Source organism: Physcomitrium patens, chromosome 23 (assembly GCF_059467195.1).
Source record: "Physcomitrium patens ecotype Gransden chromosome 23, ASM5946719v1, whole genome shotgun sequence".
NCBI classification, from domain to species: domain Eukaryota; kingdom Viridiplantae; phylum Streptophyta; class Bryopsida; order Funariales; family Funariaceae; genus Physcomitrium; species Physcomitrium patens.
In genome coordinates this window covers 2308367-2452545 of record NC_143432.1, presented here as the reverse complement: position 1 = coordinate 2452545, position 144179 = coordinate 2308367, and the positions used below count along the sequence as shown (strand labels likewise).

The window sequence follows — 144179 nt, the reverse complement described above, 5'->3', positions numbered from 1 at the left end:
CCAAGCTATGAAATCTATGATTAGCTCTTTAATAACTAAAAATATTAGTTGATTATTCATGAAATATATTGTATTATATTTGTAACCAATTCATTTTTAGATATGGCTTAATACTTTTTGAATTGGATATTATTTTTTACATTGAAATATTACAATTACTAAGGTTTCAAATTGCTAGATTTTTCAAACGCGTCTTTGTTATAACACTACTAAGTAAACTTCTTAATAATACATGTACAAGGTCGATATTTCAGATTTATAGCATATGCAAATAATGTAGTCTGACATTTTAATGTATCATGATCACAGTCACAAGTTGTCAAACAAGCTAAAGGCAAAAAGACTCATCATATCTTTTATTAGCTTTGGGCTGGAATTACTAAAGCTTTATAAGATAACATAATTTAACGCATTGAGTCTTTTTAATTGTAACTAATTCTTTTTGGATAAATCAAATGTATTTAATTGTATTTATAATGGATTGCAAATTATAATCATAATAGATATTTTTTTATATGTAACTACTTTATTAAGGAGAAAAATGATTATATCTAAATACTAAAAAATAATATTGATATTTGAGAAAAAGTAATCATTTGTCTATCAACAATGTTGACAATGCAGAGAAATTCCAATATTTGAAGGTGGGTCTTACTTCTTGCTGTATTTGGTGCCTATTTTTTAAAAAACTTGTTGCATTTGTTGTTCATTTTGACTTATTTAAAAAGTTCATTGAAATTTTAAAGGTTAGCAATAAAAGACTGAAAATGTGGTGGTGATTTGGTACAATTGTTAAAATATGATCTTTCATACATGTATTGAAAGTTTAAGATATGAAGTTTTTAGAATCACTTATATGGAACAAATTAACATTTTATTAATATTTAAATGAAAAAGAAATGATAAAAAATAATATTATAAGTTGAAACTTAAATTTATAGGAATTTATTAACATGGGGATAGGATCTAGATAAAGTTGTAACTTAATTTTATAAGAATTTATTAATGTTAAAGTGGGATCTAAACTAAATTGTGAATTGAATTTATAAGAATTTATTAGTGTTAACATGGGTCTAGACTAAAACTCACATGCAATATTAAGAGATGATTTTTTTGCAACTACTTTTTATAAAAAAATAAGCCAAAAGTGCAACACATGTCTTTCGTGTAATAAATACAAACATTATATAAGCTCATATGCTAGATGATTTCTATTCTTGCTATGAAAATCTCTCTTTCTTTTTTACACATATATATACACAAACACACATATACATACATATACAATTCCTTCTTTAAATGATTACCTTAAGCAATTTCATGCTACATGATTTTTTTCTAGGTTTTAGTTATTAGCCAATATGTTTGACAATGCAAAGTTTTTACTTAAGAAGCATGTACGACCTCAAAATAAGCTATAAATAGTCTATATATTAAATTTAAATTTAAATTTTGTCTCAACTTCTTTTTACATTTTTTTTTTGTCATTCTTACTCTTTTTCTCTATCTATTTTATAATAAATCTTTTTCTATCAAATTTAGAAAAAATATACAATTCATAGAAATAATTGTTCAAAGACATCCAAATCTATACATTACATTGTAACTATGCCATTATGACTAAGTGTTGAAAGAAAGATTATCGTATGTGGTATTATTGTGACTACAATGATGACTATAAAAGCACTATTTTTGAGCTCTTTTAAAAGCAAGAGATATCAATTCAAAAAATTAGTTGCTCATTTGAGATAGTTGCTTAGCTAGACAAAAGAGACAATTATTAGCACTTCAAAGTCACCAATCTTGAGAACAACCAAGAACCATCATCAGCTCTTCTTAGACATGCTACTTATATGAAGCTGATGGTAGTTGAAAGTTCATGTGTTAATACTTTATTGCTTACAAATATTTTTACATGTGAGGTTTTGACAGCAATGCACCAACAAGATGGAAGATTTTCTATTGTAAAAAAGATAATCTATAATACATGTTAAAAGTTTATCAAGACATTATTTGATGGACGTACACTGCTTAAAGCCTTGCTTGATGACTTCACTTGCCAAGGTTGATATATAGCACATATAACAATAAATGGTGGAATAGTGATTTATATTTTATTTTATTCATGTTAATTCAATCAATCTTATTTACATGAATCAAAAAATGTTGTTGATTGATGCCACCTATAAGACCAACAAATATTATATATTGCTTTTACATATTATTGAGTATATGGCTTTCAAAAGCTCATTTATGGTGGTACTTTTTTTCATGGCCTTGAAAGAAATTAGATCTTATCAGATTCCATTTACATGGATCAAATAATTTTTTGTTGAGGTACCTTTGCCTAGCATATTTTTTATTGATTATGAATTGACTTTAATCAATGCAATCAAAGAAGTCTTTTTATATGCAACTATTTTTCTATGCTTCTAGTATATTGAAAAAAATATTATAAAAAAATTACAAGACTATATAGATGAGTAATAATAAGAATTTTTGTAAGGTTGATACTTAGTGGTGTTTGTGCATTCCAAAGACAAGTTTGAATATAATAGAGTACCTTCGTAGAGATTTTAAATATCAATTTTTCTAAGACAATTATATATATAAAAAATGCATGGATTGATGTGCACAACAAGATGTTCCTTGTCTCTTGGAAAAATAAGATTTACCATTTTAGCAACTATATGACCTTTGCAGCAAAAGATAGTTGCTATATACTTAAGTAATATCTTAGATCAATCAAATTTGATTTTTTTAGCATATTCTAATAGAGTTTTACATCAAAAATAAGCACAAGAAATATATAACATAGCTTTCTCATGAAAAGATACATATCTTAATATTTGTCAATCTAATTTCTTATAGTGAGATCTTTGAAGATGTCAATCAATTCATCTTTCATTATTTATTGAAAAATATCTATAAATAAGTTAAAACTTATATATTTGCATATTGTAGGTGATATTGAGTTTGGTCTGTCATATTCACATCTAATTCAAACTATGCTATGTTGTCATATTGAAAAGTAGCATAATATGTAAAAATAATATAAAATATTATAAAATTTTAGATTATAATTAAAAATAAAATAAAAATAAAATAAAAATAAATAAAATAAAATACTTATCTAATTTATTTAAGTTGATAGTTTAAATTTTTTAATTAAAGATAGAAATTATAAGATTTATTAGTAAGAAATTTAGAGGAGCTTTGATGTCAAAAGTATAATATTTTGATTCTAAAGCCATTCCATGTAAGTAAATAAAGTAAGTGATAGAGGATTTTATTTCTATTGATTAAAAATCATATCCAATAGGCTTCAAAATATTATCTATGACCACATGTCAAGAACAAGAATCTGATAAAAGTAAATAATTAAACGAGATTTTTTTCACAAAATTATGAAAAAGTAGAAGTAAAGAAATATGTATATTAAAAAAAAATTATTCTTTTGCATATCTTAGGTTTCTCTGTGATTGGAACTTGGATTTTTAAGAGAATTTTGTGGTTTCAGGCCTTGCTGGCATTTTCATTAGCCTGAATAAGTTTTAAGTCATTATAGTATGTATAAAAAGAATATTATGTTTAAAAGATGTACAATTTCCTTTGTACATGATTGTGTTGACAGAATTTGTATATGTGTTGCCTCTAATAGGGATGAGGGAGCTCTTTCAATTCGATAATGATCTGCAGGTGCAATTTCCTTCTATTGTGTTTGTGATTAAATCACTGTAGAGAACAGTAATTATGTTTGTTTGGCATCTCGAAGTCAATTAATTATGTACTCTTGCTCATTTACCTATTTAATTGTTAAATACAGATTTGTCCAAAAAAACTAGGTACTTAATGACGAAGTATTTTTTTTTCACATGTATCGTATGTCCAATTTGATATTGCTGATCCGGGAGTCTTGGAAGCCTACATTAAATCCGTCTTTGGTTTTATTTACTTGCAACAGCAACTGAATACTGAAACAAAGGCAATGAGGTAGTTAAAACTCTGTAGCAATTTGGTATTGGAGGCAAGCAGTGCATCTTTGCCTGTACTTGGTGATACTGTGTCATGCGGCATCCAATATATATGCGTGCCATTTCAATCTTCTGAGAAGCTCTTAACATCAACTGATTCTACGATGTTGGTACCTCCTCCAAAGTATTTTAGCAAAGAAAGGCATCAACAAGTTAAAGTCGACTTAGAAGTGACCTCAAGTAGTAGAGTGCAAGGTGGTAATGTGTTAAATGAGGCAAGTGCTTTAGTAAAAGATGTTGAGGAAGAGAATTCACTCTTCCGTAAACAGACATTTGGGAGTACTGTAAGACTCTATGATGAGGCTCAACGCCTCGATGTTTCTCTAAGGAGGAAGTCTTAAAACTAATGGCTATTGGCAAAAGATAAGAAAACTAAAGACTCTTGAATTTAGATTAGAATAAGAAAGAAATTGAAAAAAGTGAAGAAGGCTTCACTCTTGCCTTTATATATACTATCTACCTAAGAGCTACATGGTAACATTCTATAGGACCTTCAATTTATGTTGATTTTACAAACCACATGTGTTAACTTGCAAGACAAGTTTTCTATATATGTGCCATATAAATACCTTATTTGATAAGCTATTCACACATATGATACATAGCTAATTTATTGACCAAAATTCTAATATAAAAGTGAATTATAAAGACATGTAAAATCAAAAATATATCTATGAAGCTTTTAAGAAGTTTTTTTATAAGATATCATGAAATTAATCTATTTTTATATATTTCTACCTACTTCTATCTTATCATATAGGTAATTAATAGAGTAAGTATGTATATTTGTGACAATACCATCCTTCTAGGAATGAATTCTAAGAGGAGCAATTATCATATATTGAAGAAATCTAAAATGCAACAAATTATGTTTGCCACATATTTTGATCTTTATTCTCTTCAAAGATAGTTGATAAGTCTTCTCAACTATTGATAATATTCCATATTAAGGCAAAAAGACCACTATGTTATTTGATCGTTGTTTAAGCCTTCATAACTTCTTTCAAATAAAACATTTAGAACACTATCAAAAATTATTTCTACCTCTAATAAAAACACCAAACATCAAGAGTGTCTTCTAAGATTGTGATATCAAATACATTGTATCTTATCATCTATTTGAAGAAAAATACATCATTCTTGAGAATCTTCATTTTGATTATGTGATCTTGAAGGTTGAAAAAATTATAATATCTCATTTGGCAAGTCAAAAAACAATAGCTCTTGAATTGAATCTATTGATTATTGGTTCTTTATCTCCTTAGGACCACAATATACACAAAAGCTACAAACAAAGATAGAAGATGAAATATTATCTTTTCTTGATCTTGTTTCTTTTATAGTAAAGATTTATTATTCTTCATTTAGATTTTGATGGATGTTGTTGATAAAAATTCTCTATCTTCTTTGTTGCATTTACAAGATTCTTTATTGAGTTTTATGTGTATTCACTAATATTATATCTATGCCAATAAATAAGACATTCAAATCTATTTTAGTGCCACTTTGAATCTAAAACTTCTTCCACTTTAAATTCTTCATTATTTTTCACTTCTATAGCAAGAGGTGGCATATCTTTTTTTCTTGGTATATTTATTATCTTATATGATTCAAGAAAAAATATGTGGAATATGAGATAAATCTTCATTGACTTTGATAGGTATAATTGATAAGCAACTAGATTGAATTATTTACAAATAAGAAAAAATCTAAACTTACAATAGTCCAACTTGTTACAAAGATGAATAGTCTTCATATTATAACAAAGTAATTATACTCTATTACCTACATTGAATTGTGGTTGTTTTTTGTGATAAGCATCTTCAATTGTCTTTTATTGTTCTTAAGCTTCTTTTAATTGTGCTTTTAGTATTGTATATAGCTCTAATAAATGACTTGTCAAATCTTTAGCTACAAGATTATCAATTCTTGAAAAGTCAAAAGCATCAAGTTGTAGATGATAACCATAATCAACAAAGAAAGGTATTAAGTAAGTAGAAGAGTATACCATATTATAACAAACTCTGGCAATGGCAAAAGAACCATCCAATCATCTTGTTGGTAATTAATGGTACACCTTAAATATTGCTCTAAAATTTCATTTAAGTGCTTTGTCTATCCATAAGTTTGAGGATGAAAAGTTGAAGATAATTTTATTTTTAACTTTAGAATCTCAAAAAATATTTTCTAAAATCTTGATACAAATTGAATCCTCTTATTTGATATAATATCCTTAAGTAATCTATGATAGTGATAGATGTTTTCAAGAAAAAGCTTAGCTATTTTTTCACTTGTAATAGATGTTTTACATGATAAAAAATGTTCCATCTTGATAAAATGATCTACTATCACAAATATAGAATTATATGAACCTAAGATTGAAAGATCCGTTGTCGTATTATATCAAGTCTTGCTCAAGAATCAACAAGGTACCTAACCTAGAAGGTAGAATGAAAATTGTAATAACAAAATCTTAATTCTAATAGAATATTAAATAAACTCTAATTAAATCTTAAAAATTCAAAGCAAGTTTTAATCAAATTCAAAAGAAATCTTTAAAATTTTCAAAAGAAATAATAAGAAATCTTAAAGAAATTAAAAAAAAAAAAAAAAACTACAATAAATCTTTAAAAAATTCCTAAAAAATCCTAAAGAAATATTAGAATAATCAGAAATATGTCTTAAATAAATCTCAACCAAGTTCTGATTTTATTCTAGTTGAAATCCTAATAGACTTCAATCAAATCTTAGGCCAAACTCTAAATCCTAAGCAAATCCTAAACTCTAAATCTTAAAAAAATTTGAAATCAAACCTTAATCCCTAGTCCAATTCTAAATCCTAACCAAACCTTAATCCCTAATCCAATTCTAAATCCTAACCAAACCTTAATTAAATTCTAAATCCTAATTCAATCCTAATCTTAAATCAAATCTTAATTATATCCTAAATAACTCAATTAAATCTTAATATAATTTAGAACCTTAATCTCTATCAATTAAATTGTTGATCTTGCTTAAAAATTTATATATTTTTCAAAAACTAAGTTAGAAATAAGTACACAAAATTTAAAGGCAATCATATTTACCAAATGAAAGAAAAATACTAAAATCCACTTAAGTATTGATCAACCTCCTATTTCAATCTAAATGTTGAACTTCCAATATCAATATTTTTTTTTTAAACCATTCAATTCATCTCAAATTTCACATATATATAGAAAATCAAGTCTATTATTTTTATACGTAAATTTCACTCTAATTCCATAAGTAGATTATTAAAGATCTTAGAAATCCTAACTACCTCTCAAAGTCCAGTTTTTGAGATCTCAACCTACTTGAAATTCAATAACCTTCAATTCAATGATTTGATCAAGTTCAAACTTATAGCACACACTTTGTAAAATTATTTATATAAGTTCTCAAAATTTTAATTATAGATCTAATACCAAATTCACAAAATTCTCTAAACCGTAACATCCTTTTTTATTTTACAAATTCCAAAATCATCCAAAATAATTGTGATTTTTTAAAATTCTTCCGAATTCATTATATACTAAAATTATTCAAAATAAATAATTAAGAAAACTTTATTAAGTTTTTTTTTTCAAGTTCTATTCTTTGATCTATAAAAAAAACCCTTGAATTATCATATATGCTTGGTTTTGTACCTTGGGATTTGATTTTGATGTAGGTTGTTAATTTGTCCTCTCTAGATATTAAATTTTATCCTTTTGAATTAATTTTTTCTAAAATCAACTTCTCACTTCTTCCTACATATGCTCTTATTTTTTATTTTTCTAATCTATCTTATTTTGCTATATTTATGGCCTTATAAAGTAAATAGAAGCCTATTTTGAAAAAATGTAGCATTTAGACCTTTAGTTTTATTTTCTTTTGGATTATTGTCTATTTTCTTGATAAAATCTATTGAAATAGAAGACCATGGTTATTTGAGTATGGTCAATAATTAGAGAAGTCTATAAAATCAATGACAAGGAGTTTTTGACCTTCAATAAATGCCACATGACTAGAGAAAGTATTTCACTGCTTTTCACATTTACAACCACAAAAAATCTTTAGATATAAGCTTCAAAGTCTTATTGTATCCAAAATGTCTAACCGTTGGAAAGACATAGCATACTTGAAGAACATGTCAATATACTTTTCCATCTGAAATATATAAGCATCCTTCAAAATAAAATAGGTTGTTCTTGAATTCAAACTTGGAAGTATTATAAGACTTACAAGAAAGGTTCTTGATATCATGAATAAGAGAATTTGAGAATATACTTGATTGAATTTGTTTGACAAAGATTGAATCAACAGTCAATGTTGATTTTATTGCTCAAAGATGAAAAGATTTTGGCTTTAAGAGAATCATTCTTTGTTGATCAAAAGATACATCATTTTCTTTTGGTGTAAGATAAGAATATCTAGAAAGGGTGTTTAACAAATCTTATTATTTTTTGGATCAATAAGTGATCTTAAAATCAAATCTTGACAAAAACATGCTCCAACAAGCTTAGCAATGATTCAAAATACATGTTGACATAAAATATTTAAAATTCTTATGATCTGTATAAACAATGATTGCATTATAAGCACCTTTTAGATAATGGCACCATTCTTAAAACAAATCTATAATTGCAAGAAGTTCTTTATTATGAATCTCATAGTTGATCTTCGCTACTGAAAAAAATTTTAAATAGAAAGTTACTAGGTGAAGTTTATTATTTGTTCCTATTTGTGATAATACAACATCTAAAGCAAAGTTTGATGCATTTTTTCCATAAATAATGGCTTAAAAAAGTCAATACAATTAATATTGGTGTAAAAATAAAAGTTATCTTTAAAGCTTCAAATACTACTTTTATTTCTTAATTCCATTACAATTTATCTTTACAAGTCAAATATGTAAGTAGAGCTACAATTTGAGGATAGTTCTTGATAAAGATCCAGTAATAGTTTATAAATTCAAAAAAATATTGAATATCTTTTATCTTTTTGGAGATCTTTTAATTTATAATAATTTAAACTTTCATAAGATCTACCATAAGTCCATCATTTGAAATGATGTATCTTAAAAAGTAGACTTGAATAGTATGGAATATATACTTTTCTATCTTGAAATAGAGTCATCCATCTCTTAGTTTTTGTGACACATAATGAACATAAATTTTATGTTCTTCTATATTTTTAAAATAAATTAAGATGTTTTTTAGATAACAGATAACAAAATTATTTAAAAATTCTCAAAAAACATCATTTATTAGATGTTAGAAAGTTGTTGGTGCATTTGTAAATCCAAAAGGCATGACATTGTATTCAAAATGTCTATACCTTCTTCAAAATATAGTCTTTCATTCATCTCCTTCTTTGATGTATACCAAATTGTATATTCTTTGTAGATTTATTTTTCTATAGTTCTTAACTTGATTCAACTAAATAAGAAGTTTAGAAATTAAAAGTATTATTATTATTATTATTATACATATTGTCTTCTTTAGAAATGTACTGAGCACTTGGTTATAGAAGATGAAGTTATGTTTTATAAATATCCATAAAATCTTAATAGGTTTCATCCATATAAGAAGAATGCAATTCAAATTTTAATTTAAAAGTACTTAAAGCCAATATAAAGTGTTTAAAAATACTCTTTTTAGTAACTTTAGCTATACATAAACTCCAATTGCCTTATTACTTTCATAATTAGATAATTTTGATTTATCTTTGTAAGTCCTAATCTTAGTTAGTGAGCTTTGGTGAGTTATAATTTTTAATTTGACCATCCACTTATGCAAAATTTTACATACAAATGCCACTATAAGTCTTTTATATACTTCAAAAAAAATTCAGACCAATCCAACTTATAGATTGTGAAAAAAAGTCCAAAAATTACACTAATATCACTTGGCTGCCAATTTAATAGCTGATGTAGATGTTTTAGTAGTGATTTTTTTTTCCAATTATTAATTTTAACTCAATATTGATATATACCTTGATCTTAAAGTCTTCTAACACCATGACAAATTTCACCTTGATTCAACTAATAGAACTTCAAATATCATAAAAATCCTATCTAATTTCAAACTACCAACTTTTGATACCTTCTTGTATCAAAATCTAAATATCTTCCAATTGCACTATTAAATTAATAGAAAATTTTATATATATTTAATATATTTAATGAATTAAGTATTTTAAAATTTTAAATCATAGATGTGATACCAATTGTACAAATTAGCTAAGCATATTAGCCCTAATTTATTACATAATTTTTAAGTCACTGATACAAATCTTGATTTTGAACAATAATTGCAAATTCATTTCAAGTCCCATGAAAAATAACCTTATACATCTAAAAAAAAAGCTTAAAGCTAGTTCATGAATTATAATTATTGATCTTCAAATGAATCTCTTCTTTGTTTTAGGCAACCATTTTAATTGTTGGAGGTCTGATTTCAACCATGTTCAAAAAATGGTCGACTCTTAAGTATCAATCTAACCTTTTTTAGGAATTTTTTAGCCTAATTCTATCTTCAACTTAATTTTAGTACTAATTATATTAATTATTTATTTCTTTTATTTTAATTTTATCAATTTATGGCCTTTTAAAGTACTAAAAGAAATTATGACGTCTAAAAGGTAAAATTACTAATCAACCTTTAATCTACAAGCTATTAAGATAAATAAATAAACTAAGAAGCTTTTATAAGAGCCATATTTAAATATCTTGAATTACTATTGAAACAAGATGATTAAATATTAATTAAAATTTTATTTTTGATTATATTTTTATCATATAGTTGTATTATAACATGACAACGAATACTTATTCTTGATAGAAATTTTGTTAAGTCCTCAATAATTGATACGAATCTACAATGATTCATCTTTTTTCTTCACAAATAAAATTGGAACTTCTATTTGAAATTTGGAATGGTGTATAAAGTTCTTGGCCACATTTTCTTCAATATACTCCTAAAGTTCAGCTAATTCATTTTATGATAAATTATAAATTATTCCAAATGGTAGTTGAGCTCCTTTTTGAAGGTCAATTGAGTAGTCATAGGGACAATGTTTCAAAAGAATATTTTTTTCAAATACATCTCGAAAATATTGATATTGTCTTAGAATGCTACTTGAAGTCTTTCTTTCATTGGAAACAGGTACAACATAAATGATATAAGGTAATCTTTTTTTTGCAGCATCTAAGAAAGCTCTTTCATCTACAAATACATGTTTAGTTATACTAGATTTATGACTTTCTACTTAACTAATTACACTCTTAGTTATAATTTCAAAAAATCCAAAGACTATAAGAAATTCAAATTATTTTAGAATTATGTTTTTTTAGCCATTATAAACCTAAAATAACTAGATTAGAAGTAGATCTAATGATATCAAATATTACAAAACTACTATGACCATTAGTTATTACTTCTATAGAAAAAATTCTATGAGTAACATCTCTTAAAGAAAATGGACGACTATCTATGACTCCTATGTGAACAAATTTAGTTTTCTTCACTAAAAGTATACTATATCTTTTAGCAATTTTTTCATCTAAAAAATATGCTAAGGCTTTTGAATCTAATAAAGCAAAGGCTTTGTGATATTTAGGTTTTAAAATAATATTTATTGTAAAATAAAGAGATGATTTTGAGAAAAAAATAGGACCTTTACTAGATTTTGTACAAGATTTCAACTGCACAATCCCTATTATAACTGGAAAAACTTATTTTTTGACATACTATCTTCTTTGGCATCATTCCACTTAATATCAATTGCAAGTTGTTAAAACTGTGAAGCATATAACATTACTAATTGATTATTTTGTCCCAAAATATGGATCTTATTAGATGCAATATGAATTGCATCATGTTCTCTATACATGGATTAAAAATTTGCCAAAAAAAACCTCCAAATTATCTAATATTGGATCTTGTCATTCAAGAAAAGATAAAAATCATGATAATATTGAACCTAAAAGAAATGTACTAATGAATCTAACTTGTGATCTTGGACTTGGATAGCTTTGGAGTTGAAATTCAATCACAAGTTGTACTTGATTGATAAATCCTCTAAATTTGAATCTTGTGCCATTAAACTTTTTAAGCACTATAATCTTTGATTTTTTAATATTAAAAATATGTTTTATTATAGAAAAATGAATATGATTTAATGCAAATATTGTAGCAACTTCAATCATCTCTATATCTTTGATTCCTATTATTCTTGTTGCTCTTTGTGGCTATAAATTAAATTGATATATTACAAGAATTAATTCTATTAATTAATCTTATATTTATGCCATTTTATTCTTTATTTTAAGAAGCTTTGCTATGATAATACTTAAAGAAGAGAAGATGTCTAATATTGCTCATGACAAATAGAAGAAAAGACTTTAGAACATAGAAAATAATAAAATCAATATCAATTAAGAAAAAGGTGATTTTTAACTTTTAATATGCTTATATTTTATCAAGATCAAAAAATAATCCACTTTTAATCAAGAAAAGATAAAACTTTGATATTGTAAGTATACTCTTGTCAATATATCAAGGATAAGAACTTGATAGAAGTAAATAATTAAGTGAGATTTTTTTCATAGAAGTATAATAAAATAGAAATAAAAAATATGTATATTAAAAAAAAATGGAATAGCTATTGTCAAAAGATAAGAAAATTAAAGATTCTTGAATCTAGACTAGAACAAGAAAGAAGTTGACAAGAAGAGAGAAGGCTTCATTCTTGCTTCAATATATACCATCTATCTATCAGCTATGTAGCAATGTTCTATAGGACCTCTAACATGTATTGACTTTATAAGCCACATGTCTTAACTTACAAGGTAAGTTTTTCATGTATGTGCTATATAGTTAGCTTATTCTATAAGTTATCCACACATATCACATGTGGCTAATTTTTTGACCAAGTTTCTAATCTAAAATAGAATTATAAACATATATAAAATCAAAATTATGTCTAAGCTTCTAAGAAGCTTTTCTTGAAGATATTATAAAATTTATCTATTTTTATCTATTTTTATCTATTTTTATCTATTTCTAACTATTTATAGAGATAATTATTAAAATAAGTATGTATATTCATGATACCACACTAAAACTTGAGGCCATTATAACAAGGCCCATTTGAAGCAAGGCTGACCATTCAAGGTAAGATAATCCATTTAAAGTTTGGAAGTTGGATTCATAAACCTTATATTTTAAATTAGAATTTAGATTAAAAAAACTATTTGATTTGGAATTTTGAAAAGAAAAGATATAGTTGTTTGAAGATAGAATATATTTTTGGATACCTATTGTTATTTATTTAAGTAGATAAAAAATTATAGAAAGACATTTATTAATCAAAAGGTGTCAAAGAAAAGAACTTCATAAAAGTAAATAACCAAGTCAGACTCTCTCAAAGAAAAAGAAATAGAGAAGTATGTATATTAAAAAAAATTGAAATGGCTATTATCAAAAGACAAGGAAATTAGAGAAACTTGAAATTAGACTAGAAATAAGAAAGGAATTCACAAGAATGAAGAAGGCTTTATTCTTACCTTAATACATACTATCGACCTAGGATCTATGTAGTGACATTCTATAGGACCTCTAAAAAACGTATTGACTTTGCATGATACATATCGTGACTTACAAGATAAGTTTTCTATATGGGTACCACATAATTAGCTTATTGTGCAAGCTACTAGCACATGTGGCACATGGATAGTTTATTGACCAAGTTTCTAATCTATTAATCAACTACAAATATATATAAAGTCAAAACAGTATTAAAAAAGCTTCTAGAAAGCTTCTGTAGAAGGTATTATGAAATTAATCTACTTTTATTTAATTCTACCTATTCATATTACTTAGGTAATAATTACAGTAGGTATGTATTTACAACAAAAGATGGAATTGAAAATTTAACTTAAAAAGCTATACTTTATGTTAAAGAATTGATAAATTTTTATTTAGAATAAAGAAAAAAGAATTGTTGAATTCAATACTTTAAAACTAGAATTTGTAAATTAATTTTTTTCATAGAGATTTTGGTTTGGATCATATTTTGAAATTTTGGACGAAATTTTGGTTCAAAATTTTTATAAAAATAGATTAATATGTAAAAAAATTGTATATGAAAAATTTATGGTATTTGGCTATTAGAATTTTGAGATGTGATGGAATTAGTGCAAAGATACTTAGAAATTAATATGTTTAATATATGCTAGAAATTAAGCAATATCCAAAGAATTATAATGAATTTATTATTGAATGTTTTTGTGAAAGTAATTAAAGATATAAAATAACTTATAGAGAAGTTTAAGTCTAGTAGAATAGATAGATTGTAAGTTATAAAATAATATATATTTGAAAGGAATTTTCATCAAAATAGAAATGGTTTTAGGATATTTAGTTACAACTTGAAAGCTCTTATGTATTCTAGACTTATATATTTGATATAAATGTCTTCATAAAAAAAACCTATAAATAAGATTTGTATTTTATAAACTTACAACTTGTTTAAACACTTAGTGGCAACCACAAGCCTAGTACTTTCTTGAGGAAAATTCTCTCTACTACGATAATATAAAGAATAATGCTTCAATCTCACTAACTTTGATTTCTATTAGTACTTATCAAAGCCATTTATAGTCCATTCTTTTATCAAGAATGTATTTAATTTATTATCTAATATATTAGAATAAGTTTTAGCAACCATCAATAGCCTTTTATTATATCAACAAATGCTTGTGCTTGCAAAATTCTAAATTTTGTTACAATAACAACCACAACCTATTGGTGAAGTGTAAATAGTGCAAAAAAATGGATATTTGTAATGGAGAAATGATAAAAGAAGATATCTTTTTTAAATTTGAGTACTTCTAATACAAAGTATTGATAATATCCTATGATCCATGTAGTGATGTTGGACATCAACAAACAAACCACAAGCACCCATAATATAAACAACCAATAATAAGACAAAATTTAAATTCAAATTTTTTTGTTAGTTTTTTTTGTTGCTATATGTATGTATTATAATATGATATTATATAAGTTATAAGAATTGATCTCACTAATAGTCCTATAGTTGATAAATAAGTATAAGTAATTTAAATGAGATTTAAAAATTTTCATGTATGATATATGTAACTTATTTTTTATATGTTAGCATATAAAAAAAATATATTATATATTAATATACAATTATATTGTAAAAAATTGTATTTTAATTGTAATTGTAATTTAATTTTAATTTTATTATATTATAAAAAATCAAATTTTAATTTAAGTATATTTAATATTATTTTTATTTTATTTTATTTTAAAAATATATATATATTTTCTATTAATAAATTTTTGATTATCTTATTTTAATTAAATTTAAATAAATATAATTTTTTATTAATATTCTTTATTTTTAATAGAAATCTAAATATTATTTATAAATTACTTTACTTAGTTTTAAATATATAAAAATTATCAATTCTATACATGCCATATTGTAATGTCAATTTGTTAATATTACAACTAGATATATGGACAAATAAAGAATATATAATTTTTTATAGTGGATTCCAAATGATTTTTTTATAACTTACAATTGTATGAAAAAAAATTAATCTATACAACATTCATAAGATCAGTTATAAAGAAAATTTGAAGTAAAATTTGGCTAAAAAAAAGTTTGAAAAAAATTATCTTATGGATATAGAAGGTTTTATAATACTTGTATTATATTTTAGGTGATCTTTGATACTTAGGACTTATGTATTAATGTAATTGCCCCTATAGGAAAAAATTTATATATAAACTTGTTATTTTTTATCTTGAGACTTGCTTGAGCAATTAGTGATAGCTAAAAGTCAAGTGCTTTTTTAAAGCAAATTCTTTCTACTTCAACAATACTTATGTTAAGTAGTAGAGTTCACATATTTAGCCAATCATAAGTTTCTACATTTCTTAAATATGTATATAGCAACATGAAGTGAAACAAAATTGGATTAACTCTAAGATCTAAGATCCTTTCAATCTATAGCAATATAAATTCTTCCACAACATAGAACATTATAGACCAAAATAAAAATTAACAGAATTAAATATAATAGAATATAAAAAGAAAAAAAAATTAATTAATTAATTAAATTAAATAAAAAAAATCAAAAATCAAACTTTATTAAGAAAAAGGGACCAAAGCTGTAGCTGATCAGATATCCAAATGGCCTTAGTTAGTCCTATTTATACTTTGTCTAACCATCTTAGAACTTTCTAAAATATTCTTAATGGTCAGCCCCACATAGATAATTGTCCTAAGCCCTTTGTAGAATGTTCTATGGTGGATCTTATATAAACCATCAATCTAGCTCTAACTTTAAAAACATTTAAAATATGGCTCCAACTACCTATCTCTATGTGTCAATAATATAAATACCTTATCTATACTTTGTTATATTTTATCTTCCTCTACTATTATAAAATATCCTTCTTTTGCTTCCAATAGTATCTCCAAATTATTTCTTAACAATGAGTGAGGTTCTAAGTAGATTTCTACATTGCATTGTAGATGGGATAATCTTTCTAAATGACTTTGTACTGAAGTTGTAGATGTCCATTGCCACAACAAAGGCAACAATGCTCGATAATGATGTCCACTTCATACTCTTGTTGGTGATCAATTACAATCAATGGTAGTGGTGGTGATTAGTATCGATACATATAGTGCCTTGGCTCAATATGAAACTCTTTGAGTTGCAAAACATTAAAGATTGGATAGACTCAAATATAAGGTAGAAGCTCAAAGTGGTATTCAACATCAAAAATCATTATAGAAATTCAAAAAGGTCTAAGCCACTGAGATGCAAACTTATGGATTTGGATTGATGTAGCAAGTGGAAAGTTGGCATTGAAAAGTAACACTTGATTATCCTTTTGAAAGATCTTATCTTATCAATGGTTATTTGTATATTGCTTTTATCAGTTCTATACGATAAAGAGGTAGTAATGTGCCTCTTATAAGGTCATTGTAAGCTATTGTATAAACTCTTGTATTGTCAAATTCTTGATATCAATGAGACGATAGAATATTATTGGCATAACCAGATGTTGATCAATATCAAAAAAATTGTGAATGATTAGTACTTGCTTGAATACTTTCATTGTAAGTAAACTCCAAGGGTATCAAGTATTTATTCCAATTATTATAATGAATCATCACAAATATCCATAATATATTCTTCAAGGTCAAATTTGTATGTTTTTTTGTCCATTGGTTTGAGAATGGAAGGCAGTATATATAGCAAGTTATGTGTCCAATGGTTTAAACAAAGTTTGCCACAAATCATGTCCTTGAGATTTGTTCTAAAGTCTTATTGTGCCCTAGATGTTCAAATATAAGAATGTCATGTCCTTCTTGAAGTATCTATTGTTATATTGTGATTTGGCTACTATATGAAAATAATGCAAATAAATATTTAATATATAATTTACTATTCAATAAGATAAGAGCCACATTATTAGATTTTAGTTAATCACAAAATATAATTAGATTACTACTTTGAAATTTTTAGTTAAAAGGGCTATTTTTGAGGCTGATTTTATGTTAAAAATAGATTTTATATATTTAGAGCTACCTTTATTATACATTGGTGACTCTTAAAATCTTATTTTGTTTCTTTTATTTGGTGTTTAGGACATATATTATATAAATCTTATAAGAAAAAGATTTAGAAAGGGATTTTGGTAGCAAAAAGAGTAGTTAAGGCATCCATATGGATAGTTGGAGATAGATGATGAAAATCTCTATTGCTATTGGCCAAAAGGCATGTCTGATAGGCTTCAAGGAGGCTGCCCCAGGCCTTAATAGGAATTAAGATTACTCTTTAGAGGCAATTTGAAATTAAAAGACTAGGATCAAAGAATTTAGGTTTTTGGCTATAGTTTTGGTACAAATTTTGGATGATTTGGAGTTTTTATGAGAAAGCTATAGGTGCTCAAAGTGAAGGTGTGGATTTTGTATCTACTATCATTATTTTGAATATAATATGTGCATTCGGAATGCAATGAAGGATCGGCGATTGGAGTTGAAGAAAACACTTTTTTAACTACACTTTTCATATAATACTTGATGAATTTTAAGCTAGAATGAAGGAGTTATAGGAAGTTGAAGTTAGTACTTGCAATCTAAGGGCAGTAAGTAATCTGATTTACTAGTGGTTGTGTTTCAAGCCATATCTTGAGCAAATTGATAAGATTTTAGTCAAATATTTTTATAAATGTCTATTATTATATTATTAAACTTTATACACAAATTTTGTGGCATTTGGAGTTTGGATTTTTGAGATATGGAAAAAATAGTGTTCAAGTGCTTGTAAATTAGGGTTTAAAGAATCTGTTAGGATTTCTAAGATGCCAAATGATTTGTAGTAGATTTATAGTTCATTTTTTTATGGTATAGCTCAAGGATAAATTCTAAATTATCTAGAAATTTGAAAAAAAAAAATTAATATTTGGATCAAGAGATATGAATTTCTAAAGTTTAGAGAAAAAAAATCCTTCATAGGAGAAAAATGTTTTGAAAGGATTTTGCTACAATCTGAGTATTTTATGCAAATTAAAGGAGTTTTTAGGAGCCAAGAATTTATATACATGTTAAAAGTAGAGATATGGAGCTATAAAAAAATTATAATATAAAGATAGATATTTGTAAGTGGATTATGGATTTTCTTTGAACTTATGGAAAATCCAACTTATCGACAAATAGTTAATTATGATTAGGTATAGCAAAGGATGTTAGGAAATTTTTAAATTCTTTAAAAAGCCTTATATGTAAAGCTTCTTAAATATAAAGGGATTTTATCAATAGAATATATTTTCATACTATTGTATTTTTTTGGCCTTTGTAATAAGAATACATCATTTATTGGAACTTGTCCAATAAATTAAAGCTAAATTCTCTATAACTAGATACCTGGTGTATTTTCAAATAGCAAATCTTGTCATACAATAGCATGTCCAAAGTATAGCATTGTTAGGTACATAAATTTATTTTTTGAAATAAAACGAGTCATTATTAACATGATAATCTTGATATTATACATTACCCACCTTCAATCAATTGATAATCATCTTAAAATAAGAATTCTAATACATAGCTTCCTTCCATTTTGTTTTTCTAATTGATTTGAAATGACACTATTAATTATAGTATTTTTTGTCTTATCCTTGATTCAGGATTCAAATCTAGTTTGCGTAATAAGATGTTCAGTATGGTATATTGTCATCTTTCTTTGTATTCAAGTTGAATATCAAAGATCTATAATTGCTCTTTCTAACGATGATGTTGTGATTTCATATTTTTTAAATACAAATCATATAATAAGGACCAATGGTCAATCCAAACAAATACTAGATTTTCCAATAAATAATGTCGCCATACTTTTGTGGCATATATAATTTTTAGTTGCTCGATTACATGTAGAGTAATTGCACTTTGCACTTCTGAGCTTGCGTGATTCATATGCCATAGGTTGAAGGCCCCTACCAAACTCTTGTTAAAAAATCACTTCAATAACAAAGTTAAAAGCATAAATGTTAAGTATACATAAAAGCTTGGGATCAAACAATTACAATATTGGAGCAATAATGAGTGCCTCTTTCAACTTATCAAAGGTCTTTTTTTACTCTAATTTCCATTCAAATAGAACACACTTCTTTAATAGGCTTAACAATGAGACAATAATATGTGCAAATTGCCAAACAAAATGGCGATAATACCTAACAAGGTCTAAGAATGAGTGGGCTTTAGAAGCATCTTTGGAGGTTGGTCAATCCTCTATCAGTTTCATTTTATTATATTCCATGTATACTCCTTTAGAAGACACAATATGTCCCAAAAAGGTCATATTTGACTTCCAAAGTTCATACTTTGATTACTTATAATAGAAGCAATTATCTTGTAGCTAGCATAATACTTCCCATAGATGGTGCTCATGCTCCTCTAAGATTTTACTATAGATTAGAATACCATCAATGAAGACATTTATATACTTATTAAAAATGTCTCAAAACAATCTGTTTATGTGACCCATGAAAGAGGCTGGAGCATTGATAAAGCCAAAAAGTAAAACAAGCCATTCAAAATATCCATAATGCATAAATAGGCCATCTTTTTTATATCTTCTTTTGCAATAGGTGTTTTTCAATAGCCACTTCAAAGGTCAAATTTGCTAAAGATGATTGTACCTTGAAGTTAGTCAAAAAGATAACATCATATCTGAGCTTTGTTATTTTGAACTTCTTTCTTAAGATATAAGTATCACTCAACCTTATTATTTCTTCCTCACATATCTCATTCAATATGTTATCTTGGTCATTTGCTAGGTATATACTCCCTCTATTTATTATCTTAATATTAATTCTAAATCAATTAGTAATTCTAATCAAGATGTAATTTTTTATAGAGCCACAATTTAAAAGTACTTGACATGTCTATCTTCTTAATCAACTTTTTAGACATACTAGTCAACCTCCTTGATAGTTGTCCAAGGGCCTGCCATTTGTGTTTAAGAAAGAGCAATTATTCCTAGTACCAGCTCTCAATGCTTTTATTAAGAAGCCCTATTTCTTTGCTCCATTTCATTATTGACTTGGTAGGTCTCAAAATTGTGAATCCACCTTAATTTGTTGGTACTTGAATTTTGAAGTTTTGAACAACCTCTAATCTAATGGCTTAGCTCTTGATAATAAAAACATATTTCTTTATGTATCAATATTTGTCATATCTACAGTATTAGTAATCCTTACAGAGCATTAATCTCTATTGACATTGGTTATCATTCCATAGTATTGGATAGCAATATAGGACTTTATACTATAGATTGTGCTCTACAATTTTTGAAATCTATAGCATCAATTCTCTCTACAATCCTAATTGTCTCCTAAAATATTTATAGATTCCTTAATTTTACCTCTTGTTGGACCATAGATTTTAATACTCATATAAATTGATCCATCATCTCTGCCTTTGAAATATTATCAATTTGGAGATATAGGAACTTGAAATTAGGAGATATAATCTTGTACTAACTTGGATTGTGTCAGATTAGCCAATTGATCGCATGTTATCTTCTTTGCATTGGTGGAAAAAAATTGACTTTTAAACTCAATTTCAAACTCCTCTCAATTACAAAATCTACTTTCAGCTCCATAGCTTTGAGCTTGATGTCACCACCAAATAGCTATTGCATCTCTCAAATAGTTAGCTGCATATATAATTCCTTTAGTTGTATTTATCTCAGATACTTAGAGGTATTATTGAATATTGAAGATCCATTGACATATATCTTCTTGCTTTAAAGTCCTAAAGTATATATTGGGCATACTTAATTTTAGCCTAACAAATGTCGACTCATCTATCCTAGACGCTTCCATTTGTCCTTATAGAGTAGCTAGCTAGCTTAGGAGGTATTGTATCTGAGTCTCCATCTACGATTGCTTCAACATATCTCCTATGTTGCAATTATTTTATTGAACTTTGCTATAGTAATGCCTTCTTTCTTTTTAGTTGACTTCTTAAAAGTAGGTCATGGTAGCTCCAAAACAGTATCTAATGTGATCACAACAATTGACCTCTAATTAGACAATGGCTATCAACATACTACCAAAGAATAGATTAATACTTTCTTTCATACCAATGAAACAAGACTGGATTATCTTTAAGAGCTAAGATCCCTACAATCTAAAGGAATATAAATCCTATCACAAAGTAAAATAATGTAGATTAAAAAAAACTAAATAAAACTAAATATTATGAAAGATAAAAGATACAACATAATAAAAGAAAATAAAATTACTTTGAATAAAAAAGTGCAAAATCAAACTTTACTAAGAAAAAGGAACCAAAGTCATATCTATCTAGTTATCTAAATGACCCTAATTAATCCTATTAATACTTTATTCAACCATCATAGAACTTTTTAGAATGTTCTTAATAGTAGGCTCTATCTAGATAACCACCCTAAGTCCTTTCTAGAATGTTCTATAGAAAATCCCACATAGACCACCACCTAGTCCCAATTCTAGAAACTTCTAGAAATTCCCCAAACATGGCTTCAACTTCCTATCTCTATTAATTTGTGGTTTTACAAAAAAATTGTCTAAATGATTAATATTATAAAAGCTAAGAAAGTAGTTTCTACAAATATTTAAAAATAATTACATGCTTGTACAAAATCTCTTATTTAACTTGTTATCATATAATTAAAAATAAATTAAATATTTAATTAATTTAATTAAATGCCATATATATCAAAACTCAATAGAATGTTTTTAGAACCAATACAATATCTATAAAACCTAACCTTTTGAATTGGAATAGAATCTTGGACTAGCATTTTAAATCTAATTAGAAAGATATATGGTTGAACTATGTTAGTTTGATATATTTGATGCAAAGATGTAGTAGTTAATAAATGGCGAGGTAAAAGCAACATAAGAATATCAAGATTTTGTTTATTCTATTTATTACAAACATAGATTTTAGGAATGCCTCTGAATTAGAAAATCATTAAAATTGGTAACCTTACTTGTATACAATGTAGTCTTTGATCCAAGGGAATCAATACCATAGGACACATAGTTGTAGCAATAAGTTCATTTCGAAAATATCGTTCTAAAAATTTAGAGTCAGATGAAAATAGGAATTAGAATCTAAGACAACTATTCTACCTTCTAAATATAAATAAATTCTTATGATTTATAATATATTCAAGCTTTCTTAATTAATTAAAATAACTACAACTTAATTGATAACATGTGCCAACATAAAAAAAAAAAAAAAATCGTTTGAATGAAGCTAACACAATTTAATGATTAGCACAGAACCACTTACAGGGCTCAAATGAGCCAAAATTCAATGTCATAACAATTGTAAATAATAATACGAGAACTGAATAATAAAAGCGAGTTGGAAAGCCAACACAAAGTCTATGCTAAAGTAAGGTTAAAAAGAGGGGGGGTGGGGATTAAGGTATTGATGTTATTATTATTGTTACCCAAATGTGGGTCCCTCCTCTTATTCATTCATCTGTCTTCCCCTAAGAACATTCATTATGCTTTCTCATCCATCTATCCGTAGTGACGGACATCTGGGCTGGTTTCGAGGGATCGACGGAGTGCGTACTAATAACTAACCCCCCCCCCCTCTTTCGTCACTAACTCGTTTACTCATCTCTCTCTCTCTCTCTCTCTCTGGGTCTGTCTCAGTCTGAATCTCGCTTGCACTACACAAGGAGTGTGAGTTTGGTGGCGTTTCGTGACGTTTCGTGGAGGGGAGTGCGTCAGTCAGACAGACAGACAGACAGAGCAGAGCAAAGACGGGGGAGGGAAGGAGGGAGGGAGGACAGCCACTTTTTCCTGCCCTGAATTGTGTGTGTCAACGACTTTGCCAGTTCGCCTCTGACACAATCGCCCCCCTAAACGATGGATGGATACAGGAGTGCCGATCCTTCTCACACAAATCATATACGACAGGGTGTTGTGATACCCCCCTTACGACTCATCATAAATACTATACTAGTAACAATAATGTTCCTGATAACTCCACTTTCAATGCAGTAAGTTCTGCCGAGCCAAACCCTTCCAGCTCAACTCGATTTTCCTCTGTCTGCCTAATCCTACTGTAGGAATTTACGTCTCACTCCTTGTCGACCGACAAGGGTGGCATACCGGGCGCGATGAAATCGGTAACTTACTTCGGAGCCGATCGATTTGATGATCTAACCAATGACCGGTGACTGCATTCGTCGTTCCGTCAGAGGTTGCTTGGTACTGTGATGCATCCACCAGAAAGTTGTTCAACCTCCCTATTAAAAACCCTCACGAAGCAATAGGTTCATTGAACATTTGTGCATACAGACAGGATTCGCTACTCAGTACAATCCGAGAACTGCAAGGCCAACGCTAATAATATACACATGTAAATGCATTGATAGTATTTTTAACTTTCTGTCAACGTGTCTGGAACGTGCCATGTCCCGCAGTGAGGAATCTCCCGGCGGGCATGATTATATTTCGCAGGCGGGATTACACCGACTCCTAATGCAGGATCCGAGTTTGGATGCAATTCTTCATCATCATCATCTGATGCTGCTGATGATGATGATGATATCAATCCATGGCTCGAGCCTGCTGCTGTGCACATGAGAGACGCAGAACCGTTTTACTGGTGCAATTGCCCCGATGGAAGACACTGAATCTACCTTGACTGGAACCGTTTTGATGCCGTGATTCGACGAGGATGAGGAGTCTCAGGGTCGGAATTCCGCACACGGATTCTGCTGCGGTCCCGGCAAGACCATGACTATTCCGCTCTCGGACCATGATACCTCAACTTTGCAGGTTGGGTTTGTTACTGCCGTTCACGAACTGTGCGACCAAGAGAATTATGGTTCCCGAACCCTCTTCCGTAGACAGTCAAATCCTCAAGCTGACGAAGTCATGTTTCTGAATTGTACATGGATCGATTTTGCCAATGGGAGCTCTGTCCTGGATGCAATTAGCCAACCTGTTGCGTGTACACCTGGGTCATGTTAAAGAGCTTCAATGTCAAAGCAGCTGTAGTACTGACTCTGTAACATTCTACCAGAAGATACGTACAGCTTGCTAAATGTTCTTCATACTGTATGTTGTTTAGCGTGAGTACACAAGCTAGCCATGGACATTGCGGCCCCAAATACGAGTAAGTATTTGTAGGAGACTTACCTTGGAAGTCCGAAGACTCCATTTTTCTTTTTCAGGTGTCCTGAAACCCTTGCAAATGAGGAGCAGGGGGATTCATTGGGATTGCCAATCAATTCTCCACTGGCTTTTTGCAGCACCCAAGGTACACGGTGTGATCTTGCGTCGATGAACACCCAGAGCTTGTGATCAATACCTGTCGCTTCTCAGCGATCATATATCTATTTCATTGTGGTGTGTGGAAATACGGCCCACGATGCGCAAAGGTTGAACCTTGGGGGGTTTTGATCATACTTGCATCCCGCTCAATTATTGGCGCAAGGCTACCTGTGATGTGCACAGTGGCCGCAGTCTTACCAAACTCCACCCTATTGATTAGATTGTGCCGTGATCATGCGCCAGCGCATTCACATTAGAGAGTGAGTGAAAGCAAGGGGAGGGGGGGTAGAAACCATCAGCACCGTCGCGTACAAAGAAAAGTCCATACATACATCATCCCAAATGACGACGGATGCTGCATCACTGACAGAGGAGGAAGCACAACATGGGGGGGACAGCGATGAGGATGGGGGGAGTTACGCAGTCTGTCGGCAGTTAGGCCACTGACCGGCCTCGTCCTGCCCTCAGCAGCAGCATCAGCTCAGAAAAGAAGTGAGCATGGATTGCAAGCAAGAAAACCTCCCTCTTCTCCTCCCTTCGCTCCCTCCTTCCGTCCGTCCTCCCAGCAGCAGCATCAGGACCATGGCATGACTATCGCCGAGAGCGCGTGCTCAATCAATGAGCCCGGACGGACGGACGGACGGACGAACGAACGAAATAACACAAACACAGGACGGAGCGAAAGAGAGGCTTCTGGGGTGGATGGATGTGTTGACGGATGGATGTAACGGTGTATGGATGAGGATGAGAAGGATGAATGTACTTGTTCAGCAGCATTTTATTAAGTGTCTTGCACACAGATTCCTATCCTCTCCTTTGGGGTTGTTTCCGTCTACTCCATGGTGGTGATTTCTAAGACCTTTGCACGCATTTTAAAATATTTATTAGAAATGTTTTTGAAACTATTCTAGGTTTGATAGTATTAATAATGAAGGTTTGAAGTGTAATTCTGAATGGAATCACCTAGGAGTATCATTTTTTTATTAATAGGACTTTGATAGAAACAAAAGAAAGAAAGAAAAAAAAAAAAAAAAAAAAAAAAAAGTGTAGAATATGTTTCTATTATTTTGCAAGCTACATGAGATTTAAATTTATATATATATATATATATATATATATATAGATATATTTGATATTTTTACACCTTAAATTGTCTAAAAAGGGTGATTCTATATTTAGAGTGAATTTAATAATTCAACATGGAACTCCAATATTGACCCAAAAAAATAAAAATAAAAATAAATTAAGTAATTTTGCAAAAATATATTTTTTATTTTTTAAAAAATAGCTTACAATCTGTTTTTTCATAAAATATTCATTGTCTCCCTCTCAACTACCATCCTTTTTTAAAGCAAAGAAAGAAACAAATGTGCAAAAAAAAATTAATAAAAAAGGGCATATTACTAGTTAGTTGTCTACAATGAGATCATGTGCAGTATAGCAATATTGATTAGGGATGTAGCATTAACAATTATCTCTCTCTCTCTCTCTCTCTCTCTCTCTCTCTCTATATATATATATATATATATATATATATTTCAAAGTCCTTTTTTATTTAAAATAAGTGACTTTGTAAAAAAATTAATAAATAAATAAAATATTAATTTACTTTTTAAAAACAAAATAAAGTAAGTGTGATCAAAATTGGAGGTAATTTGGATTTCCAAAAGTCTAAAAATCTAAGTAAGAAAAATTTATAAAATATTTCAAAGAACTTATTTAGGATTAATTTTTTTTAGAGATTATTATTTTGATAATATATTAGCAAAACAAAAATGTTAATTTTAGTGCCAAACTAAACTTAAAATCAATATAAGGATATAAACATATATATATATATATATATATATATATATAAACATATATTACTTACATATGAAATTATAAGTTTAAAATGTGTTAAAATCTTTGATTTTAAGATAAAATTAATTATAAATTTTTGAATTATAGGTCAAATGTTTAATGATTCTTGGTTATTAAAAACAGTGATTTAATGTCACCATTCTTTAAAAAAAAATGGATAAATTATTCAATATAACTAAATGTTTTTAAATATTTATTTATTTTGATAATTTCAAATGCCACCACTTCATAAAGTATTTTTTTATAAAGATCCAAAAACTATGGAATATTAAAAAAGGCAAGTAGTTGCAAATGATCAAAGACATAATATGAAGTAGAAACTTATTTTAAATATATATCTATATATAATGATAAAACAAACCCACTTATTTAAATTGACAGTTATCAGGATAACTATATATATATATAGCTAAAAATAAAAATAAAAATGGATATTTAAAATAAAAAACTAATAATCTATTTTATTTTTTCTTCTTTTTCTATTTTAAAAATAATTTTGTATGGTTATTTCTAGTGTTTAAGGTACATTTTTTAATAGAAAATTTGCACTAAAAGTTTTGCATTGATCAATTCATATCTTTTTATAATCTAACAAGAGAATTGTTTTTTGTTGATTCTTTCAAAAAAGAAAAAAGAAAAAATATTTATTTTATTAGAATAAGACATATTTTCACAGGTTGTGCAAAAGACTAAATCTTGTTTTTAAGATAAACCATCCGTGTGCTTTTTAGGAGCTTCATCTACTTTTAGAAAAAAAAATCAACCAAAAGAATCACACGTTTATTTAAAAATTGTTTGCTAAGTTTTACTGATAATTCTTCTTATTATACATGTTCAATGTTTCTGTATATTTAAATTTTTAAAAGCATTTAATTAGATCTATAGGAAGAGGAAGGGACTGGTATCATTAATCCTGGATTAGTCCAAAGCCTGCTCTACATATTGTTTAATGTATGTGTTTATTATGGATTGATAAGCCAATAATTAATCCATGGAGTAGTATATGGACAGAACTAGGAATCGAATCCCTTCTCAACAATGTGGTACAATACTACTACTAATAATAATAAAGGGAAGGGGAGAGTTTGGTGGGTAATTACTTAGCACAATACTGTATGAGCCCTGTTCTGGTACTGTTCTGATAAGGGCCCTGTTACAAACAAAACATAGCCAAAACATTCAGTTCAAGATAATGTCTATCTTATAGTTGATTAGGCATATAATTTAATCACGTTTATCATTTCTGCTGTAGAGTTGAAAAGCTATAGAATATGAAAAATTTAATCCTATAAATTATATACTGAGCATCATTTGATTTAATGTTATTTACGTCATTTTCGAGTGAATATTTGTTATTCTTTACATCTTTGTATGTCATAGAAGATTACAAAGGAGGTGAACATATAGTTTACATTTCCATAAGTTGAAAAGTATTAATAAAATTCTTTGTTTGATAAATGGATAAGAATATTATTCATCACAAAAAAAAGAAAAATATCTTATAGAGCACAGGAACATGACATGTTTGCAATTTGTAAATTATTAGAAGGGTGTATTTTTCTCAAGACTTATTAGAAAGAATCCGATGAATATAATTTAAATTATTTTACAATAGACATATCACATTATACTATTTAATTTTTTATTTGGAATAGTAATTTAGATATATTTGATTAAGAACAAATTACATTAGAGTCAAGAATAACATCTTATAGACCTTAAAAAGGAAATCAACAAATATCTTTCAAGTTATGTAGTATTTTTGGCCAAAAAGACATTATGTTTTCTAAATAGTAGCAAGAGATGAGATAGTTCAAAAAGTAAGGCTATCTTTTATCTTCATGAATCTTTTTAAAAGTAACTTAAATTTACAAGATGGGATGGCTAATAATAAAAAATATTACTATTAAAAGAATTAAAACATGTGAGTTAATGAGAAACCTATGTTGTTTAAGTTGAATTTTTCAAAACATAATATTATTTAATAGATATTTCTAGTTTGTTATTGTCAACTTAAAGATGGACATCAGATAAAACGATAGTTAAGAAATTACTATGAATAGTACTTGAAAGGGTGGTGAAACTACCAAATATAATTGATTTATGGGTTGAAGTAAGAACATTCCAAATTATTGATATTGTAATGACTTAGCACCTTGTCTTGAGAAAATTAACACACTGATGTTAAAAGGCTAAATTCTTAAAAACTTATGAAAAAAAAAAAAAAAAAAAAAAAAAAAAACCTATTAGGTAGTCATTCCTTATTTGAATAAATTGTATAAATCCATTTATACATAAATAAATAAATAAAATCACTTTATCAGAAGCTAATATTTGACGACTGTAAATTCAATATCAACATCATTTTTGAAATTTTTATTTCAAAATTAATTCTTAGTAACAATTTCTTTAAAAGACATGATTAAAAAAAACAAACATTATATACTACAACATATTTTGTTGTACTAGATTTTGTTGTATTACATATTCTGTTATAGTGTACAATTAAGATTGAATTTCATAACTTCTATTGATAGCATTAAGCAAAATATATGTATTTAATAAATTTTAAGACTTGATGTTTTTTATTGTTTTGAAAATTTGAAAATGGTTTTTTAGGTTATATTTTTATGTTGGCGGATCAAACATAATATTATTAGCCATATTTAAACTATTGATTTTGAATTAATTCGTAATATAAAATTATAGTTTACATTTAAAAATATATATGAATATGAACAAAGGATTCTAATAGTGTTACAATATGAAAAAGTTATATTGATTTACTACAAGAATGTTTTTGATGCATCAATAAAACTATATAAACTTTTTGTTCACATTGATTTTTTTTTGCACAATTATAACTTACTAATATAATCACATTGGTTTTTTAAATAATTACATAGATGATTTCTATATATATATATATAAATATATACATTGTATTTTTATATTTTTTATGGATATTTTTTTTAAAAAATACATTCCCACATAGATTTTATGAGCAACTTTTTACAATTTCTCTATCTTTACATAATTTTATTCTATACGAAATCTAATTATAATATATCATTAATTCATTACTAAAGTATGAATTTAGCTACAACATTAAGATATGTTTTCAAAATTAAGTGTTTTTGAAATTATGGGGGCCTATGATTTTTTATAGTTATTATATATTAATTATTAATATGATAGAAAAAGCTCAATTTATCTTCAAGATTTAAAATTACAGAATCAAAAATGTTTTCCTTTTTGACACTTTTTTTTATTGCAATCTAATCCTTATCAGCTTAATATATTATTTTCTGATTATTTTCTGGAAATTTAATGTACCCTTTTTTTTAAAAAAAATCAATTTCAAAATTGAACGTTGTATTGAATATAAATACAATTGCTATTCATCAAAAATTATTTTGATGACTTACAAACTTGGACTTTTAGTTTGATAAAATGAACTATTTCAATAAAGGTCAATACAATAGAAAGTTTATTTTTCAGATGAAAATCAAATCAAACAAACTAACAAATCTACTTTTGAAAAAGGGAAGAAAAATATCCAAAAAAAATTCTCTTGAGAAATTATATATATTTTGAAAAAGAAACTAACAAGAAGAATTGATGTTGGTTGCAAACATTTTAAAAATATAACTTTTTTGAAGCTTCACAGTAAAAAGGTCTTTGACATTCCAAGTTTGTATTGTCTTCAGGCACACCTTTTTATAGATTTTAAAACCAAAATGCTATAAATCGCACGTGTTAACTTCAGATCCCACTTGCCTTTTTTATAAAACATTTTTAAACAACAATGATCCATATTCCAAATATCCAGATCAATTAATGAATTTGTTACTAATACATTGATGTTGGTTACCATAGACACAACTTTTCAATACAATCTATTTTGGCAAGAAAATCTATCTATCATCAGTATCAATGCTTACTTTTAATCATATATTTCAATCAAATACACCATTTTATCACACATCATGTAAAATTCTTATATCATTTTGTGACATATCTACTGAAAAAAACTGTGTTATATACATTTTTGATGTTTGCTTCCAACTCATTCCACCACAACACCAAATTCCTTGGACTGCTAATTTTTGCCATAAGTTCTGCCCCCCTTGCAGGTTTGAACAGCCATTTTCATAACTCTTGTTCATCTCTATATTGTTTGCTTTATCTCAGATGTGAATTTCCACAGTGATTGTACTCATAACATGCCCCACCACATATATAGTGTGATGCCTTTCTTGACTGAGATAAATTTTCAATCTGTCTTCCTGATCAGAGAAACCAAGTTATTCTTCAATAAACGTGGGTGACCATTACCAGATGTCTTTAACAAAAAAAAATACTGAAGCTTTAGAAGCAGAGATGAGAACCCTGCATCCAACCAAAACTATGGTTGCCTACTATCTAGGCTGCCTACAAAAACAAGCAATGCTAGGGGAGGTGATGCATTACAGATATCTTGTCGGGGCCAGGCCCACCGTTGATGCTGGATTCATCATACCTAAGTACAAACCACAACCACCATCACCTTAGCTTGAGCATAAGGTACATGACTTCAGTATTCGATCCTTTAATTGGATACCCAACACCCTGACTTTCTCAGCTTGAGTTGTTCCAAGTTGAGGTACTTCACGTTTTCTGTACAGCACTGCATAATCAGCAAATTGATACAGACCTTTTCTCTAATTATACGACTCCTAGTCTCCACAGATTCTAGATAAAATTTTAAAACCTCTACAAAGTACAATAGAGAAGCATTAGTATTTATACGGGTGGAAAGATGTATATCCAGAAGTGCTTTTCTATTGTACTTTGCAAATAGATGAGAACTAAATCAAGACTTCCTAATAGCCCACTGCAGATATAATAAAGAATACACGAGCACCAATTATCTAAGACAGATAAAACGAAAATCATGCCAACCATAAAAATCGATCATCTCCTTTTTGGTCTTTTCTTTTGCTGCTTTTTATCTTTGAGTTTTCCTCTAGTCCTTGTCATCGAAACTTTTGGTGTTTCTTTTCTGTTTACGGCTTTCGTTAAACCTTGGTCCACATCAAGGTCTAGTTTCTTTGGTGATGCAACAGTACTAGCGTCCTTATCTTCTGTTTTGACATGAGCCTTCGTATCCTTGCCGCTTGCTATTCTGCCGCCAAATGCCTTATTTCTGGACTTCATCTGGCTAGAGGCTATGGCCGCTCCCACTCTCGCCTTTTCCTTACGATCGGGAGATTTCCAAGTAAATTCAGGAAGAGTGGATCCATCAACCTCATTGCTGGGATCTTCAACGTTCCAAGAGCTTTTCTTCCCGTTTGAAGCTTTATCACTTGCCTCTGGGGCTTTCCTCCTACGTGTGGATGAGAGAAGAGTAGGTTCAGCAACTTCCTTATCGAGATCTTTATCCTTCATTATAAATTCTGCACTTAACTCCCGAGCATCATCCTTGACTGGCTTGTTCCTCTTTAACTTGCTACTTGTACCTCCCGTCTTCACCTGCCACTCACCATTATTCCATTAGCCCTAGTACTTCGCTCAAGTTTTTCAACACGCTAGTGCAACAACGAAAAAGCAGACTGCTTCATTCAAAACAACTGTAAGATCCGAGCAGGAAACTAGAAGATACAAGACAATAATCAAGTGAAGTTCTGCAGACTGTTGGTACATGGGTGATGGTGGAATCCGCCGAGGGCACCCACACTCCATCGTCCCATTGCAATGACGGCCTCAAGTTCCATGTCTTCACAGTTTGTGTGTCATCCTCCCCCGGAAAATAGACGGTGACCTTGGCCTCATCAAGATCGTTTAGCTCAATAATATTCCCTTCCCACCATCTGCTTGCAAGCATGTCGATAGATTACAAATCAACTCGCACCTCCAAGAAACGTGACAGAAACTGCAAAAAAATCTAACTCAACCTCGTTTAAAATTTTTGTGGTCGATTTTCTATTTCCAACGGAACAAAGCTCTTAGATGTTAGGCACCCCTCAGAAATAGCCCCAAAACAGGTCTTCCATACTCTGTTATAGGGATGAGGATCGTAAGATATTACTCTAGAAGTCAACTCGCTCGGTGAACAAATAGCGTTAACATTTGCTTTTACACATGCGATAAAGGTCCTCACCTGAAAATACTTGTACAGGCATACTCAAATTACATGGTACTGAAGTTAGGAAGTTATGAGTGTAGAAATCTGCACCGTTTAGACGCAAAACCACTTACACACACTCATATATATATATATATATATATATATGGATAGATATCTCTGCAACACTTTCAAAAGAGAGAGGAAGAAAAGGACTGCATCAAACAGGAAAACCACCTAAATTCAGTGGCCAGGATCGTTGTGACTAAGGCATTTATCCTTACCCATCCTCAATATATGCGTCAACACATTCACCGACTGCCCAAGTCCGAGTTCCTGAAGCTATGCGCTGCCGCTTGTTAGATTTTGCTTCTCTAATAGAACTGTACGGATGTAAAGGACGCACTTGTCTCCGTGAACCTGAAGGTGGTCCACTGGCCTTCAAAGGAAACCATTCTTTTACTTTTCCAGAACCTACATGATGCAAGCTACTTACTGAGCATGTGGTAGTACAGAGTAGTGAATACAGAGACCTACATGCCATAATGCAATCAATTCAAGTACAAAACTAAAAAAATTGAATTTAAGAATCAGATCAATACCAAAATCAAAACAACTCCTCCGCATACAATAACATAATTACAAGGACTGAAGTAGCAGAGATCGTTTTCTTGGTGCGAAGAGGAGAGATTACCATCGTCATCAAGAATTTCATCATAAACTACGTATGCTTGTACTTTATCTATCCTTAAAACTTTTCCAGAAAACCAACCACCTCGCAGTCCTTCCTCATCAGTCATCACCTACATGCAAAGCCATTCTTGTTAACGCCATACCGCTGAAGACGTGATGCCGCTTTTAAACAAATGAAAAAGTGTTAAGCAATCAATGCACAGCATCTGCCCACACCATTCACGTCAAATAAACAAAGACAAATCGATTATTTCTTACCTCAACTGCTGTGCCTTCTGCAAAACTCTTAGAATTTTCATCAATATCCACACCAACTCCAGCATCCATTAAATCCTCGTGCGGTACATTTTCCTTGGTCAGCGCTTCCGGCTGACCGTTATCCCTCTGTGTCAAAGGACGCTGGGCTCGACCCCCCGCCCTAGATTTCTTTCTATTCTTCGCTTTGGGTAAAACTTTTCGCTTCGTTTTACTGCCTCCAGATGCCTTGCCAGAAGCCAAAGCCAGAACAGTCCCGGTTTGTGTAACATCTTCAGAGGCCATTCCTGCGGCTTCGGAGGCCAGCATTTGAGACTTTTGACTCCTATCTGGTTTAGATTTTTTGTTTTCCTTGCTCAGAGGAAAAGCGGATTTTCCATTCTGCAAGGATTTTCTTTATAATCAGATACACATCTCCTTCTAAAGAAACAAAATGAGGGATATAATTTCATAAATATAGCAATACTGTAATGCACAGGCAAAATGTTCTCTCATTTCGCAAAGCGTGTCACTGTTTAAGCGACTCACATGTCTTATAACCTTGTAATCCAAATACCTCAAAACTCATCGAATACTTCAAGCAAGAAGCATGAAATAGTACAAGTAGCAAAATTTTCAGACACTGCTGAACATAGTGAAATCCAAACCTAGGTAGGCCGAAGAATTTGGTGAGTGCCGTAAGAGATCTGCAACCTACCTGATCTCCACCTCGCCAAAAATCTTTCATGGACACATTGGCAATGGCTTTTGCAGCCTCCACAGCAGCCTTCGCAACTGAAGTAGCAGCCGCAACAGTGGCAGCTACAGAGGCTATCTGAGCTTCCCTAGCAATTTCTATCTCTGAGTGATCCCCTGTTCGGATCTGAGACCAAGCTATGTGGCTTTGAGCAAGGGCTGAAGCGGCAGTTGACATTGCATCATGAGCACTTCTCTGCGCTAAACGAAGTTGTCTGTAAGTTTCATCCTCGAGAAGCAAAGGATCCTCAGATAAGTTCAGATTCTCCTTCACGGACGTCATCAGATTAGTCGCAATCCCAGCATGGCCAGAGGGCTCTTTGCTGGCCTCTCGCGGTAACGCCTCCGTACCAGAAGGCTTTCTCTTCTTTGAAGGTGGTGGATCCCCGACACCTGAATCACGGACCACAAGATACCCAATAGAAGGTTCATTTAGAGATTTTTATCTAAACAACGGAACTCCTCGTTATGACATGATACATAACATTAATGAGTAACTCGCATTATGTGAGCATAGACAAGTGAAATTGCACAATAATCAGTGACTTTAATAAACTATTGAAATCAATGTATGTGAGGCTCACCTTCATAGCTTTGAGGGCATGCGGACTCCAGGAGATCGTTGCTTGGATTATTTCCCTTCCTGAAACAACAGATAACATCTAGTGTAAAGATGAGTAGTGTGGGTGAGCTCAGTTGTCACCAATTTCGACGGCAGTGAAATAGGAAAGTGTTCCAAGAGCTATAGTAGCATTTCGGCATTAGGCACTGTTTTCCGAATCATAAATCGCAGTGGTCGACACTAGTTATGGGTTTTAGTGTGTGGCTAAGGACACGACATGCTAATATTGATTGGTAAGTGTAAATTATGTCCCAAAGATCCTAGTCAGTGGGGTATGGCCACCTAACACTCTTACAAGTAAAGATTTACAAAGTACCCATAATTCTACCCTATACTAGAGATAAAAGGAAATAAATGATTCGTTTAGGGGATTGAAGAAATAAGATTTGATCAGCATTATCTAACAAGTCCAGTTCTAAAATAAAGGGACTAAATTTGTCTCCTAAAACAGTTACCGATATGTCATTTAGAGATGCGAAGTCGACAGATTAATAACAGCATTTACCTTAAGATTCCCATCACAAGAATCTGAGCTTGCATTTGAGCCAGACTCGCATCACTAAACACTGCTCGAGAGTCAGAAGATGGCAAAAGATCCACTTTAGAGCTGGAGCTGTCTTTCAAGTTACCAGATGATTCCCTGCCACTCTCGCTATCATTCTCCTTACTCAGAACCGAGGAACATTCCTTCCTCTCATTGTCCACAAGCTCTGAAGCTTCCATTTGTTGATTATCCACATCTCTGTTAACGAGAGCCCCGCCATGATCTGAGCATGCATTGTAACTTGCGACAAGAACTTCCAAAGAAGCGTCTCCACCAGATCCACCATCTGAAACTGCTGACAAATTCACTGCCACATGTCCTGCAACATTTTCTGCCAGCTGATGCTGACCATGAGCTTCCATATCTCTCCCTCTAGACCCATTCAAATCCTCTACTATATGACCATGTGCAGCTCCACCAGAGGTCACAGAATGATTGTCCATAGGTTTAGTTCGCTGCAACGCGACAGTGTCCTCACTAGCATCTTCGATCATTTCCGTATCTCCTCCCAAAAGTGCTTCATCCTGTTCTGTCATTAACGCATCGCCAGCTGGTACCATAAGATATACATCTATTTCGCTGGTCTCCTCATTCAAGTCAACTAATCCATTCTTACGATGATCCACATGAGCAATATCTTGTGGACCTTCTCCATTTTTCGAAACAATACTTGGATCCAAAGGCTCCCCTCTTTCTTTCTCAAAGGCATCCAACTCATTGGTGTTTACGTTGCTACGGCCTTCAATGGATGGGAGATCCTCCTCCTGCTCATGAGTATTGCCTAAAAATTCTACACCTTCTATAACCTCCACTTCCATGGCCTCCCGTGTATGGCCCACCTTAGTGACCTCAGGGGATTCTCCTTGCATATTGTGAGCTTCTTCTCCCTCATCAATTCCCTCCATTTGATCTCCACAAGTTCCTTAACTATCCACCTTGCCGAGAAAGTTTTCCCGCCCGGCCGTCGTTACAAAAAAACATTTACGGGTCTCCTCGCATTGTCCGTAGATGCGGAGGCTCCGCAAGCTGAAATTCACCCTACATGCACTCCCACCCCTGTTCTTGTTAAAGCTCCGCGTAAGGCTCTTCACTGCTTCTGTCGGTCAAATTCGTCAAGGCTTCAATGAACTGTAAGATGATGGCATCCATAAAATTCTACTACAAGAATAATCGTAACCACGAGGTGAATCCGCTGAATACATACATTCAAATGCCAGACCAAATACAGTCGCCTGGAAACCTAGATTGCAAGTTTACGAACGCCATATTGAATAACGCTCATGCTCCCAATTTCACGAATTATTCCCTTACTTGAATCGTTCAGAATTGCTATATAACCACCACATTGACTCAGTCAGCAGTACCTAATCGAAAGAAAAGACGTACTTCAGCCCTAGCGCCTGACTGCAGTGCCGAATTTAACGACAGGACATCTGAGAGTACTCAACAGAAGCCAGAATATGTCCTTGACCCAAAAAGTTTTTATGCTCAAAGCTTGTCGAGGCTGGGCATGGTACAATGTCACTCCCGAGAAAACAACTAATTCGCTCACCATCAAACCAATGCCATTAAAATCAACACTCGACACAACCCGAAGAGAATTATACGAGCAATAGAGACTGTTATCTAGTTCACAAATTGAGGCAAAAAGAACCTACCCTAAAAACCCCATGTGCAAGCGAGTGGAGGAGGTACATATGACGTCCCGAGAAAAGGGAAGGGATCGCTAGAGTGCCCAGCTCAACACATCTAAAAACATGAATACTAATAATGCCCATGAAAAAACGACCTCCAGGCTTCCTTACACAATCAATCAAGACGAGCGGGTGATGTACCAGGACGGTAAGGCAAACAAAGAGCGTCAGAAAGTTCCAAAGCGAAAGACGTAAGAAGCCACGATTACCTGACGTTGCAATAGGATGGAACAAGAAGGGCGATAGTGCACGAGGCAAGGGAAACGGCAAAATAATAACCGATGTGCTCCCTGTGAGCAAGAGATGCGATGCTCCTCCTCCACCGCCTCCTCCTCTTCCTCGTGATCGTGGTCACTGTGCACAGAGGCGATAGAAACAAACCCACAGTGTCAAATGGCGAGGTGGGTCTCTCTTTGCTTTGGGGGGGAAAGACAGAAGAGGAGGAGGAGGAGGTGATGGGCTGCTGCTACTGCATCAAGTGTCTCGTAAGCTACTACTCTTTCCTTGCCTTTGTTGTGACACTCAGACTAGCGTCTTCAAAAAGAAACTTCACTCATGTGTGGAAAGCCTCTGTAATCTACCACTTCCAAATCCATCCCTGCAACTGTTCGGTTCAACTCCGACAAAGAAATCCTCGTTTTGTGTGAAGGCAGCTCCAAAAATGACTCTTCATGTTAACTCATCAAGTTTTTATTTCTGTAGTTTTGATGAGAAAATTGGTTTCACCACGTCATGCGAATGAATGCTGTTTTAAGACACTGGTATTGTTAACCTAATTCTTTCAAGGAATGGACTGAGAATCTTTCTTTTGACAACACGATGGGAAGCCCTCGATGCTTGGCTTAATTTGTCAACTGTGTGATTTCGGAACCTTGGTTATGTTCATTTTTTGCCTTGGTAGCAGCTTTATTAAAAGATATGTATATATATATATATATATATATATATGTATTCCTACACTCACGCACACACACAAGTTGAACTGTCACATAAAGTTAATTCAAAATGTTTAATTTCAGTAAGTATTACTGAGGTTACATAGATAAAGAAATCTCAAGGGTCCAGTTAATAATCACCGTAGCCGAGGAAAAAGATATGAACCCCAGTTGTCGTTAGGAGTATTAATGGTTTGAAGTGTGACGTATAGATAGATCTTAGATACTACAGAGTTGGAGCACAAACCAAATTCATACAAAATTGCAACGACTTGCAAACTACTTGCAGTAAAAACGTGGTCAGGGGGCACAATAAATCAGAATTTTTACGTAGTGCGCTACGATCATACGATTGCTTTAACTATCCCTATGAGCCTAAAATAGATGAATTTCATTGTAACTAATTGAAAAACAATAATAACAGCCTTCTCGGAGATCCACCAACCTGTTATGTTACTAAGGATGAAAAAAGTGTTCCGGAATATAGACCACCATGGAAATATTGGCTCAGGTACTGTCACTTGATGAAACGAGGAATAAGGGTCAGAAGTAATGGAATATAATGTAATTTTTTAAACTTAAATTACAAGATTACATAAGCAACACTTCACAGAACAACTAAGCTCTCATTTCACGAGCAATGCACACTACTCAATCAAATATAGCAACACCATTCTGCTTTAAGATAGTTAACATTGCTAATGCTGCAGATTCCTGACCCTGCTTTTTACCAGATTTAGCTTCTCCTTGGCTTTCATACCTCTCTTTCCCCGTGTCGACTGTCAAGGAAAACCTGAATCTGCACATTCTACCAAACTTAACCTCAGTAATTAAACCGCCATTATTCACGTACACAACTTTCAGCCTAGAAGACATGTTCGAAGTCGTGAAAACTTCTCGGCACCAGCTTAATGAAGATATTCGCCAAAAACAAGCTTTAAAGAATATGAAAACTGTCATACATCGACCATATGTAGTGTTTTATTCTATAACAACAACAACAACAACAACAACAATAAGAATAATAATAATAATAATAATAATAATAAGAATAACTCTCTCTCTCTCTCTCTCTCTCTCTCTCTCGCGGATGCCTCACAACTACCAGCATAGTCTTAAAATTGCAACACATGTAGCTAATACTAACCTTGGAACATTATGTGTGCTTTCTTCGTTTATCAATTTAAATGCTAGGCTGAGCCACTTGTTCTTCATGCGAAGTTCATTCAGATGTTGTCTGCAATTTGCCGGGGCAGCTCGCACAGGTTTGCTACTGCACTTCGCTCCTTGTATCGTATGCAAATTAGACAGCTTTGAGTCATTCGCACGAACTGGACTTCTTGGTTGAAAGGAAGACATGATTCCGTCACCCTTCAATACGTCCACAACATCGTGGGGTTTAGCGGAAGTTGTGGTCTGGCTTTGAACTTCACAGATACTACTTCCTACAAAACATCATAGCACGGTACCAGTAAATATCTAATGGAGGGTTAGTATGCAGAAGGGCCTTAGAAGATAGAGCATTGCGAGCTGCAAATATAAACAGGAAGTACTCAATTGAATGTCACAGGGCTGACGAGCTTAGGAATAAATGAAGCAACAATCTCCTTGTAAAATGAATTAAATAATTAACTTCCACAGGCTGTCACACATCTGGAGCACGAAACGATACCTGAAGGCAATGCTGCTGTCCATGGGCAAAAATCCAATAAATTCGTTACCTCATCCGAGGGCTTAACGAGGTTGTGGCTCGTGGAATGCAATACTGTTCATGATAAAAAGGCAATTATTGAGGAACCCATAGCAGTATAACTTATCTGTGTATTTATTTGGTTTTCTGCATTATAGTGACAATCCTCATGTGACTACCCTAAATAGAGGTCTCCGCAAAGAACAGTCATGTATACCACTACCAGAAATATAGCAGGAAACATGACGGACAAAAGAGGACTGACTTGGTCTTACCTGTAGAAGAATCTGAAATAGTTCCAGAGTTCGTCACTGCCACTTCTCGCGACCAGTAATATTTTGGCATTTTGGATGACCTGTTGCCATCATCTTCAGATTCCAACCTCTTCTCCGACAGTGTATTCTTACTGAGCTCTTGAATCGCAATTAAAGTATTGGTTGAAATCAAATCCTCAGCTGCTGGAATTGGCAAAACTTTAGGAACTTTGTCCGAATCGTGCTTAGAAGCAGACATGTGTAGTTTAGCAGGACCTTCACCTACATCATGCCGGGCAGCTATGGCATCTTCGACGGAACCATTCTCAGACCTATTATGTCCTTTCGGCTGAAGTCCACCCCAAGTTGTCGCGAGCATTGTGCAAGTTTCCGTAACCAAAGACGAGTTCTTAGTTTGAGTAGTGTTACTAAGTGACTCCGTATCAGTTTGTATGCTCAGCCCAACCGTAGGTAACATTCTAGTCCTAACTTCTATACCTTGCAGGCCCTCACCTAATTCGCTGACTACGGTACTAGGAGTGGAACAAAGTTGTGACTTTTCGTCTGAGATTATTTGTGACATGTCTGCAGGTGGAAAGTTTGCCAATACTTCACAAGACGCAAGTTTTTGATCCCAGCCGATGATCTCCTTTTCAGGTATGTCTCTGCATTTGTGTGTCTGCACCAGACAAGTACCGTACTTGAGTTCAGAAATATTCCAAATTGTCCTCATCAAAATTATTCACTCTGGAGAGAGTACACTTCTGCAGCTCTAAGGAACTCCCGAGCCTCTGAGCAGACGTTAAATCGTTTACTAACCTTTTTTTCTGGATTAAATATCAGTCTCACATTGCAAATATGGACTTTATTAAGGACGGAACAGAAACCGTTGTCCAAGACTAGAAGTGTAGCTTTGAATATCTTACAACAGAAAAATTTCAATAGGCATGATTTAACTCTCAAATAAAAGTCAGTGTTTTCAAACAGACCTGACTGCAGTCATCAAAAACACCGCGACTGGAAGTAGATATCGCAGAACTAGGCTCTTTCTTTTCGTTGGGTAATACTTGTGCTGTGTTTGTTGAATTTGAGTTACCCAGTGCTTCACAAGTCTCAATTTCCTGTTTGCAGTTGACAATCTCGTGCCCCAATTTGTCTTCACATGCGTGTCTCTGCACCAGTAAATACCACATCACGAAGCGTTTATCTTGATTTCTATCAAACAGTTTCGAAAGAATGACCTAAGCTCGTACACAAAAGGTAAGTGTTGCGCACCTAACTGTACTTTATCTATGTCGGAATACGAAATGAAGAAGCACGTTGGTGAAGGTATGTAGCCTACCTTAAGTTTTGCTAATACTTTCACAGCAGCATCTTTTTTAGCTGTCTTCTTTTTGGGCTTACATGATTCTCCACGAAAGAATAGCTCATCACTGATTTGGACCTGAGATATATCGACAGTCAATTTAAATCCCGGGGTTAACACAGTTTCAGGAGTATAGAAATGCCCAGAACCAAACCCAAGAGTAAAACACTCCACAGCAGCATCTCAAAACATCGTTCTGCAACAGCCCAGATTGTCAGAGGCAAGGAACATAAACAGAAAGTAAGAAAGACAAATTTGTATAAGACATACCTCATATATTGCTCTTGAATTACATTCATCTTCTTTATGTACTCCATATTTAATAGAGTATCCTTTGCTCATACAAAGTTCCTCAAGTTCGGTCACAGGATGAATGTCAAGCGTGGCTGGAGTGACAATTGGCTCAAGCAGAGGCATCATGACTGCCCACACTTTATCAAGATCAAAGCAAGTGTCGACTAAAATAGCTCCCGCGATACTCTCTACCAAGTCACCAAGAACCTGTATGCATCAGGACAAAACGAGAGGGAAATTGTTACTTTAAGAACTTCAGTAAGTAATAAATAAGCCTACTCAAAAATAATTGGAGGATATGGTCTCCAGAAAAATCTCTTAAATGTCATCTTAAATGAATTCAGGACGGTCATAGCCACACGTCCATTGCTGTAAATACATAGAGCCTAAAAAAAAACTCTAAATTGAGGAACCTCATAAACCGTAAAGATGTAAGGTGTTCTCTGTCCCGATACGATCATTACAAGTAAGATATTAGCAAAGGTAAAAGACTCCTAAACATCATCACATACCTTCGGAGCTTCGAGTCCATTCAATCCAAATGAACTATTTTTCTGATCATCATCAGCTGCCTCGAAAGACTTGACAAATTCTTCAATCTGATGCAGAAGCCGTCCAGATCCATGCCGCAAATAACAATGTAACCTATGTTTAACAGCTACCCGCGCAAAACGCTCGTTGTTTACTGATGCCGTTCGCAAACTAGTCAAGAGTCCAGGGGTCGAGGTAGGATGCGATGTGAACAGATGTCGTGTCAATAGAAAGTCTAGCACAGCGTCTCCGAGGAATTCAAGTCTCTGAAGCCAGAAAATAACAACATTCAATAATATACTATACGTTGTTGGAAATAGATTCACAACAAACATGACGTAATCATCCAAAAAATTTACGCAAACTACTGTCTATTACTACAAAAGTGGCTCTTAGTATATGTTGGAGTTTATCTAAAGATGTCAAAGTTGATAACTGTATACCTGATAGCAGCGAATTTGATCGCCAACCATGTTGGAAAAATGCGTCAGTGCTTCTAATGGAAGATATTTATTCTTAAACGTGTATCCTATCCTTTTCTCAAAAGCTTTCAAATCCTCCCCATAATCATAGCTCAAGTCTACCGGTGACGCTTTACTTGCAGCCTCCATCAACTTGGAATCAAAATGCACGTCTATGCCAGCCCAAGTCATGAATTTTAAGGCACCTTCGCAGTTTCTACCATATTCAAGGTAAGCACCTATAAGAGCTTCCGTCACATCTGATATTGTCTTTGAGCAGAGATAACGATGCCCTTTGTCGCAAGTCAGCCCTATCCGTGGTTTGATTGTCTCTGTCTGAATTTTGTCCTTAAGTAACTCGTTACCAAAGACACCCGTAACCTTGGAAGTGGTGGATTTGAATGGTTTCAACAAATTATCCTCTTTACAATGACAATTAACCCGCTTCGCAGCCAACATGCCTGGCGCAGCCCAGCGGCTAGGGTCAAACTGACAATCACGAATATATGCCTGCAACGATAGCTAAACTTCAGAACTCGTAAAAAAGCTTTCGCATCTTGATAACATCACAAACAATCATGACGAGAAACATCACTAATAAGAATTCACCTTCAAATCCACTTTTGAAGTGGAAAACATTACAGTAAATCACGTTACATACAGAGTTCATCTCTAATTGTGACAAAAACCAAGAAGCCAAGACTTCTGAAACCAAGATATAATGAATATACAAATGGTATGCATAAACCTAGGTACTCAATAAAATAAAATAAATCTGCACATATTCTCCAAAAGAAGAGACGTACAGATAGTCCTCGGTCGACAGCTAATTTGTGCAAGGCTTCGTTGCAAATACTGCGTATACGCCTTGTGGACAGAACTCCTTCGTTAGCTGTACTTGACTCAAGAAATAGTTTTCGACTCACGGCATATTTCAGAAAGGAATCCCCAAACAACTCAAGGGCTTCCATATTGAAGTTTTCGTTACAACGGGTTGTTGTAAGTGCCTTAAGGACCTGCATCACTGGCAACCGTAAGATGGCCAGCTACAATCAATGTCAAAGAAACCTAGAACGACCAGAAACACTAGATTTCTGCATCAAGAGGTAGAAATTGAGTGTCTGCATCCCACAACTATCAAAAAGCCGCCTGAGAATATAGAATTAAAATAGCTTAATATTCAATGACAAACATAGGAAGCACAATACCTCCATCACGGGTATTTTGGGAGCATCTATTGACCGTCGCAGTTGAGAGGCAAGCACGACAGACTTAATGCGATGCATAACAGATGGTAGCCAATATGCAGAGCGTACTATGGCTGCCGAGAACTTCAAAACCACGCACAACTCTGGCGGCATTTCCACTGATGTAGATTGCATTGTCGCCTTTGAAACCACTTTTTCAACTTCACTGAGTGAACTGTTTGCTTGATCCTTCATGTTGTAGACTTCGAAGTCCTCTTCGACACTACGTGCTTCCACCAAAGTCGCTTCCGTTTTCTGAATTTTTTTCATCTTTCTTGCACCCGTGGGACCTGAACAATTACACATACGCTTAACGAAAAAAACAATTTCGACGGATATGTCTACATAAAGAGACATGTGTATACGTAAATTGTCCGCAAGTTGATCCCGGTGATGTTCAGAGAAAATGGATCCGAAACGTGTATATTTCATATTTAAAACATTATTACTTTGATTAAAGCAGACTTTGATTTTCTTCCCTTTTTCCATCTAAGAGATCGAAACAATAGAACAGATTTCTTTGGCAGCTCGAAAGAAACGTGGGGTACCTTCAATTTTTCCGGCATCTGCAGGAAGCAAATTGTGAGGACGGTGGTTTTGCTTTAGTTGAAGCAGGGGCTGATTTGGATGTTCCAACATGCGTCCATGCCTGTAAGATTGGACAAGTTCAAATTAAACATTTGTGCTTGATGATGAAAATGTGAAAGGAACATGATAAGATGCCAATAATACAATCATAATAGACAATATGAAAATGTATAATGAGTTAGAATAAGTTCATTCCGCGTCCTCCACGCATTGTGACTTACTTGATTTTGAAAAATTCAGCATAGGTCTTGAATTCTCTATTTTTTTCTCCAGGAAACTGACTATGAGCAGTCGTGTCGTGGAGAACACGAAGGACAGGGTATATTATCCCTGTGTGACCAGTCAACACTGCAACATCTACGAGTTCCGAAGTGGCAACTTGGTGATTTCCAGCGAAGGTAAGGCAATTTACGGGGGGTTTCCTTCGTACGAAGCTGAAAGGTCGCGTAAGTATTTCAAGGAATTTAAATCTCTTACGTGGTTGAGAATGCTTGAAGTCCGGATCCTCAGGCAGGACCAAGTTCTTCACAACACTTGACGTGGCTTGGATGATCTTCCAATCGATTGGTGCTAAAGTGCCAACATCATTGGATCCCTCCAATACAGCTGGTAGGAGAAGGTAAGCATTATTTGATTTCCATAAACCCATCCTCTCTGTAAGAAAGGACGATATAGCAGACTCTCGTTTGCGTTTCCTGTTTTCCTGGACAGGTTGAATCATCTTACTGAACATCCCATTGAACAGTATAGTCTGAAATAACTTGGCATTACTCAACTGCACACCATATAGCAATTGGCTGTGTTAGAACAAGAGAGAAAGCGGAAACACCCATAGATTCCCCTACTTTTCAATTTCCAGAGACTAAAACGAGATGCTAGAAGAAATTGTTAACGTTTTCCAAATAGAATAAAACTTGTCAAACTCTGCGAGTTGACAATAACGATGCAATACAGAAGATGTATATAATCTTTGAACATCTGGAAGGAAGAACCAAGGTACTCAGAGGAGTCACTGCAATCCAAAATCATCTTAAACTGTACATTTAACGTAAGCGCAATATTGATGACTAGTCCTTCTTCGAAGCACATACAATACGGAGAGATACCAGATACCTGATCAGCTGTGAGTGTAGTACGTCCTAGTGGTGAAAGTTTAGCTTTGGCTTTTCTTCCCCGAGTCAAGCATAGTTCAATCTCTAACTTTGAAACATCATCATCAAGGGCAGCTCCGATAAGCAACACGAAGTTTGCGTGCATCTCATCTTCAACGGGATGAATATCAAATGACATATAGTAGGCAAACAATACTGCACCACTGCTGCTAGTGTGCCAGTGGCCAGTGAAGGCTTCCGCTTCTGCAACAGAATGAAGTTCCTTTTGCGCCGTGGTACCTACAAAGAAAATGCAAACAATGAATCCTAGACTCAAGATATTCGAATCAACAAAAAGTACATTTGGTCTTTGGTTGGATTAAAACAAATAAACCCCATTCCCTATTCCGCTCCTGGAGGCTAGTGAAGTCAGCCAGAGAGATTTTTTGATTCAAGAAACGAAGAAAACATTAGGAATAGTCCCGTACCAAAACCAGAGGAATTCTTCGGTTGCATAATCTTTTCTACATCGGCAGCCAATTCGAAATCCAATGAAGGTAATAAATTATCATCAAGTGCTCCTGCTTTATGCAACTGTGTACATGCTTCTAATGCAGTTGCTTGTTTTGCTAGTCGAGAGGTTCTTTGTGGTTCCCCGAGTACTTCATAAATAGGAGAACCAAACGGTAACTTGATGTCACATTTATAAAGTAAGCCTACCTTCTGAGACAAATACTCTGCTTTTGGAGTGTAAGACCTGATAAACAAACGTAGCGATTCTTAAATTACTGATTAGATAACGGAAACATAACAAGTGTAGAAAGAGGATTGCATGTATTTATAACATATACAGCTTTTCAAGCTGGACCTATTATCAAATGCTGGAAAATCTGATGGAAGAATAAAATACATGTGTTATATTTAAAAGATAAAAACAGGGAATACAAGCAGAAAAGGTCCTTACTCGTCACGCGGCAACTTGGAACAAAACCGGTTGACAAGTTCAATGCTTGTTTCAGTGTTGACAGAGGCGCCAGTGCAATCAACTCGGTAAGTCTTAAGTGGTTCACATATTGGCAAACAGCTGTTGTGTGCGCTGCTAGCATGTATGTGCACTCGAGAAATAGCCTCATCTCTCACAGACAACTCGCTTTGTTTTATCTTCGAAAATTGATCTCTCTGTGCCCCATTACCCCTACATCAAGATACATTAATCAAACAGATGACCAAAAGACTCCATGATTTGAATACTTAAATCATCACTCATGATACAAAACCTAAAACTATGTAGCTGTGATTGGACTAACCTTTCCAAGAACACGATATAAGTAGACCCAGACCGACGGGCACGTCCACGAGATTGTATGTTGCTACGAAGAGTTTTTGGTAGGTTGAATCGTATCACCTCACCACAGTTTTTGACGTCAATGCCTTCTTCTGCAAGTTCAGTGGCTACCAGCAGGTTGATCTGATTTTATCAAAATCACTTACATGTTAAAAAAAAAAAAAAAAAAAAAAAAAAACTCAAACAGAACAAGGCTGTGTACATGTCTATCAACATAATAGAAGTGGCAAAAGTAGAATTTGAGCAAAGAGACCGGGTGCCCCTAAATATAATTCACACAAAAAAGATGCAAATCATAAAAAGCTCCACCTCTCCTTTATTAAACGCAGTCATGGTGCATTGCTGTTCTCTCCGAGTAGTATGTGGTCCAATACTTGCTCCGCAGATTGATTCTGAGCGGAAATTTTCGCGGAGACATTGCAAGTCATTCACTAAGTAGGCAAGAACTACAGCAGCCATTCGTCTCTCCACAAATATTATGCGTTTTACATCCTTCATTGATCTGCCAACTCATTATATTAGAGGATCAACTAGGGTATTTATGATAATCACGCAAGTTGCTAAATCTAAGAGGGACCAGAATGCAAGAGTAACATTAAACAATAGATGTAGGTTAAGATGACGACAGACAACTTACCAAAAACGACAAAAATGTATCTCGAGGGAACACAAATTAAGGAATTTTTCAAAGCAAAAAACGGAAAGACTAAAAACAATTCATCAGTATCCACAACAATAGATCAGAATTTCATACCTGAATCCAGCTAAAAAAACCAACTAATCAATGATACTTAAAATTCTTTAAATTTCCTATTCTGATGTCTCACCTTTTGTGGAACAAAACCCCTATCAAATGATAGACCTTTGGAGTCAAGTATCCTTTGCTTACAGCATCCTGAAGTTCTTCTGCCGTCTGAGCAGCAGTCCACCCTGAGAAGCAACTTAATACAGTGAGCCTCGACAAGTCATACATGATGACACAATCTGGCATGACACATAAGCTTCGACCGGAAAAAATGATCCACCCAGGTGAAAAACAAGTGACCTATCCAGTGACACAGATTGAGGTTAGTCACTTATTTTTGATACATTAAGAACTTTTGACGAGCCTAGCACTACCTTCAGGTACAGCTGATTTCAATAAACCACACGTTTCTCTCATAAAGAGATTTAGGTTACGTTTGAAAGCTTGTATAGCCTCCCCAAACCCCTCAAGGCCATTGTCAACTTTGAACAAATATTCTGCAGCCTACAGGACACAGTTACGACGCACAAGTAAATGAATTAGAATCACATTCATGATTTACGACGTTCGAAAAATCAGATGTATAGATTATTGAGTCCTGTCAAAAGCATCTAAAACTGAAACTTTATAACCAAACACGTGTTAATCCATGCATGAAGACACAATACAGCCCAGTTAATATAATAGATCATTGTCATTCTAAATCTTCTCCAGTATTTTGTGTACTAATATCTTTCCACACATACAAAAGATTGATTCGCAAAGAATTTGCAAGACACCGTGCTGGTTAAAATTGATATATTAGGCACGCTGGGAAACAAGTGCCAGAATTCTAATCAACCTTGGATGCACACCACAAACCAAGTTCCTCCAAGCAAAATTGAACATCCCGATGAAATCGATTAGCCCTCTCCTTGAGCTTATAAATAAACTCGGTTTGATCTTTAAACTCAGCTTGCACGCTGGCCACAGCATCGGTGTGAGCTTTCTCAAACTGGAAGAACCAAAGATGTCAGTCAAGCACGCCATAAATGAATCAACTAAACACAACTCCATACAGTCATCACGCTAGCATTGACCCAATGCAGGCGAGAATAAACGTGAACAAGCACCATAACCTTCACAAGTCAATTATACTAAAGTAAATATCCAGAAGAAAAGGTTTCAGCAGAAAAAAATCTATTTGAAGCACAGTTAATGAAACAAAGAGCAAAAATATCCCACTTTAATTATCAGCGCCTCTATCTCTTCTTTATATGGTGCAAGGATGTCCAGATTTGGTGCATCATAGTACTCCTCAACAGTAATTGCAGTAGGAACTACGAACTCAATCTCCTCTCTGTCTTTGAATGCGAAGACCTGTTTCCACATTGATCAACTTTAATTAAATCAAACTACGCAGCTATCGTTGCCCTGAAATAGAAGTTAAATATCTTTAGTTAGCCTAACGATGTTGCTTGTCCATAAAGGTTCAGATTATTTTATTTGTCTTTACACACACACACACACACACATATATATATATATATATATATATATATATATATATATATATATATAATACATTGATGCATGCAAAATGCATGATGTTTACCTCAGATTTAAGCAAGTCCTCTAGCCCAAAGAGTTGTTCAGCAGCTCCGATAGATGATTTCACCCCTTGATAAACAAAAAGAGTTAGAGCAGGTCAAAGGGGATGTAACTCGGACAAGACATTGTAATTAATCATCAACCGGGAAGAGGTATTGTATTTACCCTTTTTTGTCACAGGCGATGCAGTCATACCAAAGATCCTCGGCAATCGCCCTTTATCTACATTAACGTGATAAAAACCCTGTCCCGCCAAGCGATTTCAACATGCAGGATGAGCTTAGTTCTCTTGCAAGTTTAGCACAATGTGAGGGGAATTCATATTTACTTCAATACTATTTTCACGCCAATAGAAACTCAGCCCCCCATTTAGAACGAAAACCCTTCACTGATGATGAGCACAAGCCAGAAGCCTCGCCTGCAATTGAAGTCCTAAGAGTAACATAAAGATTCAGTACTACCTTCATAATCTGGGCATAGGCGTGATTTTTATGAGCATGATGGCATTCATCGAAAATGAGAAGCTCGACGATGTTCATCTTCAAGAAACCGTGTTGTAAGTTGTTCAGAAAGACCTGTGGTGTCATCACCATGACCTACGAAGGTTCTAAAATTAGATCTGGGACTGATGTGACAAAAATCTGAAAACCTCAAACCTTCTGCTAGATTGCAGCGAGCTTGTAAAATCCTACACTACACAAAATCAAAAGAGAGTTCTGCTCAAGTGCAAACCTCAACTTCAGCTATCTGGGTTTGCCATTCTGCACGGCTCCAGGTATCCACATTCTTGGAGCCGTAGTACTCACCCACGTTTAAATCGGTATGAATTCTGATTACACGCGCTTGCTGACCGAAATCAAAATCAAACAAAACGTTAGAATTTAATTAGCATACCTTTGTTTTTGAAGAGTGTGCAGTCATTGTTGCACCAAACTCCAGTCTAAAGCCACGCAGTATAACCTAAGCTATAGCACAACTTAAGCTCAAAACAGCAAAATGTGAACCCGAACAGAAGTTTCTACGTATGGTTGACGTATGAAGTCGACATCGACTTTAGAGTAGTCCGAAGAACTTAGTTAATAATTTCTGCACTAGAAAAGGTGTGTACTTGTTGAACTAGAATAACCGTGGGTGCAAGGAACACAATCAAGCGCTTGTCGTTTTCCAATCTCGTATTCTTCGCGAGAGATTTTATCAATAGCACCGCGACAAGCGTTTTCCCACATCCGGTCTCTAAATACAATATAGTGTTCTTGTTTAATGCTGCTTCGAAGGCTTGTTGTTGATACCTACACATGCACACATCCAGTATTAAAGATTTTAAGGTCCAAGAATATTCTTCCAAAATTGAACAAAAAATCGGTAGTGATCACACGGTCACCAACCATGTCAGTGGGAATAATAATGGATATGTTTTAGTACATAGAATTTATTTCCTTCTCATGCTCTGCACTTTACACTATTTACAGACACTCCTTATCACTTGTTGAGATTCTTTAGGAAAATGAGGTATCACAGATATTGCATCCATCCAAACTTCAGAATCTTATCAGATACCTTCGAGGGCTCAGCATGCCTTGTTCCTCCTGCGAATTATCCGCATCTGCCCTTTCATTGTCATCTCTCACCAACTCTTTCACAATTTTTCGCCCAACTTTCTTGACCTTCCTCTCTCTGTTGAGTCTTGCTCGCACTGTGGTGATCAGCAGCGGGTCATCTCTGTCCACCTCATCGCCACTGCATTGACCCATAGCGGCCATTTCCATCGAATGAAACCGACGTGATATTGATTATACCAGTTTCAAGAAATTCATCCCACAATTTCGTGCGTCAGGGATAAAAACCAAATCCAGTCAGTAAGGAGAGTGATTGATGATTTGGAAACCCTCATGATGCTAACATTCACCGAAAATGGTAGCCGATAGTACAGTCCGATACATGTCCACCTTCCGTGGAGAATTTTTCCATGAACAGCGCTCCTAAAACCCCCAATTCTTGCAACACTCCCGGGTTGAATCTGGACCTAATAATCTCAAGCACTTGGAGAATTCGACAATAGTCTTCATCGGATTGGAATTAACTCATGCGCCTGTGACTTGAAAGTTTATGTAACATCTGGGCGAGCAATGCAGAGGTGTCAACCTACAAACTAACATCTGCTCTTCAGCTCGATCACCTTTCAAAGCAGATGTCAGAGCTCGAATATCTTTCAGAGGTGAAACGATTCACCCTCCAAAAACGGTACAAAAATACGGTGATCTTGCAAGAACATTTGCAGTGTAATCTATCTGTTCTAAAGAAGAGCTGATAACCCTGTCGAATTCCGTCGAAGTCGTGCTAACAAAACCGGAGAAAACACTCCAAAAGTCATTGAAACACAGACTGTAGAAGTTCTTTGTGAGCGAACAATGTACGAACACGCGATTGCTTATTGGTGTCTGAAAAATTGAACCGAGCGCCAAATTAAAGAACTTCACGAAAGAATCCAGAGCCGAGCCCCCTCGAGGTGGTGGAACCAAATTCAAACGCTACAGAGCTTGAGCGAATCTTTCCTTGTAATCTGAGCGCAAAACTATCAAACCAACAATTGAGATCTCCAGCACCGACACCACTACTGCCTCCCACCATTTTCAATCGATCATCAAAAATATATCACCAAAGTAATCCAAAACTGGTAACCAACCATCAATCAAACGAACCCACAAAACTGACCAATTCTGCTACATTCAAAAGTTGCTCCAGGAACCAAATTACACCTGCAAGGTCCAAGAAGGAACTTAATAATCTGATCCCCACTTCGATTAAATCCGAAACTCACCACGTTTCAACATCTAAAACTCTCTCGTGCAAAAGCAACCACCCCCAAACAACCGCGATTAGTCTTCAGTTGTCTTCAAATCAGCGCAAATGCATGACCCCAACGCTCAACCAAGATTCTCATCATCGACGAGGTGCAGAGCCAAGACTCTACCGTGCAGTCACTTCCAAATTACAGACCAAAGCGTCCGACCGAACTCACAGACAACTCGGTTGAAGCAGGAATTGCTGTGAACGTCCGCAGTGGAATTGGGCAGAGCCTGTACGTGGCGATTGACACAGAAAACGGGAAGGGGACTGCAAAAGAGCGAGGAGGATTGAGAGCCAGAGCTGTCAGGGGTCAGATAGAACAACGACGAGCTTGGGCATTTGATGCTACTTCTTATTCTCCGCCTACCTCAGTTGAGATGCCCGGGAATTAAACTGGATGAGTCTTGGGAATCTTGTCTGTCCGAATTCGGCGCCCTCATCATTCTCCAGGTTTCTTCTATCCCATAGCCCGCGCAACTAAACGCAAAAACTTCTCGGGTACTCAAAACCATCCTCAAATATGCTTAGCTTTGTAAAAATTGCATTATAAGTAAGTGTTGAATTTAGGTGCCATAAATCGGTAACTCTTCGCAGTGACTGATTGTTTCCTAATGTCGAGATGTGAAAGACAACCAGCCCTTCTAAACCTTGATCAGCGTTGATGAAGAGGGTTCATTTCATGAGCCCCAATTGCCCAAAAGCTCCCCAGCATATTCCACAACCTATTCGTGGAGGCGACTCCCCCGACTGTGCTCATCTTCGAAAGTCATGAATGCCGTCGGCGATATTGAATACTGCAAGCTTAACCTTTCACGCGCAAAGCACTGATTTGAGCAGTAGAGTATGACAATGTCGATGGGAGGGCCAATCAGATCCGCCATTTGATGATGAGTGTTGACGGGTTGCAAGCTGGAAAATGAACGGACTAACTGTGGTTAACCCCACCGATGCTCTTGCTTACGGAGGGCAGGACAAGAGCTACAGGAAGGCTTAAGAATTGTGTTTGTTCATACTACCATGAACGGAGCCCAAAAGCCGGAACGTACATATCCGTCTTCAAATTAACGGGGATAAAAGTCAGCGTCACACCAGAAGTTTGTAAAAATCTAGATGAGATTCTCAATTTAGATAATTAACCAGTAACCGACCTCATCGTGGAAGTTACTGTTGTAATAAAATAAAATAATGATTGGTGAAACAATGTCAGGTACTGTTGTAATAAAATAAACTAGAACAATGATTGGTGAAACGTGCCGAAATCGAATGGCACGTGTTAATGTGATTGGGACGAGACCTATGGTACTATAAAAATAAATAAATAAAATGCACAGCAATGGCTTCTGAATTACGTAATCTTTCTCATATGTCCTGCACATTGTAACCACAGCTGCAAGACATTGTGACCGGAACGATTATTTACAGAGCTGGAAACACAACAGTTCAAACAGATAACTGGCTCACATAGCAGACTTCTGGAGCTTCAATACAGGGAATCTATCGTCTGCTCGAAGATACCAAGAATGGGCATGCTGCAAAGTTTGATAAGGCAATTATATAGAGAACTTGGTCTTCACAGAAATCCATGTATTTCACCCTGGCCAGCCAATCTGTCGCTGTATATTCTTACAGCTTCCTGCATAGTGGTACTTTCTCGCAGTGCTTCAGCTCGTTTCTTGCCAGATGGATGAGAGGAAGCGTATTGCAACAACTCAGGTTCTTTTCCCAATTGAGCCATTTTCTCGTAGACTGTAGGTGCGATTCTGGGATTGTAGCCCGCAGCTGCCATTAGCATCAAGCCGATGTGATCTGCTTCAGACTCCATCCTGTGCAAGACGTGTATGGGGTTGGGTCAATACCTCATAAGCATGTATTGGATGCTAAACTGCGTCAAAATAAACTATCATGCCCTCGTTCAAAGATCATTAGACTGCAATTTATAATGCTATCTCAATGCAGACAAGGGTGTTCATACTGCAGTAAAGTAACAGCAACTGGTTTAGAGAGCAATTGTCAAGTTACCCATTATCAACCAGTAATTGAGACTCGTTGAAAGGAAACTCCTCATTCTTAACCTCACACTCACGCCTAAACTAAGCTTAAAGACAGATGAAAGAAGTTTCAAACTATAATGTGAACAATATTTTTGTTGACATAACATGCGAAATTCATAATAAAAATTGACGTTAGAACCACAAATTGGAGGTCAAAAACGATACTGCAGAAGAGTTATGCCATAGCCAGGCCTCGCTTACCTCCTTGAGAAAGGAAGTGTAAGAAGAAGATTTGAAGTGCTGGACACTAGGGCAGGCATATAAACGATTGACAGAACGATGAGCTGCAAGAAGCCTAGCCACACTCCCTGCGTCAGCTTCTCTGCCCCGTGCCGAGCCACCACGTGTCCAACCTGGCAATACTCGATTCAGGTCAAAGCTGGGAGTTAATGGACATATAGCTAAAACGTCATTCCTGTGACAGTAAGTAACAGAAGTGGAAGACAATAAGGTGAGAACCAGAGACGCTGAAACACTAAGAATAAACTTCCCTAACTGCAGAATGAAGCAACATGATAATTAAACTCCGTAATCTGTGTCACATTGGGAACTTCACGCTCAATCAGAAAGTAATGAAAATGATGATATTTACCTCGTGACCAAGAACGGTTGCAATTTCAGTGTCTGATCGAAATTTGTTGAGCAGCCCCGTGAAGACGACGATCTTGCCTCCAGGAAGACAGAACGCGTTCATAATATCTTGATCTACCACGATGACTTCCCACTTAAAAGTATTCAAGTGCGCAGTGTAACCCTCCGATCCTTGATCCAAGCCTTTCTTTCTGCTCTTATCCACCCACATGTCGTCCTCTATCTTTTCATTCCCATACACATCTTCAGGTGCCTTGTAGGGTTCAAGCCTTGTAGTCGCGGGGTTGGGTTGTGGATGCGCATCGCCTAAAGATGGGTGTGGTATAAGGGAATGCTGCTCCATGTGATCCCAGCTCTGTGTCTTCGTCCCTGCCATAGTCGCCTCAATCACATCCCTCGCAATTCTGCGGACGCGAACACTCTCGGGATGTATTGGAGGAAGGATCATTGCCGACATCTCCTGCTTCACCTGCGCATTTGACAATATACACTTAGAGAGTAGAAACTGTCTGCAAATGAAACCTGACCGCATATACATTTAATAAATACAAATAGCTCAACAATTATATCATGCAGTACTCCACTATGACATTGACATACATGAATGGTTGGATGTACAAGGCCTGAATACTTCTTGTAAACGAAGGACTTAGATTAGTTCTCAACAAGCACTGCGTATGTGAACTACGGCATTGCAGTTAAGCTTGCGAATTGGATGGATCAGCGGTTTCGTGGAGTATAGACGCTAATTTCAAATTCGAGGGAAAAGTGAATCAAAACTGGAGACGGTGAGCGGAAGATTTGGGAGGCAAGTTGAATTGTAGACAATTTCAGGAATGGTCAAAGTGACGAGAGATTGCAGTAGCAGCTTATCAAAAATGAGAAAATCATATGGATTTTCGTCAGAGGAGCCGAAGTTTTACATTCTTAAATTCCTGTTCCCCCAAATTACGCTCCATGCCCGGCCCAACCAAGACAAAGTGTTTCCGGTGAGTGTAGGGTACGGTCTGCAAATTGGTGAAGTATACATACGCAGACAAACTTCCTGCAGCACCTAGAAGGATCAGGATCTTTTTCTGCCCCGCCCGACCACCACCGCGACTTTCTTCAATCCACACAGAAGGCCCTCTCTTTTTGAAATGCACAACGCCTCGCGGATCGGTGTAGTAAAACCGCCTGTCTAATGCTTGCTTCTGCAGTCCCGAAACCCGGGGTAAGAACTGTCCTGCTCTGCATGAAGAGAAAAACCGTCGGAGCTCGGGCACACTTCCGCTTGCTTGGGAAACTGTCGCAATTCCGTCACCATTCAGTACACTGTCTGTTTTCCAAATGCCCTGCCTCCACACCTGCTGTCTCCACAACTTGCCCACGCAGTTCCCAGCATTCCGCGCAGCTCCTCCCAAATTCTGGGCCATCTTTCTATTCGAATGATAAGCAAGAGCGCAGCGATACAACTCCGCTTACCCCCGGAAGCAATCCTCTGCGCGGTCCAATAAACCCCAAAACCCTAAACTCCCCTAACCTTACAACTCACGCCATTTTCGAACGCAACTAAACTGCATCATGTACTACGAATCGCAGCTCATATGCACTTCACTAACACTCGCAGAAACCCATTGCGCGCGCCCCAACTAACAAAGCATCACACAGGATGTGCACTCTCTCCAGTCTGGGAGCTCCAACTCCTAATAACTAACCTGAAAAACCAAGATTCAAACTCATATCATGCTCCCTGCTACCTTATCAATAACTGTAATCCGATTGCCGAGATGCGGAATGTTTGGCAGGGAACATGCAAAAGCCAACGATCCGAACTGCAAAGCCGACGCAATCTGCTCAATCGTGCAACACCAGAGCTCCGCTGTGCTCAAGCTCAAGCTCAGGACGCTGTGGAAGAAGAACTTTCTCGATGGATGGATGTACAATGGATGGATGTACAATGGATGGATGTACAATGGATGGATGTAAATGGATGGATGTACAATGGATGGATAGGTTATTTATTCTGCGAGTCCTTATGGCCTATTTATCATCCAATTGTGGCATATTTCATCTCGAGGACTCTCTATACCTTTCAAGGTTAAGAGTTTCACCCCCAAATGCACGCTTTAAGAATTTATTTTTTTAATTCCTTTCAAGTTAAATTACCTCCTATTTTTAATTTGTAGAATAATTTTAGGCTGAAACTATCTTCATAGATGCATACAATTTAATGAGAATTGGTTGTAGTTTTAATTTTTGTATACATTAGTCAAGAGATGGACAATCAAGGTGTTCTTTTATAATCTACACCCTACTTAACAATAAAATACACGTGTAATTTTTACTTTAGTAATTTTTTATATGTAATGAAGTCTATTCTCAAACACACTTATGAATGAATAAAATAGAAAAAACTGCTCAAACAGGAGGTATCAATAATGAAGTTGAACATTATGTGTTGCAGAGTATATTCCATCTCTAGAAATTTCATGGCATTTGTTTTAAATGAATAAAAATAAATAAATACTCCAATAATACACTACAAAGTTTTTTTTTTTTTTTTTTTCTTTTTCTTTTTCTTGAGAAAATTGTAACAAGTTCATTGTTGCATATAGAGAATAATTTTTTTTGAAGAGTTTATATTAGAAATGTTATTTTAAAATTAAATATTAAGATAATATGTTTATAATAATATAATTGGTTTGCAAATATCAAACATGATTTGTTATTATTATTATTATTGTTTTAAAAGGCTCTACAAGAAGCATTAACAACAATTATATGCAATACAATTGCAATGCAGATTCAAAGATTTTAAATGCTGTTTTTAGTTTAACTTATTAAAAAGAAATTGCATATATATATATATATATATATATAGATGATATGCATCACATTTAACATTTGAGATTCTATTAAATGTGCAATTTTATTTATTTATTTATTGCATCAAAATAATAAAGAAATATTGCTCTAAATTTAGGCTTTTGCAACGTTCTTGCTTGATTGTCAAAGGCTTATAGATTGTATTATAGAAACAAAATTACCAAAAGAAAATTATATATAATAATTAAACTCTGTTGCAAGAGGATCAATGTCTCTGCTGCCAACAAAACGATCTTTTAAATTACATTACTTTTTATATCTAATAAAACCTAGAAATGAAGTATCTATTAATAATACTCAAAGATAGTCATTATTATTTACAAACCTTACTATTCACCTACAACCAATCACATGTAGGCAAGCTTAACATGTATATCAAAGATACATAAACCAAAATAGTAGTAAACTGAGATAAATTACTATTATTAATGTATTATATTCTAAACCTGTTAAAACAGTACATGTGATTCAAGACAAATGTTTAGACAAACTGAAATTTAGATCTTCAAAACCTTTTTTTTTTGCTATCATAATTTTTTGTAAGAATAATTTATCTATTAAGTTTATTACTTTAGATTATTGAATTGATTAATTTTAACAATGTTTATTTACCATGCAGTAACATACAAATATTATGAATTTATATACTTAAAATAAAAATAGTAAAAACAGTTTATTAATAGTTTATACCTTATAATTCAGAAGAAGAAAAAATAATCTTGAATTATTGTAATAAAAGTATTAAAAAGCTTTATTGTTCAAAGTTTTAAAGGATTTGCCACAGTTATTAGAGGAATAATTACTAAAATTTGTGCTAGGTGACACAACTGACGCAACCATAGACAATTTTTCTGTTCTCTTCGTGGCTTGAGGCATAACACCCCACTTTGGGCCAAATCGGCTTATTAATAACTTCTCGTTCATTATGACTGGCGATAGTAATATTATTATTATAGATATCATGTAAAATGAGAACTTTTTTTGGTTTCGAAGATGGGTAACTTTTAATTTACGGCAAGGAAAAGTTAGAGCCCGCTTCTTTCTTTTTGCCCCCTCCCTTTTCGTTAAACACGTGCGGCATTGGAGGGGCGTGGGGATTGGGTGGACGCACAGAGTCATCCACCCATTCATCAATCCATGGATTAATTCGTTCGTTCGTTCGTTCATTCGACGCGAGAGGAGTCGCGGCCGAAGAACATTCTTTTGGTCCAGTCGAAGACGACGAGGGTGCGGGTGCGCCAGCTGACCTGTTTGCTGGCATACACCGAGTACCACAGCCACTGGGTGCTCCGCCCTATGGACACCCAGTCTCCCGGTAACTCATAGGCCGCCTTCTCCCCTCCCAACGGAGCGAACTGGCCCAGGTGCTGGTACTGGAACGGCTGGAACCGGTGGCGCCCCTTGCCACGTATGCGCATGGGACCCTCGGGTGCCATGTGGGACGCCACCTCAGCTGTCATGTGGTTAAAGCAGTGGGCCAAATATTCGCCCTGCTGGGCCGCCACCTGAGCAGTGGCTGGCATAGACTTCATTTGGCTGTCTACCTGGCAACCCACCTCCACAGCAACACACTCAATTTGCATGAAATGTTTACTCATATATATGTATAGGGAGAGAGAGAGAGAGAGAGAGAGTTTACAGTTATATAAACATATGTATATATATATATATACACAAAGTTTACATTTTGTAACATAAAATTGATGTAAGAATATGAGTAGAGGAATTTGGAGAAAGAGTGTTTGTTTATTGGACCTTGCTGATTGCTTGTTTGAAATGGTCAATGTCAAGTTGGATGGATGCTTGACGTCCGTCTTTGATGGCATCAGCTAGCAATTCAAGCACACCTCTCATGTGTTGCCGTTCCATGTAAATGTTGATTTGTGGGTATCTTTGTCGCACTTGTTCCATAACCTCCACAAATTCTTCAATTGTCAAACGTCCGGAATTCGTCTTGTCGGCCAACTGGAACAGGTAGCTGACGTCTTCTACCACGCGTCTTTGTTCAATGGAAGCACAATCCCCAATGCCGAATGTTCCTTCACAGTTCTTAATTCGAAGCCATTCGTCTGTTGCTAATACTCTTCGATCGTTTTGTTCGATTTGGCTCATGAAGTCTGCAATCACAGGTCTAGTGCCAATGCCTAGACCACACAACATAAATTTCTGTTACCCTAAGAAGTTGATTCATAGCAACTTGTAACATCATTTCTTAATGCTCCAAGTACACAATCAACTGTGCAAGTGCAAATGCATACCTGTAGACCAAACGATCATTCCATAGGGTAGATTCACCAGCTGTCCGGTGGACTTGATTTTGAAGTCAATGGCACCTGCTTGAACGCCGAGCACACGACAACCAGTGTTGACATGAATGCCTTCCCGGGTGAATTTTTGTTCGGCGTATTTGCTGATGCGTTCATCATAGGTGTTCAAAATGTGGTCACCGGATTGTACCAGCGTGATTTTCACGTCGTTATGCAAATGAGGGTAGAGGTTCAACAGATCATCGTGGATAAAGTCGTGTAACTCCGCGGCAAATTCCACTCCAGTCGGACCTCCACCTACAATTACGAAACTCAAGAGTTTTTTTCTGCAATGAGAAAATATGGGGAAAACAAAAACATAATATAAAAATCGAAACGTACAAATCAGCGATTATCGTGTACTTATCAGATGTTTCAATATACATATATAAACATATATTTCAAACAGAACTAAATACATATCAATCGTTATTTCGCTTATGATTGAATAGTTCTGCTTTCAACGAATGCACTCATGGTTGTCTTCTTGCAACGGTAATCAAGGTTTTTTTTTCTTCGTATAGGGATCAGAATTTGAAGGTTTGATATAATGTTTTCGATTCTTTTTACAAATTCCATCGAATACGCACCTAACTTCCTCTTTTACATGAGGAAGGCTTGCGCTTTCGAAACAGGTTAGGATACTCTTTTTGATTTTCTCGGCATCGTATACTTCCTTGAGGAAATGGCAATACTCTAGTACGCCTTTGGTGTCAAAAGTGTTGGTTGTGGCTCCGACAGCAACCACGAGATAATCGTACTGCAGAGCGAACTCTTTCTTGTCCGACGGTCCCATCTGTGATACGTCTCTGCACACAACGGTTTTGTTCGCAGCGTCGATTTTGATGCACTCAGCTTCATGGAACTGCACTTGCTTCCCTTTGCTTCGCACAATCCTCCTCACGGGCTCTATGATGCTTCGAGCCTCCACACTCCCCGATGTCACACTCGGAAGCAATGGCGTGAACACGAAGTAGTTCCGCGGCGCCACGATGGAGACGTCGTAGAGCGTGGAATCCAAGTTCTTCAGAAAACTCATCCCACCCCATCCTGTTCCCAAAACTACCACTCTCTTCTTCCCTGTGCCTGCTTTGGCTACTGCAGCATTCCCAGCGAGAAACACAGTAGCAAGAAGAGAGGAATTCATATCTTGTGCGAAGTCATTCAAATTTCACAAGCTTTAAAAAAAAATGAGGCATCAGGCAGATGTGCAGATGACATCATAAGGGCAAAGGCGCCGGCACCAACCTTTGGAATCAGAAGCGATGGCTTGCGCCTGGGGTTTGCTTTCTCCAGCGAAGACAACAAGAACGCCAGCGCCTAGACATCCGCTGGCAGCAAACCCTAAAATCATAGGAAGATGTGGGAGACCTTTCCCGGCATTCTCTTTTATTAACAACCTCGCGAGAGAGAGCCATGGCTTCAGCCTACGCGGGCGCTCACCAGAGGAAGTGGATCCGGCACTTGGGCCAGCGAAATGACGTGCGAACTGTGGACGATGCTTGCACACAGTAGACGACAATTCGGAAGCGTATCTGCTATCCTGCGCGGCAAACCTCACAAGGCATGCCCCTGCCTTAGCCCACACCAGCTCCTTACGGCCCATAGAGGCGCTGCTCAGACTGGGCTCGCATCGCCGTGAACAATCCTCCCTCCTCACACACTTACTTGCTGCAGCAGGGTCACGATGCGCCGAGTTCGATGGGTCTCATGTCAAACCTGCCGATGCTTCGCAAATGCGGTGTTACGGTGTTACAGTGGTGAAGAAGAAGAAGAAGAAGAAGAAGAGGAAGAAAGCGGTGTTGCGGTATTGAGGAGTGCTCGTGGCCGTAGCCATGCTGATGATGAGTCTGTACATTGCCATCGCCATAGCCAGAGCAAGTTGCGAAAAGGTGGCAAACATCGAGAAGGCAGGTGAGATCTCCAACGACGCCCTTCTTTCTTAATGCTGCCCCACACACCCTCCCCCCCCCCCCCCCCCCCACAACGTTACTTGTTAGGGTTTCCCACTTTTCATTGATGCATACATTTATTATACATTATTATACATTGTTAATATTAATATTTTAGTCATTTCGTGATGCTTTTGTAACTCTGTCATGGTTTTATTCATTGTATACTAGGAGGAATCAGAGTGCATTTAATGTATTTTAACATATAACTAAAACTTATTTGTTAATCTTTCATTATAACCTTTAAAATAAGCCACAAGTTTATAGTAATAACTCCAAATAAAGTTCTCTTGGTAATCTAGTATTAAAAATATATAAACCATCTTCTCTTAACTCAAAACCACCAAGACCTTGTAAGTACCAAATATCATTTAAAAAGTCATCTTATACTATAATACAATACTTTTGTTAGTAGGAATTTATGATTAGTTAGAATGATTCTTTAATTTACAAAAATACATATATATATATATATATATATATATATATATATTTTAATGTTTTTATTCTAAAAAAATCAATACTTTTTTAAATTTTTATTTTATAAATTGCTTCGATTTTTTTTCTTCTCTTGAATAAATTAAAAATCATAAAAAGTGTTTCATTTAAGATTGGAATGTTATTGAGCAATTATTAATATTAATTAAAAAAGAACTAAAAAAAAAAGTTGATAGAAAATTCAATCACATAAACCAATTATTGAATAATCTTCCTTGTTGATTTTTTTTTTTTTTTTTTTTTTTTTTTTTTTTTCAAATTTTGGCTTTTATAACCTTAAAACCTCTGTTCTACCTGAAGTTCCATACTTCACATATTCTGCAACAGTACAAGAATTACAGGTATAGTTTTTTTTTTTTTAATTTTAATTTTAAGTTTTTTTTTTTTTTTTTTTTTTTTTTTAACGATCCCTTGTAGGAGCAAAACACACTGCCTTCCATCTTCTAATTTCAGGGCTTGTGAAAACAATCTACAAGCATTGTTTCTCGTCAAGAGCTCCCAAACACCACCAAGAATACTTTGACAAATGGATACTTTGAAAGATATAAAAGACGATGGTGATAAAATCACATCGATATTGAGTTAAAGAATCCGTTTTAATTCTTTACCGTTTTGTCCATCGTTTCCTCTATGTTAACTCAAACCATGCTTTGGTGGCCACAAGATTTCTCATTGTGCAATTCTTTGCTGTTTAGCATTCGTCACACGAGGGGAGAATTTCTAAAGCCTTGTAGGTTGAAGATCTAGCCCAAGCAGTGGCAGCAAGCCTCACAGTAATGAGCTTGTAAGGTGCATACAACTCATGCTGGATTGCTCACAAACTCATTTGCCTATCCGATATGAATGCACGGCAATGAAAGTCTCACTTTCGTAACAGATTCCTGGGTTAATGATCAAATTTTGGCAAAGGTTGGAGCTCCTAATATACATCAAGGTGGGTCTCACACAATGGACGGTTTCAACTCTACTTACTGCTTAAGATATGGGACACCACGTGTTCTCGAGGTGTACTCTCAGCGTCATGCAAGTCACACGACAACATGCGTTTCACTTATCCCACTTACTACAGTGATGCATGATTCGAAGCAATGCATGGGCACATATGGAATGAGGTCCCACAAGTGAGGCGACTCTAACAAGAATCGTCAATGATTTAGTGTGTTTCAGATCTTTGTTTTATTATGTAGAAAATGTTCTACTTCCTGTATGAAAGGGATGGCAGAGAGCACATTTAAATGCAGGCGCGTTTGAGTGGAGTATATCAGGAAGGGTCTCACTCGACCGAATACATGTCACTACTGCTCATTCTAAAACTAAAACCAAAAACCAGAAAACGAGAAAAACTAAAAAAAAGTTAAAATCACTTATAGAAAACGCGACCGTGCGCATCCGCTGGAACTCCATTTATCTAAAATGTACACCATCGATTGCATTCACGTTGCGAGAGCAATACCCCTCTCCGAGATGGGCTGAAGTAATGAGTTGGATCCCGCGGTATGTATAAGAATAGAAACCCAAATGCTTCGTCTTCTTGTCAACAATGTACCCAACAGACTAATCGAGCAAGAGTATCATAAAAGATGATTATAGGCTTAGGTTCCGTGCTGTAAGGACTCTGTCCAGCTTTCTTAAGATGGAATCTCATGCATCTTCACGTCTCATCAGAGCCCGCGCAGCTTGTTATACATTGTTTGGTATCCGATGAAAAGACAGGGAAGGCCCTCAGAGCACAAAACCAGAGCTCCTGTAATTTCCCAATTATCTCGCGCTCCTAAACAGCTGAAAGAGCTCATGGGATATCCTGCAATTTGAAACAAGGTGAAAAATTAGTTAACTCAATTAAAACCGTATGACATCAACCGGCTTAAAAATAACGCCATTACTGGCATTGATGAGCAGAACTCACTTGCTTAGAGTTACTGCGAAGTGAGACAAGCAGAGTTCCATCTACTCATCTTAGATGTACGTCACCGCCACTTCGCTAAGTGCATCGTCAGCTAATCCTTAACTAGATATCACAGCCATAGCAGGATTAAAGTGGGTTCCAATAACCTATAATACAGCAGTTCAAGCTGAAACTTCTGCCAAATACTTATAACCAAAGCATCTACTATCACTTTGGAACAGATCCATATTCCTCCCAATGAAAACTTGAGCAATCACTTACAACAGATCAGAAGCCTTGCCCTCAGTTACAGCAACGTGCGTAAGATGAGCAACTATACCAAAATAATTCGAGTCACGAGCAACTCACCCACCCACCCACCACAGAGAACAAGTCATTTCCTTGGCTATCGGGTGACTAACGAAGTGAGAATCAGTAATACAACGATTTGACACCTCTGAGATATATGCTCAAGAATGCTGCAGCTCGGTCACGAATTAATCCTTCACCATAATCCGCTGCTCATCCTTCTTCTACAACTACTTCAACTTCGACTTGTGGAGCCGATACTTCCCGAGTCCCTGATTTCGTCCGTCGCAATTGCATCCCAGCGATTGCCGGCCACACAGCTATCCGCGTTCCCACTGATCTTTGAGGTGGCAACGGAACAGCTCTCTTACTAGCAGCACCTACTAGTGCCATAGCTGCTGCACTAGGCAATTGATAAAATCCTTGGCGAAGAGGATTGGATCTCCTATGATAGTGGTCAAAATCAGATCCTGCCCATTGACTTGATCCCTCCCCTGCTGATGACATGTGTTGCTCCTGCTTGTCTACGCCAGTTGCATCCAACCGATTCCCATGTGGAGTGCTGTCTTGTACAAGATTAGGATTGTTAGCATGCAATGAAGACTGTTCAGTAGCCATTGGGGAAGGGTAACTTTGAGGGACCTTAAAAACAGGAACCGCAGGTTTCGAAGCTGGCATCCACCTTTGCAGCCACGGCTGCGGACGCGGAGTTGTTCGAGAATCTTCTTCCACACCAGATTCGATTTGAGGCCCAGCACCATGGAGAGACTCGAAATTCTGGGATGCAAAATTTGATTCACCAGTCCTCGCTTCATGACTACGTTTCTTGGACGATCTCTCTTGCCTGACACCTTGAGCGTCGGAACACTTGGCATGGCCTGATTGATGACACAAATTCTTCTCTTCACTGAAACCATGAGCTTCCTTGTTTGCAAAGGACTTCCCCCTTGGAGAAACATCGGGGCGTTGAGCATCATCACAGAGTCTTGCAGTACTCCCAAATGTCTGTTTACGGAAGAGTGAATTCTCTTCCTCAACATCTTTTACCAAAGCACTTGCCTCATTTAACACATTACCACCTTGCACCCTACTACTTGAGGTCGCTTCTAAGTCGACTTTAACTTGTTGATGCCTTTCTTTGCTAAGATACTTTGGAGGAGGTACCAACATCGTAGAATCAGTTGATGTTAAGAGCTTCTCAGAAGATTGAGATGGCAAGCATATACGTTGGATGCCGCATGACACAGCATCACCAAGTACAGGCGAAGATCCGCTGCTTGCCTCCGATACCAAATTGCTCCAGGGTTTTAACTGACTCATTGCCTTTGTTTCAGTATTCAGTTGCTGCTGCAAGTAAATAAAACCAAAGACGGATTTAATGCAGGCTTCCAGGACTCCCAGATCAGCAATATCAAATTGGACATACGATACATGTGAAAAAAAATACTTCGTCATTAAGTACCTAGTTTTTTTGGACAAATCTGTATTTAACAATTAAATAGGTAAACGAGCAAGAGTACATAATTAATTGACTTCGAGACGCCAGACAAACATAATTACCGTTCTCTACAGTGATTTAATCACAAGCACAATAGAAGGAAATTGCACCTGCAGATCATTATCGAATTGAAAGAGCTCCCTCATCCCTATCAGAGGCAACACATATACAAATTCTGTCAACACAATCATGTACAAAGGAAATTGTACACCTTTTAAACACAATATTCTTTTCATACATACTATAACGACTTAAAACTTATTCAGGCTAGTGAAAATGCCAGCAAGGCCTAAAACCACAAAATTCTCTTAGAAATCCAAGTTCCAATCACAGAGAAACCTAAGATATGCAGAAGAACAAACTCAAACAAGTAATTATGCCCCAAGCATTAACATAACCAGGTTCTAGAGTTAGAATAGTACAAACAAATCCTTTTACACTACCCTGTACCTTGTGAGACACTCGTTTGTACATTATGTGACTCTGTCACATAAAGATCCTTCTTGATCTGTGATGATTCGCCGTGATCGGTTCTTTCTTCCTCCAAACTTGGTTTCTTGCTTCTTAACTCGTTTGCAGAGGTATTCACTGTATATTTTCCCTCTTTGAAGGTAGACCCGCAAATATTAGGTGACACCCCACGATGTTCATCTCCATTAAAGCGTGGACCAAAGTTGGTTGAAAATACAGCAGTGTCTCTACGATTGGCAACTCCTGCCCATGGAGGGCTAGAATAAACGGACGGGACACGTTCATGCGCAGTGAACTGATTGCCTGATTGTTCCCTATGATCCGCTTGTCGAAGATTTAGATCTGACACAACGTCTACTTTGACTTTGGTTCGCTGCACCACTGCATTAGCACCATCTTGTCCCGTGAGATTGACCGGTAGAAACTCCGTTTTGCTCAAGGATGAAGGAGAAAAATTCTGGTCTTGCTTAGGCTTGAAAGGCGCAAAAATAGGTGTTAATGTTAAGGGTGTCTCAGATCCACGAACTCCGGGGTGGTTGTCATGAGAGAAGAATGGTTTGTAATGAGAAAATATTGTTGAACCAAACTTGTCTTTATGAACATCAGGACCACTTTGCTTGTTAATTTTGTCGTTTTCGTAATCACCCAGGGGGAACAGTGGTGTCAATAGAGTTTCTCCTGACAAACTTAGAACCATTTTACTTCTTCCCTCAAACTCTGCGTCTCGTCGTTTCTCACTGTGCTTAAAAGGAGCAAATAGAGGTAAAGGTGAAAGAGGAGATGAGTCCACATTTTTCCCTTTGTTTATATTATGCTCTAATTGATATCCCACGTTCTCGTCCATATGCTCAATATCCTCCCTCGGCTCCTCCCTGCCTAATGCTCTACTTCCTAATGAATATTCCGAGTAGCCCTCATTAGTTGGGTCCGCTGGAGGCAATCCCGACATCCTGAGCCTGGTTGACAACGATCCTGGCTGACCTGCCGTTTTATTGCAAGTGGTACGACCGCTAAGTGGATATCGATTCCGCTCATGATGCTGGGATCTTCGGGCTACGTTATTCGTGACTAATAAATGAGATTGGATAAGATAGTGTTCTTCAGGCATGCTTCTTCTGTCGGTATCAACTTGATTTTTCTTCAGTGCTTCATGTTCAGTTGGAAAATCACCTGCTTCGCTGATTTGCAAATTGCTCTCATTTTGAATTTTCAGTTCTAATGGTCTACCCATATTTTGAAATATCGTAGTCTCTTCGTACCTTTTCAAATTTGGGGGTGGCACTTTGGCGTCACAATCCATACGATTCTGCAGCATCAAGTCTTGCTGTCTTGGAGAATCAAGGGGTAGCCGAACACAAGCTGGCTCATCAATAACTCTTGTAGAATTCTCACAAGGAAAAACGCTGTCTTGCATCAACCCCACCTCAGCGCAGAGATATTCATTTTCTACGCCTTGAGCAGCTCTACAGCCTTCTCTAGCTGGAACTGGCCCCTTCCTGCAGATCGCAGCTGGTGGTGGTTGAGAGCTATTGCTGCGCTCATACTGGAACTCCTTGTGACTACCTCCCTCTGGTTTGCCTGACCTTACAGCATCATAGAAACTCTCTCTTCCTTGGTATCGACTAGCACCAACAAGCTCTGGAGACGATCCAAATTCTTCAAACGACTTCGACACATCCTCTATAAGAAGAGGCTCAGTGCTTTCATAAACAGGAGGAACGAGCTGCTCTCTTACATTCGATTGAAAGGGCCTAGCACCTTCATTCATCATTCCAGGGAAAAGTCGTTGTATCCACGACGACCTAAGCGCGGCCATACCTGCTGCACTTGGTCCACCATTCTCTTTGGTAGTACAGCGAGTGGCAAGAGGTGCTGGGTTGAAGAAGCCTACTTCGGGTTTGCTGTTGCTTGAAGTTCCTGGCGTTGATCCAGCAACTGGCTCGAAGTCGCATACTTGAAGGTCCATATCTTGAGCTTCAGAGGAGCAAAGATCCGTACCGGAGATAGAAGAATTACCTCTCTCCATGCACGTGTCGTGGCTGGTACGGGATGTCTGCAACTCAAGCAAAGGCAGGAAGATACAATTAGATAAAATATAAGAGAGATGGCTATGACCTTCAAAATGAAGTCTATGATTTTTCTTCTGACACAGTAACTGCTCAATGAAACTTTAAAACTCCAATTTGAGGCAAGAAATAACGGCGATCGATGCGAGCCCGAATAAAAATGAATCTAACACAAAATCACCCGAGGTAAGAAAAGCAAACCTTTGGCAAAAAGTCGTACTTCCCATGTCGCAAAAGATCCACCATAGGACCGCAAGTAATTGAGTCTACGCAAAGTTCATACAGCAACTGCAGCAGAAAGACAAAGAAATTCACATGAGGACTCTATTGACCTCTATGCAATAATAAACAATAACGATTATATCATGTTCTGAAAGACGATTTGATAACACCAAGGATCAAGGACTTCAAAAAACACAACTCACACAAGAAGCTGCAGATCTCCAAAACAAACAACAAATACTAAGACCATAGCAACCGAGGTCATTACACTTCGAATAATTTAACAAACGTCACACAACGATCTGGCAGTTAACCACAAACTTTGTTTACTGGGTTGTGTGATAGAGGTTCACACCTGAAAACAAAGTTCATGCAGTCGAGCATTCACCTCTGGCCTCGCAAGGTTGTCAAGGATGTGAAGTATAACAGTAAGGCAACTGCAAAAATTGGACGGGCGTGGGTAAATTTCATATCTACCAATGCATGCAAAGATATGAGTTTATTGCGTAATTAATACTTGTAACATTGAAAAATTCTAGCATTGTTACATTACTTACCTATAATGATAGTTTGGCTGAACTGTCGTCTTCTCCATGGGTTGGTTGACATCAAATCCTAAAAGTAAATGAGTCAAATTTGGAGACGGCCTAGGTAAATTCACAAGCAGAAGCTGCACCAAAACATCAACACTGTCAGTTAAAAGGAATAGTTCAGAAAAATACATGATCCGCAAACATCCATATAACAGGCACTCCTGACCAGAATATTGCGGGTCTATATCCACGAGGAAGGATGAAAACAGCTTCATTGCAATGCTAATCGGTATCGAACAGACTGGCATAAGATAAATGCTTCCGTATAACATATGTGCAGGAGATGAGAAAAACAGCACAGCTACAAAAGGCTACCCACAGGAACCATATGAAGCAACAAAAGATTTGCATCAGAACAGGGAAAGTAGCCATACTCGAAGTATAAGGGATCCAACATCCTCATCAGGATTCTCGGGCGGATGGGCTTCCAAGATGCGGGCGTCTAGGCAAGCAGCATACCCCTCTATGATATTCAGTGACGCCTTTGTTTCTTGCAATACAGACACCAGAGTCGGTACTTGTGCACTGTCAAATGAACCAATGAAGATTTCAGATGGACTATAGTAACTATTCGACTGAAAAAGCTGCAGTTTCCTGCTTCTTCAATAATAGATATCAGCCAGAGCATTTGCAAATTGTCATGTCAATCAAATGCATACACTTCTTAAACCCGTCCACTAATACAGGTAGAAACTCTTCACTAACATCTCGTTCTCTTATCTGCTACCATAAATCTACATCAACTATATTTTGTGCACCTGAGTTAACTTGATGCCGAGCACCTGATAAGATCAGCAATATCGATAAGCAACAAATCGACAAAAACATACCTTAAAAGCTCCATGACTTTCAAAGATTGCCGTTGTATCGATTTCGATTTATCATATCGCACGTATTCCAAAAGCGTCACTACTTGGTGAGGATCTTGAGAAATAGTTTCATGTAATGGCTGCTGTAACACATGCCAAATCCACACACCCAGACATAAACACGCAGATAAGAGAATCTACAGATAAGTCATCTAAGTATGAGAACCTGATGAGAATGTTTCTTCCTCGCAAATTCATATGCAATTCAAAAGCCAGCGAGAAATACAGCTGACAAGTAACAAATAATCAATCACAAGTTCCAACTCAAACGATCTTAAAAATTGATCACAGCCCAACGGTGAAAGAGTACCTTAACAAACTCAAATATACAAGTTATAATTTTGACCTTATTCTGAAACAGAATGATCTTACAATACATATCTCTAATCCTTAAAATTAACTATCAAAGGACATGCCTGCAATGAAGGATAGCAAGCTTCTCCAAGTTGGGATTCTTTCAAAAAAGCATGTATGAATATTTGAAACGATAAAGAGATAGCGTCCTCCAAAATTCGGCCACAAAGCTGGCTTGCGCGCTGCTCCGATAAGGAATTTACACCTAGCATTAATATACCCATCAAATTGGCATAGATTACTTCACCATTCTTTAGGTCCTGTGACAGGTATCATTCCATTAGAAAGAGCAAAACATCATGACCCTTCCCTAGCAGAGGTAGGAACAACAATTATAGTAATAATATTTGCATAAACTTGAGATGGTTTTCTAAGGTTCTCAAGACCATTGTTTCTTGAATATGAAAATATTTGCAGAACCCCGACATTAAATCACGGCGACATTGTAAGCCACAAAGCATACAAAAAAAAAATACACGAAAAACATCCATTAGGTTATCTTGCTGCACTAATCTCTCTCAGTACCTTCATCAACTCCATAACTGGGTTGGCACTTGTATGCTCTGCTGCGGAGGGCGTAGTTGACATACGCGGCAAGGATTGGTCCAAAGAAAGACCAACATCAACATCCTTCCTTACATGCTTGTTTGAGGGCTCATAAATACTCATTAATCTGCAGATTATAATGAATAAGTATCAACAACAGACAAGAAGTATTCGCCACAAAAAACTTTCCTATATAATTGCTCTCTACGGAACCCTCAATCAGAATACTGACCAAAAAAAGCGGACGCACCAGTTTGTGCTATTTCCTCAGACAGACATGTACGTAAAAGAGATTTATTTTATCTGCTAAACTTAAAAAATCAAAGAATTGAGGACACATGGCAGTGAAATTTTATCCTGACAAGCACAGAAACACTTAAATCATATATAAAAACTTAGCCCTTTTATAAAAGTTCAAGCACTCAGATCGTTCATAAAGAAAAAGAGAATTCTGTTTGTGAATCCTTGACTACACTAAATGAATCAAGAAAAGAACACACTGGTTGATTTCTGATAATTTAACGCATGCTGCCCATCTAGCCACAAGTATTAGAGATATATCACTCGAAATATTAGGAAGATTTACAAAACCGATCATAAGTTCATCATAAATTAATATGATATAGTATATGATCAACGATGCAACCTCTTGCCAAACACTATCTGTATGAGGTCAGAGATGTACCCTCACATTTTAAAATAATGAAGGGCTGCTACAACGAGCTCCCATTTCTCAGCAGGATTAGCATATAGTCTATGCCCATAACGTCCAAAAACCTGGTCCCGTACGAATTGGAAAAAGTCAAAACACCTACAACACAACGTGAATCTCTTAATTTAGTTAAACGATGCAGATATGCATAAAAATAAAAATCAAAATCAAAAATGAAAAGCACTGCAACTATCATTATATCTCAATGCACCAAGAAAAACATACGGTAAATTTGCTTGCAGAATCAAGGTTACAAATCAGTGAAAGCCAATAGATACAAGCGTGCTATTGGTATGCATTCTGTTATTAAGAAACCCTACGGTTAGACGCAAATTCTAAAGAAATTACACCTAATCAAATACGTTCAAGATAGGAAACAATTTGCATGGTGACAAATACATACGTGCCACCCCTAGTTTCAAATTCATGAGCGGTGAGAACATTGCGCAGCTTCAAATATGAGATAATAGAAAGGTATTCCTTCTGCTTGGCCTCCACCTCATTGAGCTCATAGGCCATGTCAAGAAACTGAATGCCGGAAATGCATAAGATTCAAAAACCTCATCAGTTAACCAATCTTGTCAGATAACATAAAGAAATCTAATATTGACTAAATCTCACCAATAAGTTGGCATAATTTGGTAGAGTTACATAACCCTTGATAGGAACAGCATTCAACTTCAAAAAGAAAATAATGATGAAAATAATCAAATGCCATCAAAACTATATGACAAAACTGTACCTGCTTTGGTGAGTGATGTCCACAACGATCAGTTGGAAAAGGTGTGATAGAAATCGGCAAGTCATACTCCTGCAGCAGTCCATAGACCTTCTGCATCATGACAGATGACACACAAGCAAAGGCCGCAATTGCATCTCGTAATGCACCCTGTAAAAGAAACATCAGAGTAAGAAACTCTCAAAACCTTCACCCTGTAAATTCAAGCAAGTGCCAGCTGCAAAACAACCAACCATCATCTGTTGCATTCAACTAATTCATAAACAAAGTGTGATGATAATTGAAACTGCGATTTCAGCCCTTACAATTCTAGCTATCAGCAAATTTGTTTCTTGGCTTCAATGCAATACAATCCAGTCAACAATTCCAATGAGTTATTTATAAATCAATTATCAAATTAATATCAATAAAGTATTATCAAATTAATATTATGGTATGAATTATACCAACCTTTAAGAAGGGAGGCACGTTTTGCCAAGGTAACATTTTGAAGAGTGGCTCAACATCCCCAAACCAATGCATTCTTTCCATTGCATCACCATTCTCAATCACCTACGACACCATCCATGTCCACCGAAATTTTTTCATAAATAAAAACAATCGAACTATGATGCAACATTCCTAAAAATCAAAAGGATGCAATTATCAAGTTACAAATGAAGCATATTGCAAGAACCTTTTTCAGAACTTTAAGATATGCCTCCAGAACACGTGCATCTCCTTCCGAAAAGGGTAAAAAAAAGCCCTTTGAAGTTTCCACATGAGATCGTAATTGTTGCTCGTACACAACCAACGAGGTAAAAAGGATTTGCCACCCAAGATTACAGATGGTTCCCTTTTGAAGTAAATCATAAACCTTCCTTGCTCCTCCTTTACACTCGGCCTGGATATGCAACAAAATTTCTACCATCAGCTCAACTCCTCTAAGAGTCTTAGAACGCCACGAAAGTCCTGCAAAGCAGAAATGTAACAGCTATGAACCGCGAGTGTTCTAAAATTGTTTTCAGTAAATAGAAACAACTCTTTCCGTAGCATACTTTCTATCATGAATATGTTCAATAACTCCTTACCAATGATGCGAGCATATCAAGAAAAGCAACTACAGTGAAGTAGCTTGTGTGTCCTCCTGCAAACTGAACAAAACTCCAGAGATCTTCATTGTCGATGATGAGTTCAGATTCTCTCTGCGTCATAAACCCGACAAGGAGTCAACGCATTGAAAAGATCAATGCTTCGATTGTTACCTGAAATCATTCTGAGCAGTCCGCAATAAAAACAACTCAAAAAAGTACTACCAGGCGTAAAGACATGTATCATTCTCTCCAGAGTTTAATTGTCTCATTAGAAAAAAGTACTACCCAGGCGTAAACTGGGCTAATCAGAGGGTAGTAAACGGAGCATGACATTGATGTATTGGGGAGTGTAAAGAGTGCCATTCTAGCATTGAAGCGTAGCTTAGACTTACTATAAATTCAAAATTGAAATGGCGTGCAAAAACCTATTAGTGTGAACTGCTCAAAATAATACTTCTGAAATATTAATTAACATTATACATGAACAATTATCACCCACTACAATACACATGAACAATTGTCACATCTTAATTATACGTAAACGTGTTCTAAATAAATAGATCCAGCAACACAACTGGATAGGCTAAAACAAAAACATTAGAATAAAGTCTTAAAAATAAAAAGTTCGGCAGAAATTGTAAATTCGACTCTCCGGTTAATTATCACATGTATCACTCTCTCCAGAGTTAGTGATCTTTCACAAAGTAACTTGTTATGAAGTTGTCAAAGAACTCGTCTGACATTATCTTCTCCAATGACTTAAGTGCCGCATCCATACCTGGAAAACCTCCCTAGCAAAATGTAAAAATGAAACGAGCGGCTGTGCTTGGAGCTGCAATGCGTGTATTTGACCTTTATTGATTTGAGAAGGATCATTCACATGACTTGTCCGCATATCCAGAGACCTCATACTTGCGTATTTTAAGTCCATGATCTGCAAGAGGGTCCCATCATCAGTTAAGACCTGGTAGTCACCGTAAACCACACCAGCATAAAAACCAAACAACAAGAATAAGAGATGTACTAAATAAGCGAACCAAGAAGAAAACAACTTACTAAATACAGGACAAGACCACTACTGAACACAATATCTCCAAAACTTACTAGCGAAAATCGAACCATGAAAGAAGTGTAAATAAAAGGCAAGGGGAAAGAAAAAAGAAAAAAAGAAAAAAAGACAAAAAAAAGGAAACGGAACTGACCTTTTGGCGGCCTGCTGGATGTGAGAGAAGGGCCATTATAATTTTACACAAACTAGTCGAGTATTTAAAAGCTGATGCTCTTTCGTCATTCTGGTCATACGAATGACGAACACAGGATGATCGAATTAGATTCTCAAAACTCAACAAAAAAGGGTATAACTTGCAATAATTTTACAAAAATTATCTAGGAAACTATCTACACGTAAAACAACTATCAACGTGAAGTGTGGGAATAACCTTCTACAGCCATACCCCTTATTACTGCAGTAAAAGGTACAGTTAGAATCATTTTGCAAGAAAACCAATATATTGAAGACGAAGGAAACTAAAGAAAACCTGAAATGCAGCCGTCCCAAACACTTGAGTACTCAGAAATCCAAATACATCATGATCGTATGCACGGTTCAAGCATTGGTATAGGACCCCATCATCTTCGATGTAGACCCCAATTTTAGTCACTTCGGTGGCTTGTTTGGCAATCATTCGACTTGTTACCCACGCTAATCGAATTACCTCCAAAAATCCCTCTGTTAAAGGTTTTAATTCTGATACGTCTAGTATCTGCAGAAGCAAAACAGAGCGAAGCATTCTCACAAACAATGAGCAGATGTTTAAATACCAACTTGAATTATTCGCACTGAAATGTGTAAGAACACAGTTACCAGAAGGAAAAATTAAACAGAATCTGAGAAGCAGAAAATAGAACTCGTCAACAGTTTCTATTCATCAAATAGATTAGTAAGCTAAACCTCAATAACTTGATATTCACCCATGTATCAAAATTCAAAATATCACAAAAAGAAAAAAAGAAAAAAAAAAGAAAAAAAAAGAAAAAAAGAAGAAGAAGCATATATGTCCTTATCATGATTTCGACAATGCCTTACAGAAACACAATGTTGTTCACACCCAAGCTCACCTAACTGGGCCAAGGTTCAGATTCAATGAATTTGAAAATCAAGTACTGATCTACTTGTACGACCTTGCTTGTAAGAATTGAGATAATACAACTTGAATGCCAGTCATGTCTTAATCCCCTTGAAGGTAAGGATACTCTGTAAGAACTTTTACCAGATGTTGAAACTCCTGACAGAAATTCACATCAAGAGCAAGCATGACGCTCGTCTGTTCAGGACCTTCTGCTCCTGAAACCAATGCATTGGTGAGCGAGAACATGATTGTGTACGCAATCTGCAACTCACGGTGCAAATACATTAGAAGTGAAAATAACTTAAAATAACAAATAAACAATGCAAAAACTGAATATGTTCTTTTCAGAACCCACCTGCAACTTGAGAACATCATGAGGCAGGCTCCCATCGTTAGAACAGACCTTCAGCAGATTATACAGATCCTTCACCTCTTGCGCATCTACATTTCAATATCCATACAGAAGCCTCAAGCACATGCTTATCCGCAACAATATGATCAACAAACATTGAATGAAGTCTCCCTTGACAGGGCTGAGCAATCCAGAACAGAAGAATGAATAAATGCATGCTTTACAGTCAGAATTTATGTGCGATTGTAAAGGCCAAAGCAGGAGAAAGAGTTGAATAGAGATGTACTTAGAGGAGTAATAAAACAACTAAGATACAGGCAATGGCACAGGCTAAGACGTGATTTTTGAATTGCAGCACAGCGTTCCACTAGGGCTCCGGTAGAATCCTTGATGTAGGTTTCCGAACCCCTATCTTTTATCCTAGTTGAATCTTCATTCAATCCCTGTAATGAAGTAAATGTAGATCAGTATGCGGTCAAGTCATAGAACAGCGAGAGATTTTACTCACAGGATAGGATGAGAAGCATACAAAGCCCGAGTAGTGAAGCTGCTTATTTGCACCAATACATCGAGAGTTCTTGTAGAAGACTACTTATACTGTCAAGAAGTTATTATGGTTAACAAGTTGAACACAATCATGCTTTCAGGGAAGGGAACTCCACATAAAAAATGAAAAGCTTAAACTTCTATGAAACCTAGACACCCAGGTAAGGCTAGTCATACACTACAGCCACAAAATAGAATTCTAGCAGTAAAGAACATGCGCATCTTTCAACACCATGGTGTTTATGTCTATGAATCAATTTTGTTCTGAATAAGCCTTGAAACAACGAGCTGAGAATAACACCGAAAATGAAATATTATACCTTTATTAGTCTAATTATCCTAGTTCGAATTCCAGCATCTAGAAATTTCTCAATGTATACTCGAACTTTTGCAACAAAAACTGGATCCAACTCTTTGTCCAGAGCCACAGCCTGAAATAAAACAATTTTTTCAAATTAGTGACTACTAGATACGTGCATGTGTCTGTGCAACAAGTTAAAACAAGGTCAACAACACTGTTTAATAACAAATTCGAACGATAAAGTATGAACCTCATGATGAACAACTAATACATAACCAAATTGAGAGTACTCCTAGTCAATACTCATATTCCTTGGCCTGAACGGAGAACTCACGTGCAGTAAGAGTTGCAAAGATGAAATTAAAGAATCTCGTTCCGTGAACCAAAGTCCAGCTAATATTTGCATCATCTCATGGCGTCCACAGCCATGCAGATTACACTGTATAAAAGCCAAGAAGGGGAACAAATATTTGAGTTTTCCGCGACTTTCAGAATTTCACGACACGTGCAGACTACTACACACAAATTGCTACGTAATTCGTCCTTTCAAAGACAGTTACTCGTTAACTTAATTTCATGTATAAACTGCAGGTCAAACATAAGCTGAACACGTCCTTCCGTTGCAAGGCGACCAAAATATGAACTCCATGACGTAGAAACGATTTCGTGATTTCTCCACACGTACAAAACTGTAGAATCACTGCAAGTTCCTAGACTTCGATAAATCAACACCAGCAAAACATGAGAACCTGGCCAACCCTAAAAATGACCTCTACATAGAGTAAGACAATGCAGACAAAGAATGAATATCTTTGAACGACCTTCTCATGCGCGGAAGCAACCAAGCTCGCGCAATAGACCTCATTCAGTTTAAAGGCATCGCTCAGCATTAGCACCTGTAATACAACACATCAAACAACTAACGTGGTTCAGAAAGGAAGAGCACTTCTTACATTACAAAAAGTTAAACCAAACTGCGGCCTAAAACATGTTAATAAATCACAGAAACTCTTCGTGAGTCTATCGACTCTCGATCATCCCATCCTTCTTGGATCAGATGGACAAAGGACCACACAACCAAGACGCTGTGTATCTTGTGAAAATTGACTAAAAGATAAATGGTGATATACAATCAGACCAAAACTGTCGTCACGTAACCAGAGGTCACAAGAGAATTCAGTTAAGGGAAAATGATAACTTGCAACTAAGGAGGTCCCTAAGAGCTCTCACAAGCTGTACATCTTGGTTCCCAAGTGAAGTAGGTTGAGAATTCACGACTTGAGCTCTATCCTTTGCTGTAGGACCCTGCCAATACGAAAATGCAATTGCTCAAAAACACCGAAAAACATAAGAATCACAAATAAATAGGAACTTCAGTACGTGGAGCATTAAGTTGTAAGCTTTACGTTTCGACCAGGAAAGTTTCACTAAGAAGGCAGTGAATAGTTTAAAGACTCTCCTTCCAGTATATCTTTTCGCGGCGTTATGAACTTCCTCATTTCATTTCCGAAATCTCTAAATGTAAGAAACTGCATAATAATTCGCACGCAAGTGAAATCGTTGGATCGAAAGTGGTAATTAGGATGCAAAATTAGAGCAAGACAATGCGAACCCTGGCAGATTAAAGATCTTAAATACTCTTGAATTACTACCGACAGTGAATCCCCCAACTGCCCAAACCAAAAATAAATTAGATGCGAACAATCTCTTCAGCAACACCAATCCTTTTTCAGAATGGACTTCAGTTGGATCACAGGTGATGAGATGCACTAAACTAATCGTCGACGAAACGTCAACCCTATTTTAAAATCCGCAATTAACTGCGAAATTCGACAAATGAAGATGCACACACACAATGTACAATCCAACATTGCAACGATCACAATGCCATTGAATTGGTAAAGCGAGCATGGGGACATCCTTAAAATGGTGAAATCAAAGCACATAGGGTTAAACCCAATTCCGCTTGAAGTTTGAGATTAAACTAATTGAAGTGAAGGGAAACCAAAAACAAAAACATAATGGACAATAATACAATTAAAATAATTTCTATAAAAAAATATAGTCAAGGAAAGGAAACGCACAGAAAGCTCAAGAAAAGCTTGGAAATCGGGAAGAAATGTCTCAAGAGCGTGAAAGAGCTCAATTCGGTGCTGAGAGGCTCTCTTGGCTTCCACCAGCTCAGTTTTCACAGTTGCCAGCAGGCTCCGGTACGACGAAGCCATGTCGACAAGAGAAGAAAAGGCCAGTCGCTTCCGCACTCAGAATAACGTAACCATCCAAATGCCCGACAAATTTGGAAAAACACATATGAAGAATCAAAACTCCTCTAACGCACCAAGAAACCAAGAAATATGTAAAATCTAAAACAAAAAGCCAGACAGCAAAATTACACAAACTGCTTCACTCCTTGCTATAACACAAGCGATAACCAAACACTCAACCGGAGCAGCTGACCGAACTCCGAAAACTCTCAAAACCACACACAGACACATGACAACCTCGCCCTGTCCATCTCCAACCCATCCTCTACTGCAAAGCAGACGCGCCCTCACTCCATACAACAGCTATCATCCACACTGCAAACAGCTCGAACCCGCACTCAACCGCCTCGTTCTCTCACAATTCTCGGCTGAATTCTTCCAAATCACAGCCACCGCGCTGCGCCACACCGCCCTCTCCATGCACAACCAAACCTCAGATTCGCCGCTACGGCATCGCTCCCAAATTACTGAGTTCATCAGTAAGTTCAAATCCCTCCCTGCCCCCCTCCTTACATCAAACGCGTGAAAGAAAGGAACCAACCTATCGATGAAAAGCAAACTGGCCAACAGAGACACACGCAGCAAATGAGAGGCATCCTGACGCCATCCGTTGAATTCATCCCTCACTGCGCTGCAACTGCTGTGGAACGCTGCTACTTGCCCAGAGGGGAGGTTAACGAAAAGATATCATTTGACTCATTGCGAGCGAGAGGAAGAGAGAGCAAGCAAAAGTACCAGCTGGAGTGCGGTGGCCAATCCAATCGCATCATCATCGCAAGAAGATATAGAAACAAACAAATAAACAGGGAACGAGCGAGGGAGGGAGTGTGGGGTGTGGGGAGTGAGTGAGTGATTGAGAGTATGTGAGAGCTTGCTTGCTCGGATTCGGGCTGGATTTGTTGCGTCCCACCTTTATGGCCCTTCCTCCTATTCTCCACGTCCCTCCTCCGCTATTGGCTTTGCTTTGATTTTGCCTCGCTCCCCATCCTCGTGGGGCCGCGCGGGGGATCCCCTTCCTTCTTTCTTTCTTGTGGCCCGTGTGAACGCATCCCCCTCATCCATCTCCGTTGCTTGCGGCGCCACGTTGGCGTCTCCCGCCCACCCTCTCTTGGAGGTCGGAGGTGGCATCCCATTGGCTACTTCGTTGGCTACTCCATTCTATTTGCTTCTTTTGCTCTTGAATAGTAAATGTGTATGTCTCTCAAGAATTGTGAAGAAATTGAGAAATAATGGTGTGATGATACATTTTTTTAATTTTTAAAATTTTTGTGAAGACATTATTATACTTTGAACACTTTTCATCAAATTGTGCAAGTTTGTGGTATAAATTAAAGGAAAAATATCATATATATATCCCTCAAATATATTGAAATATCAAAAATATCCATGTGTATTTAATAATAGCAAATCTACTTCTTATGTTTGTGACAATAGCTAATTTATTTTTGGATGTGAAAGGCTATCACCAGTCTTCCTTATTTAGGTGCATTAGGGAGCCAAACTACATGTTGCATAAAATTTGGCATAACTTTATTCAACACATCTCTTGAATATAGTTTTTAGTATGTCACTAACTTTCTAATTAATCAATTCTATCGTTTATATTTGTTGAATGAATTACCAGTGTGTATCTACTTTTAGGGATGTATTATTTTTTGTCAATTGAATAAAAATCTATTTTTATTTTCTTTAAATTTAATAGCACTAGTTTTTTTAATGATTGATCAATATTCAAACATGATTGGATTTTCTAAGGTCTAAAACCTTACCAATTTATAACAACAAAGACTTCAATAGAATGTAAGATTAAGCATATCAAAAAAAAATTAAAAATAATTAAACGGAATGGAATATGAAAGACAAGATTGAATAAAAGAGAATAGAACCAAATAGAACTAAATAGAACCAAACATAATAGAACAAGAAAAAAAACAACCAAACTTTACTAAGAAAAAGAATTTGAAGCCATACCTGATCAAATGTCCACATAGCATCAGCTAGTCTTATTTATACTTTATTCAACTATCTCTAAAACTTTCTAGAATGTCTCTAATGATAGATTCTACTAAAATAACCGCCCTTCTAAAGGATTCTAAAGATGGACCCACCATGATAACTGCCTTAAGCCTTTTTAGAAGGTTCTATGGTAGATTTCATATAAACCACTATCATAACCTCAATTCTAAAAACTTCTCAAAAATGACTTCAACTACATATCTCTATATGGAAATAATATAAATATCTTATTCATGCTCTGTTATAACTAATCCCCTTCTACTACTATGGAATGTCATTGTTTTGCTTTTGATGTTTTTTCTAAATGGTTTCTTGACAATGAATGAGATTTTGTGCAGGTTCTCACATTGTATCATGGATGGAATAGCCTTTCTAGACAACTTTGTACTAAAGTTGTGGATGCCCATTCCTACGGCAAAGGTAGCAATGCTTCAAAATACTATCTACTTTATACTTCTATTAGTTATCAATCACAATTGGTGGTGGTGGTGGTGGTGATTGATGTCAATATGGAAAGCGCCCTAGTTCAATATGAAATTCTTTGAATTGTAAAACATGGAAGATTAAATAGATCCAAATATGTGGCGGAAGCTCAAAGCAATATGCAACATCAAAAGTTACTACAAAAATGTAGAAAGGTCCAAGCCATCAAGGTACTAGTTTAAGGACTTAAGTTGATGTAGCAAGTAGAAGGTTGGCGTTAGAGAGTAATACCTAATTATTCTTCCAAAAGGTCTTGTATTGCTAGTGGTTATCCGCATATTGCTTCTGTTGATTTTGTGTAAGAAGCAGGTATTGTGCCTCCTATAAGGTTATTGTAAGTTGTTATATAAACTCCTCCATTATCGGATTATTGATGTCAATAGGAGAATGAAGAATTGCTAATGTGATTGAATACTAACTGGTGTTAAAGAAGACTCATGAATGACTGGTATTTGCTTGAATACTATCATGATAAGCAAACTCTAAGGATGTCAAATATTCATCTTAGTCATTATGATAAACCACCACGAATGTCCATAGCATATTTTCTAGAGTTTGATTTCTATTCTCTGTTTGTCTATTTGTCTAAAGATGGAAGGTCGTAGAAATGACAAGTCATGTTTCTAGTAGCTTAAACAAGGCTTGTCAATAAAGCCCTTGTGAAGTACAAATCTTGATCTTAAATGATGACACGAGGTAATCCATAGTCATAAAAGACAATGTCAAAGAAGACTCATGCAAGTGCTGAGGCATCAATATCAGAGTGGATTATAGCCAAGTGAAGTTGCTTCAAGAGCTAATCTACAAAGACAGCAATTGCAATGTGATTGTGAGGCGTCTACAACAAATACATAATAAGATCCATGATCACTTGCTCCCAATGTGCCACAGGTAGTGGAATTGGTTACAATAGCCTATGAAATATTGCGTTGTATGTTTTGTTATGTTAGCATGATTCATAAGAATGCACAAAAGCTTGAACATCATAATCCAAACATGCCTAAAACCATGTCTTTGAGATCCATTCTAAAATCTTCTCATGCCCTAACTATCCAAATATTAAGATGTGTTTCTATGGAAGTATGCGCATTTGAAGTATAACATTGTTAGGTATATAAATTTGCTTCTTGAAATAGATCAAGCCATCATTGATATGATAAGCTTAATATTACACATCGTCTACTTTTAGTCAATAAATAACCAACTTAAAATAAGTATCACAACGTATAGCTTCTTTCCATTTTTTTCCTCTAGTTAAGTCTAAAATGACACTACTAACGGTAACAATTTGTGCTTTGTCATCTAATTTGGATTTTAAGTTGAGTTTGCATCATAAGATGTCTGACACAATATTTGTTGCCCTTGCACTGAATGTCAAAGAGCTACAACTATTCTTTCTAATGATGATGTCATGATTTCATATTTTCTAGATACAAATCGTATAGCATAGATTGATGATTAGTCCAAATAATCACTTGCTTCTCCAACAAGTAGTGTCGCCATACCTTTGTGGTATGCATAATTATTAATTGAACTTCATCATATGCAAAATAATTATACTTTGTCCTTCTAAGTTTGCATGATTCATATGCCATAAATTGAAGGCCCTTAGCAAAGTCTTATTGAAGAATTGCGCTAATAGCAAAGTCGAAAGCATCAATGTCAAGTATACATGGAAGATTGAGATTATATAGTTTCAATATTGGAGTAGTAATTAATGACTCTTTCAACTCTTTGAAGGTCCTTTTTTTGTTCTAATTTACATTTCAATGGAGCATCTTTTTTGAATAAGCTTGTCAATGAGGCATTAAGGTGTGTAAATCATTAAACAAAATGGCAATAATATCTAATAAGACCTAAGAATGAGCGGACTTCAAAAGCATCCTTAAGAGTTGGTCAATCTCCCACTACTTTCACCTTGTCTTGCTCCATGTACATGCCTTCAAAGGACACTACATGCTCGAAAAAAGTGACCTTTGACTTCCAAAGTTTACATTTTGATTGCTTACCATAGAAATGACTATCATGTAGTTGGCACAACACTTCTTGTAGATGTTATTCATGCTCCTCATGGATTTTACTATAGACTAGGATATCATCAATGAAGATGACCACATTCTTATTCAAAAGGTTCTAAAATAATTTTTTTATTTGATCCATAAAAGAGGTTGGAGCATTAGTGAAGCCAAAAGATAATACAAGCCACTCAAAATGTCTATAGTGCTTATAGAATGCTATCTTTTTTATATCCTCTTTGGCAATAGGAATTTGTCAATAACCACTCAAAAGGTCCAATTTGCTAAAGAAGGTTGCACCTCAAAGTTAATCAAGAAGATCATCTATACGTACAAGTGGATATGTATTCTTGACAACCTACTTATTATGGCTCCAATAATTGATGAAAAATCAAAGTCCACTATCTTTTTTGGATGCAAAAAATACATGTCCTCTCTATTGCGATATGCTTTCTCAAATGAGGCTCTTTTCTAAGACTTTGTTTAATGACTTTTGCAACTCTTTAAGTTTACTTGATGCTAGACAATACATTGGCTCACTTACTAATTTGGCCTTAAATACTAATTCTATCTGAAAGGAGGCACTTCAATCAAATGGTATGCCACTAGATAAGTACAAAAAATCACCATGTGTCTTCCATCTTTAAAAAGGGGTTGTCCTTACTAGCTAATCAATTTATTTATTTTCTACTTCTAATTATGGCATATCAAGGATAATATCATATCTAAACTTTATTATTCTGAACTTCTTCCTTGAGGCATAGGTGTCACTTAGTCTTAAGATTTTTTCTTCACTTGTCTTGCTCAATACATTTTCTTGGTCATCTATTAAGTATATTCTCTATCTTTTCATTACCTTTATTTTATTCCCAAGTTGGTTCACCATTAAAATGAAATTTTTTGTAGAGCTATAATCCACAAACACTCGACATAGTTGTCTTTTTATTCAGCTCATTAGACACACTAGTGGACCTTTCTGATTGTTGTTTGATGCCATGCCATTTGTATCTAAAAAATATCAACCATCCCTAATATTGGCCCTTATTGCCTTTCCTAGGAAGCCATGTTTTTCTAGTCCACTTCTTCATGAACTTGGTGGCCTTTGAGATTGTGAATCCATTGTGATTTGTTGGTGCTTGAGCTTTGAAGTTTTAGATAGTCTCTAATTTAATGGCCTAACTCCCGACAATAAAAGTACAATCCCTTTTGTATTAATATTTTTTGTCTCTGTAGTGTCAATAATCCTGGTTGCGCATCAATTTCCATCAACATTGGTTGTTGTATCATAGTATTGATTAATGGCATAGGCCCACGCTATACGTTGTACTCCATAATTTCTAAAATCTATAGCATTGATTCTCTCTGCAATCCCAATTACTTCCTCAAATATTTATAGATTCTTTAATTCTATTTCTTGTTGGTTCATAGATTTCAATCCTTGTATAAACCGATCCATTATCTTTGCTTCTAAAATATTGCCAACGTGGAGATATAGAGACTTGAACCAAGAGACATAATCTTGCATTGATGTGGATTGTATAAGGTTAGCCAATTGATTACATGCTAACTTCTTTGAATTGATGGACCAAAATTAACTCCTAAGCTTAGTCTCAAACTCCTCTCAATCACAATATTTGCTTTGGGCTCTATAACTTTGAGCTCAATGTCACCACCAAATGACTACTATATCTTTCAAATAATTGGAGGCATATATAATTTTTTTTACTAATGTTTGCTTCAAATAATTGAAAGTACTATAGCATACTAAAAAGCTATTGGCATAAATCTTCTTGCCTTTAAATCCTTAAATATGCATTCAACTTTTTCAATTTCATTGCAACAGATGTCAACTTCTTTCTCTTAGAAGCTTCTATTGACCCTTTCAGGGTAACTATCAAATCTAAAAGGTGTTGTATCTGAGTCTCTATTTGAGATAGCTCTGCTATATCTCCCATGCTATAATTTCTTTACTAAACTTTACTATTGTAATACCTTTTGTCCTTCCAATTAAGTTCTTAAAGTAGCTCCTTGTGGTCCCAAAATAATATCCAATGTGATCATAACAATTGACTTTCAACTAAATAATAGCTATCAATATACTACATAAGAACAAACTAATACTTGCTCTCATACAAATGAAATAAGACTAGATTCTCTAAGGTTTAAAACCTTCCTAATTTCAAAATAACAAAGATTTCAACAGAACGTAAGACGAAGCATATCAGAACAAAACTAAAATTAATTAAACGGAATGGAACCTGAAAGATAAGATTGAGTAAAAGAGAATAGAACCAAACAAAACCAAACATCATAATAAAACAAGAAAAAAAAACAATCAAACTTTACTAAAAGAAAGAATTTGAATCTATACCTAATCAAATGTCTATATGGCCTCAGTTAGTCTTATTTATATTTTATTTAACTATCTCTAGAACTTTCTAGAATATCTCTAATGGTAGATCCCATCAAGATAACCACCCTTCTAAAAGATTCTAATCGTGGGCCTCACCATGATAACCACTCTCATATTGTGATTTGGCTACCATGTGAAAATAATGTTTTTATACATTTAATACACAATATACTGGATAACATGGTGAAAGCCATGTTATTAGATTTTTGTTGGTTGTAGGATGTGGATAGATTACAACTTAAAAAAGAGATAGTTTAAAAGGATTTTTATTAGAATTTATATAACTTTATTTCCTTTTGATAGTGACTTTGAAGTTGATCTTATTAGTAATAAGTTTTAAATATTTAGAGTCACCTTTGTTAGATATTGGTGACCCTTAAAGTCTTATTTTGTTTATTTAATAAGGTATTTAAGACATATATTTAGTAAATCTTATAAAGAAAAGAGTTGGAGAGGGGTTTTGGTAGCAAAAAGAGAATTTAAGGAATCCATATAGATGAATGGAGATGGATGATGAAAATCTCCCTTTCTATTGGTCAAAAATCATGACCAATGGGCTTCAAGGAGGCTGCTTGAGGCCATATTAGAGATTAGGGTTAATTTTTCGGAGGCATTTGAGTATTGGAGGCTAGGTTCAGAACGTTTAGATTTTTTACTACGGTTTTGGTGCAAATTTTGAATCATTTAGAGTTTATGTGAAAATGATATGGGCGCTTAAAGTTAGGGTGTTGATTTTGTACCTACTGTCACTCATTTGTATATAATGCATGCGTACAAAAAGCAATAGAAGATTGAAAACTAGGGTTGAAAAGAGAACTTTTTCGGCTATAATTTACGCATATTGCTTGATAAATTCTATGTTAGTATGAAGAAGTTATTGGAAGTTGAAGTTAGCATTTGGAATCTAAGGAGTTGTAAGTGCCCCGAATTGCTAGTAGTTGTGTTTTGAGCTATATCTTGTGCAATTTGACAAGATTTTGGCTAAGAATTTTTCAAAATATTTTTTTTATGTTGCTGAACTTTATACACAAGTTTTGTGACATTTGGATTTTGGGTTTGTGAGATATAAAGAAAATAGTACTTAGGTGCTTGTGAATTAGGATTTTAGAGTACCTGATAGGATTTTTAAGATTCTAGATGATTGGTAGCAACTTTATAGTTGAATTTTTGTAAAGTAAAGCTTAAAGGTAAATTCTATAATATTTATGAATTTAGAAAAATTTAAATAGTTAGATCAAGAGATAGGAATTTCTAAAGTTCAGGAAGAAGAAATCCTTCACGAGAATATAATATTATAACTTGAGCATTTTATACAAAATAAAGGAGTATTTTGGGAGCCAAGAGTTTATATATATGTTGAAGATGGATATATGGAGCTATGGTTGAATTCTTGTATAAAGATGAGTTTTTGAGAGGAGATTGTGGATTTCCTTTGAAGTTATTAAAAACCTAATCTTTCAGCAAATGGTTAGCTATGATTTGGTATAGCCAAGAATGTTAGAATTTTTTAGATATTTTAGAAAGCCTTATGTACAAACCTTTTTAGATATAAAAGTGTTTATTAGTACAATATCTTTTTGATATTGTAATATTTATTTGTCTTCTACTTTTAAGGTTAAATAACTTATTGGAACTTAGCCAATAAGTTAAAACTAAACTCTCTACAGCTAGATACCCAGTGTATTCCCGGATAGAAAACCATGCAATACGACACTGCCTTAAGCCTTTTTAAAAGGTTCTATAGTGGATTTCATATAAACCACCACTAAAACCTCAATTCTAGAAACTTCTCAAAAACGACTCCAACTACATATCTCTATATGTAAATGATACAAATATCTATCCATGTCATATTATAAATATTGTATATTCTAATAGAAGTAAAATATATCTTTTTAATCAATCTATTTGTTCACAAATCTCCAAATTTTGTATATTTTGCCCTAATTATTGTCAAGAATCTTTGATGTTCCCCATCTTAATCATGGTCTTAGTAAAGACTATAAAGAAGGTTGTTTGATTTTGATTCTTTTAAACTAAAGGACATATTGATGAGTCAGTAAACAATATTTGGTCTAAAATTAGTATACTTCTCTTACTTAATAGGTAGTTATAGTATTTGGAATCAAACCTTTGATTAGTATTGGTGTCCAAATTGAAGTTGCACTTTTGAAGCTTAGAAGAGTGGCATTTCTTCTTTATCTTCTTGACAAGATCGACAAGAATGTTGAGGTATACTCTCAATTTACTTAGGTAATTCTAATTTCTTTTATCAATGTAGTTGCACGTAGATTTGCCAATTATGTGAGCAACCATTTGTTCTCTTATCAACCTCTAGACTGCAAAGTTTGCCATAAGCTATGAGACGTTAAATTAAGACCCTATCAAGAACTGTAATATCTATAAGGCCTTCGAGATCTTTCCATCTTGTCCTCCAATCAGCATCTTGTATTTTAGAACAAAGAAACTTTTGAACTATCAAATTTTATGTAGACCAATATGTTAACATAAGAAACTAAGCTAAGGCCAAACAAAGTCGTAATAAAAGTTAGACAACATATGGTTTGAATCCCAAATGTACCTAAAAAAAAAGAATTGTGATACTTTATTATATTCAAAGATAGATTTTCTATTATCAAAAATACATGGATATTTTTAATATTTTAGAAAATTTGAAAGATATATATGATTATTTTCCTAAATTAAATGTCTTTTATTTTTTATTATTTTATGAAATAATTAATAATAATTATATATATATTTTATATAAAATAATAATACTATTGTTAATAAAAATGACATTGTAGTACTTATTTTGGAACATCTAAAACTTCAACAAGAATTATTTTTTGTAAATTTACAAATTATTATTCAATGTTAGTATTAAAACCATCTCATACTTTATTCTTAATAATTAAGTCATTTAGACTTCTTACTAATTTTTATTAAACAATAAATAAATTATAACTTCTTTTTGATAAATTTGTAAGAAAATATGTTTAAAATTTAATCGTTTTTTTCTTCTTAAATTTATATAATTCAAATTTTATTTATAAGTTACTAAAGTTTCTTCAAGACCATGCTTGTTTTTTTCTATATTCATCTTTAAAAAAAAATTGAAAAATTAGTATTTTTTTTTATAATTTTTTAAAAAATATTCATATATAAAAATAGAAAATAAAAATAATCTATAAATATATTAGAATTTTAAAATATAATAGATATTTTATAATTATAAATCTTTATCATTTAAAAAAATATCACAAATAAAGTATATATTTGTATTATTATCTAAAAATTAATCATAAAATACAATGTATTTATAATTTAATCATACTTTTTGTGTTATTTTTTTAAAAAATTGAAAATTTTTAAAAATAAACCTTTGTATTCACATTTTCTAAATTATAATATGATATTATTTTCAAAAATTATAAAAAATTAATTTATAAGTTCATTTATATTTTTAATTTATATAAAAATAATAGATACTGTATTATTCTATATTCATGTATATAACTATAAATATGTTTAAAAAAATTTCTTTCAAATAAAAATATGAAACTTCAATATAAGACCAATATCATTGTTTATTTTTTAATATTTAAATATTTTCTTTTTGTTCAAAAATTTATAATAGAAAATAGTTTCATTTAGAAAATATTATTTTATTTTATTTCTTTTATTTTATTATATTTTTTTAATATTAATTTTATATTTTAAAAAGATAATATTATATTCAATAATATTTCGATTATTTTTAGTACAAAGCTAGTTAATATATCTCTTTAGTTGTTATTAATATGTCATATGAAGATAAGAGAATTACCTAGTTACTTAATCATTATTAAAGCCTTTATAACTACCTTTAAAAAGTACATTTTTTTGGTCATTAGATGTAATATCATACTCCAATATTATTACTAAGCATTAAAAGTCTGTTTAGAATTTTTAATATCATATATATTTTATCTCTTTATCCATTTAAAAAAAAAAAAACATATTTTTCTTTGATATCTTCAGCTTAATTTTGGTATTATAAAGGTTAAAACAACTTATGTGCTTTATCTAACAATTTTTCAAATGACAACTCTTAAAATGAATTTATTTGTTGCTACTTCTTCATCTTTTAAAGAAGTTTTATAATTTAAATTTTGAGAATTTTCTCTTGATTAATATCATTTTATTGACAATGGTTGATTCTTGGTTTTAATAGATATTGTGGTTTTTTTTCAAAAAATTCTAATGTATTTATAAACTTATTAAATAAGTTTTATTTTCATTCATTAATCTTATATCTATGCTAATACACAATATATTTTAATTTTTTTAGTATCATCTTGAATGTAAAACTTATTCTACTTTCAATTCTTACTCAATAAATATTTTAAATAGATAATAGTAAATATTTTATTTTATAATATTTTTATTATAATATAAAGATAAATAAAATATACATAAAGTATAAAATAGATCTTTAATAAATATGGTAATTATAATAAATTTGACATTAGATTGATCTAATCACAAAAAAAAAAAAATGAGCTTAGTCAATGATAATCCAACTTATTACAAAGACAAACAATCTTGATATTACAATCAAATAGCATTACCTTGTGGCTAATATAGAATTAATGTTGTTCCTTGCAATAGATATCTCTATTAGTTTGTTGCTATTCTTGAGATTTGTCTAATTGTGTATTTTTTGTTACATGTAGTTTCGGTAAATAATTTTTCAAATATTTTATCTCAAGATTATCAACTTTTGAAAAGTCATCATTATCAAATTTTAAATAATAATCCTAATTAACATAAAGAGATAATTATTGTACCATGTTAATATATGGATATTTTATTAATATAAAAAAATACTTATACAATCATCTTAAAGATAATTGATAATACATCTCAAATACTATTCAAAAGCTTGATTTGTCAATTTTATTTTTTTATCAATTTGAAGATGGAATGCCAAAGATAGTTTTAAGTCCACCTTTAATGTCTTAAAAAGAATTTTTAAAACCTTGGCACAAATTAGATCCCTCTATTTTATATATTATCCTTTGATAATTTATAATAGAAATAAATATTATCAAAAAAAATCTAGTTGTTTTTCCACTTGTAATAGTTATTATATACAATAATAAATGTTAATTTTATTAATTTAAAATTATTTTTGTATTCAAAAGATTTATAGATTATAAATAGAATTATTTTAAAATAAATTATTCAAATACATTAAAAATATAAATAATAATTAAAGAAGTAATAAAACAAATAAATGTTAATATTGCCTTTTCAAAAAAGTGAATTTAATTTATTTTATAGAACCATAAATAAGACAAGAAAAGTTACATTATCAAAAATAATATTATAGACATATTTAAGTAGAAGAAAAAAAAGTAGAAATCAATAAAAATTACTTAGATAAGTTTTAGATTGATATCCATGGTGAATCAATTATAAACTAGGATCAAAACAAGATATTAAGATACAAAATTACATACCTACAACAGATGGAAATTTTTTTTGTAATTAAAATTAAAGACCATGAAAGTAGACTTTATAAGGATTCTTTGAGCATTAGATTTAAGTGATTTGAGTGCATATTGACTTTGTAAAAGTTTTGCAAAGTTAAGATAGTTTTGGATGATTTTTTTGTATTAAATAAAAAGAAGATTATATTTTGGTGAATTGTATAAGCTTTGTTGCAAATCCACTAGTAAAATTTTTTAGACCTTTGAACCTTGTTCTCCTAAATATAGATTGTAAATTTGAACTCAATTTGATCTTATCTTCAAATTCAAGGTAATTTTTTTTTTTATTGAAGTTGGAAGAAGAAGAAGATTGATTCTAAAGTGGATTATAAGCTATTTCTTTAAGTTTTTTAAGGATTATTAAGGTGTTTTTGAATACCTTGTGCTTTTTTTTGAGGAGCTATTAATCCAACTCTACAAATTAAATGTCTTATCAAGAAAAAGGTATAATTATCTTTAATTAAGAAAAGACAAAGCTCTTCTATTGTAAATGTAATCTTATTAATATGTCATTGAAAAGAACTTGAAGAATTTATTTAAACAAATGAGTTGTATCTCAAAGAAAGATGACATAAATGGATTGAAAATGTATGCATATTCAAGAAGTGAAATAGCTATTACCAAAGATAAAAAATAAAAATAAAAAATATTATGCCATTCAAACTAGATTAGAGGCAAGAAACAAATTGGCAAGAGTGAAGAAGGCCTCACTTTTGCCTCTTTATATACTATCTAAATAAGAAACTATTTGACAACATTATATAAGTCATTTGACACTAATCCAAATTGAGTGGCATGTGTCTAACTTGCAAAGCAAGGTTCCAACATGTGTACCACATAGCAAATATGTATAACAAGTAGTCAACATGTACAACATGTGACCAACTTATAAAACAAGTGGTCAACTTGTGTAACATATAGCCAACTTATTGGCCAAGTTTTCAACCTAAGTATCATCTACAAATATTCAAAAATTTAAATTTGCTTCTATGAAGCTTCTCAAAAGCTACTTCACTATTTTAGTTATAGTGATTAAAGATTTGCTGCTATTACTCTTTCTTGATTGCTCTGTTTTAATATAGCTATAATTGTCTCAAAAATAAGTTTAAATCTTACAAAAGTTATGAATATTTCTTTTGTTGAAGGTACACACAAAAAATATCACTTTTAGATAGAAGTATGTTTATAAATCTTCTTTGTATCCTATATGGAGATATTGAAAAGAATGCTATTATAAGAAGATCTTGACTTATTATTAAAATATTCAAAATTTGAAAGATGGATAATCCACAATCTATAAAATAAAAAAATAATTTGAAAATTTGAAGTAATCTATTCAATTCTTAAACAAAAAAATAAAATAGGTTAGTAGTCTTATTAAATAGTCAAGAATTTAATTGAATATAGAACATTGAAAACATAATACATTCTTGTGTCACTAAAAGAAATAAAGTAAATAAATAAGAAATAGATATAAGATAGAATAATATTAAAATGACAATTGCAGATTACAAAAAAAAAAAATTCAAATTAAGTTTATAATGTAGAAAATACATTTATATAATTAAAAATGGTCCTAATATTGCATCTCTATATACTAGCTACTAAAAAGGTCCAATGGAAGCTTCCAAGAAAACATGAAACTTGTGGCCTATCTATTGAAGTCTAAATATCCAATCTACATATAAGAATCTTGTTCAAAGATCTCCAAGGAAGATATTTTCTACCTAATATATTTTTATCTATTTCTACTTATTTTTATTCATTTCTATTTACTTTAATTTATTTTAATAATAAAGACATCAATAATAATCTTATTTACTATGAACTATTATTCAGATCAAATAATTAACATTTCAATTTTGATGCTATAAATGGCATAATTATCTAGATTAAGGAGTGAAGTACAATATGCATAAGAATTGTATTTAATTCTAAAATAATCTTCAAAGTTAGAAATTTAAATTGATAGAAAATAGTGAATAAAAAAGTGGAAGGTATATCAACAAAAATAAGTTTCAAAGTAAAAGAGAAGCTTCGAGAAACAACTTAAAAGTTAAATTTGTTTTAGAAAAAGTTAATAAATTTAATATAATATTAGGTGTATTATAATACCATGTGGAATTTGCATTATTTAGCCAGATAGTGATAAAAAAGAAAATTATTTATTGTCAAAGAAGGTGGTTAAATTACAATAAAAAAAATCACCTTTGAATTTGGATATTTTTTAGTAGTTTGTAGAATTAATAAATCAATGCATGGCTTCCATCACATATTAATACCACATAATGATAAGATGTAAAAGTCATAGGAACAAAGAAAATATGAATGCTATAATAATGTTAATATTGTTAAAATAAATAGTTATTTTATATTAAGGTGATAACACCTTTTAAACTAATATAAGGTGTGATACCTAAACTAATATGCAAACATAGTTGTTTAATTTGTAATGTAATTAATTGTTACTTTATTAATAATAATTTATCAACTAAAATTCTAAAATGATGTCAAAGACTTTTAGTGGTTAAAATAAATAAAAATAAAAACTAAAATCAATTTGAAAATATCTATATATGACTAGGATTGCAAAACAAATTATGTATAGAAATATTTATAAGAAATTGTAAATCACCAAAGGTATTGGTAAATAGAGACAAAACATTAAAATATCTCTTAAAAGGCTTTACTAAGACATCCCTTGTGTATGTAATTTAAGGATATTTTCTATTGATGAATATATTTTTTAGACATGCAAGTTAAGCATGCTGGTTTTTCTATCAATAATTGGGTCTTAAGCATAAGCCTAAAACAAAGGCTTATGACTTAAATCAATACAAAATTGCAGCAAAATCCATCACAATTATTCCTACATGTGAGTGGATAAAGTATTGAAGTAGAAAATTAAAACATAAAGTTTGATTATGACAAAAATTTCTAAAGTTGTAATGCATTTTTGCTAAGGTTTTAGAAATAATGGTATTATTATTATTATTATTGATCTTTTACTTAAAACTTTTTGGGTTTTTCAGGATTTATAGTACATTCAATAAAAATTGCTTAAACATGTTATTTTGTGAGATTCAAATTGGACATCGACTCCTGCATTGCCATAAAAGAGGTCCAATTTCATCACTTACATGCTTCTGGTGGCGAATATACATAGGATCGTTTGTAAATTTATTAACTGAGGTTATAAATTACAACTTGACAATAATAGGGATCCACTAGGACATCCAGTTCCACAAGATACTCCAAAGTACGTGGACAACAGATGTCATGGCCTCCCTCTACAAGAATGTTAAAATGAGTATTAAATAAATAAAAACAAACTACACACCTAAATATTTGTTCTTAAGAAATTACAATAGATTTCAAAAGTTAGAAATTGTTGACCTTAAACAAATGATAGAATGAACACTGACATACCAATGGTGCCAAAAGTCACAGAATCTCGCCACAAACACTTGGAACATGTATTTGGAACAAAATATAGATTACACCTTCACTGTGAATGCACACCGTTCGTGTTAAACTTCGAAAGAGTAGTGGACACCAGTTAAGGATAAGTTTAAGGCTCTCTAAAACTACTAGCAATTTAATGTCAGAACCTCAAAGCGCCACCTTAATGGTTTTTGAAAATGTTGATCTGCCGCTAAAAAGCATGTACATAGAAGCACATCAGCTGGCTTGATTACCTCAACATCCAGAATTAAATCTAAAAAGTAAAGCTCTTAGCACTACGTCATTGAAGCTTTCTTATTGGTGTGTCATCACAATGGCTTCACAATTCTTATGCCTAGAATCTGAAATTGCAAAATTTGATGTGAAACAGAAAAATTACTATCTCTAATGTAGGCTCCAACCGCGCTCTGCCAGAGCTCTACGGATTCGATTTGCAGCCTCAAAAGTGTCATTGAGAGGAGGATAACTCCAACTATCCCTCATCTGCGAGGCAAACATGTTACTGAACGGAATTGTTGCCGAAGCTACTTCTCATAATTTACTCTAGTTCTCACACATGTTTCAAAAGCTTTCACAAAGGCTTACACGATCGATGATAATGTTTGTGAATATAAAAACTATTTAACACCAGAAAAAATTTAACCTGAGGAAACATATCAACCACACATATAAGGGCATCGATGAATGAGGAGTTAAGTTGCTTACGTCTTCCGCTCCTGTGAGAGCTCGAATAAGTCCTCTTTGGCGTAATGTTGTTTGAAAATCGGTAAATTTCCATCTACATCTCTCTCCACCAATAACATAAACTGGTTTCCTGTTCACAGCAGACCGGTGGCAATAAAACTGGAAATGATTACAAGAGTTTAAAAGTAACAACTAGGTCAAAGATTTGTTGTTAATAACCAGAACTATGCATATAACCCCACCATCAATTTGAGGTTATGAGGATACGAACAGCACACAATATGCCAATTCTATTAAAAAAGTCACATACCCTGTGCTGCATGCTTCGCTCAACATACTAACAGAATCAGCTGTGACAACAAATGCATCCCCCCATGCGAGATGTCCAAGGTGCGGGTTTGGACCTGACAAGAATCAATTCCAAGAGCTTTAGCATCCCACAAAATGAAAATCTAAGCTCTGGGAACAAAATTGGATAGAATAATACATGAAAGAGGAAATTGTATATTAGTAGAATTAAGAGAAGTATCACTAACAAAACAATGAAGTCAGAGAATATTATGACAATGTACCTCTCCCATCCCAAATGAAAACTTTTGGATGATCTCCCAGCTCCCTTGTTATCAGATTAACTATCTGTAAAAACAGACAACTCAGGTATTGACTGAGCAAGCGTGGGCCATCTACAAGGCCTAAAACCAGAAGCACACAAAGAGGCCAGGCAAGAACGATACATTTAGGTACTGATTTCGGTGTTCCTGTACGTCTGAAATTTTATTTAGAGACATTTACTGCAAGACATGGCAGAGACAGTGTGATAAAACCCATATCAACTAAAAAGGAAGAACTGTACTTGAGTAGGAGTTCTCCGGGAAAATGTCATACGACAACTTCCACAAGTGGTGAGAACTAGCTTCAGTGCTGACAGTAGCTCCAGAGCTAAGTCTTCCCCATAACGGCAATGCCCTGAGAACTAACACAATCAGTGGGTAGTCCAATAAAGTACAAGCACATTAACAAATACTACCGACACAAGTGTAAACTCTTACGTGTTGGACCACCAATATTGACGATCAGCAGAGGCTTTGCCAAGGATGCTAGTTCAGATTGCCAGGATGTAGCAGCTGCACGCAATGTTGATGCATCCGCGTGATGCAAGGCCCCGACTGTCAGCACCTGCACAGAGACACTTACTCAGCTCTAAACAAATATTTTGCAAAAGAGAGATGACTGAGAAACTCAAATGCAAAATTGCGGTATGAGCAAAGTTCGGCATGTAAAAATCAGTACAGCTAATGATAACTACCAAAGTAATAAGCAACTCAATGAACCGACGTGCCCCAAGAAGACTGACCACATGCTTATCAGGGGGATGTTGAGGTGTAATCCATGGCAGTAACAACTTTGGAACTTCTTGGCGGGCGGCTGGACTCAGAGCATGGTAATCATGAAGCGGAGTGACGATCATGTCGAATTGGTCTAGACCCCATCGCGGGTGTTGGATCTGCACAAGCACAAATTCAGAAAATATCTCCAGTGATGAATAACATGGAACCAATTCACGTATACAAAAGTAGCAGAGTATATTTGACGAAAACTTTGCACAATACGTATGAGAGGAAGGCCGCCATGGCTTGATCAGATACGTGCATGCCGACTTCAAATTTCACGATACTGATGGCAAGTGCCGAAAATTCGACGTTAGAAAAAGAGATTAAAATAAGAGATCTCACCTGAACGACAAACGTAGCCTCAGGTGCTAATTTTTTTACAGCTGCTGCTACAGAGACGGTGTCCCGACCGGATGCCACGACTAAGAGAGGCCCATCTCTGTTTTTGAATTGAAAGTTCAGTAGTGCCACGTTAGGATATTATCCACAGGTAAACTCAAAGAGTTTTCATACAATGGTTGTGTGAAACTCACAAGCCTCTACATATATACATCAAACCTCTGCGAGCATTATAGACACCACAAAAGCTGAGAAATATTGTAGACATGTGAGATAAAAGCTATACAATAAAAACTTGGGAAGAAATAGAATTGCAAGTACCTGTCTATGTCTTCCAAAGCAAGAGCGGCAATGCGACTAGCATCGGCTTCAGGAACTGGTTTGTCATCCAAAGTTAATGCCCGCAACCCGTAATCAACCCTAGGTTGCGCAGGTCTAGTTTCTAGCGATGAGGATCCCGAATCGCCTAATAATCGACTAAGGATACTTGATAGTGGAAGGCGTCGCCAGTCAGACTGGATATGCCTAAAAAGGAAATCCAACTGCTTGTGAATTGGAACTGGTAGCCATCTTAGATAAGCATTGAGAAGTCCTCCTTTGGGACGATTCACTCTCTGCATAGGTCAGTTCCAGACATAATCAGAACCTGCGAAAACTCAAACAGCTGAAATAAAGATAAATAAAATAAAATAAAAACATGTAAAGTTTAAAAATAAATAAATAAATAAATAAATATTCAAGATGTGCTCCCATCGAGTCATCAAATGTCACAAAATTCTCACAAAATTCAACCAACACCTGTGAATTCAAGCCAACACGGAATATCCAAGATAAAATTTAAAGTAATATTGAAAAACTAAAATTTAAGACTTGCCTCAAACTATTTTGGGCACGTTCCATTAACTATAACAAAAGACATTACAAAATCTATGCAAATAGTTGCGGCACATCTCAAGATATTCAGCCGATTGAACGCAAAGAACGACAGTATTAAACAGGATCGACCAACTCGAATTATGCTGGCAATTAGGATATAAAGATGGGGACACTTACGTGCAGAGAGTATGAATTCGAGAGCCCAAGGGCACGCACGAGACCTATACACTGATGCTCAGCACCTGCGGCTCCATTGCCAATAATGACCGCACGGCGCACAACACATGAGATTCCATGATCGAAAATCTCGGGCATGCCCGTGTTGCTACTTGGCGGCTCAGGCAACTTGATGGACCTCATTTCACCAGACTGAAACCCTAATTTCCAACATGCATGTTTCTGGAATCGAATGGGAAGATCCTTCCAATGTCAAACCCTACGATCTACCAATTCCAACTCTACGCTCTGTTCTTCATACACCTCTCTCCCGGCACCGCAAATTTCAACTCCCACGCCACAACTTTAATCCTCTGAGAACAGCTGCCTCCGATACCACAACCCTTCAAGCCCAGTCGCAAGGCCTCAAATTCGAATTCTCTTCACCAAATCTACAACTCAACAATCGCATGCTTTCACCTGTTACCTCCCAGCACCCTGTTCTCTCACCAATCAAAAAACCTAAGATCCTCAAAATCCTATCAATGCAACTGCCACTATGATCTACTAATCCAAGCAGCCTCGCACATCCAGAACGAAATGAATTCTTCCGACGCAAGTCCCGGCCTCAAATGTACACTCAAAATCAACTACTACAAGACTTATGCAAAATTTTGCTGAAACACGTTATCTCCAAACTTCCTAAACTACGGAAGTCTATCTCAGCGCTTGAGGATCGATGAGCTAGGGCAATATGCGTGGGAGGGAATTAGCACTACGGAACAGAGTGAAGACAAATGGAGACCAGATGAAGTGCTGCTTGGGTGCTTGCAGAAGCAATGAAGCTCAAAAACACAAAGAACGGCAGGTTTGGACAAGGCTGCACAAGGCCTCGCCACATGCGCACCCGCCGGCCGCTAACTGCCGCTGCCGAACGCTGCCCCCTCCAGCGTCTCTTGGCGGCTGGTTACGTTACTCGGGTTGGTACTATGATGCGCGGGTATCAATGCACTGTCACGGGTATGCGTGGCGGGTATTAGTGGGTCACTCTTAGGCCAGTGTTGATGAGGGTCTTACATAAATATATATATATATATATATATATATCAATCAGTAGAACGTATATGTATATATGAATATATATACATATATATATTATATATATTATATTAATCAAGATAATTATATTTTAAATTAAGATATTAATGACAATTTGTATATCAAAGAACTATACAACATTATAAATACACTTCTTAAGAATTTTATTTTTTTACTAGAGTGAAAAAAAATTAAACTGAAATTTAAAAGCTGCAGTATTTTAAAATTAAAGTTCATAATTTTATTTTTTTCAATAATAAATTATCACAACAACATAATTTTATAAAATTTTTTAATGAAAAGTCACAAACACTATAATTAATTAATAAATGAATAAATAATCAAGTTTTTATAATGTTCTTGATATTAAAAGGGCTCAACTCTATGGCTTATTAAACATAAAAAAATAAAAATAAAAATGAGGGATAGTTTTATTTATGTTTTACTATTTTTTTACTTTTTGTAACAATCTGCATGATGTATAAATGAAAATATAATAAAAAATTATATTAACAGTAAAAATATTAAAGAATTTTGATTTTATCAAAAAGAACCAAAACTTTGAAAAGTATTTTAATGCATAATGATGTTAATCAATATTAAAATAAATTAATAAAATGAGAAAAATACATAACCTATATATATTTTGTAAGTAGAATAGGAATGATTTTTTGATAATACTAAAATACTAAATGATACTAAAATTTGTTTGGAGGAAATAAAAGTATCTTTTGTTTTTTAGAATCATAGAAGACTTTTTACAAACTCTTCCATATCTATTGTAAATGAGTATATGGAAGATTTTTTGTATTTTCAGATTATTTTTAAAACATTCAAAAAATGATAATTTTGAAAAATCTTACAAAAAAATGAACTTATTTGTTCACATATTGTCACATTATTGAAACTTATAACTACCTAAATAAAAAGAGTTAGATAGAAGTAAGTAAAAATAAGTAAATTATATAATATCTTATAGAGAGGCTTCATAGATACAGATTTGATTTTACATGTGTTGCACATGTTGGGAACTTATGGTATAAGTTGGTCATGTGGCACACATGTAGAAAACTTATCTTGCAAATTGAATAAAAGCTAGAAATCTTGCAAAATGTCACCACATAGCTTCTAGTTAGATCATATATATGGAGACAAGTGTGAGGTCTTTCTCACTCTTGTCAATGCCTTTCTTATTATTAGTATTGTTTTAAGAATCTCTTGTCTTCTTGACTTTGGCAATAACCATTATAGTTTTAAATTACACTATCTTTGAGTGATTATCTATTTTTTCTAGTGGTACAAAAATGTATTGACATTTAGGTTGTTTGTGAGTTATGTCTTAAATACTTATTCACTTACATTTGGAAATAAGATTTTCTAATGAGTACCTACAAAATAATGTATAATACAACTTAATAATTTTTATTCTTATGCATAATGTATCATTATTAATGTTTTAGAAAACCTAAAAAATCATTGTTAATTTATTACTAATTAATCAATTCTGGATAATGTAAAATATTTAAATAAATATTTTATCAATTTCATATATATATATATATATATATAAAATATTGACTTTGATTTTTTACTATTAAAATAGGATTCGGCATTTTTTTACCTTCATTACTTTTTTTTATAATCAAAATAAATAATATATACAAAGTTATATAGTTATATAATTACACATGTAAAAATCGACTACTTGTATTCCTTTTTAAAGATCGTAAGAGCATTCAATGTATTGATTTTGGTTTTTATTTACTTATTTATATTTTTTATAATTATTTTATTAGTTTAATCTAAATTTAATTTTATAATTATAATTATTTTATTATCTTTATTATTTATTTATTTTTGAATTTTGAATCTATCTTTTATTTTTTTAATTCATGAAACCTTTAGATGTCTTTGAAAGCAAAGCAATAGAACCTAATTCAGAACATTACAATAACCACACAAGTTTGATTTATTTGGTAAAATTGGTAACTTAGAGATACTATTTATAAACAATTTTCAGAATAGTACATTTTGTGTTTATTATATAATATTTCAATTAATAATGTTTTTGATTCAATAAAATCGTGGTAGAATGTTTAAAGTAATAAAAAATTACCCACAAATATTTTCATGTTTTAAAAACATCAAAAATATTATTTTAGAAAACAATTTTTTGATGTTTTAAAAACAAAATATTGATACAATCTGCAATGACCTTAAACTACCAAAGGATGTTAGATTGGCACCAAGGGATTGGTAGTTCAAATCCTAGATGTGAAATTTCCAGCATTATTTGAGAAATGTTTATGTAGAGGTAACGATTCTTTGATGTATTAAAAAAGATGAAAAAGACTAAAAGAAAAAAACACAACAAAACATTAGAATAAAAATAAATTGTACAAAACAAGACTTCACATGAAACATTGTGAACTGTTGGCTTGCACAAAATAGTCCACATTCACTGCCCACTAAGATAGTAACGTGCCCAATTGCTTTCTCAGAGGTTGTACAGTTCTGAGAAAATGCATGTCTGACCTTCTGCAGGCCATTATACCAATGAGCCTATTTATCTCACGCTTGCTTCCAATTGCTTCTTTGCATTCATCCTTGATCACTTTCTTGTCGTCTGTCATCATTCAGAGGTTACAAATTGTCATTTAACGTGTTCAGTGTGTTCAGTGGACCAATCTTTTCTTCATAATTCTCACTGGCTGGCAGCAAATTAGAAATAATTCGCTCAAAGCTTGTGTACTCTGCTACAATCATTGGAGCAGAAATTATGGACAACACATCATTCACAGTTGAACTTCAAGACAAATGAGTGTCTTGAATGTGAAATTTAATGGGGCCTATCTGAAAATCTTGACTCATGATTCACAATGAGCTCATGTTGACAAAGAATATTCTTTAACTTGAGCTCACTCTATGCGTACCACATGAATGACTGTAAAGAGAAAGCGTGGAGCTCATAATGTATCACTGTAAGCAGCGGACTACCACCCGAGGTGGTGGTGATTTTATCAATCGCTATTTTTGCAAGATCTATTGAAGTACAGATGTCAAAACTATGACTATCTAGTCTAACAATGACCTCTACACAATCCTGCATTTCGTTTCAGTAAAAAGAAAAAAAAAAAAAAAAAAAAAAAATTCGCTACATTCTCTTCTCAGCCAGGACGCCTTCACATCTGCACCTAGCACCCATTTCTTAGAGAATCACAATCTAAATCAAAAGAATGTGTTCAAATCTAAGGTCATAATGATCATGATGCAATGTGACTAAAGAGTACTCACAACACAAGAAAATGTTTCAAGTAAAGATGAGACTCCGATCGAAAGCTTTCAAGAGTTTTGAAAAGCATATGCCGAGTGAAGTCTGCCAAGAGACACAAAGGTAAGTGTGGCTGTGTAAAGAATAGTATTCAAAACTTAGGAGCACTACATTGTACTATAAACATTGCGTACAATCCACACAATTGTCATTTCATATCACACCAGTTCTTGAGAAGCCCAATTCAGTTTCGCCCAATATGCGATACATACAACCAACCAGCAACATGGTGATAGCACGCTCCTAGACACGTCCATCGTACCGATGAACTCAACCGTGAGAACCAAGGATAACATATATAAAGAACAGTACAGTTCCATTGAGGTTTATAATAAATTCTGAGATAGCATTTTCTTTTGGTTCTGTACTATTTTGCGATATCTTGAGCCCAGAATCTACATTTTCCTTTTTGTTATATGCCATTAAGGCTTTCTCTTGATACAATAGATCAACAGTCTTTTGAGGTTTCCATCTCATAACAGGATCAAGATAAGATTGAGAGTGTGTGTATATTAAACCATTAAACAGATCCGTTAGATTAGCCAGGAAAAACAGTCGGTTTGTTGTTCAAGCCAGATAATCACGACTCCAAAAAATGGAAGGGGCTTTCTACATTACATTATAGACCCTAAAGACAAATAGTAGTTTCATCACAACTTGTACAATCTACAGAAACGCAGCACAAAAACACGTACCCTCTACGCAATTGGCACATCTGGCATAACATCTCCCTTGGTCATCGTAGCAACTACAAGCTTTGCAGGCTCAACTTCTGGATTTTCACCCTTAGTTGTAGAATTAGCCGTTTCTGAACGCCATTGCATTGACTTCCTGACCCCATCCTTCGATTCTGCTATGGTCACTCCTCCAGGCAGCTTGGTGTTTCTAGATTTTCCTTCCTCAGTGGTCTTTGAACGATCAGTAGAAGGTCCGCCATTGCGCAAAGATCTTTTAGGATAGCTGTCTGTTCCTCTATTGGAACTTAAAGTAGCCACTGTATCAGCTTTCTTAGGTGTCTTGTTCATTCCCGACTCTGGACCTGCGACAGTAGATGCTTTCCTGGGAGAAGGAAGAACACTAGCTGGTTTTGCTTTGGTTGTAGTTTCACTCTTGCCATCGCCATGACCGTTAACCTTGGGGCGGACTGCACTCTTCTCCATGGAGGGAGATCTGGACATAGATTTCCTCACATTAGCTTTTTTGTGGTCAGTCAAGTCAACCGATTTGTGTGGCAGGCCTAAAGCACTAGCATTTAAGCCAGTCCTGATTCTGGCTACTGGAGACCTCGAGCCTTCAGGATCTCCCACAAGAGTGCTTCTCCTTGAAGTTGTTAGCTTTGGAGACTTAGGTCGGGTCGGGGGGGTTTTCTTCACCTCAACCTTCGGTGGGCCTGCCTCTTGATAAAAACTAGGCAAAGGAGTAGCCTTGAATGCCAGGCTCTTCCGCAATTGCTTCATCTTATTCTCTAGTTCCTCCTGGCTCTTCGCTTGGATCTGGTTCTTCTCTTCTTCTTTAGCCTTCATTTTTTCTTCCAATTTGGAATAGAATTCTCTTCGCTTTTCAGCTCGCTCGTCACTTTTGAAGCTGAATCCAGAAGGATTTCCAGTCTTGATCCTAAGAGCTGCCATTTCCTCCTCAAGTTTAGCATCTCTGTCCTTTTCCAGCGTCTCAAGTGCCTCCTGGTCTTCCTTAGAGATCTCTGTGGGTGCAGCTCTGATTCCTCCCAACATCGCCCCACCATTCTTCGTATGAGCAGCTGGATGAGATCGCTTGGCCAAGTTACCTGGCGTACGTGGCTTAGGGGCATCTGTATCCACAGGACGCCCTCCCAAGGACGCCCTCTTCTCTGTCGCCAGTTGGAAAGGCTGTGGAATTGTGAGCTTAGTGCGCGATGCCCTTAGAGATGGTCGGGTGTGTGGGGCAACCCCAGAGTGGGAGGCGCTGACCGAGGCGTCTCCTTCTTCTACTGCAGAACGCTTAGCTCGATTGGATCCATCTGATTCAGACTGAGCATGCGCTCTACTTCCTGGTGCAGAGGCAGAAGATGCTTTGCCGCGTGGAACTATGGAGTGGGGCTTCTTTTTCGCAGTGGGTGTTTTCTCAGTTACTTTTGAAGCACCTGGCTTGGCTGATATAGCAGTAGTCTGGTCATGCTGAGAGACACTAGCATGCTTTGTCTGCTGCACCTCCTCTGTCGCGTCAGGTTGGTCATGGTGCACTGATTTCTCGCCGGTTACTTTAACGTCATCAATTCCAAGCTGTTCCTGCAAGGGTACTCCAGCATGTCCCCCTCCATTCACACCAGCATTTCCTGCTTCACCCTCCACATTGTCGGCCGCAAACTCCGATTCGTCAGCAAGATTGATAAGAGTATCTGGTTCATCCGCCTCCGCTAGGTGCTCCATCGCTCGTTCATTTTCAAAGTGAGACTTAGCTTGATCATCTTCCTCCTGACTCATCTCGCTCTCATGCTGTGCCTGATGATGCTCCTCATGAATCTCTTCAAGGTCGTCGACAGAACCCTGCACATGTAGTACTGCACGTTTTTCTCCGTCGTCTCCGTAATTTTCCAGGTCATGATACTCTTCATGATTGTCCGCTTGAACATGGACTACAGATCGAGTTTCCACTACATCATCATAATGATCTTCGGGATCCTCCGCATTGGTCTTGTCTTCTTGGTTACCCGCTTGAACATGGACTACAGGTCGAGTTTCCACTTCACCTTCGTGCTGATCTTCATAATCCTCCGCATTGACCTCGTCTTCTTGGTTGTCTGCTTGCACATGCACATGAACCACGGCCCGATTTACTCCGCTATCTTCTTCATGATCCTCCTCGTCATCCTCATATGCACCATTGTTCCCTTCATGACTTTCACCATTGTCGCCTTCATGATTATCGTTGTGGTCATCTTCATGATCTTCCCGATGTTCCTCCTCACTCTCCTCGTCGTACTGCTCTTCAGGGAAAGCTAACTGCTCCCCTGTATCAGAATCAGCCATACCATCTGTGACATGGGCAACTATGCGCACACTCGCTAGGGTCTCAGAATCTTCCACGACTGGCTCCTCCATAGGGTTCTCCGCATCACCGTCCTCCTCTGCCTCCTGGTGCTCCTCTTCCTGATCCTCTTCAGGTTCGTCTCCTGACATATCCTCTTCCGTGTCGTCGTCGTCGACTGCTACCCGCAGGTGTGGTGTAGTAACTTCGTGGTTAGAAGGCTGATCTGCTGCATCGTTTCCGTCGTTATCATCAACAGCTACCCTAAGAAGCGGCATGGCATCCTTACTATTCGACTCGTGAGTCAAGGAACCAACAGCGCTTGGCACAGAGACGGTCTCATTTCCAGTATAAGCTTCTCCTGTGTCACCCATCTTCTAATCAATCTGTAGACACAGCCTACAAGATGAGTAGGATCGCATAAAGAAATATTAAGAACAAAAAAACGACACAGTCCTGCAATGCTGCAAACAACAACTGCACAAAATGGTGGCCACCCCAGCTCTCACATAGCTCTCTCTTGAACTAACCCTCCGCCCAAAACATAATTTTACAACATTAGAAACTGTTAAGCGTCGAAAGTGAACCAGCCTCATGGTTACCGTTCACAAGAAGGGTGAATACAAGATCTCATTTAAGAAAACAGAAAATTAAATTACATACAATTTCCACGTGGCTTACCTGTAGAACCACCGAGATTCACAATTGGCAGGGACCTCGCCAAAGGGACCAACTGAGACTACCGGGTAGTAGCAGCTGAAAGCAGTGTTGATGCATCGGCGTAGCCCAAAATCCAATTGTAAGCTCCTGTCGAAAACAAGCTGTCTTAGATCCAAGTAGATGGTATCAACAGGGTGGTGAAAAAACCTCACTGTACGATAATATTAGAAGTGATTCTATTATGAAATAATACTACAGAAATAATATAACGGTTGATGCTACTAACAATAGCCAGTCATCCTGACAGCGAAACGAAAATTTTAACCCCGCACTATTAGAATTGTACGCATCATGAATGAAGAATAATCTGTCATAAAAAGCTTGTGTGTAACTAAAAGCTATCGGTGCATACATCCCACTTACGTATGCAGTCGGGGCACCACACAACACAGAAAACTAGGGTAAATCTGACAATTTCAATTCAATCTGCAACTCTCTGACGTACAAGTACATTAACAACTAACTCATCTCGAGGTATGTTCTAGGGACAAAGACAAAGTGCGCGACAAGAACTTACTTCTAGTCAATCGTCAGATTCAAGGTGCCGGCTTAGTTGCAAAGAATAGGATAGAGAACTTGAGGCTCAAAGAGATGTAAAACAGAAATCTCTGAGTCTGCGAGGACGAAAGAACTGACCGGAATCTAAGCAAATTGAAAAATACTGTCACGCTATGAGAACACTTCGAGACACAGAAGTAACAAACCCATCGCCTTCAACTAACCAAAAATCTCCATGTTCCCTCTCGGATAGATTGCGGCTATTGCACCAAAACCATCCGCTCATTTTCTTCTGCAATGCGCTTTCCTACAACACTGTTCATCTCCAATCAATCAAGCACGTAACGTGAAAGCACCAAGCCGTAGGAGATTGCGGATGATCTAAGCCACGCAACTCATAAATTGTAGAGAGGATCCACTAACTGAACTGACTGAATGTAGATCTAGCGCAATTCTATCCTTCAAGATTTCTTTAAACCTACGGTCTTTCCAACTTCATATGATAGCGTCCTGCCCCATAGATCTATCCCATGACGCCCCGAGAGTACCGTCTAGCTTACCCGTCTTCCTGATCATCCCTGCGGATCTCTTACAACTCGAAACCTACCTGATCTCGACACCCCATTTCTCGAAACCTGATCTATACCCCACCAATCCTCACACTAAATTTACATACTTTCAATAAACGTTTGAGCCTCCAAGTACTCCATGAAACAGACACCACTCACGCCACACAAACTCACTACCCTAATTGTATTTCCAAGGCCTATCACATCAACAATCCCACACAGACACTTAAACCTAATTCTTTAACACCCAAAGAAAACAAATCATCGCTGAGTCTACTCCAACTCCACAAACAAACACAACTGAAAAATCTGTAACCCACTTTAGAATAGAGTATTCCAATGCCGCCCCAAATCTTCAAACAGCACCGCACCAGAGTTTCTCCTCGGAATCAAACGTCTTGGAGCCCGTCACTTGACATCATGTCATTCATCAGGCTCCGAGTTGCATTGCGACACAACAACTCCCTCTAGCAACAGATGCGACAACGAGGATATCGAAACCATGGATGGCGCGTTCCTGGCATGGAAACCCACAACACTCACCGCGCCCGAGAAGATTTGAAAAACGAAATCCACCCTAAGCCCCGCCCAGTAGTTCCCTTTTCAAATTTCACTTTCTATCCCGCGGTCTCTCAAGCTAAGAGTCGTCGACTCCCTACGAATACGCTTCTTTACGTCGTGTCTTTTCTTTCGCAGCTGGGTACGTGCCGCAGTCTGACTTCAGCTCACTAGGCGCTTGCTTCGTCCCCCGGACAGCGTCAAACCCAGCGGCTCCCGAAACGAAGCCGTACGACCTAAGCCAGCGCGCCGTTGCGGCATCCAGACTCCGCAAAAATACAATTGGGTTATTTTCTAATATTATTATTTGTGCTTTAGAGTTTGGGATATTCTATTATTTGTCCTCATGTGGTAGAATATTGCGGGCCCGTTTACACCCGGCTTGGAGAGAATTTTCTGTTTAAAGGTGATGGATACCTGACCCACAAAACTTAGATAGTGGTGGCGCCGCTTTTTTATTATATGCAACCTGTAGAGTCTGTGGCCAGAAACCCAATAACCTCTAGGACGTGAGAACCAACATACTATTTCCAATCGGCAAATGTGTTCCTCACCGCCAGTGTCTGTGCTCTTCAATCACAGCTCCAACGGACATTCGTGAGAAATAGTTCGTCGCGAAACGGATCGCCTGAAGTTCATCTGATCGAAAAACCAACTTCCTCAGCACTCGTTGCGTCGCATCGAATCAACGATTTCCATGTGCAACATTATTGGAGGAATGCGTTACATGAGTGCTCGTGGCTTTTCCAGACATTCTGTTATGAACAATCTTGCGAGTTTTTGCACTCACAGAAGCCTGTGATGATGACAATATCTTACACATTTATCTTATAATCTAATACCTTTCCTTAACATCTTCTCCTGCTTATATAATCTCCCTGCTGATGTTGCCGTGCAGAAGTAACAATCGATCTTGCTTCCCAACGAGCAACAGCAGGATTGGCATGAGTTTTGGGCGAATACGGCTGCCGATCCATACCATCTCCCTCAATAGAAACTCATCTCCTTCTAGATTTGCAAACTAGATCTCCACAGCTCAACCCTCACACCATTTTTTCTTTCTTTCTTTCTGCATTTGACTTCTACGGATGCTGTGTTGCAAATATAATCCATCAGAAACTTCATGAGTTGAGTGATTCGACCAGAAGAAGCCTCGTTCATGTGCACAATGTTCCAACTACAGTGTTGTTTCTCGGACTATTTTGTGCACGTTTTGTTTCATTGTTTTGTTGTCTTCAATTCACATGTGTTTCATGACTTCGCTTCGACAGTAGGTATACACTTGGATTTGCTGCAGTGTAATTTTTCACTTAGATTTGTTGTTACATAGAATTGTTCTCATCCCCAGCAATCTTAACATTTATATTGAGTTGTTTTAATATGTTTTTTGAGTATGTATATATGTATATATATATATATATATATATATATATACATAACTTCCTAGTAATATAGTGTGCTCATTATGTATTATATGGCAGTATGATGTACTATGATATGCTCAATTGAAACATGTTGTGTGTGCCAAAAATTATTGTATTCATCAATTCACCTCTGTAGAGTATCATATCACATGGCTTGTTTTTCTAGTTCATTGGGTGACTTGCTCAATACATGAACATTGTTTGAGAAATGAATTACTGTTCAGCATACAATTTTTAAAAAAATTAAAAATAGAGTCTGTCAAATAGTGAAAGTTCAGATTGTTTATGTTGTAGTGTAACAACACTCCAGGAAACCAATGATATTCTTTAAAATATATATATATATATATATATATATATCAAACTCAATAATAAACAACACTCAGAAAAGGAGATGATAAGATATAAAACATCAATTTAGATCTTTTGTTGCATTATTCTATTTGCAAGTCCAAAATACATATGATTGTTGAAATGTCATTGGTTACAAAACATGTGTAAAACTTTTACAGTATTAGTTTTTACAAAAATATCTATTTTTAAATGATTCCAATATTACACCCATAGCTTTAGGTGCTTACAAGCATTGTTTAAGCAATTGATAATTACTTTTTACACCTATTGTTGTACAATTTCTTTGCGTATTCAAAAATTGACAAAAGAATATGTACAACCAGGTTGATGGTGGATTCCATGATTCTGTACTATTTTGTCAAATCAAATTATATATTTACTCAAGAAATAAACAGGCAATAAAGTACTGGGTTTGAGTTCAAATACTTATCATAGTACTGGAATAGAATTGATGATGCTAGTTGAATTTGAGGCCAATTAAGGATTTCACATATTCAATGTAATAAATATTTTAAATTACTCTTACATCAGATGTTTGATTTGTGATTTTAATTACTGGTAAGAAATGTTGCACAAAAAATCTCAATTGTTTGGTAATAATTTTTTCATTTATTAATCTCTTTTAATTATAATTTAGATAAAAAATTATCAATAACGAATTATTTTATTGTTGATAAAATTTTATACAATTTGTTAAGCACCACTAATTATGCAATTTGATCAATATGGTATATGTTTTTAAGAATGTGTATGTATATACGTGTGTATATATATACACACATACACACAAATCCATCTAGAAATTTATAAAAAATCTTTTATACCAAAGGAATCAAAAGCAGAGGCGTCAATACTAGTAACACTTGCACCATTCAGGAGATGAAGGACAATGAAGATGATTCTGTTTACAGTTGGGGAGACAACATACTTGACCTTTTCTTTACATGAACTCTACTGAGTATTTGTAAAGACATCTGGTAAGTTTATATCTTCAATATACTGAATTAAGGCTGACCATGAACAGAAAAACCAAATAGCTCTTTGCACCAGAAAGTTTTAATAAACCCATAACCTTGGTTACTGTTTATGAGTTTTATTTATTTATAAAAAAACCTCAAAACTTCTTACCAATAATTTGGGTTGCCTGTGAGTGAGCTGCTTGCAAAATCTAAGGCAGTTACCTATCATCTATCTTTGTAGACACACATGATAATGCATTTAATTCAACTCATAGTAGCTAAAAATCCAAAGAATGAAGTGAATTTGCTTGCCCACTTCAAAAAGCTGAGTACAGAGAGACAAAAGTTCAACTCCAGTCCTAACAATTAAGGTCTCGTTTTCAGTGCTTCATTATACTACAGATATGTAATCACTTTGACCACAATTGATAATCAAAGTTGCAAAAATTTTAACCATGTCATCAAGGTTGAAAAATCACATGTCAATTAGTATTATCTTTTATTAGATGAATCTTTGTTGTTGTCATAGAAAATATGCAAAAAATTAGTTAATTTTGTTCAAGGAACTACTCATAAAGTTAAACAATAAGAAAGCAAAAATCGTATTAAGTCATTTGAAGATGTACTTTAATCAAAATTTGAAACTATGGATAAATAAATAATAAAAAATATAAAAAAAGAATTAATAATAACTAATCAATCAAACTTTTGAAAAAAAAAATTTAATATGGAATTCAAATTTTTATTTGGAAAAAAGAGAATCTTGATACGATAAACAGAAGTGCATTAAGAAAGTCCTATATAAAGTTGACTACAGATAAAAACATCTACTTATAAATTCAAATCAACATGCATTATTGATTGTTATTGAAACTTATTTATTCTTATTATAAATGAATGATGTATTAAAAATTACTTCATATTTAGAATAAATAGAAGATCTTTCATTGACTAAGTTGATACAATCTATAAAATAAACACTAAGTTTCTAGTAGATTGGCATCTAAGAATTTTTTTTAAAGAACTTGGTCCATTAGTTGTATAGTTAACAATTGGATTCTATTACAAAGTCCTTGACAAGGGATAATATTTTTCAATAGCATCACCAAAGATCCAAGCTTGAGACAAAGCCTATTACGGATATATACCTGCTATAATCGTTACTTAGGTAGGTAGAATTAGATAAAAGTAGATTAATTTTATAATACCTTCTAGAGAACCTTCTTAGATACTATTTTGACTTTATATATGTTTGTAGCTGATTGGTAGGTTAGAAACTTGGTCAATAAGCTATTCATGTGCCACATATATTGGCAGCTTGCAAAACAAGCTAACAATGTGGTGGCCATATAAAAAACTTACCTTGCAAGTCAAGTTAATGTCATGCAAAGTCAACACGTTTTTGGAGGTCCTATAGAACATCGCCACATAGATCATAAGTAGATAGTGTATATAGAAGCAAGAGTAAAGCCTTCTTTAAACTTGTCAATTCCTTTCTTGCTTCTAGTCTAGATTTAAGAGTTCTTAATTTCCTTATCTTTTGACAATAGCCATTCTAGTTTTGTTTTAATATACATATTTTTTTTTAATTCCATTTTGTTATACTTGTTTATTTGCTTTCATTGATTTCTTATCCTTAACAAATTGATAAGAGTATATTTATAATATTAGAGCTTTATCTTTTCTTGATTAAAAATAGATTATTACTTTCTCTTGATAAGACATAAGCATATTAGAAGTTACAGATTACTCTCTTTTAAACTAATATTGTTCTTAGTATCTTCTTTGATATTCAATCCTCTCTTCTATAGGATTTGAGAAAAATTAGATATTTTTTTTTAAGTATTATCATGGCAAAGCTTGTTAAAATGAATAGTACAATGGCACAAAGGTAAGAGCAATTGAAGGAGTTAATACTTGCGATGCATCAACTCAGTTTATTACCACAAGGATCAACAAGAATGGCAAGAAGTGAAGATATAGATATGATTGGAGTTGCTTCAACATGTATACCAAATCATGCTTCTTCTTCTATGGTAGAACATCCTTCCGATACTTAAAAACTAAGAATTGCCTTATCTAAGAAGTTTGATGGCATAAAATCCAAGTTTCAAAGATTTATCAATTAAGTACAATTTGTGATTGAAATTTAATTCTAAAGCTATCCAACTTCACAATTAGAAGTTAGATTCATAGGTACATTTCTTTCGGGTTCAGCATTATTGTGGTTTTTATCTTTTTTTGAACAACAAAATCCAATACTAGATGATTTGGAGGATTTTTTGGTAGAGTTTTAATCCATGTATGGAAACATGATGCAACTTGTGTTGCAACTAACAAGATCCATATTTTATGACAAGAAAATTGATCCATAACTTTATATGCTTCATAATTTTGACAACTTGTAACTCATATCAAGTGAAATGATGCTACACTTATTAGCTAATTTTTTTATGGATTATAATATGAGGTACAAAAATTGATGTTCAACTTCCTTGATCCTCAAATATTGAGTCAAGGAATTAACTTTGCTGTGAAGTGTAATAATCAATTTTTCAAATTTTAATATGAGAGCCAGACAAATAGGCCTCAATGTTATTATAATTTAATGGCAACATCAATTCCTTCTCAATATATATATTTTAAATTAGAGAATATGTAAATTGATGTGATATGTTTTAAACCTCTTATTGAGCAAGAAAAGACTTATTGCTGTCAGGAAGGATTGAGCTTATATTGTGGAGAATCTAAGCATACTATTCATCATTGTCTGAAAAAGCAATAATAACTTTGTGGTATTCAATATCATTAAATCTCCTTTTAATCCAATCATTTTAGGCTTATCGTGGTTAAAAAAATACAACCTTCAAATAAATTAGATTTCTTATACTCTTCATTTTTCTAAAAGTACAAGTAATAGTATAATTAATCAAGTAAAAAATCACAAGTCTAGTACAATCAAACCTATGTTTGTAGATATAAGAGCTTTCTTGCATATTGGAAAAGAAAAATCATCTTATGTCACACTTGTTTCTAAAGGTGCAAAGACTTCAAGTGGCATTCTAAGCTAATATGATAAATTTCAAGACACATTTGAAAAAAAAAATACGGATACCCTTCTAGAACATCATTCCTATAAGTATTCAATTGACCTTCAAAAAGGAGCACAACTGCCATTTGGATTAATTTAAAATTTATCATAAAATGAGTTGACTGAAGTTAAAGAGTATATTGAAGAAAATCTAGCCAAGAACTTCATACACCATTCCAAATTTCTAATAAGAGCATCAATTCTATTTGTGAAGAAAAAAAAATGAATCATTACAGATGTGTATTGATTATCAAGAACTCAAAAAGTTCACCATCAAGAATAAGTATCTACTATCTCATTTTTTAATGCATACTAGATTGTATGCTCTATATAGATCTATTTTTGTATAGATCTAAGTTTGATTCAACTAATCAAAAATTTCAGATACCTTTTAGACTTATAAATGCACCAACACCTTTTCAACATCTTATGAATGATGTTTTTTGAGAATTTTTGGAAAATTTTATTATTTATTATCTAGATGACATCTTGATCTATTTTAAGAATATAAAAAAATATGAACTTCATATTTGTCATGTATTACAAAAATTAAGAGATGCGAGATTCTATATCAAGATAGAAAAGTGTGTATTCCACACTACTTAAGTTGGCTTCTTAGGTTACATCATTTCAAATAATGGACTTATGATGGATCTTAAAAAAGTTTAAATAATTATAGATTGTAAGATTCCAAAAACGGTACGAGATGTGTAATGTTTTTTGGGATTTGCCAACTATTATGGGATCTTCATCAAGGACTTCTCTTGAATTGCAGCTCTACTTACACATTTGACTTGTAAAGATAAACTTCAATGGAATCAAGAAGCGGAAGTAGTATTTGAAGCTTTAAAGACACCCTTTGTTTCTGCACCAATCTTGTATTGTACTAACTTCTCCAAGGCATTTTTTTATGGAAATAGATGCATTGAACTTTGCTTTGAGTATTATATTATCACAAATGGAAATAGATGATAAAATTCATATAGTAGCTTTTTATTTTAGAATATTTTCAGCAGTCGAGATTAACTATGACATTCATAACAAAGAACTTCTTATAATTATGGATTGTTTTGAAGAATGGTATCATTATCTAGAAGGTGCTTCTAATCTAATCACTATATATACAAATTACAAGAATCTGAAATACTTCATGATAGCACGTGTTTTGAATGATCACCAAGCCTATTAAAATATGTATTTATCAAGATTTGATTTCAAGATCACATATCAACTTAAAAAAAAATTAAATTTGTGAGACCCTTTTTTAGATATTTTTATCTTTTAATCAACAAAGAATGATTTTTTTGAAGCCTGAATATTTTTATCTTTGAGTAATGAAATCAATATTGATTGTTGATTCAACCTTTGTCTAACAAATTCAATTAAGTATTTCTTCTGATCTTCTTGTTCATGATATCAAGTATCTTTTTACTATGTCTTATGTTGTTTCCAAATTCAAATTCAAAAAAAACCTAATTTATTTCAAAGAATGCCTATATATATCAAAAAAAAAGCATATTTATGTGTTCTTCAAGCATGCGATGATTTTTTAGCAATTGGACATTTTGGATACAATAAGACTTTAAAACTAATATCTAAAGTTTTTTGGTGGCTACAAATGTGGAAGGTAGTCAAAGATTTTGTTTAATCATATAATATTTGCTCAAGATCAAAAACTCTCCTTCATTGACCTAATAGATTTCTTCAGCCATTACCTATTTCAAAACAACCATGGTCTTCTGTTTCTATTGATTTTATCATGGATCTTCCAATCTTAAGTTTGAATGATTCTATATTTGTGATCGTAGATTATTTTATAAAGATGGAGATATTTTGTACCATGTATAAAATTTATCACAAGTAAAGAAACAACCAAGCTTTTCCTTGATAATATCCATTGATATCATGAATTGCCCAAAGATATTATATCAAATAGGAGAACTTAATTTGTATCAAGATTTTATAAAATTCTTTTTAAGATTGTAAAGATAGATATAAAGCTATTTTTGGCCTTTTATCTTCAAATTAATAGACAAATAGAGCATTGTTGTGTTGTAACATGATCATATGGTAAAAGATAATAATATGGATCTTATTATAGAAGAACCAAGTTAAAATAAAAAGTAGAAAAATATGGATAAAAGATAAGAAGGTAGTAAAACTTTTAGTAGTAATGCTGCCTTTTTAGAAAAATAGCTTCTATTTACTTTGTAGGGCCAAAAATAAGACAAAATAAGGTAGATTGGAAAAATAAATAATATAGACATATTTAAGAAGAAGTTAAGAGTAAATTCTAGCAAAACTTATCTAAAAAAACTAGATATTGATACCTGAGGAGGGCCTATTATCAACCTGGATCAAAATCAGACCGTGAGGCAGAAAACCGAGTACCTACGGCAACTTGGGGGTTCTTTTGCAAATCAAAGAGTAGAATTTGATAGCAAATTAGATAAGGTTTTTATGAGCATTGGTTTTGGGTGATTTAGAGTTGTTATGACTTTGTAAGGGCTTTACAAAGTCAAGATTGTGTTTGGATGACTTGGGTTTTGTGAAATAAAATTAGATTGATGTTTTTAGTGATTTCAAGAGTTTTGTAACAGATCTAGAAGTGAAATTTTTTGAGTTAATGGTCATAAGTTTGTTTAATATTTATTGTGAATTTTAGCTCAATCTAACGGCTAATTTGAGGATTATTAAGGTTTAAGTAAGTCAAGGTCTCAGAAAGTAGAATTTTAGGTCTAGTGAGGATTTTTAAGATTTCTTGCAATTTATTAGTTGGATTGGAGTGAAATTTATGTGAAAAGATATTAGACTTGTTTTTCTATGTTTATGAGAATTTTGAGATCAATCAAATAGTGGAAAGAAGAGATATTGGCTTTGGTAGATTGACATTAAGGTTGGAAAAGGAGGCTGGCCAATACCCAAGCATATTTTTGAGGTTATCGTCTATTTGATAATTTCGATCCTTTTCAAAATTTTTGTGCTTGTTTTCAACTTAGTTTTTAAGAAGTGTGAAAAATTTGAATTAAGATCAACGGTTCATTCATTAGTTATTGAGGTTTAATTCTCTTATAGAAATTATTAGAATTTGGTTAGGATTTGATTTAGGGTTAGGATTTGGTTAGGGTTTGATTTAGGATTAAGATTTGATTTAGGATTTAGGATTTGGTTAGGATTTGATTTAGGATTAGGATTTGGTTAGGACTTGGTTTATGGTTGGTTAGGATTTGATTTAGGATTTAGAATTTGATTTAGGATTAGGATTTGATTTATGATTTAGGATTTGATTTAGGATTAGGATTTGGTTAGGATTTGGTTAGGGTTTGATTTAGAATTAGGATTTGGTTTAGGATTTAGGATTTTGATTAGGATTTGATTTAAGATTAGGATTTGGTTTAGAATTTAGGATTTGGTTAGAGTTTAGGATTTGATTTAGGATTTAGCATTTGATTTAAGATTTAGAATTTTATTTAGGATTGAAAGTTTGCTTAGGGTTTGATCAAGATTTGATTTAGGATTTAGGATTTTATTTGAGTTTATTTAGGATTTAAGTTTTAGTTAATTTTTGGCCTAAAGTTTGAATGAAGTCTAATAAGATTTCAACTAGGAATAAATTAAGATTAAATTGAAATTTATTTGAGATATGTTTCTAATCATTCTAATATTTCTTTAAGATTTCTTATTGTTTCTTTCGAATTCCTTTGAGGTTTGTCTAAATTTGTTTAAAGTATGTTTAGTATTGTTAATGTTTTATTAGAATTAAGATTTTATTGTTGCAATTTCCATTCCACCTTCCACAGCCAAGTGCCTAGAGTATTCTCAAGTAAGACTTCATGTATTACGACAACATATAAATAAAGTTTTGGAGTAGTATTTAAAGTATACAATTAATTATCAATAAGACAATTGAAAAATACTTTTATCATTGGCAAAGCTTGCTTATAATTATACGATGCATTCTTCTATGCAATAAACACCTTTCTTTGCTAATTATGGTTACTATCCATGACTTGATACTTTTGACTTTTCAAAAGTCAATAATCTTGCTGCAAAAGATTTGACAAATTATTTATCTGAGCTACATGCAATAATGAAGGTGCAATTAAAGGAAGTTCAAGAATGACAAAAAATCAACATAGATGCCTATCAAAAAGAACAATCACAATTCAATGTAAGTGACAAGGTATAGTTACTTTGTTGTAATATCAAGACTACTCATCCTTGTGATAAGTTGGACTACTGCAGGCTTGGACTTTTTTCTATTTGTAGACAAATCAATCTAGTTGCCTATTGATTACATCTATTGGAGATAATGAAGATCCATCCTATCTTCCACATATCTCTTCTTAAACCATATAAGATTGTGAACATACTAAGAAGAAGACAAGCCCCACTTCCTCCTATAGAAATAGACAGTAATGAAGAGTTTGAAATAGGAGAAATTCTAGACTCAAGGTGGCATTGAAATAAATTGGAATATCTTGTCCATTAGTGTTGATATGATATTAGTAAACACACATAGAAATCAATAAAGAATCTTGCAAATGCAGCAAAGACGATGGAGGCTTTTCATCAACAATATCTATCAAAATCAAGATAAAGGATAGCAAACTGTAAGTCATCAAATTGACTCACTAATTCTTTTAGGACAAAAGCATGCATGTAGAGTGCCAAAATTATAATTATTAGATAAAGATGTACTTAGAAGATGATAAATAAAGGAGAATAATAATAATAGAAAAGAAATGGAGTCTAAATAAGTCTTAGAGGCAATTATTTTAGTTGATTTAGGATTTTTTCCTAATTTTTGGATAGTGAGTATTAGTTATCAAGATCAATATCTATATTAAATTTTTATCTATATGTATAACTTATAAAAAACTAAAAATATTATTTAGTAGTTAGAAGAAGCATGAAAAAGAACTTCATGTCGTTTTAATTATTTATATAGAAAGTAGAATTTATAGTAGATTTAAATTGATTTTATTACTATAAAAAATCATAAAGGCAAGAAAGTATAGCTTCAAATTTCTTTTAATATTATAAAAATATTATAGGAATTTTTAGAATTTATTTAAAATTTATTTAGAATTATTTAGGAATTTTTAGAGCAATTTTAAAGACTTTGGTAAAAATGAGTTTTACCACTTTGGAAGCCATTATGAAGAAATGGAATAAAATTTGAAGGCCACATAGAGTACCTAGGCTAATTGGATGTTTTTAAATACGATGACAAAGTTAAAAATGCAAAATTATTGGTTTTATTAGTAGAAAGTAGGAGGACCAATTGCTAGTGTAGTCCTTCTAAAAAGGAAGGTGCATAAGTCCCATATGGATTGTAGCACCTTGAAGGTAGTTAGGAAGATAAGACTAAGGCCTCGTGGCCTCTCTTGGCAACTAATATACACTACTTATGAGCCTTAGTGAGGCTCGAACTCCTAATATCTTAAGCAAGTTACTCTTGAGGTAAAAATTATTTACTTAATTTTTCATTTATTTACTTATTACTTTTCAAACCTTCATAATTTATTCATATTAATTCGGATTTATATGTTTTTTACACCATTGGAAAGATAAAAACTTTGTTTTTTTTAAAAAATATTTTTTTTACTTTTATTTTTTACTTTTTATTGGATGAAAACTCAATAAACAGACTGTAATTAGTTTTATAGTATACAATTGCTTGATTGCACTTATTCCACTTGTTTTGTATTTCTCTTCTTTTGATTTTGTTCTTCCTACTTTCACTTCAGACCATCCATTAAAAACAACTTTTAATTAATTCCATCTTATAATTAGTGAATTTTACACTCATACAAACCTTTGCTATAAATGAAATACAATTCAAGAAAGATTGCATTTTACCTTCTATCTTTGTTTATAGTTTCTATATAATTGTGGCATTAAAAAGATAGAGAACCAATAATCGATGGTTTCAAGAGCCATCATTTGTTAACTTATCAAATGAGATATTATAATTATCATATCCTTCAAGATGATATAATAGAGATGAAGACATTTAAGAATGATATATTGTTCTTTGAATAGATGACAAAATACAATGTGTTTAATAACACAACTTGAAAAAAGGCTATTGATATTTGGTGATTTTATTAGGGATAGATAAGACTTGTGATAGTATTATAAATATTTTGTTTGAATGAAGTTACAAAGATTTCAACAATAATCAAATCATAAGGTGGTCTTCCTATCTTGGAATGAAATATTATTGATGGCTGAGAGGACTTATCAACTATCTTCAAAGTGAAGAAAGATCAAAGTATGTGGCAAATACAAATTGCTGCATCTTAAACTTCCTCAATATATGATCATTGCTCCTTGTGGAACTTATCTCTAAAAAGGGGGATAATGTCAGGAATATATACTTATCATAATCATTATTTAGATAAATAGAATTAGATAAAAATAGATTAATTTTATAATACCTTCTAGAGAAACTTCTTAAATATTGTTTTGACTTTACATATATTTGTAGTTGATTAGTAGGTTAGAAACTTGGTCAACAAACTATCCATGTACCACATGTGTTAGTAGCTTGTGGAACAAGCTTATTATGTGGCGGCCATAAAAAGACTTACTTTACAAGTCAAAATACATGTTATATAAAGTCAACATATTTTTGGAGGTCCTATAGAATGTTGCTACATGGATTCTATGTAGTTAGTATATATAAAGGTAAGAATAAAGTCTTTTTTATTCTTATTAATTTTTTTTTTTTTTTTTTTTTTTTTTTTTTTTTTTCTAATTTAGACTCAAGAGTCTCTAGTTTCTTTGTCTTTTAGAAATAGTCATTTTAATTTTTTTTTTAATATATGTACTTTTTTATTTCTATTTTTTTATACTTATTTATTTATATTTATTAAATTCTTGTCACTAACAAAGCCTTGACTTGGCTATTCTAGACAAATTAAATAACTTAATAAATTTGGATAATTTTTTTTTATTACTATTGACACTATCTTCAATAATAATTTCATCAATGTTTAGAGGTTTTTTTTTTTTCCAAAAAAGATGGAAAAATATTCTAATTAATCTACTCTATATCATCATTTTATGTTGATAAAATAATTATGTCTTTTAAAAAGCTACCAATTGCTATATTGTCTTCTACAAGTCTTATATAAATAATATCAACTAATAATATTATTTGTCGTTTGATACCAATTGCAAAAAGCTTATATCAGTTTTAATTTGACAAGTAAAAAATAAAAATATTAGTTAATCATTATGCAACCATAAAGAATATAAATGTACCACTATTATACTATAGCAACTTCTATCTATATTTTACACCAAAAAAATCCAATCAATAAACTCACTATCTACTTCAAAGAACCTCAAATTCAACATCATATTCTCCTTTAATATATAAATCTTTATATTAGACCAAAGTACTAAATGTCAAAAAGATATTATGATATTTTTTTTTGAGTTTTTTTTTATAATTATTAATAATATTTAATAAAATCCTCCTCTAAAAACTATTTTATTTCATGTAAATAGGTGATTACTATTTTAAATGCCTTAAATAGAACAATCAACTACGTTGGAACAATGGTGATGCTACATCAAAAGTTCATTCCAAATAAAAAGCAAAATTTGATAAATAAACTCAATATGGTAAAAATTCTTATAAATTGAATAAAAAGAGTCTTCATTACAATTTAATAGAATCTTAAATATAAAATGGATAGTCATTCTTTCATTGAATAACAATGTGGTAATCCTTGATAATATAATATATATAACAATTTTTTGCATTAATCAAATCTTAGGTTCCAAAGTACTGTAGACAAATATCTTATTAGTTCTTGTAGATCTATTCAAGAAAAAAAATTATCCATAATTTTCTATTATAGAGGCCAAAATATCATTACATACATTTTTTTTGTTTAAGATTTAATTGTAAAACATATAATACCAAATTTCCTTTTGATTGTTGAATGTTCTAAATTCTTTTCTTAACAATAAATTGATCTTCATTAATTTTTGTATTTTAGTTGTTTCTTAGCAAAGACATTAGAAAAAGTCTATAAGCATTTTACTAGAGTCCTATAAAATCTATTTATTAAAAACCTTCAAAGTATCAAAACAACAAACAATACCCTCAATCAAGATCTATTTTGTATTTTTGATGCCTCTTCCAAATATTGCTGCTATTTTTTTGTCATATTGAGCAATTTTAAAGATGTACATATACTTTTAAATATTGGATGGAAAATTTTGCCAAAAAACTTCAAATAATCAAATAATTATGAATTTCTAATATAAATTAATAAAAGCCTCAAATAATATCTTTTTTCTATTGTCGGATTTAAAAAATATAACCTTTTAATTATAAATCTATATTTCTTTAACATCCATGTTTCTTTTGTCATATGCTAAAAAAATATTATAATATTTTTTGGTATATACATTGTCTTATTACATCTATTGCTATACATATCTTAAAGAAAAAAAATAATATTTTGTTTTGTCTTTTAACATGTTCCAAAATTGCAATTGCCTTATCATTTGGATTATATACTACTTGATACATTTTTTAAAGATAAACAACCATTTTTTTTAAAAATTTTTCATGGATTTGTATACTATAAAGCCTTTAAGCAGCTTCTAAAGCTTCGATATATCTTACATTTAGGTATTGTTTGATTTCATCTTATTGTTTTTAAATTGCATTGTACTAAAATTATATCTCCTATAGATGTTCTTGTAGATATACTTGATTTTATAAATAATGTACATACCTTAACATTTATATGCCAATTATACTTATGAGTTAATTTTTGCATAAAATAAAAAATCCTTGCATTTCAAATGTTCTTCTATTATTTTATTATTGATATTAGAATTATCCATCTACATGCATTTTTATTGCTTCTATAAATATCTTTAAGTACTTCTTTACATAATAACTATGTTCTATGCAAGGTACTTAAAGATTCTTTGTTCTACATAAATCATATATCATGGATTATAGAATAATTTTAAATAACTTATGGTCTTTGTTTTTATATAAAAAAATTATAAAAACCATACAATTAACATCTGTGATGTATCTAATCTTATTTTTTATATAGAAAAAAAATTAGAATGTTTATATGAGGTAGACCTCTCTTTTCAAACTTGATGATATAAATATTTACAAAAATGTGACAAAAGACGACTTCTTTCTTTATATTTTTGAGAATTATATGTTTATTTAGCTCAAATACATGGCCTATCAAATTTGGCCAATCATTTGAATTCTTGTCTTAGAAACACCTTATTTTGGATTGTGGACCATCTTGGATTTACTATCATTATTATAAAAATATTAAAATATTTATAAAATCTTAAAGTATTTCTATCATATACCTTGTACTTCTAATATGTCATAAGATATGGCATTGGATGCCAAATCCTGTTGAATATATATAATTAAGTTTGATTAATGGTTTTTCACCTATTGGTAGTTTTTTTTTTAGTTGACTTATTCATATCAATGAAAGTTTAAGTACTTAAATAGAGAAAAGTCCTTGACTTAACATTCTTATTAAGTTAATTCTTTTGAGTGATTTTGACAATGAAAGAACTTATTGTAATGTCACGGCCATAATCATGTAAGCTAATAAATACATATAGAAATAGGTAGAAGTAAGTAAAAGTAGATAAAAGTAAGTTAATTGTATAATATTTAATATAGAAGCTTCCTAGAAACTTCCTAGACACTGCTTTGACTTCATAGGTGTCTTTAATTGACTTTTTGGATTAGAAACGTGGTCAACAAGTTGGCCATGTGCCACACATGTTATTAGCTTGAAGATCAAGCTAACTATGTGGCCCACACATAGAAAAACTTGCCTTGTAAGTCAAGGCATGTGTCCTACAAAGTCAACACATATTGAAGGTCCTATAGAACGTCGCCACGTAGCCCCTAGTTAGATAGTATATATAGAGACAAGAGTGAAGGCTTCTTCACTCTTGTCAACTCCTTTCTTGCTTCTAGTCCAGGTTCAAGAGTCTTTAGTTTCTTGTCTTGTGGCAATAGCCATTCCAGTTTCCTTTTAATATACCTACTTGTTTATATTTTGACTTATTATATCGAGATAGCCTTTTGGTGTATATTTTCTCTCATCGAGTCTTTGTCCTTGACAGATTGACAAGAGTACACTTACAATATCAGAGCTTTGTTTTTTCTTGAGTAAGAGTGGATTACCCCTTTCTCTTGACAAGACATAAGCGTATTAGAAGTTTGCGGATTACCCACTTCTAAACTGATATTGTTCTTAGTATCTTCTTTGTTATCAAGTCTTTCTTTTCTTTTGTCTTGAGCAATATCAAACAAATTTTTCTTCTTAGTGTCATTATGGCAGAGCTTGTTGAAATGAAGAGTGCAATGGCACAAATGCAAGAGCAAATGAGGGAGTTAATGCTTGCCATGCATCAACTCAATTCACCAACACAGGAAAGAACAAGAATAGCAGAAAGTGGAGATATAGAGATGATCGGAGCTGCTTCAACATCTACAACAAATCACGTTCCTTCTCCAATTGTACAACACCCTATAAGCACTAGAGAACCAAGAATTGCCTTACCTGAGAAATTTGATGGTACGAGATCAAAGTTTCGAGGGTTCATCAATCAAGTACAATTGGTAATTGAACTTCAACCGCAAAGCTATCCAACTCCAAGATCACAAGTCAGGTTTATTGGCACTCTACTTTCTGGTTCTGCATTATCGTGGTTTTCGTCTTTTCTTGAACAATGAAATCCAATATTGGACAATTTGGAAGCTTTTTTGGTGGAGTTTCGATCTATGTATGGTGAACACGATGTAACTCGTGTTGCAACAAATAAGATCCGAATTCTGCGACAAGGAAATCGTTCAGTAACAGTATATGCTTCACAATTTCGACAACTTGCAATTGACATCAAGTGGGATGATGCTGCACTCATCAGTCAATTTCTTTATGGATTGCAATACGAAGTAAAGAAATTGATGCTCAACTTACCTGATCCTCAAACTTTGAGTCAAGCAATCGATTTTGCGATAAAATGTGATAATCGACTTTTTGAATTTCGATCTGAGAATCATTCACGGGAACCTCAACGTTATTACTCAATGGCAACATCAACATCTTTGCCAAACGTACATTCGGAAGTAGAAGACATGCAAATTGACGCGGTACGTTTTAAACCCCTAACTGAGCAAGAAAAGATTCGTCGTCGTCAAGAAGGATTATGTTTATATTGCGGAGAACCTAAGCACACTGCTCAACATTGTCCAAAGAAACGACGCAACTATAAAATAAGGGGTACGACGGTCAAAGAAGACAACATGTCGGAAAACGGATTCGTCCAGCTACAATAGGGACCGTGCAGCTGGAACCTTGTACAATTCCTAATGAAGGTCCTATCCTCTCCTCAGAACCCTCTCCTTGTTTTATAATAGACTTATATTTAGGACCTAAGAATTACAAAGCCTCTGCTTTATTAGATTCGGGAGCCTCAGCATGTTTTTTAGATGAACAATTTGTTAAAAGTCGTAAAATACCCTTTGTACAGAAACCTAAACCAGTACATATAGAAGTCATAGATGGTCGTCCCTTGTCTTCTGGAGATGTCACTCATGAAACTCATCCTATAAAAGTAACAATAGACGGTCATGATAGCTACATAGCTTTTAACATAATTAAATCCCCGTCCAATCCAGTTATTTTAGGTTTATCCTGGCTAGAAAAATATAACCCTCGAATAGATTGGAATTCACGTAAACTTGACTTTTCCAAAAGCATTATTAATAGTTTTACGAACCAAGTAAAAAATTATAAGTCTAGTACAGTAAAACCCGTACTGATAGGTGCAAAAGCATTTATACACGCAGCAAAAGAAGGATCAACTTTTGCTATTTATGCTGCACCTATTTCTAAAAACGTAAAGACTTCAAGTGGCATTCCAAGTCAATATCAGGAGTATCAAGACGTTTTTGAGAAAAAGAATGCAGATATTCTTCCTGAGCATCGTCCATATGATTGTTCAATCGACCTCAAGGAAGGAACTCAGCCACCATTTGGACCAATTTACAGTTTATCGCAAGATGAGATGGCTGAACTCAAGACATATATTGACGAGAATTTAGCGAAGAATTTCATACGCCATTCAAAATCTCCAGCAGGAGCTCCAATTCTATTCGTAAAGAAAAAAGATGGATCTTTACGAATGTGTGTTGATTATCGAGGACTCAACAAGATCACAATCAAGAACAAGTATCCATTACCTTTGATATCAGGACTCTTTGACCAGTTGAATCAAGCTAAGATCTATACAAAAATAGATCTAAGAGGAGCATATAATCTAGTACGGATCAAAGAAGGAGATGAATGGAAGACTGCGTTTCGAACCAGGTATGGACATTTCGAATATAATGTCATGCCCTTTGGACTCACGAATGCACCAGCTGCTTTTCAACATCTCATGAATGATGTATTTCGTGAATTCTTAGACAATTTTGTCGTCTGCTATCTAGACGATATCCTGATCTGTTCCAAGAACGTCGAAGAACATGAAATACATGTTCGTCAAGTATTACAAAAACTTAGAGATGCAGGATTGTACGCCAAGATGGAAAAGTGTGTATTTCACACTACTCAAGTTGACTTTTTAGGATACATCATTTCAAATGATGGTCTCATGATGGATTCTAAGAAAGTCCAAACAATCGTGGATTGGAAGATTCCAAGGACAGTAAGAGATGTTCAATGTTTCTTGGGATTTGCCAATTACTATCGGATCTTCATCAAAGATTTCTCACGAGTTGCAGCTCCACTTACACGCTTGACTAGTAAAGATAAATTTCAATGGAATCAAGAAGCGGAAGCAGCATTTGAAGCCTTGAAGACATCGTTTGTCTCTGCACCAGTCTTATATCGTGTTGACTTTTCCAAGGCATTTTTTATGGAAACAGATGCATCAGATTTTGCCTTGGGTGCAGTTTTATCACAAATGGGAACAGATGACAAACTCCATCCGATAGCTTTTCATTCAAGAAAATTCTCAGCAGCCGAGATCAATTATGAGATCCACGATAAAGAACTTCTTGCGATCGTGGATTCTTTTCAAGAATGGCGTCATTATCTAGAAGGCGCTTCTAGTCCAGTCACTGTGTATACAGATCACAAGAACCTTGAGTATTTCATGTCAGCACGCGTGTTGAATCGTCGTCAAGCTCGTTGGAGTATGTCTTTGTCAAGATTTGAGTTCATTATCACTTATCGGCTAGGAAAACAACAAGGTTTATCCGATGCTCTATCTAGACGTTCTTATTTTGTACCAAAAGAAGGAGATGCAGCTTTTGAGCAACAAAGAACGGTCCTCTTGAAACCGGAGCAATTTCATCTCCGAGCAATGAAATCAACATTGACTGTTGATTCAACTTTTCTCAAGCAAATCCAGTCCAGTATGTCCTCAGACCCTCTTGTTTATGATATCGAGAATAATTCTTCCAAGTCTCATGATCCTTCTAAGTTTGAGTTCAAGAATAATCTATTATATTTTGAAGGACGCCTATATGTTCCAGAAGGAGAAGCACGTTTACGTGTTCTTCAAGCACGTCATGACTTTCCAGCAGCAGGGCACTTTGGATATAATAAGACTTTGGAACTCATATCAAGAGATTTTTGGTGGCCACAGATGTGGAAGTCAGTCAAAGACTTTGTACAATCATGTGATATTTGTTCAAGATCAAAAATTCCTCGTCATCGACCTTACGGACTTCTTCAGCCATTACCTATACCAGAACAACCATGGTCTTCTGTTTCTATGGATTTCATCACAGATCTTCCAAGCTCAAGATCTTATGATTCTATATTTGTGATAGTAGATCGTTTCACCAAGATGGCACATTTTGTGCCATGTACAAAATCTATCACAGGTGAAGAAATAGCTAAGCTTTTCATTGATAATATCTATCGCTATCATGGATTACCTAAAGATATCATATCGGATAGAGGAACTCAATTTGTGTCAAGATATTGGAGGACCCTTTTCAAGATTTTAAAAGTGGACATAAAACTATCTTCGGCTTTTCATCCTCAAACTGATGGACAAACAGAGCGCGTAAACCAAGTCTTGGAGCAATATTTAAGGTGTACTATCAACTACCAACAAGATGATTGGACAACCCTTCTGCCATTGGCAGAGTTTGCTTATAATAATACGGTACATTCTTCCACGCAAAAAACACCTTTCTTTGCCAATTATGGCTATCATCCACGACTTGATACTTTTGATTTTTCAAAAGTTGATAATCCTGCAGTAGAAGATATGGCAAATCGGTTGTCAGAGTTACATGCAATAATGAAGACACAATTGAAGGAAGCTCAAGAACGACAAAAGATAAACGCAGATCTATATCGTAAGGAGCAACCACAGATCAACGTCGGTGATAAGGTATGGCTACTTCGTCGCAATATCAAGACTACTCGACCTTGTGACAAGTTGGACTATCGTAGGCTTGGCCCCTTTTCTGTTTCTGAACAGATCAACCCAGTTGCATATCGGTTACATCTACCAGAGTCAATGAAGATCCATCCTGTATTCCTGTCAAAGATGTTACTGTCATCCTGTACGTTTGGCAAAGATGTTGATGTTGCCATTGAGTAATAACGTTGAGGTTCCCGTGAATGATTCTCAGATCGAAATTCAAAAAGTCGATTATCACATTTTATCGCAAAATCGATTGCTTGACTCAAAGTTTGAGGATCAGGTAAGTTGAGCATCAATTTCTTTACTTCGTATTGCAATCCATAAAGAAATTGACTGATGAGTGCAGCATCATCCCACTTGATGTCAATTGCAAGTTGTCGAAATTGTGAAGCATATACTGTTACTGAACGATTTCCTTGTCGCAGAATTCGGATCTTATTTGTTGCAACACGAGTTGCATCGTGTTCACCATACATAGATCGAAACTCCACCAAAAAAGCTTCCAAATTGTCCAATATTGGATTTCATTGTTCAAGAAAAGACGAAAACCACGATAATGCAGAACCAGAAAGTAGAGTGCCAATAAACCTGACTTGTGATCTTGGAGTTGGATAGCTTTGCGGTTGAAGTTCAATTACCAATTGTACTTGATTGATGAACCCTCGAAACTTTGATCTCGTACCATCAAATTTCTCAGGTAAGGCAATTCTTGGTTCTCTAGTGCTTATAGGGTGTTGTACAATTGGAGAAGGAACGTGATTTGTTGTAGATGTTGAAGCAGCTCCGATCATCTCTATATCTCCACTTTCTGCTATTCTTGTTCTTTCCTGTGTTGGTGAATTGAGTTGATGCATGGCAAGCATTAACTCCCTCATTTGCTCTTGCATTTGTGCCATTGCACTCTTCATTTCAACAAGCTCTGCCATAATGACACTAAGAAGAAAAATTTGTTTGATATTGCTCAAGACAAAAGAAAAGAAAGACTTGATAACAAAGAAGATACTAAGAACAATATCAGTTTAGAAGTGGGTAATCCGCAAACTTCTAATACGCTTATGTCTTGTCAAGAGAAAGGGGTAATCCACTCTTACTCAAGAAAAAACAAAGCTCTGATATTGTAAGTGTACTCTTGTCAATCTGTCAAGGACAAAGACTCGATGAGAGAAAATATACACCAAAAGGCTATCTCGATATAATAAGTCAAAATATAAACAAGTAGGTATATTAAAAGGAAACTGGAATGGCTATTGCCACAAGACAAGAAACTAAAGACTCTTGAACCTGGACTAGAAGCAAGAAAGGAGTTGACAAGAGTGAAGAAGCCTTCACTCTTGTCTCTATATATACTATCTAACTAGGGGCTACGTGGCGACGTTCTATAGGACCTTCAATATGTGTTGACTTTGTAGGACACATGCCTTGACTTACAAGGCAAGTTTTTCTATGTGTGGGCCACATAGTTAGCTTGATCTTCAAGCTAATAACATGTGTGGCACATGGCCAACTTGTTGACCACGTTTCTAATCCAAAAAGTCAATTAAAGACACCTATGAAGTCAAAGCAGTGTCTAGGAAGTTTCTAGGAAGCTTCTATATTAAATATTATACAATTAACTTACTTTTATCTACTTTTACTTACTTCTACCTATTTCTATATGTATTTATTAGCTTACATGATTATGGCCGTGACATTACAATAAGTTCTTTCATTGTCAAAATCACTCAAAAGAATTAACTTAATAAGAATGTTAAGTCAAGGACTTTTCTCTATTTAAGTACTTAAACTTTCATTGATATGAATAAGTCAACTAAAAAAAAAACTACCAATAGGTGAAAAACCATTAATCAAACTTAATTATATATATTCAACAGGATTTGGCATCCAATGCCATATCTTATGACATATTAGAAGTACAAGGTATATGATAGAAATACTTTAAGATTTTATAAATATTTTAATATTTTTATAATAATGATAGTAAATCCAAGATGGTCCACAATCCAAAATAAGGTGTTTCTAAGACAAGAATTCAAATGATTGGCCAAATTTGATAGGCCATGTATTTGAGCTAAATAAACATATAATTCTCAAAAATATAAAGAAAGAAGTCGTCTTTTGTCACATTTTTGTAAATATTTATATCATCAAGTTTGAAAAGAGAGGTCTACCTCATATAAACATTCTAATTTTTTTTCTATATAAAAAATAAGATTAGATACATCACAGATGTTAATTGTATGGTTTTTATAATTTTTTTATATAAAAACAAAGACCATAAGTTATTTAAAATTATTCTATAATCCATGATATATGATTTATGTAGAACAAAGAATCTTTAAGTACCTTGCATAGAACATAGTTATTATGTAAAGAAGTACTTAAAGATATTTATAGAAGCAATAAAAATGCATGTAGATGGATAATTCTAATATCAATAATAAAATAATAGAAGAACATTTGAAATGCAAGGATTTTTTATTTTATGCAAAAATTAACTCATAAGTATAATTGGCATATAAATGTTAAGGTATGTACATTATTTATAAAATCAAGTATATCTACAAGAACATCTATAGGAGATATAATTTTAGTACAATGCAATTTAAAAACAATAAGATGAAATCAAACAATACCTAAATGTAAGATATATCGAAGCTTTAGAAGCTGCTTAAAGGCTTTATAGTATACAAATCCATGAAAAATTTTTAAAAAAAATGGTTGTTTATCTTTAAAAAATGTATCAAGTAGTATATAATCCAAATGATAAGGCAATTGCAATTTTGGAACATGTTAAAAGACAAAACAAAATATTATTTTTTTTCTTTAAGATATGTATAGCAATAGATGTAATAAGACAATGTATATACCAAAAAATATTATAATATTTTTTTAGCATATGACAAAAGAAACATGGATGTTAAAGAAATATAGATTTATAATTAAAAGGTTATATTTTTTAAATCCGACAATAGAAAAAAGATATTATTTGAAGCTTTTATTAATTTATATTAGAAATTCATAATTATTTGATTATTTGAAGTTTTTTGGCAAAATTTTCCATCCAATATTTAAAAGTATATGTACATCTTTAAAATTGCTCAATATGACAAAAAAATAGCAGCAATATTTGGAAGAGGCATCAAAAATACAAAATAGATCTTGATTGAGGGTATTGTTTGTTGTTTTGATACTTTGAAGGTTTTTAATAAATAGATTTTATAGGACTCTAGTAAAATGCTTATAGACTTTTTCTAATGTCTTTGCTAAGAAACAACTAAAATACAAAAATTAATGAAGATCAATTTATTGTTAAGAAAAGAATTTAGAACATTCAACAATCAAAAGGAAATTTGGTATTATATGTTTTACAATTAAATCTTAAACAAAAAAAATGTATGTAATGATATTTTGGCCTCTATAATAGAAAATTATGGATAATTTTTTTTCTTGAATAGATCTACAAGAACTAATAAGATATTTGTCTACAGTACTTTGGAACCTAAGATTTGATTAATGCAAAAAATTGTTATATATATTATATTATCAAGGATTACCACATTGTTATTCAATGAAAGAATGACTATCCATTTTATATTTAAGATTCTATTAAATTGTAATGAAGACTCTTTTTATTCAATTTATAAGAATTTTTACCATATTGAGTTTATTTATCAAATTTTGCTTTTTATTTGGAATGAACTTTTGATGTAGCATCACCATTGTTCCAACGTAGTTGATTGTTCTATTTAAGGCATTTAAAATAGTAATCACCTATTTACATGAAATAAAATAGTTTTTAGAGGAGGATTTTATTAAATATTATTAATAATTATAAAAAAAAACTCAAAAAAAAATATCATAATATCTTTTTGACATTTAGTACTTTGGTCTAATATAAAGATTTATATATTAAAGGAGAATATGATGTTGAATTTGAGGTTCTTTGAAGTAGATAGTGAGTTTATTGATTGGATTTTTTTGGTGTAAAATATAGATAGAAGTTGCTATAGTATAATAGTGGTACATTTATATTCTTTATGGTTGCATAATGATTAACTAATATTTTTATTTTTTACTTGTCAAATTAAAACTGATATAAGCTTTTTGCAATTGGTATCAAACGACAAATAATATTATTAGTTGATATTATTTATATAAGACTTGTAGAAGACAATATAGCAATTGGTAGCTTTTTAAAAGACATAATTATTTTATCAACATAAAATGATGATATAGAGTAGATTAATTAGAATATTTTTCCATCTTTTTTGGAAAAAAAAAAAACCTCTAAACATTGATGAAATTATTATTGAAGATAGTGTCAATAGTAATAAAAAAAAATTATCCAAATTTATTAAGTTATTTAATTTGTCTAGAATAGCCAAGTCAAGGCTTTGTTAGTGACAAGAATTTAATAAATATAAATAAATAAGTATAAAAAAATAGAAATAAAAAGTACATATATTAAAAAAAAAATTAAAATGACTATTTCTAAAAGACAAAGAAACTAGAGACTCTTGAGTCTAAATTAGAAAAAAAAAAAAAAAAAAAAAAAAAAAAAATTAATAAGAATAAAAAAGACTTTATTCTTACCTTTATATATACTAACTACATAGAATCCATGTAGCAACATTCTATAGGACCTCCAAAAATATGTTGACTTTATATAACATGTATTTTGACTTGTAAAGTAAGTCTTTTTATGGCCGCCACATAATAAGCTTGTTCCACAAGCTACTAACACATGTGGTACATGGATAGTTTGTTGACCAAGTTTCTAACCTACTAATCAACTACAAATATATGTAAAGTCAAAACAATATTTAAGAAGTTTCTCTAGAAGGTATTATAAAATTAATCTATTTTTATCTAATTCTATTTATCTAAATAATGATTATGATAAGTATATATTCCTGACATTATCCCCCTTTTTAGAGATAAGTTCCACAAGGAGCAATGATCATATATTGAGGAAGTTTAAGATGCAGCAATTTGTATTTGCCACATACTTTGATCTTTCTTCACTTTGAAGATAGTTGATAAGTCCTCTCAGCCATCAATAATATTTCATTCCAAGATAGGAAGACCACCTTATGATTTGATTATTGTTGAAATCTTTGTAACTTCATTCAAACAAAATATTTATAATACTATCACAAGTCTTATCTATCCCTAATAAAATCACCAAATATCAATAGCCTTTTTTCAAGTTGTGTTATTAAACACATTGTATTTTGTCATCTATTCAAAGAACAATATATCATTCTTAAATGTCTTCATCTCTATTATATCATCTTGAAGGATATGATAATTATAATATCTCATTTGATAAGTTAACAAATGATGGCTCTTGAAACCATCGATTATTGGTTCTCTATCTTTTTAATGCCACAATTATATAGAAACTATAAACAAAGATAGAAGGTAAAATGCAATCTTTCTTGAATTGTATTTCATTTATAGCAAAGGTTTGTATGAGTGTAAAATTCACTAATTATAAGATGGAATTAATTAAAAGTTGTTTTTAATGGATGGTCTGAAGTGAAAGTAGGAAGAACAAAATCAAAAGAAGAGAAATACAAAACAAGTGGAATAAGTGCAATCAAGCAATTGTATACTATAAAACTAATTACAGTCTGTTTATTGAGTTTTCATCCAATAAAAAGTAAAAAATAAAAGTAAAAAAAATATTTTTAAAAAAATAAAGTTTTTATCTTTCCAATGGTGTAAAAAACATATAAATCCGAATTAATATGAATAAATTATGAAGGTTTGAAAAGTAATAAGTAAATAAATGAAAAATTAAGTAAATAATTTTTACCTCAAGAGTAACTTGCTTAAGATATTAGGAGTTCGAGCCTCACTAAGGCTCATAAGTAGTGTATATTAGTTGCCAAGAGAGGCCACGAGGCCTTAGTCTTATCTTCCTAACTACCTTCAAGGTGCTACAATCCATATGGGACTTATGCACCTTCCTTTTTAGAAGGACTAAACTAGCAATTGGTCCTCCTACTTTCTACTAATAAAACCAATAATTTTGCATTTTTAACTTTGTCATCGTATTTAAAAACATCCAATTAGCCTAGGTACTCTATGTGGCCTTCAAATTTTATTCCATTTCTTCATAATGGCTTCCAAAGTGGTAAAACTCATTTTTACCAAAGTCTTAAAAATTGCTCTAAAAATTCCTAAATAATTCTAAATAAATTTTAAATAAATTCTAAAAATTCCTATAATATCAAGGATATGAACTCCAAAGAAAGATAATCTCAATACACTCTTGTGTCACTCAAAAATACTTAGAAATCACTCAAAGGTGATAATATATTGAAGTAGAATGGCTATTGCTAAAGACTAGAAAACATGACAACTGTTAAAACTAGACTGAAAATAAGAAAGGAATTGACAAGAGTGAAGAAAGCTTCATTCTTGTCTCTATATATACTATCTAACTAGGGGCTACGTGGCAATCTTCTACAAGACCTCCCATATGTGTTGATTTTGTAGGACACTTGTCTTGACTTACAAGACAAGTTTTTCTACGTGTGGGCCACATAGTTAGCTTGGTCTTCAAGCTAACAATATGTGTGGCAAATGGCTAACTTTTTGACCACGTTTCTAATCCAAAAAGTCAATTAAAGACACCTATGAAGTCAAAGTAGCATCTATGAAGCTTCTAGGAAGTTTTCATATCAAATATTATAGAAATAACTTATTTTTATCTATTTTTACTTAATTCTACTTATTTATATATATAATTAATAGCTTACATGAGTATGTCCATGACATTACCTCTCTTCTAGGGTCGAGTTCTACGAGGAGCGGTCATCATATGTTGAAGAAATCTATGATGTGACGAATTATATTTGCCACATACTCTGTGTGGTTATCGTTTTACTTATTCCGGAAGAAACCTCTTAGAATAAATCCGTATAGGAGAATTTGAATATAGGAAAAGACCATGTATATGAGCTCCAATTGTTAGGATCACACAATTAACTGCTACTACTGAATGCTTACAATACAGAAGAACACTTAACTTTTCCTCCTACTGTCCACTCTCTCATATCAATATAATAACAACCACGACATCAATTTCAGTACCCTATGTAATTCATGAACATATAAGCACAACCCAAACCTTGGAACGAATAACTTCCAATCTACAAAATCTGATCGAGACAATTCCTTCGATTATAATTCCTCTCTATTGAACTTGCAACCTTGCAATAAACAGTGGCTGAAAACTTCCATACATCATCAATCTTTTATAACAATTGATAAACAGTGATCCATAAATAACTTCGTAAATCAAACATTGATTCATTAAATCGATTCTCTTCATTAGAATCAACACTAACACAAAAAAAACAAGAAAACTAAGAAAAAGAGATAGCACCAAACTTATCCCAGGCTCAGTATTATCACAGTCTGGCATTTTCTTCCCCTCTCCCATCCTCCTTATACTACCTCAAGATACCAATTCCTATACTAGAGATGATAATTACTTTTCCTAAGTATTCATCTATTCTACCTGTTGAACCATCTTTTCAGTAGTTATCTATCTCTGTTTACACTATACACTAGGTATCTACATTCTGAAAATAACTACTTATTCTACTTATTTCTTACTTTCATTTTTTAGGATATGTTGATTCCTCTATTTCTCTTTCGACCAGTTTTCTACTCTCTCATCCAATTCACGCTTCACTTGCATCTTGGATTCCAATACTACCTTGATGACTTATCCATGTTCCCTGATTTGATAATTTTGCTCCAATATTATTTTCTTGCTCGCTTCCACTTGTCTTTTTAAGCTACCCTCATCTTCGAGCTTACTCACTATAAGTTGCAGTTGGGAAGTTTGAGCCAATATAACTTCCTCAAGATTCCACCCTTCTGTTGTCATATTGTAACACGTCTATATGATGAAACTATAAATGAAGAAGACTTATTAATATTTAGTCGCCTTGGGTATTAGAAGCGGTGGCCAATTCCAGTGCAAATATTGAGAGGATAGGTACTATCACCCCGTTACAGTCAGCTGGGGCATACTCACCAGTAATGAAATGCTCCATTCGATTCTAATAACGGGAGTCAGCAGAAAAGAAAAGGACCAATTGAACGACGGATGAGCCTAGTTCGAAGAACCAATTGGATCCAATTTTAGAAGACCTCGAATTCAGGTCCTATTACGGGCCTCTTACCCAATATGAGACCTGACTTGGTTAGGCAACCCAATGTAGTCCGATTACGGGCTTCGATTTTGTTTCAGGTTGTTCTGATTCTTTGTAGCGTTTTGGGAACGTCCTTTCGGTAAAAGGATCTCTTAAAGGTGGAAATGAGGGGGAGAAACCTTCGTCGGCTATTTCAATTCGGAGAATCCAAGGCGGAAGAATAGGATCTTCTCAGGGTTAAAGGAGAGGATAGGTTAAGAAATGAGGAGGAGAAAATCAGGGTTTTAAGGGTCGGAGAGCTAGCTTCACGCTCGAAAAGACAAAGCGTTGGGGGGTTTTTTTTTCTTCATAGGATTTTGAGAAGACTAAGGCAATCGTTGCTAAAAATCAGTGATATATTGGTGAACTGGATTTTCTGTAAGAGAGGAAAAGGCTGGTATTGTTGATTGTTGTTGGAATAGAGGATACTTCTCTAGTTGAAATTCAGAGTTTAGAAGGATGAGTATGCTGAATGCATACGTGGTTATGTTAATCTGATTGTACGGATAGAGGATATCTGCCAACAATTTAAAGAGGTTTTGGGAGTTGGCAAATTGGAGTTTGTTTAGGGTTTCTATGATAACTGGGGACCTATCGACAAGGATAAGAAGAATATTGGCAAGCGGCCAAGGGACATCGGTGCGGATTGCAGCATAGCCTCACAATCTGTAAGCGGGGATGAACTAGAACTTCTTGAGCATTTGAAAGGACTTGTAGAGACACTAGCGATAGATGTTTCACAACAAGTCGGAAGGACAAATTGAGGATCACAGCTTGTCGAAGTTCACGGTGTCGTGTTGTAACATGAGTATACAGTGAAAATAAAAAGAAAGGAGAATTTTATTAATATTCAGTCACCTCGAATATTGGGAGCATCGACCAACTCCAGTGCAAATACTGAGTGGTCAGTTTCAGTCGCTCCGTTACAGTCAGCTGGGGCATACTGAAATGCTTCATTTGATTCCAATAACAGGAGTCAGCAAGAAGAGAAGGGCCAATTCACACGACGGGTTCGAAGAGCCAATTGGATCCAATTTCGAGAATCCAATCCGATCCTCTTATCCAATATGAGACCTGAATTGGCCGGTCAACCCAGTGCAGTTTAATTACGGGAAATCTAGGTCTTACTACGGGTCTTAGCCAATCTGACGCGAGGACCAATTTGATCCAATTACGGGAACATCCAGGTTACTACGGGCATCTTATCCAATATGAGACCTGATTTGGTCAGGCGACTCAATGTGGTCCCGATTACGGGGTTCGATTCTGTTTCAGGCTGTCCTGTTCTCTCTGCCGTTTCAGGGAACGTTGTTTTCGGTAAATGGATTTCTTAAACATAAAAACGGAGGAGAAAGCTCTGACGGCGAGAGCCAATTTCGGATCCAAGCTTGACGGTGGGAGCCAATTCTGGATCTAAGACGGAAGATTGAAGAAATTCAGAGGATAAGGTTAGGGGGGATATAGTTTTGAAAAGGGGGTTTTTTTTTCTCGGGGAATCGGGGGGAGCTAGTTTTCAAGCTTTTGCTAGGTTACTAGTTCGGTTTTCATTGGAGGTTTCTGAAGATCAAAGAGGGATTAGAGGGAGGAGCTTCATGCTTCGGGTCGGGGAAGGAAAGACAGGGAATTCGGATTTTTCTTCTTCGTAGAGTTTTGGGAAGACTGAGGCAATCGCTGCTGAAGTCAGTGTTGTAATGGTGAATCGGGATTTTTAATGAAGTGGGTTTGAATACTCTTGACTGTTTTATGAAATCGAGTTACATCTGTGATTGAAGGATTAAAAAAGCGTCTATAGGATTGAGTATGCGGAGTGAATGAAATTTATTGGGTTAATCTAATAAGACAGTCAGTGGATACAAGATCGTAAGTACAAAGCGGTATTGAAGATTAACAGTTTGGGTTGTTCGGGATTCTCTGTAACGTCTAGAGACCTACCGGCTGGGGCAAAAAGGACTTCGACAAGCAGTCAAAGAGCATCTGTATAGATTTACGGTACATTATTGCAGTCGTTTATATTCCAGCAGTCAAAACTGATAGACTACTTGACTATCAGCGAATCTCCATACTATTTTCTACAGCCAGACGCCCGACGCGTTCTCGAGCAGGAAAGCATGTAATACGACATAAGTGGTGAACCCGACGTGAAAGCTTGAGGTAGAAGGTATTGGATTTCGGTTGATTTTATCTTTATTTTTATGGAAAACGAAAATAAAAATTTTGAAGGATTTTTGGGAGGAGTTTCTGGTGGGGAGTCTTCTAAAGGACAAGGTATGTACATGGATCCGTCTATTGCTAGTTTGTTTCAAGCCTTCTCATTGTCAACGCAGCAACAACAAAGCAATGATCGAAAGGAAGCTTTGGCAACCAAAGCATTGCAAGCAGTGGTCAATAAAATTGATCAATTTGATGGGAGGAATATTTCAAGGTATTTAAGATGTTATGTTCGTGAAATGGAATTAAATCGGGTTTCTGAGAAGAAAATGGTTGCACTAATTGGACTTGCCACGATACACGAGATAAGAGACCACATTACATCAATTACGGATCATTATGGGAATTCATGGGAGGATTTTTTACATGCATTGAAAGACGAATATTTCTTGGAAGATGCTGATCGCATTACTAAGAAGCTGTTTCTGGGATGGATTGAATGGCCCAATAAGAATTTGCAAGCAACAGAGCTACTAAAGGAATTTGAGAGGCAGTACTCTCAATTATCGAAGGTAGAAAAAATGACATTGGAGCCGAACAAAGTTGATCTATTTCTTCAAGCTGCTGATGGACAATTGCAAGAGAAATTAGAACCCCTTCTTGAAGACAAAGAAGAAGATGAAGGATTGACAACGAAGTGGAAGAACGTTGAAGATGCGGTGGGGTTGCTTACAAAAAAAGAAAGGAGGAAGGATAGGAGCAATATTCCGAAAACAGTACAAGCACCCAAAGCTCCAATACGTACAACACCACCAACAATACCTACTGTTCAACCTTCGACATCCTTGTCAAAGAAAGCAGATATGGGTATGGAAGAAATTATACGAGGAATGCGAGATCTTTAAATCAAATTGGCAAGACTTGAAGAGAATACTTCTATAAACAATTCAAAGAATGTTTCAAAATAAGGATATGTACAAAGATGCATTTGGTGTGATGACGCTTCACACACTAGAAAAGATAGCAATGAATTTAATAATATGATACGGCAAGGAATTATTTGCTAGAAAGATGGAAAGATAGCATTAAAAGATAGAGAGGATCTTTTTCAAACCAATTTTGGCAAGGAAGGAATGAGAGCATTGGTTCAAGATTACTTAAGAGAGCATGAAAAAATAGCACGAGAAAGTGCAAGTTATGGTGCTAGAGTAGATGATGACCTTCGTGGAAGTATGGAAACTAGTGAGTTTTGGGCTTTTGCCATTTCTACAATGCAAGAAGGGAAATTACCTCGAGAAGTGTTATTGAAGACTGCAGCTATAATACAAAGTGCAATAAGTTGGGAGGATCTTGTTGAGTCTCTTTCAGTTCATGCATATATTGCTAAGAGCCAACATGAAGCTTTGATAGAAGAAAAAAGACGAGGAAATTTTGATGATACTAGAGAAGGAAATTCTTCTAAGAGGCAAACTCGAGGAGACAAGGCTCGTGAGGCAGCTTCACAAGAATTGCCTGTAAAGGATACCTCAGCATCATTTGGAGAAAAAACAACGGAGACAAAAGATAAGGGCAAATCAATTGCTTATAAGCTACTTTCTGACATTGAAGCGGCCACAAATTTGAAAGGGGTGTTGGAAGAACGTATACTAAACGCTAAAGTCGAATCCACATTGAAAGAAGTCTTGGGAATTACAAAGAAGGAGTTTCATGATGTTATCATTGACAGCATTAAGCGAAAGAGGCAATTAATGAGCGAAACTGGAATGAGTCATGCTATGGATGCAAGAATATATAAAGATGAAGAAGAGGTTGATATTGGTTACAAGCAACCAACAAATGAAAAGAATGGGTATAATCAACGAGTAAGTTTCGAAGATTCTAGTGACAAGGAAATGGGAACTTTGAGCCATTATACTCGGAAGCATTGGGCAAGGGCAACTACTGAGGTATTGGTGAAGGTAGGAGATATAGAAGAACCAATAATTGCCATGGTCGACCATGGTTCTGAAATAAATCTCATGTCTAAAGATCTTTATAAGAAGCAAAAATGGCCAATTGATATGGAACATGGATGGGCAATACGAGCAGCTAATAACACACGGGGAGAATTATATAGAGCTTGTCCAGATGTCAAAATTCGGATTGGAGATGTTGCGACGGAGCAACATTTCTTCGTTCAAGATACAACGTCTCATCCGTTGATTTTAGGACAACCTTATATTATGGCAACACGGATGGAAACAAAAGTACTTGACGATGGTTCTGCTTATGCCAGGGTACGGAGCGAAGATGGGAGGAAAGCTATACAATTTCTAACAGTACTTCCTAACCATGAACGGAATTGAGTTAGGTTGAGGGAGAAACCATTGCCAAAGATTGTTGAAGGATTTAAGGATTTTGGGGAGGTACCACTATAAAGCGAGATTATGGAGGTACAAAAGAGGAGGTACTCTCGCGAGATGAAGGTGCCTTTGATGCGAGTTTTATTGGTATATACGAGAATGGAAATATTATGTATAAGAAAGTTGATGATTTTAAAAGAAAAGAAAGAAAAAGATTATATAATATTGAAGGACAATTACGCAAGATAGGTACATTGGAAGATGATGAGAGGATTTTGGGTGTTTATGAAGAAAATGGACTAGAAGATTCATTGGAATTGATTACATCTATTGGATTGGGGGATAATGATAAGATTGTTGAGATTCATTCAAGAGAGATTTATACCATACTTGAATCTTTTCAAGCACCAGAAGTCACTGTAGAGACGAGATATAAAACGGCAGATAAGAAGATAAAGCATGTTGTCGGACCATTACCAGAAGATTCTAAGGAACAAATGGGAGAAGCATCAAAAGAAGCAAGTTTAAGAGATCCAATGAGTATTGGACATCAGTTTACTAAAGAAACTTTTGAAGAATTGAAGATTGGTTCTGATGGTTCTTTATTACCAGAGGAAATTACTTGCTTCAAAAAGATGTTGGCTAAACAAGGTAGATCATTTGCCTTCGAATCTCATGAAATTGGGTGTGTGGATCCAAATATTATAACACCTATGGTTATCTTCACTGTACCGCATGTACCTTGGAATCTAAGACCGATTCCAGTACCGAGGGCACATTTACCTAAATTGGTGGAACTATTAAAAGAAAAGATAAAGATGAAAATATTGAAACCTTCATTTGCGCCGTATTCTAGTCGATGGTTTACGGTACCTAAGAAGAATGGGTCACTACGGTTTATTCAAGATATGCAACCGGTGAATGCAATAACTGTCGAAAATGCAAGAATTGGACCTATTGTGGATGAATTTGCTGAGGCATTTACTGGAAGGGCGATCTATTCAATGGGTGATTTGTATTCAGGTTATGATCAATTTCAACTAGTCGAAGGAAGTAGAGATATGACAACGAAGAGGACACTGCTTCGATTGGTTAGAATGTGCACTCTTCCTCAAGGCGCGACCAACTCAGTTGCGCATATGATGAATGGGATGAATAAGGTATTGAGAGATTTTATTCCAGAAAAGACTATGCCTTTTCTGGATGATGTTTCTATAAAAGGGTGCAGAGAAGGAGACAAGGATGAAACTTTAGATACGAGGGGGTGTCGTAGATATGTTGTTGATCATATACAAGATTGTGAAAAGATTTCAACTCGGCTTGGAGAAGTTCATCTTACATTATCGGATATGAAGTCCGTATTTGGGGTACGAGAAGTTGTGATTGTTGGACATTTATGTGGATCTTACGGAAGAAAACCAGATCCGACTAAAGTTGATGCAATTGGAAGGATGAAAGAGGATTGTGATTCTTTAACAGAGGTTTGTAGGTTTTTGGGTACATGTGTATTTTATCGAATCTGGATCCCCCATTTTGCTCATATAGCGGATCCATTATATGAACTGTTACGCAAGGGTTACCGATTTAAATGGGAAGAAAGGCATATTCAGGCAATGCAAAGATTGAAGAAGTTATTGATGTCACCTCCAATATTGAGGAAGGTTGATTATAAGTGCAATAGACCAGTGATTCTTACTGTGGACGCTAGTCCAATTGCCATTGGATGGGCTGTGGGTCAAGATGATTCAAATCGGAGTAGATTTGTAATTCGATTTGGGACTAAAGTTTTAAGTATTCGTCAGCGTGCATATTCGGAAGTCAAAAGAGAACTTTGGGGAGTCGTTTCGGCTATGAAAGCTGAAAAGGACTATTTGATTGGGGCAGTAGTAGTAATTGAAACAGATTGCTTACCATTGCTTGGAATGATTATTAACTGTTCAACGCCAGATATTGCAATGTTGAGATGGATTGCTTAAATTAAATCACTAAATCCAGAATTTAAGCATATTACTGGGAAGGACAATTTAGTAGCAGACATGCTATCTCGAGCAAGATACGAGAGGGAGGACGAAATGGTTGAAGACATTGATGACGTCAGATTAAAATTCTATTCAATATCAAATCTCAACAGAGAAGACAAGCTATTTCTTGAAGAATGTTATGAAGGAAAATTATGGGATATTGGTCATTATTTGAATACCTTGACGAAGCAGGGGAATTGGCCTACAGAAAAATTCAAACAAATAAGAAAAAAAGCATATGGATTTTTATTTCGAGATGGGTTCTTATGGAAGAGACCGAAGAAAGGAATTGGGATGCCACTTCGAATGATATGCAAAAGGGAAGAAAAACTAAAATTATTTAAGAAGTTT

General features: G+C 34.1%; 8 protein-coding genes and 2 long non-coding RNA genes across 28 annotated transcripts; 2 read left to right on the top strand and 8 right to left on the bottom strand.

The window, feature by feature from the left end:
• Positions 1-23527: 23527 nt before the first annotated feature.
• On the top strand, positions 23528-24926 carry LOC149986480 (uncharacterized). The gene is made up of 2 exons (XR_016500403.1): positions 23528-23661; positions 24088-24926. It is a non-coding gene; the product is annotated as an uncharacterized LOC149986480 (long non-coding RNA).
• A 5696-nt stretch (positions 24927-30622) lies between these two features.
• On the bottom strand, positions 30623-38899 carry LOC112275626 (uncharacterized). 10 transcript variants are annotated; one of them, XR_002967770.3, is made up of 11 exons: positions 37665-37873; positions 35723-36857; positions 35180-35238; positions 34558-34988; positions 33864-34241; positions 33607-33715; positions 33197-33386; positions 32490-32658; positions 31751-32320; positions 31280-31328; positions 30623-31095 (listed from the first exon to the last, which is right to left on the bottom strand). XR_002967770.3 is itself a non-coding variant. In XM_090246516.1 (10 exons), the coding sequence occupies exons 3-10, from the start codon at positions 36664-36666 to the stop codon at positions 31763-31765; spliced, it is 2838 nt and encodes a 945-aa protein (XP_090102642.1). In that variant the 5' UTR covers positions 36667-36799; positions 37665-37809; positions 38836-38899; the 3' UTR covers positions 31020-31762. The 10 variants fall into 10 exon arrangements, 7 of the variants coding, with proteins under 7 accessions (XP_090102642.1, XP_024361930.1, XP_090102641.1 ...); XR_016500247.1 differs by having other exon boundaries at positions 30794-31095; positions 31280-31465; XM_090246516.1 differs by adding an exon at positions 38836-38899 and having other exon boundaries at positions 31020-32320; positions 35723-36799; positions 37665-37809.
• A 41-nt stretch (positions 38900-38940) lies between these two features.
• Positions 38941-51673, bottom strand: LOC112275623 (endoribonuclease Dicer homolog 3a). 3 transcript variants are annotated; one of them, XM_024506140.3, is made up of 28 exons: positions 51150-51673; positions 50701-50881; positions 50325-50438; positions 50054-50188; positions 49758-49836; positions 49597-49661; positions 49227-49361; positions 48844-48996; positions 48377-48506; positions 48085-48187; positions 47567-47759; positions 47220-47380; positions 46877-47107; positions 46401-46669; positions 45935-46212; positions 45043-45596; positions 44782-44882; positions 44195-44523; positions 43793-44002; positions 42969-43496; positions 42507-42791; positions 41971-42201; positions 41677-41778; positions 41324-41506; positions 40356-41013; positions 40063-40155; positions 39538-39835; positions 38941-39198 (listed from the first exon to the last, which is right to left on the bottom strand). In XM_024506140.3, exons 1-28 carry the CDS (start codon positions 51356-51358, stop codon positions 39042-39044), a joined length of 6165 nt encoding a protein of 2054 aa, XP_024361908.1. In that variant the 5' UTR covers positions 51359-51673; the 3' UTR covers positions 38941-39041. The 3 variants fall into 3 exon arrangements, with proteins under 3 accessions (XP_024361908.1, XP_024361921.1, XP_090102640.1); XM_024506153.3 differs by having other exon boundaries at positions 38941-39189; positions 51150-51510; XM_090246514.1 differs by having other exon boundaries at positions 50054-50131; positions 51150-51510.
• A 144-nt stretch (positions 51674-51817) lies between these two features.
• LOC141044862 (uncharacterized) lies at positions 51818-53592 on the bottom strand. The gene is made up of 6 exons (XM_090246827.1): positions 53588-53592; positions 53216-53348; positions 52807-52916; positions 52612-52706; positions 52305-52348; positions 51818-52030 (listed from the first exon to the last, which is right to left on the bottom strand). Exons 1-6 carry the CDS (start codon positions 53590-53592, stop codon positions 51818-51820), a joined length of 600 nt encoding a protein of 199 aa, XP_090102953.1.
• Positions 53563-56941, bottom strand: LOC112275625 (mitochondrial metalloendopeptidase OMA1). Its single transcript, XM_024506155.3, has 4 exons — positions 56005-56941; positions 55083-55550; positions 54692-54843; positions 53563-54262 (listed from the first exon to the last, which is right to left on the bottom strand). Exons 1-4 carry the CDS (start codon positions 56494-56496, stop codon positions 54010-54012), a joined length of 1365 nt encoding a protein of 454 aa, XP_024361923.1. The 5' UTR covers positions 56497-56941; the 3' UTR covers positions 53563-54009.
• Positions 56942-58648: 1707 nt separating this feature from the next.
• On the bottom strand, positions 58649-61861 carry LOC112275620 (external alternative NAD(P)H-ubiquinone oxidoreductase B1, mitochondrial). Its single transcript, XM_024506132.3, has 5 exons — positions 61504-61861; positions 60846-61353; positions 60208-60542; positions 59705-60093; positions 58649-59493 (listed from the first exon to the last, which is right to left on the bottom strand). Exons 1-5 carry the CDS (start codon positions 61859-61861, stop codon positions 59113-59115), a joined length of 1971 nt encoding a protein of 656 aa, XP_024361900.1. The 3' UTR covers positions 58649-59112.
• Positions 61862-61942: 81 nt separating this feature from the next.
• Positions 61943-63567, top strand: LOC149986479 (uncharacterized). The gene is made up of 2 exons (XR_016500249.1): positions 61943-62169; positions 63401-63567. It is a non-coding gene; the product is annotated as an uncharacterized LOC149986479 (long non-coding RNA).
• A 278-nt stretch (positions 63568-63845) lies between these two features.
• Positions 63846-80457, bottom strand: LOC112276019 (uncharacterized). 4 transcript variants are annotated; one of them, XM_090246512.1, is made up of 30 exons: positions 80370-80457; positions 79455-80193; positions 78601-78675; positions 78192-78266; positions 77705-77809; positions 77390-77500; positions 76810-76966; positions 76527-76612; positions 76313-76432; positions 75581-75805; positions 75245-75334; positions 74821-74976; positions 74040-74153; positions 73646-73852; positions 73420-73521; positions 72973-73119; positions 72634-72758; positions 72210-72329; positions 71498-71645; positions 71035-71232; positions 70580-70701; positions 70124-70274; positions 69714-69826; positions 69512-69593; positions 69136-69222; positions 66848-68921; positions 66508-66545; positions 64960-66246; positions 64612-64713; positions 63846-64506 (listed from the first exon to the last, which is right to left on the bottom strand). In XM_090246512.1, exons 2-28 carry the CDS (start codon positions 79593-79595, stop codon positions 65113-65115), a joined length of 6303 nt encoding a protein of 2100 aa, XP_090102638.1. In that variant the 5' UTR covers positions 79596-80193; positions 80370-80457; the 3' UTR covers positions 63846-64506; positions 64612-64713; positions 64960-65112. The 4 variants fall into 4 exon arrangements, with proteins under 4 accessions (XP_090102638.1, XP_090102639.1, XP_024362715.1 ...); XM_090246513.1 differs by having other exon boundaries at positions 65046-66246; positions 79455-80437; XM_024506947.3 differs by having other exon boundaries at positions 64960-66243; positions 79455-80437.
• A 15145-nt stretch (positions 80458-95602) lies between these two features.
• On the bottom strand, positions 95603-99866 carry LOC112276233 (mitochondrial fission protein ELM1). Its single transcript, XM_024507362.3, has 10 exons — positions 99031-99866; positions 98299-98591; positions 97981-98077; positions 97602-97751; positions 97297-97423; positions 97101-97213; positions 96820-96883; positions 96558-96651; positions 96269-96377; positions 95603-96046 (listed from the first exon to the last, which is right to left on the bottom strand). Exons 1-10 carry the CDS (start codon positions 99211-99213, stop codon positions 95948-95950), a joined length of 1329 nt encoding a protein of 442 aa, XP_024363130.1. The 5' UTR covers positions 99214-99866; the 3' UTR covers positions 95603-95947.
• A 2600-nt stretch (positions 99867-102466) lies between these two features.
• LOC112275906 (uncharacterized) lies at positions 102467-108870 on the bottom strand. 5 transcript variants are annotated; one of them, XR_002967895.3, is made up of 5 exons: positions 108549-108870; positions 107123-107248; positions 104134-106827; positions 103402-103483; positions 102467-102733 (listed from the first exon to the last, which is right to left on the bottom strand). XR_002967895.3 is itself a non-coding variant. In XM_024506651.3 (4 exons), exon 3 carries the CDS (start codon positions 106813-106815, stop codon positions 104137-104139), a length of 2679 nt encoding a protein of 892 aa, XP_024362419.1. In that variant the 5' UTR covers positions 106816-106827; positions 107123-107248; positions 108549-108870; the 3' UTR covers positions 102902-103483; positions 104134-104136. The 5 variants fall into 5 exon arrangements, 4 of the variants coding, with proteins under 4 accessions (XP_024362419.1, XP_090102670.1, XP_024362417.1 ...); XM_024506651.3 differs by lacking the exon at positions 102467-102733 and having other exon boundaries at positions 102902-103483; XM_090246544.1 differs by lacking the exons at positions 102467-102733; positions 103402-103483 and adding an exon at positions 107679-107974 and having other exon boundaries at positions 103929-106827; positions 108549-108869.
• Positions 108871-144179: the final 35309 nt, after the last annotated feature.

Bases quoted from the DNA above. Each gene is read 5' to 3' on its own strand.
- LOC112275626 (XM_090246516.1), bottom strand. From the start codon at position 36,666: ATGGAGGGAATTGATGAGGGAGAAGAAGCTCACAATATGCAAGGAGAA. The intron at 33,716-33,863 runs GTAAGAAATAAT...CTTTGCATGTAG, and splicing joins CAGAAGGCACAGCAGTTGAG to GTGATGACTGATGAGGAAGG. The intron at 32,659-33,196 runs GTAAGGATAAAT...GCTTGCAAGCAG, and splicing joins GACGCATATATTGAGGATGG to ATGGTGGGAAGGGAATATTA.
- LOC112275623 (XM_024506140.3), bottom strand. From the start codon at position 51,358: ATGGAAATGGCCGCTATGGGTCAATGCAGTGGCGATGAGGTGGACAGA. The intron at 50,189-50,324 runs GTTTGCACTTGA...GAACCTTCGTAG, and splicing joins CCCAGATAGCTGAAGTTGAG to GTCATGGTGATGACACCACA. The intron at 45,597-45,934 runs GTATCTGGTATC...TATGGTGTGCAG, and splicing joins CTACACTCACAGCTGATCAG to TTGAGTAATGCCAAGTTATT.
- LOC141044862 (XM_090246827.1), bottom strand. The intron at 52,917-53,215 runs GCATTCATGACT...TTTTGCGTTTAG, and splicing joins AGTATTCAATATCGCCGACG to TTGCGCGGGCTATGGGATAG. The intron at 52,707-52,806 runs GTAGGCGGAGAA...GCTCTTTTGCAG, and splicing joins TCCCGGGCATCTCAACTGAG to TCCCCTTCCCGTTTTCTGTG.
- LOC112275625 (XM_024506155.3), bottom strand. From the start codon at position 56,496: ATGGCCCAGAATTTGGGAGGAGCTGCGCGGAATGCTGGGAACTGCGTG. The intron at 54,844-55,082 runs GTAAATATCATC...GAGTATTGCCAG, and splicing joins CAACCGTTCTTGGTCACGAG to GTTGGACACGTGGTGGCTCG. The intron at 54,263-54,691 runs GTAAGCGAGGCC...CGTCTTGCACAG, and splicing joins ACACTTCCTTTCTCAAGGAG to GATGGAGTCTGAAGCAGATC.
- LOC112275620 (XM_024506132.3), bottom strand. From the start codon at position 61,861: ATGGGCCGTAAGGAGCTGGTGTGGGCTAAGGCAGGGGCATGCCTTGTG. The intron at 60,094-60,207 runs GTATGCATTTGC...TGTGTGGTCTAG, and splicing joins AATGATCGTTTGGTCTACAG to GCATTGGCACTAGACCTGTG. The intron at 59,494-59,704 runs GTCCAATAAACA...GTGGGTTGCCAG, and splicing joins TCAAACAAGCAATCAGCAAG to GTAGACAGCCAAATGAAGTC.
- LOC112276019 (XM_090246512.1), bottom strand. From the start codon at position 79,595: ATGGCTTCGTCGTACCGGAGCCTGCTGGCAACTGTGAAAACTGAGCTG. The intron at 78,267-78,600 runs GTGAGAGCTCTT...GTTGTATTACAG, and splicing joins GGAACCAAGATGTACAGCTT to GTGCTAATGCTGAGCGATGC. The intron at 73,522-73,645 runs GTTCTTGCAATA...ATGGTGTCGTAG, and splicing joins ATCTTAAAGTTCTGAAAAAG to GTGATTGAGAATGGTGATGC.
- LOC112276233 (XM_024507362.3), bottom strand. From the start codon at position 99,213: ATGAGGTCCATCAAGTTGCCTGAGCCGCCAAGTAGCAACACGGGCATG. The intron at 98,592-99,030 runs GTAAGTGTCCCC...TGACCTATGCAG, and splicing joins CGAATTCATACTCTCTGCAC to AGAGTGAATCGTCCCAAAGG. The intron at 96,884-97,100 runs GTACAGTTCTTC...CTGTTTTTACAG, and splicing joins CCCGGAGAACTCCTACTCAA to ATAGTTAATCTGATAACAAG.
- LOC112275906 (XM_024506651.3), bottom strand. From the start codon at position 106,815: ATGGGTGACACAGGAGAAGCTTATACTGGAAATGAGACCGTCTCTGTG.